General features: G+C 49.6%; 1 protein-coding gene and 2 long non-coding RNA genes across 8 annotated transcripts; 1 reads left to right on the forward strand and 2 right to left on the reverse strand.

Moving 5' to 3' along the window:
* Window positions 1-32,441: 32,441 nt before the first annotated feature.
* LOC310893190 lies at window positions 32,442-39,889 on the reverse strand. Of its 3 annotated transcripts, XR_014578796.1 has the most exons (5): window positions 37,132-39,889; window positions 36,576-36,667; window positions 35,916-36,117; window positions 35,266-35,480; window positions 32,442-34,544 (listed from the first exon to the last, which is right to left on the reverse strand). It is a non-coding gene; the product is annotated as an uncharacterized lncRNA (long non-coding RNA). The 3 variants fall into 3 exon arrangements; XR_014578797.1 differs by lacking the exon at window positions 37,132-39,889 and having other exon boundaries at window positions 36,576-37,116; XR_014578798.1 differs by lacking the exons at window positions 35,916-36,117; window positions 37,132-39,889 and having other exon boundaries at window positions 36,576-37,114.
* Window positions 39,890-42,294: 2,405 nt separating this feature from the next.
* On the forward strand, window positions 42,295-82,540 carry PTP4A3 (protein tyrosine phosphatase 4A3). Of its 3 annotated transcripts, none has more exons than XM_083822236.1 (6): window positions 42,295-42,463; window positions 71,393-72,163; window positions 73,550-73,642; window positions 76,779-76,909; window positions 77,492-77,566; window positions 78,068-82,540. In XM_083822236.1, exons 2-6 carry the CDS (start codon window positions 72,059-72,061, stop codon window positions 78,183-78,185), a joined length of 522 nt encoding a protein of 173 aa, XP_083678362.1. In that variant the 5' UTR covers window positions 42,295-42,463; window positions 71,393-72,058; the 3' UTR covers window positions 78,186-82,540. The 3 variants fall into 3 exon arrangements, with proteins under 3 accessions (XP_083678362.1, XP_083678363.1, XP_083678364.1); XM_083822237.1 differs by lacking the exon at window positions 42,295-42,463 and adding an exon at window positions 43,965-45,054; XM_083822238.1 differs by lacking the exon at window positions 42,295-42,463 and adding an exon at window positions 66,355-66,377.
* Window positions 82,541-102,245: 19,705 nt separating this feature from the next.
* Window positions 102,246-113,212, reverse strand: LOC310893375. 2 transcript variants are annotated; one of them, XR_014578943.1, is made up of 3 exons: window positions 113,133-113,212; window positions 105,040-105,255; window positions 102,246-103,108 (listed from the first exon to the last, which is right to left on the reverse strand). It is a non-coding gene; the product is annotated as an uncharacterized lncRNA (long non-coding RNA). The 2 variants fall into 2 exon arrangements; XR_014578944.1 differs by lacking the exon at window positions 113,133-113,212 and adding an exon at window positions 111,870-112,038.
* Window positions 113,213-133,647: the final 20,435 nt, after the last annotated feature.

Consider the following 133,647-nt stretch of genomic DNA (forward strand, 5'->3'; position numbering starts at 1 on the left):
TTTGTTACAAAACCAGACATGCTTTTACCTCTTGACCTGGCTGTCTTTCCTTCAGCACTGAGAAAAAACAGTTTCCAGTCAATAAAGATCTGGCATCTCTTCTGGAAATCATGGAGATAAATTAGTAGAAAAGTGAGGTGGAAGCTTATGCTATTGAAATATGTGCCCTGTCTCCTGGACTGTCAGATTAAATGCTTTCATAGCATTCAGTTGGCTGAATGTTTCCCTTTTTTCACCCTTTTCCTTTTTTTAATAAATATCCATATTTCCTCCAGACTGCCAGATTATCTTCAGGTAGGTGCACATCATTGCGCTAAACGTTTTTTTCTCATTAGCAGCTCAACATTCAGACTGATGTCTGGGGCCTCTGCCAAGTTTCCTTCTCTTCTAGTTGAGAAAAAAAGTCTGTCATTTAGATGTGGAGGATTCATTTTTCCTTTTGGCATCTCTATGGCTCTATTTTTTTTTCCCCACAAACTTAACGTTTCCAAAAGAATTTGAAATAGTCTGACGTATAGTATATGGAATAAGGTAGTTAGGGTGTAATGTCTGTTGCAGTGACTCCAAGCTGAATTCACTGTTCCAGAGGGTTCTTGAACAAGATCTATTCCTGGGGAAAAGTCCTGGTTTGGGCGACTGTAGTTGCTGTGGTTTTAGAAAAAGCTCTGTGTTTGATTTATCTGAAAACAGGCAATGTGAGGAAACTTGATTCTCCAGGCATCAGTGCCTGGATCTTAACACCGAGATGAGTTCTGTTACTTTTCTTTGAATGATAACTCTAAAGTTGCTTCAGAAAAATATTGGAAGAAATCTACATTTTTTTGTGTACATTTGTCCATTCCTTCTTAAAGACATGTTAAAGGAAAGCTAGAGGATGTCACTGGCCAGTATGTTGATTTTCATATGCTGTCTATCCACTCATACAGCCATCATCTGGTCTTTACAAATCACAAATAACTTTGAAGAGGCAACCTGATAGAAAAGCATTCTGCATCATTCCCGTGGACTTAATTAACAGATAGGGCTAAGATACGCTGAGATCACTCACACCTGTTCTTCAGCTGAATGAAAACATCGAGTAGCATAACAATATTTGTCTTCTTTTGGATCCCTGGTTCAAAATGATAGCTAAATGCATCAAAACACAATGTGAGGGTACGAGATATCCCTTACTGCAATTACACGTGGCAGCCACACTAATTAGTCATCTCAGCATAGATGGTGGGGAGGTGAGATTATAAATTTAAGCTGCCTGGGTCACAACTGTAACAAAGCCAGAAGACAAAAAGACTTGTGGGAAAGAGATAATATTTTAACTATCTCTATTTTGGAAAAGTTCATCAATTGTGAAATGCCATAGGAGTTAAGAAAACATTTTATCTACTAAAACTGATTGAGTGCTGTTTCTCTGTAGAGAGGAAATTCTTGCCTGTTGCTATTTTTTGTTTCTTCAGAAAAATTTTGTCTCCAGAGACTATACCGGGATTCAAGCCCTCATGAACCATTGCTAGTAGCCATAAGCTTGAATATTTTTTTTTTCATTTCTTGTTGTTGTTTTTAAGGAATAAACTTGCTATTTTGACCCAGTCAGTTAAATTAACCTTGCTTTCTGCACTGATCCCCCAAGCCCAGCAGAAAACAAAATATCAACACTCATTTGTTGAAGAAAAAAAAACATCAGAACTAAAAATCGGATTTTGCTATGTTTTTTTTTTCTATCTCTTTTTAGCAAGAGAATTTCTTGCTTTTGCAAAAATAAAAGAAAGCCATTTCATTTACCTACTCCCTGCCTTTGGGCTGCTTTGCAGAAACATCAGTTTATAAATGCTTCAGGAATGTTTTGCCTTCGTCATGGGTCCGGGATGAACAACCCAACCTGCCATAGCTTGATTCCTCTTCCGTGTAAGCATCCATCACCTCTTGACAGCTCTAAAGCTTCTAGTTTTTTAAATTATGTTTTTGGAAGATGGGAACAATGGGATTGCACTCTCTGAGCACACAGCAAAAACATGGCTTTTGAGGGCTTGTAACCAAAGGAAAGAGGAGCGATGGGGGTTGTGGCAGCTTTGTCCTCCTCTGCCTCCCAAGCCCATGTTTTCCTCCTCTGCCTCCTTTCCTTGACCACAAACAAGGGTTTGTGTCCCTAATACCCTGTGACATTGCCACAGCTCCGCTGCCTCTTTTGCTATAGAAAAAAAGGGTATCGACTACAGTGGCAGTTCTCCAAAATAGATCCCAATCTCTCACTGCTCGGTGGGGCAGCAGGTCCAGCTCCCCAGAGCCTTTCATCACAAATCTCCAACCCATTGAGCCATGCTTTTATTGCTCCTCTTTCCCCACAGGAGGAGCAGCTCAGCTCTAGCCCTGTAGTTCTGCTAAAAAGAATTGCGTCACTTTTGATCCAGAAAGACCACAGAAATGACTCTAAGACACCGTCAAAACTAATAAATATGTCCATCTCTCAGAAGACTAGAGGGGATGTAATTATCGTTTCTGATTTAAAATAAATAAATAAATGTTCCAAATATGAATGTAAAACAGAATTCTAAAGTAACTGATATTTTTCCAAGGCATATATCCACCTCTCTCTTCCTCCCAGCAGAGGGAAAGCCACAGAGAGAAATTTTTGCACAGCTCTAAACTCAATGAGTTTCTCCTGCTCTCCACCCCTAAACATTTCAGCTATCTAATGGCTTTTTTGGAGCACCCATGGACACAAATCTTGCTCCAGAGAGTCACCATGTAAACTCAGCCTGTTGGTGGAGCTGGATCACAGCATGAGTTGAACAAGCGGTAATGTGACAGTGGGTTTGGAGTGGGTTTTCTGGGTGGGTATTTTGCATGTTTCGCATTTTGCGCACAAAATACACAGAGACTCTGTCTATGCCCTAGACTGGACCTGCAATAACGTAACTGATGGGGCTAATCCTCAGCAGAAATTTCAAACAGTTTACATAGTTTGGGGTCATATTGGCTATGCTTGGAGCAGATTGTACACAAGTTATTCTGGACTTTTTTGTCCAAAGGTTGAAAAAGAAAAACAAAAATAGAAGACACTGAACACTAGCTCTTATTTGTTTGCTCTATTATCAATTTTTTTTTTCCTATTTCATAAAAGAAGAGGCATTGACTTCTGCGATTCCATCCTGGAGATATCCTAAGGGAATTGCACCCCAGAAACCACCTACTAAGACAACCAGCCCATCTTAAAGTTCTTGCAAATGTGTCCCAGTGAACAGCTTGTTTTTTAGCTGCTTGTGGTAACGAGCTTTAATGTGTGGGGGGTAACATTATCCTAAAGTAACAGTCTTGTAATGCTCTATAAAACACCAAATTTTCACCAGATCACTGATCACCTTGGCCTAGAAGAGCCTAAAGTACATTATCTCTTTCAGCCAGTTTTATTCATAATCAGAAAAAAATCTAATTTTTTTCCCTTCTTTAAATTGGAAGTAATAAAATTTTCTCTTGCCCTCCCTTAGTTCGTCTTGTTGGTCTAGATAAGGGCTACTTTACAAAACTCTCTGTGCCTGTGTATTTACGTAGAGCTTAGCATAATGAGCCACTAATCTTGTTTGAGGCCTCCAAGCAGTATTGAAATATAGATTGTTATTAATAATGATAGCACTTCTGTATTACTGTTGCTGAAATGGCAGCCCTTCCCACCGTGCTTGCAAATGTTGCAGAAGAGTGTGTTAGCTGAATATCAAATGAGTATGTCAGAAAAACAATGTTAACCACCCCAACTATTCCCAGCTATCCAGAATGAATTCTGGTCCTGCAGATTCCTACATTAAAAAATTAATAAATACATAAGTAAACTGTTGGAAACTTCAGACCAGGCTTGCAGCTGATTGAGATGATGTGAGTCAAACAAGAAACAGTTCCACCAAGCCTGATAAATCAGAGAATACTGCTGGTGTCTCATTGACCTCACTACAAAGTGAAGTGAAGTCTGATCATGAAGATCCTTGATCCCAGGAGCTGGGAATGCTGCTATGGCTCTGTTCCCTAACTTGTCCAACACTGTTGGTCACAAAGATGCCACTCTTCAGAGTGAATTAGGAACAGTTGTCTCACAACAATTTTCCACCACTAAATGACATTTTGTTCAAACGGAGATGCTGTGCTGAAACATGTTGATTTCAGTGAAACTTCAGGTAGCAAAACTGAAGAAATAGAGATGGTTTTGATTTTCTCATTTCCCTTTTATGCTGAAATGTTTTGTTTCATTAAAGTAGAAGGGATCTGTTTTGACTTTTTTACCCTTTTATTTCACCTTAATTTTATGCCATGATCCTTTAAATCCTGTATTTATGTTTGCCTACTACAGTAATAGTTCCTCAGACCATCTGAAAATTTGAAAGAAAATAAGTATAATTCACATTTTCTGAGAATATATTGATCACTTCATAATGTTCGTACAATCACTGATGTCTTATAAGTGTGGGTGGTTTTTTTTTTCACTTCACAGAAGTTTCCTTTTGCCTCAAAAGCAATGTTCAGAATGGTAGCTTTTCCCACAGAAGGAAAATTTTACTTACCATCAGAACTAGCATGCTACACTAACAGTGTCTAATCACTGCAATGGGAAGAGGACATGTGATGAAGGTTTGCCTTTAACAGCCAGTTCCTCAAAGTCAGGAGAAGCAGCCCAAGCCTCTGCCTGGAAGTCTAATGACTGACATGCAAAGCCTAAAGCCAGGGCTGGGTATAACCCTGTGTCCCATGCTACGTCTCCTGTGAACGAAGCCCTGGGAATCTCTGCCTTCATTTCTACCCCTCTCTCAATGCAACAAAACTCCTCAGCAATGCGATTTCAGGGTGCTCTGGCACCCATCTTGATCTTTCTCGTGCTTTCACATTTATAACCATTTCTCTCCACTTAACTCTTAATATCCTTCGTATACCTTGTGCATGAAAACTCTGCAGTTTTAATCAGGAATGGCTGCCTCTGGCCATTCTCCTGCCAAATAAAACACCAGCAGCATAACGATGCCGTGGCACAGCTTCAGCTTTAATGCTCTGACAAATTTTTTATTACTCCAGATTTTGACTAACATATTCATATTTCTAGATGCTTTCCTTGTTCTCACTTTTATTTCCACCTCTGTACTGCTGTTATCTATTATTACCAGGTTGCCACAGTAACTGCATTCCTCAACACTCCTTATTTGCTCCATCCCAATTGTTATATGGGCTCTGTTTGTTCCCACTGTTGCCAAGATCTCCGTCTATTTTGTCAAAACTTTCAGCCTTATCTTTCCCCCTTTATCAGCGATTTGGAAGCTTTTGGCTATGTGTCACGGGCCAAGAAAGAGGTACCTCCTTGTCTAAGGCCCGTTGTTCACATTTCTAATTGACAGTACTGTTATTTTGTGAGGCAGCTGACTCTCAGGCATCAGTGTCTGCAGGGCATTGAGGTTTCTCCATCTCTGAAAACCCCTCAAGGAGGATGGAGACTCCCTCTTCAGCCTGCTGTAGATCACTGGGACTACTCTGAGGTTGATTTTTAGCAAACTGCCCACCCCAGCAGCTTTGGCCAGGCTGCAGAAACATCCCCACGTGCAGCACTGGGCAGCTGCTGAATCCACTCTATGCCAGTAGATCCCTTGTGAAACTGCTAAACGCACTCCTGCAAGCTCTGCAAGGGGATCTCCTTTCTCTCTCTCTCTCTCTATGTTCTGCTGCCCTCTCCTGCTCAGCAAGAAAACCTCTCAAACCTTTCAAATCACAGAAAGCCCCTCTAAAGAGACCCTCCCAGAAATTATAGTATTCCTCATGCATATGACAAGTCTTGACAGAGCAGAGCCTCCCTGATGGGAACAAAGGGGCAGAGGCAGACACCAGGTACAAGGTATCAGTGGAGACCAGGGTTAACAATGCCCAAATACCTGTTTTGGGGAAAAAAAAATTATATATATATATATATATATAAACTTGCAAGGACGGTTCTGCAAAAGCCATAATGAAATGCTCCTACAGCTTCACTGAAGCTGAAAGGGGCATTTTCCAATGCCCATGTGTACCCTGAGGCAGTGAGGATGTTTCCCTCCCTTTTTTTACCATGTTTTCACTGAATTTTCCAGAACTGAGGGTGCAGCAGTGGGGAGGATGGGGACAATGATGGCAATGCAGCCACCAGTGCCAAGCACCTCACCACCTAAGTACCTGTCTCAGGTTTATCACCTACCCAAGTGGGGTTTAGTCTTCATTTCAGACATGACCAGAGTGATTTCATGATGCTTTCACTGGAATGTCGATGAATGGCTTTGCCAGAAACTTCCTTTGGGGTGACAGAAACGCAGCACCAAAGGCACGGACTGCTGCAACTCCTCCACAGCAGCAGGAACGGGAGCAATTTCCTCCCATTAAAAACCATCATAGGAAAAGGGAGACTGTGGCTGATTTTATTCAGTTTGTTCACTTTGGCCTTGAAAGGAAGGCAAACGGCTTCCTTTAACTCCCTTCTCACAGCTGGTCACTGGGACGTCTCACAGTAACGCGGGCACCTGAATCATCTCATCCTCCTCTTGAAAGCCCTTGGCTGACACTGCTGTTGTAAACATTGCTGACCCTGTGCCTTGTTTTAGAGACCAAACTGTTTTCCCCACCTGAAGACAGACTGGCAAAAAATTATACATGACTCTACGTGATTTATGTTCACTGTTTCTTTGTATGATTCATGACTATTTTCTCTATGGAGCTGTGGTGTAATGGCTCAGCATGATACCACTGACAGCAAAATATTGAATTAAATTCCTATATTAAATAGCACCTTCCTTCAGCAGTATATCATATTAGTTAAAATTTTTTGAAAGGCTGGCTTGACTAAAGAGTCAATGAAAATCTGTACATCTTCTCCCCCTGGAAAAGGGCCAACTAAACTAACAGCTGGTAAAACCAAAGGGGTATATCTGCTTCCATCAAGAAAATTAGAAAAAGAGTGGTTGCTGTCCTGCATGGAATATGCTTCCACATACATGGAAAGTGTTGTCTGGAAGCTCTGTCTGAAGCACAAGTGGAGGAATACATCCAAGAGGGATAGTGGACAGGTTATCCTCATGGTCAGGGACATGCTGGAGCAGGCAATACCCTGGAGAGGATGTTATAGAGCCTGCCAGGAAAAGCCTGACTTCGCTGTGTATCCAAATTATTCCAAATCTTTCCCAAGAACACAGTCCCTTACGATGTTGTCAATACCTGGAGTTTGTAGTGCTAAGTATCTCCCCGGAACAAACATGTAAGCTAGCATCAGACAGCAGACAGAAAATACATAAGTGGCCGGGAAAACTATTGACAGTTTTGTTTTAAATTCAGATGCTAACATTTACACTGAAGTGTTGAGCAACAGGAGAATGGAACCAACTGAGCCTGTAAAAGCAAAATAGGCTACATTATTAGACAGCACTCTTAAAGCAGGTTTTGATGTTCACTTAATTATATCCCTTTGGTTGAATCAGGAAAACAGAACTGTGCCTTATTAATAATATTTCGCATTCTTACGAAGGTCTGTGATTGGGTTGAGTAGATGGTCTTAATGGAATCTGTCAAACAACAGGATAATCCTAATTTAAATGAAAAAGCTATCTCTCCCAAAGGCGCCTTTTTTTTCTTTTTTTTTTTTTTTGATAAACGACTCTTTCATTAAGGCACAAGCCTTGCAAGGCATTGAGTCATGTGTTCAAAATATAATGACTTACATGATTAACACAGAGTTAACATAGAAAGGCATAAGGTACTTAAGAAAAATCTTTTTATTCCCAAGAAGAAAAAGAAGGCTGTGATGGCAGTATTAGTATTTACTGTTGGCTGTGCAGCAACTACCTCTACCCTCAGTATAAATTATTGCTTAAACTCTGCTGCCCTCCAGTAAGGTGGGGGTCCAGGGAACTTAGGACAACAGATCATTTAGAGCTGCGTAAAAATGTAACTCTATTGGAAGAAAAATCCTTGATAAGCTTATCAAAATCATTACCAGAATGAGTAATTTCTACCAACACAGTGAGAACTCGAGAATAATATCAATCAAATCAGTGAAAGCAGAAAGGTGTATTTGTCAAAACAGTATTACCAGCAAGGAGGCATATTATAGCAAAAGTGCAGAAAACTGCACTTTCTCCTCTCAGAAAAGCCATAATTTGGCAAAGAACTTCAGCGTGTGCCTAAACTGTGACATATATTACACACGATGGAAATAAAGCAGTGGGGTTATTACTCCCCAGAATGGTGGGACTTAATTTCCCCCATCTGGCAATTAACAGAGCATGGAAAAAAAAATACATTAGAAATCCAAGTATAAATATATGCTGGGAAGTGGTAGTACAAATCTGATGTACAAGACTGTTGGCTATGATGTCCAAACCTCACAAAGCTTGTACAACTACACCCATTACTGATTCACTTGCAATCGAGCATGCTACAGATCTGCCAATATACCAGTGTGCCTCGGGCCTTTTTGAAAACCCATTCTACATGAGAAACAAGAAAATCCAGGCTTCTGTTATTTATGATTTAAAGCGGAGTTTCTGGAGTTTTGTCAATGCTGAGAAATGCTCGTGCTTCAAGGCATGTGGTAACCTCTGACTAATAGAGGTCAGGAGGAATGCCTCCTCGCTGGTAGATTGTCCTTTGGTGGTAGGACTACCTGTAGCATCTCAAGGCATGTGTGCTTAGTGACTGTCAAAAATAATTAGCTGATCCTGGCTCATAATTTCTCCATCCCTGGCCATGAGGGGCATCTCCATGAGGATCTCAAAGGATGTTGGTGACGGGACATCAGGTCATGGTAGGATCCCTGGGCTGACCCTTGCTTATTCCCCAACCAGATGCAACCTGTCCAGAGGCTTGAGGGTCACTGTGCAATCAATTTTGGCTTTTGGGTTAAACTTGAAGGGTCACAAGAAATGTAGCTGTACACTGGGGGTTGCTGCTGGAAGACTGGGGAGGACACCATAGCAGAGACAATAATAAAGCTGTGCTTTCAGCTAGAAGTAGAGAAGCTAATAAAAATTTGATTGTACACAATTTGATTGCTCTTCATCCTTTCAAGTCAGCCTGGAACAGCCCTATGAGTGTCAAGAGTGCTACGCAGAGACCTTTGGACACAGGTCTCATTGGATATGTCTCTACCATCATTTATCTCAGCTTCCCAATCACCTCCACAGTCCTAGTTCCTGATTATCCACAGATGCATAAACATCAACTTGCTCCCAGGATATTTTGCAATAAAACAGTCAGTTCATTGTACAGAGTACTGGGCATAACCAATGAAGGGAAAGCGGAAAGCGAGGAAAGTATGGCTGTAAATGCTTAAGAAAACAAAGGGGAGAGCATGATGAAATCCCCAGATTTGGCAAGTCCTGTACATTGAATATATTACTCCCACTCAACAGAGTACTGCTGTAGAGCACCATTCCCAGCTGCAGCCCCTGTCCATGTGCTGCTGTCCCATCTCACCTGCAGCAAGGATGGACCAACACAGCAAAGCTGAACTCTGCAGGGCCAAAATTTCTCCTGGGCTGATTACTATGCTATGCTCAGTCTGCCCTGGTAGAGCTGAGTGAAGCTTTGACAGAGGAAATCTGGGCCCAGTCCTCGAGAGTTCATGAACCTTTCAGCAAAACTGGCTCCTGTTCCAAAAAGTCCTGGGCTGACGGCCAAGAAAAGCTCCGGCTCCAAGAACACCCTGCCTTGCCATAGCTCTTCTGCATCCATCCACACCAGGGAACCCAGGATGCTCTTTTTGTCTTTAATTGCACACACAGAAGCGGCAAGGGAGCTGGCTACCAGGAAAACAAAAACAGAGAGGCCAGGTGTATGCTAAAACTGGCTAGAGGGAACCTCTCTCCTCTCTGTTAGCTGATACAACAAGTGGGTAATAAATGGTGCTAAGTTGCAGATGCATTCCCACAGAATTATAATGCTGTACCCACACCTGGTCTTGCACTGAATGCCGAGGAAGAGGGAAGGAGATGCTGTCATGCTTTTCCTCCCATTCTGCAAGCAGAACAGTTGGCTTCTCACATTTGTTAACCTACTCTGGGAAAGTGACTTTGAAACACATGGTCAGGACCCAGGGAGCCGCAAATAGAAAAAGGGATTTTCTGGCGTGTTCCCTTGCAGACAATAGCTGTTTGCAGGCGTTGTTAGATCGGGCACAGGCAACCCGCAGCTCTCAGGCTTCATCTGCTGTCCACATAGTCCAGAAATGGCTCTCGAGTTATGTCCCTGGCCCTGCAGGAATGCCAACCACCGGGACTTCTGAGGGTGTCTGACCCCTCCATCGCAGGAGGAGATAAGCAGAAAAGGTGAGCAAGACCACCATCTCCAGAAGGCAGCTGGGACCTGTCATGTGCCCCAGCCAATGCCACCCTGATGTCACTCTGTACCGTGTCCTGCCCATGGACTACTCCTGGAGCTGCTCCAGCTCTCCAGACATACAAAATACCCACATTTTTCAACCCAGAGCCATGTGGAGTGCCTGGTAGGCTGCTAGGAGGAGCAGGAAGGTTTGTACCCTTGAATGATGGAGGGCACCTATGGGGTGGAGTCGTCTTCCAGCTGGGACTCTTAGGACAAGGTGGAATGTACTCAGGGGACGTGGACATCCATCATACAATAGCAAAGGGCAGAGTGCTCTGCACCACAATTTGAACTTCTTTCAACCAAAGAGCCCAACCAGCAGGTCAAGGGTTTACAGAGAACTGGCAGATCAAAGAGCCATCTATGTGGATTTTTTCAGGTATAGTCAGAGAGGGTTAGACAGGGCTAGGCAAGCGTGCTGGTCTCATTTGCACTGCATTCCTGGCTACTGTATGTTCAATGAGCAGGAAACTCTGCCCTGATATGTGTAACAAGGACTTTGCACAACATCACTACATAGCCTATACCACTGACGCTGATTTTCCTTTCATTCAAGAAGAAACAGGGGAAATCTCTGTTTGTGTCCCTGCCAGCTCCAGGAATTTCCATTTGTCCATGCAGAGAAGCACTTTGCAAATTGTCAAGGAAGCAAAACTCCTTCTGAGGAGTTGACACGCAATGCCAGCCCTCTGAGGAGCAGGTTCAGGTCTTTGTGCCACCGCTCATTTCCTCTATGGCTCTGAGGAATTTGCTTCATCTCTCCGTGTCCTTCAGATCTGCCTCTGTAACACGAGGTTAACGCTGCTGACCCAGCAAGGAGAAAGGTCTTCGATTGTCTCTGATACCACAAAGAAGGATCCAAGGGAGAGTTTAACGAGAGGAGGGGATTATTTTCAGCTCTGTTTCTTAATTGTATAGGCTGCTATTTGCAAGTAATTGGGGGAAAACACTCAAGTGTCTGTGAGTGGGGACAGAGAGAGGAAAATTCCTCCAATTTACATCTCATTGTTGCTAACTGAGATAAATGTGCTTTTCTCTTTCTTATCAAATTGCTGTGAATGGTGGCCAAACTGTGTCACCCCAGTCTGTCCTGGGTATAGATAGATGGTGTAGGTGCTTTGCACTGGCAGGACAAATGATTAATGAAACCTTCCTTAATGGTGATGCCTTTTGAGCTACAGTTATCACCTAATGCTTTAAACTAGTGGGTAGTTAAAGCCTGGAAGCGTCACCTATTTGTTTTATGACCAAAGCTTTTTCACTCCAGCCTCCCATGCAGCTCCACTTACGAACTCCAGTTCTGCTGCAGATTTACCCAATAACGGAACTGGGAGAGGTTTGTGCCTTTTTACAGCCCTAATACAGAAGTCCAGAGGAGTCTATATAAAATACAAGAAGAGCAGGTCTGATCATGGACATGATTTTGCCAAGCCTACTCTGGAGGTAGTCAGACTGCAGGTGGCCCAGTTTTAGAGCAGTCACATCATGGTTACAGAAAGCCATGCTCAGACACCTTCTCATGAAGAACAGACAAAGCATGGTCCATCTGTTCACGCTGCATGAACAGGCTCTTGGACTTCTCATGTTCTTCCACCCTCGTCAGACCGTTTGTATCTCAGCCTTCTCAAAAATGATGGAAACTGTGGTTGAGGTTGGGCTCACATCCATGCTGAGCTAGCCGTGTGAGCAGAGCCTTGATGTGAGCAGACCCAAAACCCATCTGGTTTTGGATCAGGTTGGAATTAAAATAAATAAATTATTATTATTAATAATAACGATAATACTAATGATAATAACAATAATAATGATAGTAACGATAATAACAATAATGATAATAACAACGATAATAACAATAACAATAACAATAACAAATAATAAATAATAAATAATAAATAATAAATAATAAATAATAAATAATAAATAATAAATAATAAATAATAAATAATAAATAATAAATAATAAATAATAAATAATAAATAATAAATAATAATAAAGGAGCCTTCCCAATCATCTGACATCTCAAGACTCAGGTTTAGGTAGGTATTGGCATCTACCTGTGTGCTAGTGTCTGAGCTACCTTTGTAGTCAATGGTCACCGTGGGCAGCAAGCAATTGCTTTTACAGAGGTCTTTAGTGCCATTTTAGACACCCTACACAATCCTACTTGGCTATAATTACGGTTTCAGATGAGCACAGCTCTCTTTTATGGCCTCTGCTCTGTCTACCAGCCCCATGCCAACTTTTAGGGTGCCAGGGGCTGTGCCAAATGGTAGTATGAGCCTGTGATAACCATGTACTACCACAGGTGAATAGTGCCAGCTTCGTCCAGAGGGCGATGTACCCTAAAGCAGAAACCTTTGAGTTACGGATCCAGGAAAGAGCAGGTCACTCAGAAGACCTGTGCTATTTCTGCCTGCCCCACAGAGATTTCTGGATGTTGTTGGGCATTTCAAATGGCACAGGGCATTTGTTTTTGGCAAATGAATCCTTTGTGCTGTCATCTGCACTATCAAAAAAAATAAGAGAAAATAATCCCAAAAAGCAATCATATCCAATGTCAATGCAAGCGACCTCGTGAAGTATAATGCAGTGGGTAAACAAATCCATCCTTTTGGGTCAGTTATTGTTTCTTTTCTCTGAGCAAAACTCCTACCTGACATTTTAAGCTGGCAAGTCCGCATTAAATAATAGCACCTCGCTTAACTCATTTTACATTTATATTGCCTCCCAGACGCGTTTGCTGCATGGGATGTTAACTGCACTCCTTGCCAATAAGCCATCCAGAGAAGCAGAACAACATTAATGATCAGAAAAAACAAAAGCAAGTCAATAATAACCTCAGTGGTAATTTCATGATGAGAAATTCACTCGCGCCCTTATTTGTGCCTGGGAGCTCTCATTGTTCTTATTAGGAATCCTCAGGCATGAAAAGTGGATGTGATTTCTAATTTAAATAGAATTTGTATCACCCTCTAAAAATGAATCTTTCTGAAATGATTAAGCAGGGTTCCAACCCCGCATTTTGAAGAGGGTTGAATGTTCTTAATAAAGTTGTGGGTGCATAACTGAATGATGGAAACAAGCACCACTGCCCTTCACAGCACAGAAGTGGGACCTTTAACCACACTTCATACACTTCATATAGCTGCATGACAACATGGAGTGGATGGAGGATCTGTGCTTCTGGAAGAAAAGCAGAATGATGTGATATCTCTCCCACTTACCAGATAATCGATAAGGTACCAATAGCCCTGTTCAAAGGAACCCCACATGCTTAGATATGGCACGAGAAGTGAATTAGCTTGATGAGAGTAAAGTAGAAAAGCAAGAATTTATCTGAAGATAGACTTGAACCACTAGAGTTACAGGAAGTTATGGTGTCAGATCGAGTTATGATTTAGCTGAATAAAAAAACTTCCTTAGCAGTAGAAATATCTCAGATAGCTTCTGTCCCTTCTTCTCCCCAAGGTGAGGTGGAACCTCCATCCACCAGCTAAAGATGGATTCTCCACTATCTACAGAATTGTCTAGAGCAATTTGAATGCCAACATTTCTAAAGTGACTTTTACACATCCTAGCCCCTTTTCTTTGGTGAGAATGACAGAGTTGTGATATGAAATCTTCTAAGGCCACTTCAATTTAGCCTTGCCCAGCCTTGCCCACCCCTTCCTCATGGGCATTTCCTTCCCATTTCCTATCATCAGACCCCCACATGCCTGGCCTCAGGCTCTTTGTCTCTGCTACAGCTGCCTGAAACACATTCATATAACTCCTGAGTGTTGTAAGACCTATTAAACATAATTTCTTGCTACATTCATAATTATCTTCTCGCTGTGACAGTAGCACCACACAGTACCTATCAGGAGCACAGTGATTAAACCCTGTCACACTCCACACCTCAGGAACAATGACTGGGGACTCTTGCTATGGTGGTTGTTTCATTAATGGTCCATCGAGTATAAAACAGCGATGCAGAGCTGCTGCTCATGCCCGTTTCTGCACATCAGGCACTCTGGGGCCGCTCTGCATCACCCAGTGAATTTTCTGCCAGCAGAGGTGACTTTAGCAGGAAGGCAGAGCAGGTTTCTCCCAAACTGGTCATACTTCCACATCCTGCCTCCAGCTCCATCCATTCATTTACTTTCAGGAAGGCCAAGTACCTATTTTTGGTATTTTTCATTTTTTTTTCCAAAATAACTGTTTACTTCCACATTGAAGGACGAAGGCACAGGGATCAGGGCCAACTCTATAACCAAGGAGCTGTGGTCTGAAAAACATCAGCTCTGCAAAGGATTTTGAGTTCAGAACAATCTCCCACAGCCAAATAAAGCCTTAGGTGCATGAGGAATTAAGCAGGACCAAGAAGAGGTTTTAACCACTGTGTACTGCAATCTCATGTACAGTTTTGGTTCAAATAAGATGAAAAATATTTAAAACCATACATCAAACACCTCATTGTTCAAAAACTATCAAAAGGGATTTTAATGAAGGGTTTGAGGTACAGATCACAAAGGGATGGGGCTGAGCTGATTCTTGCAGAGAAAAATGTGGATATTATTTAGTTATTATATATTTAGTCTATTATATATAATATGGGAGAAAGAAATGGCAAAAAGCTGGTTTGTGAGTTGATTGCACATCTCTACATACCATTTTTTACTTCACCCTTACCTCTAGAACTTTGGAAAAATTATTACCTGAAGGACCAGCGTGTCTTCACTGACAGATTAAAGCAAAGCCTCTACTACGTTTTCACCAGCAGCAAATAAATAATTAATTAAATGCTTAAAACAGTACAAACTGTACTCGTCTGATCCTGTGGCAGTGTTCAGGACTCTGAACTGGCAGAAAAAAAAAAAAAAAAAAGCAGAACAAGAGAGAGATGGAGATCCAGGACCCTTGTGGTGTCCACCCCTGGGATGCAGAAGGGTGAGCTGGTCTCTAGCACATGGCTGAAATAATCATTCCCACTTCCTTTGCTTCACAGAGCAGCTCAGGATACTGAGCATGGCCTCGTAATACAGCAAGGGACAAGTCAGACTATAAAAATGGTGTTCCTCTTCCATCTCAGAACGTAAGAGCATGTGCTTTGCAGACTCAGCATCAAATGTCAATCAATGACCCAAACACCAGGTCTTTCCAGTGTCACCTGGGTGTTAGGCTGGAGGTTAAGGTGACCTTGAAGGAGTACGGGCTTATAGGCATGAAAAAAAAACCTCTTGAAATCAAAAGGCCTGGTACTGTTGAATTCTCCATCCCAGGACAAGACAGTTCCTGGAGGCTCGAAGCTTTGCTGCTGGGCTCACATGTGAATTAGCCCCTTCCTCTGGAAATCACAGAGTGATTTCCAGAGAATCACAACATAGGCAAAAAGAACAATTCCATGGTTGAGGTCATGTCAAAATCCACTTTAATAACAGTAAAATATGGTCAGAATAGGATCAGCATTTCCATCACATACAGAGGGAAATTGAGGCAAAGAAAGGGAGTGCTGAGAGCACAGACAGGGCAGGAGGGGGAGCTGCAGGGGTTCAGAGCTGGCAGTTTCTCTAAGTGCCTGCGCAGCCTTTGGGGCCCAGAAGTGAATGGTAGATATGAAATTTCCAAGCAAGAAGAGCAACAGCAGTTATAGTCTCATCAAAAATGGCTCAAAAGGGGCACAGAGCCTGGAGATCTGAATTTTCAAATTTGCAAAAAGCACTGCTTCAGCAAATCTAAATCCACATATCTTTCCTCCCCCCTCTGATCCCCACCTCCCCCAGCTAATGACTTACCAGGACCCTATAAAGTCAAGCGAAAATGCTGCGTTTAAGCAGATTATCATGGGCCAGTGCCAGGGCTGTGGAGGTCACCTCTGAAGATTGCTCTTTTACAGACGACAATTTGTTGCTTCGGTGGCGGAACGTTTTTGCCAGTGTGCGCTTTTGCCCATGAGCAAAGTGCTATTTAAATTCCACCTGCCACAAGACATGCCATAGGACTCCTGATATCCAAAGAGCTGTTGGCACAAACTGGGGTTTGAGGAGAGGCAGAAGTTGCGGAGCAGCGACACTTCTGTCTGACCATGGCCACATTCAGGGTGGTCTGATACTAAAGCCTTCCTCCCCATCTCTCCAAGTTATCCTCTCTGTGCTGGGGGTCACACAAGTCACGGCCACAGACTCTGTTATAGGAAACCCAGTGAGTCTTGCAGGCAAAACTTGTGATTAAATACACAAATAAACCATTGAGTTATTCCTGAACAGTAGTTGGTAAGAAGCAGCAAAGCCTCCATGAGCAGGTCAGTGGACACCTGTTGGGTAGGCTCCTCCAGCTGGAGCATCTCAGCTTTGATCCCTGCATGGACATCAAACTCTTATTTCCTTGAGGCTATTATGGCTCCATGCCACATTAAGAAAGTATTTTTTCCCCAGATTTGGGCTTGCTGGAGGAATCTCTCTCCTGCTGTAATTGCATGGTTTCTCGTTGTCCATGGCCACCAGGACATGTCCATGAAGAAAATCTCCAATTCTCCTGCCTATCCCTTCAGGTTTCATCTCTCCCCACTCAATGCTGAAGAGTCACAGCCATGGGATCTGCCACGTTGTGCATCAGCCAACCACCCAAAAGCCGCTACAGAGGAGAGGAAGGGGAGGAAGGGACACACACCACTGGTGTTCTCTCCTAAATACCTTTCTCTGGCAAGCGTGTGGGCTTGGGCACTATCTCCAGTGCCCTCATCTCCGTCACTGCTGGGAAATGCCTTATTTTTCTTGCTGCTATTTTAACCCCTAGCAGAACACTTTGAAGGAGCAGCCTCTCTGTAAGCATGAGCAACATGTACCAGGGTCTCCCCTCTTATTCCTTACCCCTTCCCAGATGTGGTTGAATTGGACACACGACCAGCACAAGGTTTTGGGGAAGTGCCATCCTGCATAAATTTGGTCGTGTGTCCCCCCCCCCCACCCCCCCAGCCTTTTATAGCACAGCCGAGCTTACTTTTCTTGCATACCATTGTGCAGCTTCAGCCCCTCCAAAGGTAGCTTTGTTATTCTGTATTTTTGTATATTATTATTGGATCACAGATCTTCTACTGGGGGTAAATCTGTATCAAAGACACTTGATGTTTTCATGGAAAAGGTTTAGTTGGTAAATAAAGCTAATCTGGCTAATTAAATGAAGAAAAGGACAATACACTCCCTTTTACTGTGCAACAAACTGGGGATAGCAAGGTAATAAAACACAAAATTAATTATCATGGTGGAAAGAGATGTTTCTTCTCACCTTCACATCTTTATCTCAGAGAAGGACAGGAGTCTGTACTGCTGACCATCCAGAACCTTCCCCGGGATGGTGGATGTCTGCACACTTCTCCTCCCATGCCTCTCCTCTTGCATATGTCCAAGGAGTTTGGCAACCACAGATCACCCTCAGCAAGCATCCCTTTAGCTGCTCACTGAACCCAATGTGCAGCATTGTGGCTTTCTCCATCCCAAGAGCCATAGCCAACACCACACTTTAACAAGGTGAAGATGCCTGTGGCTTCTGGGCTAGCAGCAAAACTCTCTAGTTTAGAAAACAGGCTTTAGGAAATGAGTGGAAGCAGGAAACAACACACCAGGCACCCATCTACACATGCAGCCCAGAGGTATCTATCAAAAGGTGCACCCTAAGAATGGGTCCCCCACATTTTCAGTGGGGTAAGTGATGGTAAAACCCCTCAATCCACAGGTCTTGCTGCAGGAGCAGGGAGCCCACGAGGTAAATCCCAGGCACCACATGGGCAAAGCTCCAGCTCCTCGAGTCCAGCCACATACAGCAGCGAGCACAAGGGCGGGCAGACCCGAGATGAAGTTTCACACGACCTTCCTCCCTGAACCAAAACTGCTGACGTCTGCCCGGCCCCGCGGCCGGGCACAAAGCCAGGGCTCGCTTGTGAAAGTTTGTCCCCCTTCCAGCTGGAACCGCTGAATCCCCGAACCTGCTCTGCTGCTGATCTTGCTCCTCCTGCAGCCAGGCAAGGATGACCCCGGGCTGCAGTTCACCTCCTGCAAACACACCCTGGGTCTGCACGAGTCTCCAGCAACAAGCTGAAATCACCCCCTGCTGTACCTCCAAAATACGGAGGCAAAAAGCAGTTTGCAGACTCACTCCAGAAATAAGCCTGGAAATTAAGCACCAGCATTCGCAGTTTGTGGCCAAAGCCCTGTCTTGCTACCCTATGCCCACCACCACTTCACTATCTCCATCCTTCGACCTCCTCCTTTGCAAGTGCAGAAAGGAGCAGATCTCAGCTGCACAGATTACAAGAGAGACAGGAGAAATGAGTTGATGACTTTTCCTTTTCCTTTTCCTTTTCCTTTTCCTTTTCCTTTTCCTTTTCCTTTTCCTTTTCCTTTTCCTTTTCCTTTTCCTTTTCCTTTTCCTTTTCCTTTTCCTTTTCCTTTTCCTTTTCCTTTTCCTTTTCCTTTTCCTTTTCCTTTTCCTTTTCCTTTCCCTTTCCCTTTCCCTTTCCCTTTCCCTTTCCCTTTCCCTTTCCCTTTCCCTTTCCCTTTCCCTTTCCCTTTCCCTTTCCCTTTTCCTTCCCTTTTCTCTTTCCCTTCCCCTTCCCCTTCCCCTTCCCCTTTCCTTTCCCCTTTCCCTTCCCCTTTCCCTTTCCCTTACTTGTTAGGGTCACCTTCCATCTGAAATAAATAAGGAAGTTATTCCTTTGAGAGGTATCCTTATCATTAACAAGACGCCTGGATTTCCATACCAAGGGCCTGGCTCTTATTTCTCAGAGTTAATAAAAAAATGCCCCAGGGACTTCTGATTTACATTCAGCTGCGGGTGAGAAACCTATTGATAAAGTTAATAAATAACAGAGGAAGAATTGGACAGGTTGTGTATAAGGATTATCTCTAAACCCAAATAGGTATGACAAATAAATAAAAGCAATAAAGGCCATTCCACCTAAACAGACTGGCTGCTTTTGCAGTAAGAAAAACAGTTATTTCAGTCATTATTCTTCAAAAAGATGAGCAAAGAAGAGCTCAAATCCATAAACTATCAAATCAAGTTGATTAAATTATCTATAAACATGAAGCAGTCAAAATAGGAATGCAATTAGGACAGTGAAGGAGGAAAAAAAAAAGCACTGAATTGCAGGATAACTTCACAAAACAACATTTCAAATAGCAATTTAGCTTCTCTAGTTAGAGGCTGGAAGGAAATAAGCTTGAAGAAACCTGATAAGCAGATAACTGAATTATCACAATTCATTCCTCCCTCCAACATAGCTCCATTAATGGGATCTTTGAGTGTTGGAGAGGGTTGGAGAACTGGCTATCATCCCTCGGATAACAATTCAAATCCTCTTCTCTATGAGAAGTTTAATCCCAGATCTGGTCAAGAATGGGGACGGAGTATCTACCAAGCTGTGTTGTGCCAACCAACCTCTACCAACCCTGCTGGCCACCAGTTGGCACGTGGTCAACACCTGGCCCCCTTCGGTCCATCCCATGAGTAGATTCAGATGCTCAAAGTCATCTCCTAATCTAAAAGCATGGACCTTTTGCTGGAATTCAGCTCGGAGATGGTTTGTCCTGTAAATGGAGGCTCAGCTGTGGTGTGAGATAAACTCTATGTGAAAGCATTTCCAAGGCTTTAGACAAAAATTCAAATTTAGTTGCAAACATTCAAGGGTGCTCACATTTAGCATTTTCTGTTCACAGACTCCTGAATGAGTACAGTCCCTGGTGGGCACCTTCAGCAGCACATCATGATAGAGCCAGCACCAGTCTCATTATAGAGCTAAGAAAAGTAGTAAACGGCAAGAAGCCCAAATCACCCAGAAAGAGGGTGCTCTTCTCCTCCTTTATGGAAATGTGAAGAGCTTTTGTGACATTAACACAGTTACTAGGGGAGATTTCCTTGGGAGAAATGCAGTTTCTTGGAGGTGAAGAGCATCACAGTGCAGAAGGTGGCCCAACTTAATTCCTGTGCAAGCCCTCAAACAGTTAAAGTTCTTACAGATTTAGTTGTCCACATAAATAATGACATTATTTATGGATACTTATAACCTTTATTCACCATAAAATAAATAAACAATTAAATGACAACAACGATTGAGGCAGAAAAGTAATATTTTCCCCATATCCCCCCTGGAGTTTAGCCCTGGGAGAAGGAAGGTGGTGGTGGCGGCTGATGGCTCAGGTCACAGGCACTTCCCAGGCAAGCTCTGGCAAAAATAATCCCAAATCCAGCTGGAAACTTTACAGGGTACAGAAGGAGAAGAAGCAAAGGAGGCGGGATGTTTTCAAGACAGGGGATGCACCATCTCTCGAGAAGCCAGACATGTGCCTGCTTTCCACGGGGAGAGCTCTGCTTCTTCACAGCCTTCCCCCGGGGTCTGATCCATGCTAACGGGACTCTTCCAACACCCCATGTGGTCAAATCTTCAAAGATTCAGGATTTAGATCACAATCTGGGGATGCACCACAGAGGCCTTCAGATCTGAGGGATTTTCAGAGCACACTGGAAAGAGATGGGTGACTTGGAAAGAAAATTAAACAGCTGGTTCCCTGCTTGGCCTTGATTTTCCTGGTGGAGGCAGATGTTTGATTCAAGGGTTTGGGCTGATAGCTATGCACCAGAGATACGGAGATCACAGAAAGGAGAGGGCACATTTTCAGATATATCTATGCTGAACCCTAAGCACATTTGCCTGAGGGGGGATGTCACATGTATAATAATTTTAGCAAAATGCCGTAGCCTGTTAATTATCTGACAAACTAATAGAAAACAAATTTATAATAGAAAATCTGTTACTTTTTTTTTAAAATAAGGCGTACCCTTATTTAAGTGTTTTGTAAGCAAACCCAGGTCAGTGGAAATTTTGCAGCTGATTATATGAACCCTCGGCTTTAGATAGTTTATTCAGGATCAGCAATGTCTTATTTATCAGCCTACAGCTGAAGAAACGAAGAAATGAACTGATAGAAAGTAGGTACCCACTCTATACATCGGAGCAAGCTGTACTGATGGCTCCCACCGGGGTGGCTGGCACTCAGAGGCACTTGCAGCCAATTCCAGACACTGAAAAATCCTGAGTCAGCCCTTAAAACTCAAATGCCTGGCTTCAAAACCCACAAGAGACTTTGACATTTATGAATAATAATAACAACAGCAGCAGCAGCAACAACCTTGGCATCTTTCAGCTGTATTCCCAGCTTGCGTTTCCCAGCCAGCATTCACTTTTTGATCATGAAACCTGAGAATATCATATGTTAGAGGGTCCCAGGAGCTAGATATATCAGGGAAAACCTCAAATATTGCAAAACTAACAATAAAGTTACATGACTTGACACCAGCGTTGTGCCTGGCATCTTTATGAAGCAGGCTTATGTATATTTCTTTCACCTACCTAGACAAACCTACCAAATATCTGTCCTCTCCAGCAACTAAGGGATTTCACAAGACAGTAAAACTCCAGTGAAAAAAAAAAAAAGTAATAGTAAAATAAATTAAAAAATAATAAAAATAAGAGTAATAAATGACTGTCTTTCAAAAAATATAATAATCATGTCATGTAAAATACTGGAGCTACTTAAACACCATCAGGGAGGAGTTGAGAAGTTTCCTAGCTGATTTCTGCACATGAAGGGATTCTAGCCCTTCTTTCTCTTTCGGGCATGCATTTCGACATGTTAAAGTTTTCTGCTTTTCTCAATTTCTTTGAGTTTTGCCCTGAAAAGGCGGAATGAGAGAGAGAGCAGGAAGAAGCAGAAACAGGAAAGCCAAAAATATCCTTGATTTTCGTTCTCCAAAAATGGCCAGTTTGGAGGTAAAAAAAAAAAAAAAAAAATGTTTTGCTTGGTGGGTTAAGGCAAATGCCCCTTTTTGAAAAAATAAAAATAAAAATAAAATGCTGTTTCCTATCCAAAAAAGCCTTCTGGCACTAGGAAATACGTGTTTTGATGCACTTAGGGCAAACAGAGAAGCAGGGGGCATGTTCAGGACTGCAGCCACAGTGCTGGCCTCTGTCCCCATCTCTGTCCCTTCCTCAGTTCTCCTGCCTCAGTTTCCCTCTGTGCAAAACACGCTAAAAATAACATCTCTCCTCCCAGAGGAAGCTCTGAGGAATAATTAACTACTGTTTGCAGAGTGTCATCAAGCGCTAATTGCTATCATTAGGCAGAAGAGGAACAGTTGGGGTTTGCTTTGGTCCTAATGGCGCGTGTTTTCCTGGGTTCAGCAAGCCACTGATGGGACTGTAAGTGGCTCCCCAAGGCTCTGAAAGAGTTTCTGCAAATATAAACACCAGCAAATTAATTTAGCACTCCGGGAAAGTGGAGGGTCCAGCCTCCACACAGCATGACACGTTAGGGATGAGCCAAATACTCCTGTTATTCCCGTTATTTTGGGGAATATATTAAAGGGCCAAGGCTGAGCTGTCTGTGTCCATCCTTTGATTTGTCTGACCTTTTCCTTCAAGTCTACCCTAGTAGATCACCCCAGTAGCAGCAGGGCCATCTGGAGCTGTGCCCCCGGAGCAGGCTCATCCCTCCCTTTCCTGGAGGATGTGCCAGAGACCAGCAGAGAGAGCATCCCCCAAGAGCCTGACACCCCCAGAACCTGCAGCCCTAAAGGCATTCTTCATGTTAGGAGGAGAAATAGCCACGGTCAGGCTAAGTGCATACCGGGAACCACAGCTCTCATTTAATTGCTTTCTCCTAATAGACAAGTGGGGAGAAATAGTCTTGCTGGTTAGCTTCTATTTGTGAAGACCTAACGAAGCAGGGAGATGGGAATAGTCCTTAACATGGACTTCTTCCAAAGACGTAGTGGAGGAGTCCTTCTTCCCAGCTCTTTGGTGTTTTGCAAGAGTTTTTTTAAGTACCTTTATGCGTATATGTGCAGAGGCACACATATGCTCTCAGAAAGCAAAGCAAAAAGTCAAATATTTGTACGCAAAGCAAAACATCAAATATTAGTATTTGAAAAGTGGGTCTTGCCAAGCAAAATGTATTCAGCCCTGAGTTTTCCCTTTCAGTGCTTTAAAAACGGTTTATTTCAAAATACAAACTGACCGAACTTCTTAAGTGCAGAGTCTTTTATAGACCCAAACCCCAAAATTTTAAGCAAAACTTTCAAAGTCCCTTCCTATCCCCAAAAAATGTCCTGGAGATGGGCGAGCCATTCAAACCCACCCTCCCTAAGAAACAAGGGTCCCCTGATGTAAAAACAAGTTTCTTGTTTTCTGCCAGTGAAAAATTAGCATTGATTGATTAGCATTGAGGAAAAATTAGCTAATTATAGTTGTGGGGCACAGGGTTGGTGGCATGGGGACATTGGGCAGGTGTGGAGGAAAAGGCGGCTTGATCCTCACTGCAGGTGTCCACCGAGGGGGGAAGATGGTGCCCCCCTTGCAATTTGTCCCCTGGCAGGGGAATTTGGGGCAGATCCCAGCAGGATGGCAGTGGCACAGAGCAGCCCGGTGTCTCGATTCCACGGTTGAAAGCTGGAAGTGAAATGTTGTGAATATTCTCCTTTCCCCTGCGAAGAAAGTGCCCCTTCAGAGCCAGATGGGCCCGATCCTTCCTCTCACACCAAAGCCCCTGCAATTAGTAGGATTAAGCTTGGAACAAGCAGCCTGTGTTACCCCAATATGACATTAGATGTCACCCATGCACTGCATTTACTCTCTGTCCCCCCTGCCCCGGTCCCCACATTGGAAAGCCATGGAAAACCCCTTTCCCTCCCCAAAATCCGAGGTCTGACCGTTGGGTGATTCGGGTTGGGGCGGCCCTCAGGAGGTGTCCTGGTCCGGGCACCTGGAGATGGTCCCGACACCAGACATGCTGACGGCCCAGGATCTGACACCTCAAGGGGGAAGAGGGGATGGGAGGGGGATATCTCACTGCCTCAGGCCACGGCCCTAAGCCTTGGGGTGCAGAGGGAGGTACGTGGCTGTAACCCAGCAGAAATGGGATTTTGGCTCACAAAATGGTCCGCAGCCCAGATATTTAACTCTCCATGCAGTCTGTGAGCTGGCACTGCTCATGCCCGGGCACCCTTCGATGGGGACTGAAGGGTTTGGAGACAGGACCCCGCTGGGAGGCACCCCAAATTCAGCAAGAAGAGCAGGAAACTGTACAGCTATCAGCTGTGCCAGGGACAGGACCGTGGCCAGGGAGGACATAGGGCTGACTCCCAGTTTGTGAGGCAAGTGGGGTGCTCTCCAAAACCAGGACGGAGCCAGCTGAACCCCCCCCCGGTGCTGTTTGGGTGCTGTCCCAACCCTACACCGGGTGGAATGGGACATCTTCCAGCATCGTCTGGGGCTGGTGGGAGGAATCCTGGCATCCTCCAGCCCCGCAGAGGACCGAAGGAGGCCGACCTCATGGAAATCCCCTTCCACGTTCCCGGCAGCGGTGTTTCCTCTCTTGCAAGGGCTTGCGGTGGTGGCAGGCGGTGGGGGGAGAAGCACTTTAGGAAGCGTGTTTACAGAGCTCCTGCCAAACCACAGGAAGTCCCAGCTCCTGGGGATGAAGAGCAGGAGGAGGAGGAGGAAGAGGAAGAGGCCAAGGCTCTGTCAGCTCCTCTCCACCGCCACCGGCAAACGAAAGCCAGAGCACTGCGCTGCTGCTTTGCAGAGCCATGTGAGAGGCAGGAGGGGCTGAATCCTTCTCTCCTCACTGTTTTATCTCGGAGCAGCTCAGGGGGTGAAGGCTGCCAGCAAAAGGAGAAAAAAGCACCTGGGAAATTCATTGTTCTTCCACCCACATCTGCTGTTTGAGCATGGCCAGGGTGGCTTTGCTCAGACACCAGAGCCCTGGCAGCTGGGGGCAGACCCTTGCAAATAAAACAAAACAGCTCACAGCCCAGAAAGCCGGTATTTATTTGTTATAAAATCAATCTGAACTGATTTGGATATGCCGTTTATTTGTTGCATTCCTCTTTACTCACCTGGGGCTTGTTGCCTTATGTGGTTCTCCCAGTGTCTGAAGGGCTGGCAGCAGAGCAGACCGAGCAGCTGAGGGACCTGCTGCCGCAGCCACCGCTCCCGGCCCCGAGATGCCTCTTGCCCGTTGAGGCTATCAAAGTCTTGGGCAGCGCGTTTGAAGATGCTCCTGCTTGATCAGAAGGCACTGAACACCCTAATCAACATATGTGGGACTGGCATAAGAGCTCTTGGGACCAGGCACCATGGGGATCTCCTTGCTGACACCTCCTGAGCAGGATTTGGGCAGCAGGTCCATGGCACGGTGAGCATTTCACATTCCTCCTGAGATTGCAGGGCCTCCTGCTGGCAGCCCTGGGTGGCCTTGGTTGCGCCCTTGGCGAAGACCACGGCCTTGTTTGCATCCTTGGTGAAGACCATGGCCTTGCTTGCATCCCTGAAGACCACGAAGACCATGCCCTCATCATATCTAAAGGGAAGCATGGCTCAACATTCGCTGGAGGAGCACTCCCTGTCCTCACCATTTGACTCGTTCAGCGAGGACAGATACTCCACACCCTGATTTATCTGTTCACATCTGCAGGGGCACAGACAGGCAGAAAAACAACCCATCTCCTGAAATATTACCTCATGCTGCTCGAGCCATTAGGAACTGCAAATTAATCTGTAACAGACTGGATTTAAGAGCGAAAGAAAAATGTAACTTCATTTGCTGGACATGCTATTTCAGAATGAATAATACCGCTCGGTTTTAATAGCCATTAAACAGCCAGGCTCAATAAAAAGAAAAGAGCAAAGTTCCCAAGAGATTTCAGCTGACAATGAATATCATACTGAATATAGGCAGGAATAAGAGTTATGCTGGCATCGTTGCTGCACTGTAGTCTATATAATTAGTACATCTCCGCACTCCTTTTTGGCAACGGCTTTATCAAATCCCAGATGTCCACAGTGAGTTAAGAGTTGCTGGAGCACCTCGCAGTCAAAAACTTTGCTCAGGCTCTCATATCCTGCAACGTTCGTAATCATTAGTTATCTGTATGTGATGCTGCTTCCCAGAAGAATGGCCTCTCCTATTAACTGAGCCATATTTAATCTCAGGAGAATTCAGGATGTATTTGTAAGAGAAATTCAGCAGGCTGTGCCAACATTTCTTTTTCTATTACAGCGAATTCTTACATCACGAAGACCTCTGTGATAACCCAGGGGGACTGGGCTTCTCCTTCTTAAGCTAAAAACCCCAGTTCTGCAAACTTTTCCTCCTACGTTAGATTTCCCAGCTCTTTCTATCATTCTTCTCCTGACTTAGAGCACGGTGACAAAAATACACTGCCCCACTTCCAAGCACGTAACTTTGACTTTCAGGCCGGGCTATGTGCTTGTTTACACCTCTCAGCGTGCTCTCTGCTCCCTCTAGAAGAGGGTGGATTTCCTGACTCACATTCGCCTGGTAACCCATTGCCCAAACCGGTTGTTCCCCATTCTGTATTTGTGCAGCTGCTGCTGCCTTATTCCACCCCGTGTCTCTCCCAGCTGAAGCTCACTCTACTTTCTTTTTGGCTATTCCTCCCCTAAGTTGAAGCCGCCCTACATCCCAGCTTCATCCTCCAGTGCCATTCGCGGTCTTCGTCACGTTCTGCAGATCAAATAAGCCTCCTCTCTTAGTTCATCCACCCTGCAGAGCCACGCTCACCTTTCCCTTCCCCTCTAGGAGGCCACGTTAACAAGCATCCGAGCCTTACATTTTAGATGGTTTGGGAGAAAATCAGGGATGAAAGCCTTGCAGGAGCCAAGGCACATGGCAGCTGCTGCTTCTCTCCCTTCCAGAAGGACCCTCACAAAGAGAATTCGATGGATGTGAAAGTTTTTTCTTGACCAGACCCACCTCTTTGGTACCTACCATTTATTTGTAAAGAGGTCATTTGATTGCCTGTCCCAGCTTCTTGCTTCTTCTCTGTAGAGCTATATGTTTCCTACTGTCTTTCCCCTGCTGGCTCTGTTAATCTCATTTTACTGTACTTGCACACCTCATCTTAATGGCACTGTGCCTCACCATCCCTCATCCTAAGCATGAAACTGCCCCATTACTCGGAAAAAACTGCCCAAAATCCTGTTTGATCCTATGCTAAACATTAGCACTGCCCTCAGAGAGTGTTGGGGTCTCATTCCTAAGCCCATCAGACCCTAAGGAAACCCTTAACCTTAAGCACACAACACATCACGAGCTTCACCACTGGCTCACGTAGTTTTGGCTCTGGCCCATAACATTGTCGGGTCTAAATGTCTTCATCAGTGGGTTCAAAAATAGCCAGCGATGCTTATCTACTCCAGGGAAATGGAACAGATAATTCATTTCACACCTGTACAGTGGACTCGCATCTGACGAAGGTTTTCCACGTCCCAGAGGGAAAGCACGTGAGCCAAATCCTGCTTTCAAGCTCAGGACTTGGTCAACCCATAGTGGCTGTGGGTACTGATGCCTGGGCAGAATTGGGGCTCTCAGCTGTGATGGGTCGTGATGACTGCCAGCAGAGCACCCTCCCGTTTCTTACCCACCCCTCCAAGATGCTCTTGGAAGCCCCCTTCCCCAACAGTTAAAAAATTAAAGGAAAATAAGGGACAAGGCTAAGTGGGTGCCTATGGACACTGCCTACTCTCCCAAGACCACCCAGGTCCAGCTTGGAGGTGTGATGCAGAAGAAGCACTTCTCTTGGAGGTTAAGGAAATTTGGATGAGGATTACCAGAAGTTTCCTGTCTACCCTCCAGAGATTTCCATTGGTGCTTGCGAAGTCAGCCCCCAGGGAGGGAAAAAGCAGTGGGAATAGGTTACGGTGCTTTTTCCCCGCTGGGAATGACTTGTGTCCTTCCTGCTGGAGAACCAGGAACCTGGGATTTCTTTGGTGCTTCCAAGCCAAGCTCATACCCCATCCTCCTGGGAGGGAAACTGTTCCCACAAAGACTGGGCAGAGGTGCAGGGGACGTACGAGTGCAGTGGAGGAGCTGCAGGTGCCACCGTCCCCCATCTGTGGGGTGTGTGTGCATCAGCTGCCTGGTACCTGGTGGTGTGCCAGAGAGCTGGGGCCTCGGGGGGATTCCAAACACGCTCAGCTGAAGCACCGATATTTAAAAGTTGGCTCCCTAGGGTCCTTATACAAAAAAAAAAAAAAAAAAAAAAAAAACAAGAGGCAGAGCATCACTCCTGGAGCTTCTTTAAGGATCTGTAAGATAGAAAGCACGATCCCCATCTCCTTGGGTGTTTTTTTTTCTTTTTTTTCTTTTTATTTTTTTCTCTTTTGTGGCAAATTGTTCCCAGTCACGACAGGGAGGAATCAGAGCTTGCATTCCACCCACCCTTCAGCCGAGACCTGCTTCAGGCTGCTCAGCTCTTCTGAAGGGAGACAAAATCCATCCCAAAGCCCTCGGTGCCAGAAGGTGGAAGGGTTCCAATGCAAACGACGGGACAAATAAGCCGGCCAGCGCCAGCCCTCTGTCAGTCAGCCTCCTCTCTGAACCGAAAAGCAAAGCAACTCCCAGAGGTCTCTCCCGCTCCGGGCATGGCTTTGCAATTATAAATTATCCCAAGATTATCTCTGGCCCCAGCGCTGCCGTATTCACCTCCTCTGTGCTTGCCGGGAGATTAATTGCTGCTGCATCGGCTGCGCTGCGGAACAAAAGCTGGGGACGCAGCAAACTCCTAATTACCGCCATCGTTCAGTGGCAGCAAGGGCTGATAAATGTGAGAGTAAATAGGTGAGGAAAATGCTTTTCGTTTTAACACGGTCTGCTGGCAAGGACATCAGGATGAATGGGACCAGCCACTCATTAGGGTTGTGTTAGGTGGGGGAGCGCTGCTCAGAGCGGATCCCTCGTGGCATCAGCAGGCAGCAGCCAGGTACCAGGAGGTGCTTCTTGCTTCCACCACGTCCTAACGTGATGTTTGGTGATGCCTGGCTGCAGCACCCATCCTAACCCCTGATACCTTCCCCTCCCACGCAGTCTGGTGGGCTCATCTGCATCGTAGAGCTGACGGGGCATCTGCAATTGGTGGGGCGTCACCGTGGTGCCAACCTCAGTGCCCAAATTCAACCTCTTTTGCTGGTGGATCTCATGCCTCGCATGAGGAAATGTGGAGCCGCCTAAGGATACTGGTGCTACTGGTGCCCATTCTGAGCTTGCTTTCCCACTCAAAATCCCTGGTTATCTCCTGAACACCCTGCCTGAGCATGAAGTGCCCAAAAGAAGGAGCTCCGTCTCCCCTGGCCATCAATAGGAAGACCGCTGGCCTGCAGAAGTCACCCTCATCACCTTCATCCGTGGTGGGAACAAGCAGCAAACCCACACTGCTCTTCTCTGTCTCCAGGCTGGAGCAGAGAAAAGAGAAGCTCCATGGGACTGCTGGAAGCTTCTGGCCCCCAGTATCAGTGTCGCTCTGGTGCTGTGGGATTTCCATGCTCCTGGAAGCACGGTGAGAGCCCGGGCCCCAGGGGCTCGGAGGAGACACCAGGAGAGCTCCGCGGCCCCGAGCGGGAGCGGGCTGGCAATCTGCGAGGCTTTCTCATGGGATTTCCTCTCTCCCTCCTGGTTCGGCTTGAGCTGGAAACACCATGAGAATGACTTTCCTCCTCGCATTTCAGCAGTTTTGCTTCCGGGCCTGGGCTAAACAAGGAAGTGCAGAGGCGTGGGAACTGAGGGGAGACGCAAACACACGAGAGCGTGGTCTGAACCGATCCAACCCTCCCCGTGCGCCTCCCTGCCTGACCCGCCAGGGCAATTCTCCTGCCAGATTAATTCCTCCACCCGGCTTGACGCCTCCAGGTGGAGATGGTTTTCTCTGCTTTCCCCGCGGGCCAAATCCTGCTCGCCCTCGGACACCAAAGCAGCCCTGGCAATAGCCATGCAGATTGCAGTGGTGTGGGACGAGGACATTTGGAGCAGGACTTCCATGCCCACAGCCCGTGGACTCCAAAGCGCTTGGACACGGGGACCAGACCTCCAGAGAACCTCAATCCTTTTGCTGTCTACCATGAGACAGGGTAAAAGGGCTTGGCTTCTCAATGCGCTTGGTGTCTCAGCAGCCCAAGAGCAGTGTGTATTTCAGGTGACTGAAGTGAAACCACAAAACAGTTCAGGCAAGGCTGACCCTATCCTCCAGAACCGAAATCCCTTCCCTGACGCTCGCCCTCAGCACCCACTAACCAAACAAGGTGTGCCCACAGCAGGCACGGCATGTAGGGATGAATAATGCTCCTCTCACCCCTCGCGTATGTCAGAATAAAGTTCAGCCATCACCACGGGCTAAGGCACCGCACAAGGGAGGCTAAGACCAAACACGCAATACCTCGAAGCTATGAGGAATGAGGAAATGGAAAGGACTTGTTCCCACCCCAACCGACTTGAGGCACTGCTCCTTCCCATAAGCCTCCACCAGATTGGCAGGAAAATCTCTTTAGGATTATGGGGATCTGTTCAGGAGCTCAGAGGTTAATTGGAGCAACACCCTTGGGTGTTTACACGCAGAAAGGAGGGGACAGCTTCTGGCAGTAAGGTCACGGAGCTACCGAGCACATCCCTCTGGAGCATTCGGCATTATTTAATTATTGCTGTACGAATAGCTAATGTGATTTAAAGTATTCAAGGTCTCTCAGGCTTTGCAAGAGAAACAAGTCTCTTTTTTTTTTTTTAAGGACCTCTCCCAGGGGATGGGTGTAGCAGCATTTTAGCCCAGCAAGCCCTGTCGCAGCACTGAGCACTCAAAGCCAGATGACTTTAGGGCTTCTGGGCAGGATCTGGCCCAGAGCATGGGCAAAGCAGCTCGGGTGCATCTCAGATGCTTAAATGTTGCCATTAAGAGTGTCAGCACCAGCCAGAACAGGACTTATAGCAACTCAAGAGGTCAACTCCAATCCCACCTGAAATTCTGTGTACTGCTCAGCACCAAGGGATCCCCATCCTCCCAGAGGCTGCTTGCTGAGTGCATTACATCTGAATTTGAGCCCAGCAGTCAGCATTAGTACTGGTCGCACAGCTGTCTTCTCATCCTTGATGGTGCTACCTAGCACTACCATCACCTAGCCAGGCTCTGCTGCCCTCTCCTCTATGGCAAGCACCATCGTGTGCCCACTCTGCACACTGGTCTTAGCTTCACGTGCATCCCCATGTGCATAGTTTCTCTGTGTCCTCAGCTCAGAAGAAGCACAGCCCTGGCCAATGGCCCTCCCTCCCCGCCTGTTAAAAGAAGCAAGAAAGGTAAAGACATGGCCACGAGCCGTCCTGTGACTCTGCTCCCTGCTGGCTCCCTCCCATCTGCCCTGCCCAAGGCGCTTTTCCCCGTCACGGTCTGGCACATCTATTTCAGCTCTCAAATTCAGACGACCGTCACATATCACGGGGAACAAGAAACAGATTCCCACTGGTGAAGGAGGGTCCTAGGGCAGTGTGGCGTCAATGACGTGCCCTTGAGGTTCAGAGGAGGAGGGCCCGACTGCTTATTAGTCCCATTTCCCAGCTGGAAGTTTCTAGGGATAACCTAGCCAGGGAATTCTAGGGAAAGCTTTCGAAAAACTTCTAGTAATGCACTGGGAGAAGAAAATCCCCAGCCTTAAAGCTGCTCGTTGCACAACAAACCACGTGAACCACTGGACGCGGATCCAAAACATCAGGAAAAATGCAGGAGAGTCTCTACACCCTTCTAGCAAAATCATCTCATCTCTAGAATAGAACAGAACAGAACAGAACAGAACAGAACAGAACAGAATAGAATAGAATAGAATAGAATAGAATAGAATAGAATAGAATAGAATAGAATAGAATAGAATAGAATAGAATAGACCTGACCCGACCCGACCCGACCCGACCCTTGGACACAGCCTCTTGTGCCGGGATACATTACACAATCTCTACAAGTCTACCTTTCAGTCCCGTTTCCCCTGATTCTGGGATTTTCTCGTTACCTTGTGCTAGATGATTTCTGTCTTTGAAAGGACTCAAATTCGCAGTCTCGTCGCCACTGCGTTCCCCTCCTTGCTCCTCTCCCAAGCCCTCTTCTCCAGCTTCCCTGGTCAGCATGAGCTCTCAAGCATCACAGGGTTGAGCTGTTTTGCCCGTTAGCACCTCCATTAATTCAAAGATGCCTTGTCTTGGAGGACAGGAAGGACAGCAAGATGGAAGCATGAGGTAAGGCCACAAATGCTCCTCCAGAAGTCAAGCACATGCTCGGTGGCCAGCTAGATAATACCTCGCATAGTCCTGCCATTGAGAGCTAGGAAATGAGTCAATAGCACCGTGCTGCACCTTCACACTGGCAGGAAAAAGAGTCAGGGATGAAGGCGAGTCATGAAATCAGAGCAGCATTACTCAGCATGGTCAGCCTGTCACGGCATCGTGTGTTCGACCACTTGAGTCACAGGAGAGGAATTCATCTCTGTTAAGTTTATGCACCTAAAGCGCAGTCTTTTATGCCTGGCCACACGACTCCGGCTTCTTTTATAGCCTGTGATTCATCTGACCTCTCTCAGATACTGTTGAGGATTGAATCACGCTCTGGTTCTTCCTATTCCTCTGCATCGGAAATAAAGGGAGCCGACGGTGACTAGTTCGTCTCAAGTCAGACATCTCACTTTAAGGTGCCAAACTAAGAGCAAAGGAATCCCACTCTGGGTATTGTCATTTCTCCTTAATTGAAGGGCTTAAAGCTTTCAAAGCAGGAGGACAATGACAGTCGAATTTGTGGTTGGGCTTTTCATGCCAACATTCAGAGACCGTTCCTCCCCTGCCAGCTTGCTCAGCTTAATTCATGGGAATGTCTAGAAACAGGCACCCCTGGAGCACAGCAAAAATGAGCCCAGCTCTGGCATTTGTGTGAGCAACCCGTCCTTTATTATTTGAGAAATGCCAGCATTGTGCAGCAACTATAGGCACCAGGGAGCCTACAGAGGCTTCTTTGTCACAAAGACCAAGTGCAAAGCTCCGTGTGGAAGGTGCTCTGCTGTTTCTGCAGTATTTCAGGTGCAAAGGCACAATGCACAGCCGGTTTCGGGGGTGTTTGAGGAGTTTAGAATACATAAGGAATCTGCCCTGAAATGTCATTTGGGACAGGAAGGATTGGAGAGCCAGGAAAGACAGGGTAAGGCTGGTTAACTAAAAGAGGTATCGCGAGCGCGGTGCAAATCCTCCTGTGCTCCGGGGAGGACAGGAGCTTGAGGGCAGCTAAAGTGATAAGGAGAACCACAGGAGTGGGTTTTTCCCCCCCAAAAGGACCCAATTCCCCTGAGAGGATCCTACAGCACCGCAAGCCACATGGATGGAGGTAAATCATTCCTCAGCCCCTGGAGGATGGATCTCTGAGGAGACGAGGTTTCCCTCTCCATTAGGAGACAGATCATAGAGGAGTAGAAACGAGGACCTCATCATTTTAGCTTCCCACCCCCAGAAGCTTTGCTTGCAGAGGAATTTGAGGCACGGCAGAGCAAAGGAGGGAAGGAAAAGGCTTGGGCTGTGCCCACGGGCTGCACTCAGACCCCAAGGGGCTACAGCAGGGCCAGGAGGAGAGCGCTGGGGAAGGAAGTCTTACAGCAAGGTCGGACAGCAGCTGTCTCCAGGAATGAATCCAGGAGCAGCATCCTCCTGGGATGAGCCAGGAGGATCTTGCGTTGACTGCCTGCCCTTCCTGAGTTCGGGAGGAAATTAATCTCCCACCGTGGGCTTCGGTTTATTTTTACATTGCGAGTTAGCCCGAAGGGAAAAAAAAAATCATAAAAAAAAATAAAAATCTATTCCCTAAAAGGAATAGCAAATTTCACAGCGAACTAAGGAGATTAGTCAAATCCCTGTGACCGTCAGCAGTTTCACTTAGGTCAAAGCCTGGCATAACTCAATCTCTGTGAGAATGGAGAGGAGCAGCTCGGACTGCCCGGCTCTGCAGGCGGAGCAGCCTCTCCTAAAGGGCCCTTCTGCAATATCTGGAGGGAAACGTCCCTTCTGCAGCCCCGGAGAGGAGAGGCAAAGAGTCAGGCTGGCCCAGAGCTCAGACAGTGAAAGGGAGCATTATCTCTTGCAGATACCACAGGGAGACCTTCCGTGCTGGGAAGCAGAAGGGGAACCGATTTCCCAGGCTAGGAGACATCAAAGACTGTGTGAAACCTTCCGAAAATGCTCACCCTGAATTTCTCATGCCTGGGTGGGCACGTGGGATGACTCTCCATAGGGTCAGGGAAACGGAGACAGCGGGAGCTGTCGGGTTCTGATTCGCCTCTTGCTCTGGGGGAGAAAAAGGAGAGAATTTGGTTCAAAAGCTAAAAATAAACACGCCACCCGCAGGTTTGGTTTTGCACAAAAAAAAATTCGGCTTGAGTGAGGTAACCTAGGGCCCTTTCTGGATGAAATCATTCCCTTGCCCTGGCCAACACGCCCGTGCTAATGGGCTCAAAGAGCCATCAGCCTTTCAGGCTGTGCATCCAGCTTCATCCCGGGGACCAGCGGGAGCTGTCACGCCACCGCCGCACTGCACGCAGCGAGCAGAGAGGTGTCGGAGAAGGAAAGCGAACAATTTTTTTGGATTGCTCTAGGGAGAAATGGGGCTTTCAGCTCGTACTCCAGGGATTTTAAAGATCTGTAGCCCTCTCGGTGCGACAGTCTCCCTCCCTTTATATGAATACAGGCAGTATTGTTTTAAATTGTGTCCCGGAGCCAAATAAGATGGGGAAGCCGTGGTGTCTGCAGAGAGGCTGGAGGCTCTTTGCAATTGTTTCCCTTTCCCTGATAAAGCTGCTGGTGTGGTTTTTTTGAAGAAAGTAGCATTTTTTCGCAATTCTGAGCTCGCCTCACAGGGCAGCTCGTTCTCTCTTTGTGGCTTCTCTGCCATTTGAACCCTTTCAGTAGTACCAGCCCTGAGGTTTTCAAAGTCATGAGTCAGGCACTGGGAAATCCTTACACTGATTTAGAAACTACAAGATTCAAAACAAAACAGCAAAAGACAAACCAAATGCGGGGACTTTCGAGTCGCTTCTGGTCTTCGAGCCTTTAACGCTGAGAGTGGAAGGGTCCCATCGCGGTGCTGCTGGGCACCATCACACCTGCTTTTCCATCTGCTGTTTCTTTTCTTGTGTTACAAGCTCTCTGGGGCAGAAAGCATCTTCCTGTCCCGTGAATAGGCAGAATTTAGCACAAGGCGGTCTTCAAGCAGGATGCAGCCTCCTGGGCAACAGGGGAATGAACGAAAATCATTGCAGTCAGCTGCTTTACCTATGAAATACACATCTGAGGGGAAAGCAAGACAGCAGACAGGATAAGGGAAGGCAGCCAGCACCCTTGGCCACCACAGCTGCTGGCATTTTCAGCTTTTGTATCAGCTCCTGACCCGGTGAGAGCTTTGCTGCAGGGAAAAATAAAAAAAAAAAAAAAAAAGCAATAAAGATGATTCTAGTGCTGCCGGTGTCAAAGCACAGTCTGCATAAAGAAAAAGACGTTCGGGTCCTGGTTTTAGTAGCAGACATTGTGGGAGCCCCTGAAAGCCCTCTCTGCCCAGGTTCCCAGTTTGATTAGTGCTGTTGGAGCAAGCAGGAAAATGTTCCCACTCCCAGAAATGTACATCTCCGAGGCAGGGCACAAAAGGAAAAACGTGGACCTCACCTCTGCAGCTGGAAAAAGCAGATCCAGAAGGATGGGGTGACCGCATGGCTCTGACCACCATTTCTGCTGCAGATGGTGTCTTCTACCACCAAATGTCACCAATCCTATGATTAAAGCTTATTTTGACCTTTCTTTAAAGTCTCGGAGCATGGAGGAATGAGTGAGGAAGCCTGAACGCTCTTGCCTGCTGCAACAACCTGACCTTGGAGCCAGAAATGCAAGAAAGAAAAGGAAAACCTTCAAAATCTTTGATCCAGATGGAGGAGCAGGATCAAAACCACAGTAGTGCCTACTTGGCAGATCTACCTATGTCAAGGCTGAATTTGGTTCTGGACCTGTGGGAATAATAATAATAAAAAGGGAACATCCTCTGCTATTTCCGTAACATGGAGCTGACCAAAAGCGTGAGTTGGGCTTTGCCCCCATGGGGTCCAGGCTGGGCAGAGGTAAGGGCCCTTTGCCCCTGATGATCTTACCCGTCTGACATTTCTTCTCATGCATTTTCCCATCCTCCAACCCCCTCTCCTCCCCCCCCCCCCAAAAAAAAAAAAACTAACTGAAAACACACCTTTCAAAGTAACATTTTCCAGACTGCTTTGCTAAAGGTGAAGTGGGATGCGTTTTTTCAGCACAGCTTTGGCAGAAGCTCGCTGCTCTTACCTGGCCCCTCGGTGTCTGCGCCCCGACAGATTCCTCCTGCAAATCTCCAGCTCCTCTCGGCTTCGCCTTTTTGTGGTGTTTGTTTCTTTGCCCTTTTTAAATAAACCATTGGCAGTTACTATGGTAACACGCCTCATTCTCTCTCCCTCCTCCCCAAAAGTCTATTTCTATTTAACAGGCTTTTAAAAAGGCTCTATTTATACTTTCTTTTGTTATCCTGCCCCTTCTCCCTTGCAGCCAGCCAAGGGCAGGCGCGGAGAAGTGCAGGCCCTAGCCTCTGTTACTAATAATGGCCATCCATAAACACGAGAGCGAGCCGTGGGGATCAAAGCTGTGACCTTCATCAGGAGATGCTCCGCTCCTCAGGCGAACAAAAAGGAAATCTGCGGCATGGCACACGGCGTGCTCGGGCGGAAAGCGATGCTGGCAGGGGCCATCCCCACCTTCCACCCTCCAGCGTCACATCGAGAGGCTGCAAGTCCTCCCCAAAAGGCCAGCAGGCAAAAAGCAGCCTTGCTGTCACTGCAGGCAGCTCCCACCTTTCCTCCTTTCTCACCGTCACACATTCGTCTGCTCTGCTGGTAATTGCATAAAGGGAAAAAGAAGAGCCGTGCTGCATTTTTTTTTTTGGCTTCCCAGGAGGCAAAAAGAAAGGCTCCCTCCTTATGCTTTTTCATTTTAACTCTCAGGGCTGCTAGCAAGAGTCAAGGTTTACTTCCTTAAGGCTCGTTATATCATTTAAACATGCAGGTTGCAATTTATCTTAACCCTTCACGGAAGCTGTAGGTGCCCAATTTTTTTTACCATGGCAGCTTTTCTCCTACTGTCTTTCAGGCCTTTCTGCTAATAGAAAACAATGGGTGTGAAACAGTCCAAGTCCCATTTGGTTCCTTTCTCCATTGAGAGGTTTCACTTGCATGGTCAGGCTGGTGCCAGAAACCACACGTTTTTTGGTCATCTTTAGGGTGTTCCAGGAAACATATTGTTGACAGAGCTCAATTTTTCAGTAGGAAAAGCAAGTAGAAGAAAGAGTTCCCAGCCCTCCCCTTCTTCCCTCCACATAAAGACAGCTTTCGGGACTTCTTTGCTGCCAAAGCGTGACCCCAAAAATCACAAAACCATTTTTCTTCTCACTCCCCAGCCTGCCCAGCGCAAGAAACTGTGACGTTCCTCCAGAAAGGGTTAAGATATCTAAAACTTCAGCCTCAATGAGCAGCCAGCAAAAGTGTCCTGTCCCCAGGGCAGGCTCAGTGTATGAGAATTTGCTCAGATCATGTAATGTTTGTAACTCGATTTCCTGCCGGAAAGCTTCAGTGGGTGGAGTTTCTGCTGAACCAGACAGAACTAGAATTATTTCCTTCTCCGGATTGCTTGTGCATGTCCAGTCAAGCTCAACTGAATTAACAGCAACCGGCTCGTTTCCCCCACACCCCCTTTCCCATTCACCTCTGGCAGCGGAGGCACGGGAAGTATGCGATAATCCTGCTGCCAGGCCGAGTGCCTGAGGAGATGGGATGGTCCCACAACCTTCTTCAGGCCCAGCCTTTTTTTTTTTTTTTTTTTTTATATTCTGGAGAAAGGATGTCCTAATGACCAGCCTGCTGCCCTACTGATTTCCTACACGGCCCTGGGAAAGCCCCTTAACCTCTGCCTGCCCCCACTTTCTGTGAAATGGAAAGGAAGTTTGTGGGAGGCCTGGTCTCCCTGCTGCCACCGCCGGTATCAAAGCAAGGCCCGCCAGGACCGAAAGCAGGAACTTCTCCAGTTTAAGCTTAAAAACCAGTCGCTTTTTTTTTTTTTTTTTTTTCCTGGAACAGTGCAGACCTGTGGTGGATTGCCACGGAGGCACTTCTGCAAGGGAAAAACAGCTCCCACACTCGCAACTGCAAACTGATTCATCCCTCCCCTGCCTCCGCCACCCCAGGAGCCATGAGTTTCCTTCACATCCCTCACCGAGCGCAGCCAAACCCCCTCAGGAAGGCCAGATCCTGCCCCAGGTGCTGGATTTTTGTACCAAAGTGCTGGGTTTCACCTAATTTATCGCCAAAGAGGTCTAAGCTGAACCACAGCAAGGTGCTTTCGTCTAGACTAAGAGCATCCACGAAGGGGTGAACGTGTGCCTAGCCAAGTGAGATCCTACAGATCTTGTAGGAGAAGGAATTAGAGCCCAGGGCAGGAATCTACACCACGTACAGCCCCAGGACTCTGCTGGCTTTGAATGGTGCCAGATCAAGTTATTTGCGGTTCATCTGGTAATCCAGACACTTCACCATCGATGTTAAGACTAAGGTGAACAAGTCCCTCGGTCAACTTCCGGAAGCGTCTTTTGAAAATCCTCCCCATTCACCCCAACCAAAAAAAAAAATGAAGCACTGTTATTATTATTTTTTTTTTTTTCTCACGGGACCAAGGAGGAAACTCCTCCGAGGCACAAAGACATTTCTGAGCTCCATCTTTTTCTCTTTCTTCCAGTCGCCGTCTCGGCACCAGCCGCAGAGCTCGTCTCTGCCGGATGCCCAGGGCACACCCTCTCCCCTCCGCACCGATAGTATCGTGCCCTTAGGATGTGTCTGCACTCCCAGGTAGAGCTGGTTACGCAGAATAGTCCTTTCCTTAGGGCTGGCTAAGGCTGGATGTCTGGGTGTGAGACAGAAAGCAGGCCCTGCTGCTTATCACACAAGGAAAATTATGCAACTATGTCCTTTAATGAGGAGAAGGAAGGCTCTGAATAGGTCCCTGAGGTTGGCTGCAGGTAATTTCTGGCAGTGAGCAAGGCTCTTGCGGCACGTACCAACGTTTCCAAGTGCCAGATGAAGTGGGGCATGGGTGGAGCAACCAGCTGCCTCCCACCAATCTCCTTAAATCGAAGGGCCACTACACCATCTGCAATAAAAAAGGACAAAGCTTGAGGACCATAGCACGTAGCATCACCAGGACAGCCATCAATTCGTAAAAGTCAAATGGTTTTCTGTTACTGCTACTCAGCGATGATCCCTGTACGGCCTCCCCATCTCTCGTCCATGCAAATACAACCTCGTAGAGTCTGGGCCCAGCTCTTTCTGGTCTGAAGGCTTCGTCGGCTATTAATAATACCCAGGGAAGCCGTGAAGTATGCAAGCAAGGTTTTGATGAGTGTGGGAACAAGAAAGGCGTTAGCACGTATGAGTGAACTTCAGTTTCGCTCCTGGGCTGAATGCAACTCAATTAGTCAGTGCCTTCAAGTGAAGTCCAAGTGTTGGTCCAGTGACTCTTCAGGAAGAGGCCAATGCTCCATTTTCGGCCTCTCCTGGAGGAAAAGCTAACTTAATTTAAAAAAAAAAAATCTGAATCAGAACGTTTGCTTTTTTTTTTTTTTTTCCTAAACTTTCTCAGCTCTCCCAGAAAGAAGAAGTATTTACTAGTCACTGCCCAGCAGCTTCCAGGAGCTGTGCAAGCTGGAGAAAGCCAGGCTGCAGGTGAACGTGACGTCTGTCAGGAATGCTAACCAGAAACCTCATCCAGCTGTTGAAATCTCAGAGGAACACGATGTGGTAACTGCTCCGCCAAAGGAGCTGAAAACTACCTGCTCTACTCGGTGGAGGACTTGTTCAGTTTAATTAATTAGTGCATGGGAAGAAGGAGTGATCTGTGTTGAAGCATTAACACCAACATACCAGGAATCCATGTTTCACTTCCTACCCCGGTGGAGTGGTTTCTCCTGCAGCCTTCCCAAATGAGAATTATCATTTTTCTGCTCCTTTCCTCCAGCAACTACAAGAAATATTCTCTGCAGGTGGCAAAAAGGAGAGTAATTTTTTCCATCAGTTCGGTGTTAGAGCGTCCTGGCTCAAAGAAAGCTGCATTTGGCTGAAATGGAAACGACAGAAGGGATAGGGAAGGACTAGGGAAAAAAGAATATTACAGAAACTCAGAAAAAAACAGGTGTATGGCTGCTGCCCCCTGGGATTAGTACCCGCACAGAGGTTACAATCCTTCCACCTTGCTTTTCAGTGCCTTACGCTGAAAAACATGCTCAAGGATGCTACCACGCACAGGATATTGTCGATATTTGTGCTGCAAATCCATTCAAATTCAGGAAATTACAGCTAACGTGAAGCCTATGTGATCCTCTTAAGGCAGTGACCTGATTGTGGAAACATTTCTCTCTGCCTGTTTTTTTCTAAAGTATTATTGAGAACAAGGCAGGGTTTGGCTGAAGATGGACTCAGGCTCGCCAGGAGACCTGAAGGTGTTCCTCCAGTCAATTTTTTATATTCACACACAGTAAAGGATACAGAAAAACAAACACGTTCCCACAGAGCCTAACACAGCTCCCCATCACGCCTGGGAAACCCCAGGGAAGGAAAAAGGGTTGTGCTGCTTCAACCAGAAAGGATTTCACCAAAAACACCCAAGTAAAGCAGCTGCAAAGTTGCTTTTCTTTGTTCTTTTTTTTTTTTTGGTTTTGAGTGTTTTGTGTTTTTTTTTTTTCCAGTTTTCAGTTTTTTGCTTTTAAAGAAAGCATTTGCAGGTGGGTTTTTAGTCAGTCCTACATCAGCAGCCCCAGCACAGCTGTGGCCCTCCAGAGCTTTTGCTAAGCTCTGCTGGACTGATTTTAGCACCCCAAAAAGACGTGCTCCAAGTATTTCATTGAACAAACTGACGTGAAGAACAGATCTTTTTCTCGCTTAGAAAGCACAGCGGGGAGTCAAAGAGCAAAACCTAAATGTTGGCAGCAAGGGAAGTCACGGTTTTGTTTCTGTTTTCTGCAGGGCTCCACTGCAAGGTGTGAGTTCGCTGCTGTCTCATCGAGGTTAGGCTGATGCTGTGCCTCTCCCTGGAGAGGGAAAGGCAGGATTTCGGCGTGCAGGTGGATGGCCCTTTTATCCAGCTGCCTGTTTTCAAGCTTACCAGGACTGAACGTCTCTAACATCCTCTGAAATTCACCAAGAGAGTCAAAAATTTAGCAAAAGACCCATTTTCTCTACTTACCCAGATATGAAGACTCATTACATTAAGATTGGTAAAACTGACTTCTCTTTACTAATTCTGTGTGTGTGTGTGACGTTTTAAGAAATTCAAAATCTTTATTTTCATCTCTCTTTTTTTTTTTTTTTCTTATGGAAACACTGAGCATCAGACGTCCGCAGGTTCTGCTGGAGGATAAGCAGAGGCTGTGGCCTCCTGACCCTTTTAACAAGGTGGGTTCTCAGAAAATACCCAGCTTTGTGAGGTGGTTCTGGACACAGGCTTAGTGCCCCTGAGGGCCTGAACATCCCTTGGGGAAAACACAGCCTTGAAACGGGAGCATGTTGGAGGCTCTCCCAATATCCACCTCCAGCGCCTATTTGTGCACGAGGCCTTTTGAACCCCCAAAAAGCCCCACGACCCCACTCCTTCAACGCCTGTGACACCCTCGGCATCTCCACAAGGAGCCCTGCCAGGAGAAGCCCGCGAGAAATCAGCAATAAATGCGGAAAAAAAGGGAAAAAGGGGCAAAAAGAGGGCGACGGGCCTCCCGCCCCGCCTCCCTCCGTCCCTCCCTCCCCTCAACTGGCCCCGCCCACCCACAAGCCCCGCCCACCACCCCGTAACCACGCCCCCTCCCGCCAAAAGCCACGCCCCCTCCCTCCTCGGCCCCCCCCCCCGCCGCCGCCGCCGCCACGTGACGAGGGAGAGCGCGGGGAGGGAGGGGGCGTGGCCAAGCGGGAGGGGGCGTGGCCAAAGCGGCGGCGGCGGCGCGCGCGCGGGACGGGAGCGGAGCGGCGGCGGCGGCGGCCTCGGGACCGGGAGCGGCACCGGGAGCGGGTCCGGGACCGGCGGGGGCCGCATGTGCGGGCGGGGGGCGGCGAGGGCGGCGTGGGGCCGAGCCGGGAGGCGCTGCCGGAGCCGCCGGAGCCGGCGAGCAGGTCGGTACCGGGAGAACCGGGCGGCGGGGAGGGAGAGGAAGGGGGTTTGGGGGGGGGGGATGGGGTTAAAGGGGGGGAAATGGGGTTAAAGGGGGGGAAATGGGGTTAAAGGGGGGGGAATGGGGTTTTTTGGGGGGGGCACGGGGGCAGCGCGGGGTCGTTCCACGCGTGGGAGACGCTGTGGGTACGGTGAGAGCCAGGAGGGGGCGGTGGGGGGGGGGGGGGGGTGCTGCACGGTGCGGGGGTCCTGGAAATTTTGGGGGGGGGGGGGAGGTGTTGGGGGGGCACGGGGCAAGAGGGTTTGCACGGTGCGATGAGCCCCGCACGGTGCTCGGCACGGTGCAATAAGCCTGGCGTGGTGCAATGAGCCCTGCGCCGTGGGAGGCTGGTGTTATTGGGGGGGGGGTGCTGCACGGTGCGGGGGGCCTGGAAATTTGGGGGGGGAGGTTGGGGGGCACGGCGCAGTAAGGCTTGCACGGTGCTCAGAGCCTTGCGCGGTGCGATAAGCCTTGCATGGGAGGGCAAGCAACGTTGCACGGTGCTCTTAAGCCTTGCACGCCGGGGCTATATTTGCTATTTTTGGTCGGATTATATATATATTTTTTGGTCGGATCATTGATAATTGCGAGCTGCGAAACGCCGGCGGGTGTACGTAAAGCTGGGGACTTTGTACCCCCACCAGCATCCAGCACAGATACCTGAATACAGGCGGGAGCTTCATCTCGCGTTGTCAGTAGGCTTCAGAGTTAACAGCCCGGGTGCTGGCCGTGCCAGCAGCCCGGTACCTCAGCCAAGTCCCTGGCACGGGGGGACGTCAGATCCCAGCAGGGACCGTCACACGTGGCACCGGGGCAGGTGGAGGAAGCGACTTTTACCCTTCGGGGAATGCCCTGCGCTCCCTCGGGGAGGCCCAAAATAGCCATGTCACCGGAGCCCCGCGAGCTTTCGGCCCCGTTGGCTCCGCTGGCAAAAGGCGAAACCTTTCGGGGAATAACAGCGTGCGTAAAGGTTGGGAGGGGACCTCTGGAGGTCGGCTCCTCCACCCTCCTTTCTCTATCACTGCTTTAATTTCATTTTTTACGTGCGCCTCGGTGACTGAAAATCACGCGCCGGCTCCCGGTCCCTGGCGAGAAGCATCCTCTGCAAAGTGCATTTCTTTGCGTTGTGCCTGTAAAGACATCAAAAAAAAAAGCCGCATTTAGGCCCATTTCCAGCTTAATCATCCCCTGCAAGCGGTGGAAATCGGCGCCTTGAAATCCAGCGGCGCTTGGTATTAAAATAGCCGGCAGTAAACACAGGCTCCTATCAATAACCTTAATTACGGTTTGGGTTTCGTCTTAAATAGATGCGCGTTGCCACGCCGTAGGGAAGTGCAGGTTTAGCATCGGGGGCGTAACGCGTTTTTGTAGTGTCAGTGGAGAAGACAAACAAACAAAACAAAGCAAAAAAAAAAAACCACGGGGGTTTATCTATAATGTGCTGTTGGGGAAGAAAATGGCAAATTTGGGGGTTGGGAGCGTGGGACTTGTTTCTGGGCACCACGTGGGCGTTGGGTTGTCCCACCTCTGGAGGTGCAGCATGCGCATTTGCATCTCAGGAAGGCTTGGATGGGGCGAGCAAGTCTTAACGCTCTGCAAAAACCCACTCAGATGGTTTTTTGGGTTCTTTTCCCTCCGATTTTATCCCAAATTCATGGAGGCAAGCAGCGCCCGCCGCTCCGTTACGGGCTCGCTTTTACCCGCTTACGCCGCTTGGCGAACACGAGAAGGGCCCGGATTCCTGTGGCAAGGAGCCCTTAGAATTTCAACAGCTCTACCTATAAATATAGGCAGCATGAAAGGCAATCCGCCTTCCAAGAAAAAAAAAATTTATACAAATAAATAAATAAAAGCACCACGCTCCTTTTTTTAGTCCGCCCGTATCTGCCCGACTTTGGCGCAATGCAACGCGTCTCCGGCTGGGAGCCTCCCATGCCTCTTGCTGATTTCTGTACAAATGAAAATGGGTGTAAAGGTGGCGTTTTAGGGTGAAACGCACCGGGATGTGATGGCAGGAGGATGGCAGTGGGGGCAGCTTTTGGGATGGCTCGGTCGTGGCGGAGCTGCGGCGCCGTGGGGCGGCGCGCGCGGAGCCCGGAGCATCCCTTTGGGTGCGAGGTGGTGCCTTGGGTGAAAATCAAAAAAAATTATAAAAAAGAAAGCGATGTGGCTGGGAAATCCCCCTCGGCAAGGTGTCTCCGGTGAGGAGCCGTGGGTCACCTTGCGGGGCCAAAGCTCGGGGTTGGGGAGCGGGGGCCGGCGGCGCGGGGAAGCGCTGCGTGTGCACTTCGCCCCGGCGCGGAGCAGACAGGCTCCGCACGTGACCGTCTGCATTTCAGCTGATCGCCGGACCACTCTGCCAGCAGGCTCTTCTCGCAGCTCGGCGGCTGCGATACCGCTGCTTTTTCCCCTTCCCTTCCCCTCCCCTTCCTTCTTTCTCCCCTCCCCACCCTCCCCCACCCCAGGTCCTCCGCCTGCTTTCCGGGCCCAAGGCTGCGACGGGGAACCCGGCTGCAGCTGCGCGGGGTCCGCATCCAAATGGTTTCCTGGAAGGCGAGTGTGTTTTTTTTTTTTTTCTTTTTTTTTATCTTAAAATGATCCTTTTCCCTTCGTCTCTACACTGGTTGCGTGTCGGCTTTCGTGGCTTTCGTTCCTCGTGGCACGGGAGGATCGGATGGGGGGGGGGGGAAGGAGGGGCCGAAGGGTGTGTTTTTTTTTTTTTTTTTGCCCGCTGCGGTATCGCGCCCGATCGATGGCAGCTCTGTCCCCTGTCGTCTCTGCGATAGTTGCCGGCGATTTCCTCTTGACGTCAGTGCAGTTAATCAGACGGGGAACGTGGGAGCTGGCAGCGCCGCTGCCTCTGAGCGCCTCGCAAAGCCGGGGTGGGGGGGGGGGGGGGTTGGACACCGGGCGCCCGCACGGGCTTGTGCCGGGGGAGATGGCATCGAAGCAGGCTTTCGACCCGGGGAGAGCTGGCTGCAGAGCCAAACCGGTGCTCTTCACCCTTCCCAATCCTCCCTGCATTTGTTTCTTCCCTTAAGAAAATATTATTTATTTTTTTTTCCTATTAATAATAAGAGAAGCGACGCAATCCCTACACCTGCTGCATTGCCGGAGGCAAGGGCTTGAGAGCCCTCCTTGATTTTTAAGCAGCCTATATTTACCTACCTAAACCTTTTTCTTATTTTTTCTATATATATATATATATATATATTTTTTACCCCAAAGCGTTACGTGAAGACATCTGACGGCTATTTTTTTTTTTTATGGCCGGGCTGACAACGCGGGTGGCGGTACCCGCGGAGCCAGCGCCACCCCCGGCACCCCGCCGGCCGCTCGGAGCCCCTCGCGTCGCGCTGCTTAATTACGGACTTAACGAAGCGTCTCGGCGTTTCCGCCGAGATGCAGACACGCTCCCTCCTGGCCACGGTTTTTCACAGGGCCGGCTCGCGGAGGGAGGGCGAGCTGGGCAAGAAAACGCTTCCCGACGGCACCCTTGGGAGCCGCGCGCCGAGATGGAAACGCCCGTGTCCTCCAGCCCGGCCCTTCCCCGCCGAGCCCTTTCCTTCCCCGCTCCGAGCTGCCACTCAAAGCCTCTCCTCGCTGCTCTGGTTTTCCACGGCCGGCTGCCGAGCGTGACAGCGGCGAGAAGAAAGGCGGCGGGGGGGGCTGCAGGGGCCGATGCTATCGGCCGCCGCCGCCCGGGGACGCGGCCGCGCGGGTGGGCTGAGGTTGGGTCCCCCCCTTCCTACGCCCTCGAGGGTGTTTGGTGACCCATCCCGCCCGCCCGCGCCTCTCCCAGGGCTCCTTCTCCTCCAGGTAGCCCAAGCAGAGCAGCCGAGATGCCCCGAGATAGGTGAGGAGCAGAGAACATCCCCGTAACCCTACAGGGGCAATGGGGAGAGTGATGGGGCTACGGGGTGTTGCTTTAGGAACGGCCCCAACCCCTTGGTGGCATCTCCCAGTGCTTCCAGGCTTCAGGCAGGACCCGTCACCAGCTCCCCACCACCTATTTTGCTCAGGACCCCCACCCCTCTTTATTTTATTTTATTTTAAGGTCAAGGTGCTTCCTAGCAAATAGCTGGAGGAGAAGCACATGGCGGGTTTTGGAGTTCACGGGGCATGCGGAGCAGACCTGGCCCCAGCCTGTTGGCTTTGGGTTTTTGGGGTCACAGCCCCCAAGCCCCACTCTCGCTCCAGGGAAACAACGTGGCCGGGCGCATTTTTCAGCTCTCCAAGGCACAGGGGCTTAAAAAAACCCCATTGCCTCCGAGCTAAGCGGGGTAACACTTCGTAGCTGGGCGCAGGAGTTAATTTTTCTTCCCTCTGCCGTGCCCTTTTTTCCCATGCAGAGGGAGCGGGGGGAATTTGGGGGTGCGAGTCCGGGCGATCCCGATGTCCCCTAGGAGGGCGGCCACCCCGGGGCCCCCTCCGTGTGAACGGGGGTCAGCAGCTGGGAAATGGCAGAGCAGAGTGGTAATTCCCAGCTGCCACGAAAGCGGCTCTCAAATAAAATTCCCTCCGAGAGCAATTCCAAGTATTTGAGGGTTTGAACTTTTCCGGGGAGGGCTTTGGGAGCTGCCGGCTGCCGCGCTGCACCCTTGGCACTGCGGGGAAGAGACCCCGGGGGAATCGGTTTCGTTATCCCAGCCTCTAAAAGATTTTTATTTTTATTTTATTTTTTAATGTATAAATCATTATTTTTATTTGGTAGCTGCGTGCCCGCCGCGACGACCCAGAACGGAGCGCTGCTGGAAGCGAAGCTTGCCCTAAACCCCGGAGGGGCCCCGGGGGTTGCAGGAGATACCCGTTGGGGCTCGGTGGCCCTCGTGGTGCCCCCGTACCTGTCCCCGCACGTCCCCAGGGGCCGGGCGCCCCTTGCCGTGCATTCCTCGGCCGGCACTGCTTGGTAACGTGGGCACAACAGAAAACAAACTTTGCCGCGAGCTTTGCTCTCCCAGAGCCCCTGAAGCTCGCTTTCAAAAAAAAAAAAAAAAAAAGAGCAATGTGGTCTTTTTTTTTTTCTTTTTTTTTTTTTTTTCTCATGCTCATGAAAATTCTCATACCAAAGCCGTAACCTCCGCTGCCCCCGGTTTCGTTGTTTTTTAAGGTGGCTTTTGGGGGCGTTTAAGGGGAGGTTTATCCAGCCCCGCTCCCCAGCCCCTGTGGGTGCCAGATTACAGCGTGCGCAGAAGGCAAAAAAACAGGGGGTTTGGTCAAAAAATGACCAAAGTGCAGCCGGGGACAGGCTGGGTACCCCGAAACAGGGACAACGTGCAAATGCAGCCGGGCTGGAAATTGCCCCCAGACTACAGGGGTCCAGACTCTAGGGATCCCCAAAGGGATGCTGATAGCGGGGCCGCATCCAAACTCACGCCTCTGCTTCCCCACCACCCCTCCTTTGCCCTTTTTAGAGCGAGCTGGGGATGAACCAAGCCTATTTGGGGCAAAACCCCGCTAAAAACCCATTGGCAGCAGGGTTTTTCCTCCCCGTGCACCCTTCATCTCAAGATTTTCTCGGCTCCTTGTAGACCCCTTTCCCATCCTTCCGCCAAGCCGTCCGTCAGCCTGGCAGCGTTTTAATAATCCTTGACTCCTTTTTCTTTTTTTTTTTTTTTTTAAGTTATTATGATCGTTTTTCTTTTTAATTATTATTTTTTTCTGCAGGGAGGTGGGAGGAACGCGTCTCCTAAGGCAGGGAAATGGCAGAGACCTGCGAGTCCCAGGGGGAGCTTTGCCACGGATGGGAACAGCCCCTGCGCTCCCGGCCGGGTCCGGCCTCCCAGCCCGAAGTGGCATCCCTCGGACCACACACTTTGCTCTCTTTTTTTCTCCCTCCCGACCTAATCCCTCCAACCCCTTTAGGCTTTTTTTGTTGTTGTTGTTGTTGTTGCTGCTCCTCTCCGAATTCCTCCTCATTCGCAGGCTCGCTGCCAGCGTACAACACGCTATAAAAAGGGGACTTGTTCTCCAGGCTCCCCTCCGGTACAGAACATTTACACAAATAGCCCCGCCACTCGGTCCCGTTCCCCCTGCTAGCGCTGAGCCGCTGGGAGGGTGCCTGGGGAGCGGGGCTGCCGTCTTAAGAGAAGCCAAGAAGTCGAATTTCCCGAAGCCCAGCCAGCGTTTAAGCTCCCCTCCTCCTCCCGTCAGCTGGAAAAACAGAGCCGTGCCTTTATTTTGTTTTATTTTATTTTATTTTCGCCCCTCTCAATCCCGGTGGAGCTTCCCCGAGAGTAAAACGCAGCGGATGCGCTTTGCATCCCTTTGGGCAGGTGCGGGCGTGGGGCGGGATTTGGGCACGACCACAACGTTTTGGGCCCCAGCAAATCCTCTGGGAAAAGAGTTGCAGAGCCGTAGGTCTTAAAAAAAAAAACCCAATGCTTGTGGTTCCGGTGTGGTTGGGACGGGCAGGAGGGTTCATCCCTGCGGTGGGGACGGTCTGGGTGAGTCGTGTTTGCTCCCCCAGCTTCATCCCACTGCTGCATCTAGCACGGGGACCCCGCTTCGCCACCCATTTTGCACTTTCTGGAGGCTCTGTTGATTTGTAGGGTTGCTGAGATGCTTGTCCTGCTTTGGGCCATGCAGAGCTCTCACCAAGCTTCTCCTTCCTCCAACCTTCCCCATTACACCATCCAGACCTGCAGAAGGATGTCCCACACCAGCTGACAGAGGTGCTCCCATTTGGAGCTGATTTCCTTAGCACTCTTCTCTTTTGCAATGCAAAACCCCTTTTTGGCAAAAGAGAGGGTTTTTTTTTTTTTTTTTTTTTCCTAAGGCAGCCTTTGGTAATGTCCTTCCTTCTCCCTCCAGCTCGCGGCCTCGGGTGGCGACGTGAGGGCTCGCTCCCGGCCGTGCAAATCTCTGCCCTGTTCTCGCGAAGCAGAAGTTTTCCTGCGTGGGGCTGAGCCAGGTGCTTCGCTCAAAGCCGAATTGATTTACGGCATTTAACTTCATCGGAGCAAAACGCATGCAGCTCCCTAGCACAGGTCCCCTCTGGGCGCCTAGGGCCTGTCCACGACTCGTTAGGGTGTGATTAAAACCTTACCAAGCAGCCTTGAGGCTCCGTGCATGAGACCCTACAAAACTCAGCACCATCTGAGCCTGCTCCAACGTAGGATTTGCCGTCAGGGCTCTGCTTGCCCCCTGGGGGTGGTAAATTCCCGCTTCGTCGCCTCGTTTCCCCCGCTCTTTCTTTCTGCTGCCACGTTCGCCGTCTCTGCTGTGGGTTTTCTTGGCCGGTGGGTGCGTTTTTGCACTTCTTTTGGAGGCTGTGCGGTCATTCCTGGGGATGCTGAACTGCTCCTTCTGGTTTGGACCCTCTCCTTGGCAGGTGGGGCTCGGTTCCTACCCTCCCTGCCTGGAAATCTTCTCCAGGTGCCCAACTTCTCCAGCCTCCTGACCACCACCAGCCAGCTCCCTTATTTTCCCCAAGCTTTCCTTTACTTAAAAGCTGATTTCTGTGTTTTTTTTGTGTTTTTTTTTCTTCCTGCTTAACCTAAACTGCATCAGCCTTTGTCTGTCTGAAGCAGGGTTTTACGTTCATTGCAGCATCCGTCTGTAGGGCCATGCCCTCGTTAAACCGTGCGTAAATTGGCATCGCCGCGGAGGAGCTGGGCCCTGCGGTTCTTAGCAGGATTATTTTTGGCTCTCCACTCTCCCGGCGAAGCCGCTCTGCTGGTGTAACAGTTCCCAGCCTCGCTCCTCTCCAACGTCAGGTGCCAGCCCGGCGCTGAGCAAATTCCTGGGAGCAAACCAGAACCCGCTGCATCGCTCCACAGCGAGTGGGTTTCCGCCCAGAGTATCTCTTCTGTGTTCTGCGGTGGTTTTAGCACATCACATCAGGCATTAAACTCTCCAAATCCTTTTTAAAGGCTCCTTTACAACCGCAGCTCCAGCCCGGACCTCCCGTTGCGCATCGCCTCCTGCGCTTTTTGCCATCGCCGGTCTTGGTGGTGCCGGTGGCATCGTGTTTTCTCACTGCCTGCATCACCATCCGCGGCTTCCAGCACTTCTTTTAGGTGCAGCTGGCCTTTTGCTCCCTGCAGTTGCTCTTCCTCTTTCCTCTCTCCCCGTTTCCTTGATTTCTCGCTGTGTTTGAAGCCAGGGGTGGTCGGGGTGTGTTTCGCAACCCTTCCGCTCCCGTTATTCGCTTTCTTAGAAGCGAAGGGGAAGGAACCGCAAGCAACAAAGAGCCCGAGCTTGGAGGACTGGCTGTTTATTTGTCAAAGCTAGAAAAGCCGAAGAAGACGAGAGGAAATCCTCAGCAAAAATGTACCTCAATTAACTTCAGGCTTGGGCGCGTCGGTTCTCGGAGGAGCAGAGCCGTAGCAGCGGGAAGGGGGGGATGTCTTCCTGATGTGACTTTAGACGGAGGTGTTCCCACTGCAATTACTGCAAATAACATTAAATATAACAAAATAACGTCTCAGGTTTGCATTTTGCACCCCGGGCTGGCCTTTTTTGCATCGTGCACCCCATCTTGGTGGCACCTCCTGCAGTGGGTTTGCCATAAGCCAGCCCCGGGGGTGCAAATGGGGTCGAGGAGACTCGAGCCAACCTTTAGATGCTCCGAAGAGGGGATGGGGGCAGCAGGATGGCTCAGATACCAAGGCAGAAGGTGCTCCGAGGTCCAAAAAGGACAAAAATAAGATCCTTAAAGAGCCTTGAGGATGGCTTAAGATCTTCTCCCTTGGAAGCAGCAATTACCAGATGAAAGAAAATGTCTTCAAGCCGGCGACCAGACATCTTGGAGCATCTGGTTTGAGTTTTGCCCGTGCGCTCGGGGCGGCAGGGAAGGCTGCTCGCTGTGGTTATAGCCGGGCAAGGCGGAGCGGCGTCCTTCGGGGAATACGGCCGGCGCTTACGAAACGCCCCGGACAGGGGCGATTTCCACATCCCATCACAGAACCGTTTAGGTTTTCTCTTGCCTTTTTGTCCCTCCTCGCTCCCGAGGAGGCATCGCTGGCGTGTAATTACCGCCGGCTGTAACGCAGCCAGACCGATGTCTTCCTGGCAGAGGCGAGCACAATAGGAGCCAACGGCTATTGCGTGCCCCAAATAAAACGATTCCAGCCCCAGGGCCTCACCCAAACGCGAGGCATCCAGGACCAGCTCGGTGCAGTTTGCTCGAACCCACAAGACTCGCTCTGCTGGCAGCTGCCCCTAAATTCGTTTTTTTTTTTTTTACTTGGTTTCCCCCACGAAGCCACCTGCCCGCTGGCCACATCTCGAAGTGCACCTGCGGCTGCCAGGAGCAGCACATCTGGCTGCCGTTAGCGGGCTCCGTTCGGGGCTTTCTTGCTAAAAAAAAAATTATTCACGGCTTTAATTGAAAGCAGAGGCCGAGGCACGGCACGCGGCTGCGCCCCGCCGGCCGGCGCGTGGCTTTGCCCGGCTTTGATGGAAGGATGGAGACACCAGGTTCCCCCGAGGAGCTGTTCTGGAGCATCCCACCGTGCTTCTCTTCCTGCTCCCAGCTGGGATTTACACCGAAACCCGAAGGATTTAACTTTCGAGCCCTGAGCAAAGACAGCCCGAGGTGATGCAAATGTGTGACCTGGCCCAAATCTCGGGAAGAGGTAAATATTGCATCACGCGGAGCGGGCTGTATCCTTTGCCCCAGCTTGAGGGGCTTTGCTTTTCCCTCATCCTCCCAAGTGGCTTTGACGGGGAGAAGATGTAACCAGCAGCTGGGCTCAGCTCCATGGACCATCCATTTGAAATTTTGGCGGTTCTCACCCAGCTTGGGAGCCTCTGCCGCTCTTATTCTGATTCAAATCACCTCCGCTTTGTGCACATCTCAGACGTGGGGGCTCAGACTCAGCCCCCTTCCGAGCAGGGGGTTTGGGGAGGAGACGCACGGTGGGAAAGGCTTTCTCCTTGCTACCAGTTTAACTACGGGTGCTGTGCTGTTTGCAGTAGGACGGATCCCCATCCCGTCCCCGTGTGAGGCTGCCGGCGGGGAGGAATTGGGTTTCACAACCCATCTTTCCAGGCTGCCACAAGATTACTGGAAGGAGAGGAATGTGCCGGAGAAAACGTCCCAGTTGCTGTTAAAAGGCATGGCTTTCTCTCCTCCTTTCCTCCCCGCGTCACCCTGGGGTGCCTTTGCCCTCCTGGCCTCCCCTTCCTGTGCAAATAATTGCAGGCGCGATAAGCGGGAGCCATTTGGCTCTTGTGTCAAGGAGCTCATTGCTTTTGCTTGCGGTGCTCCCGGGACAGAGCTCAGCCCCTTTATATCTGAACAATAAATCTCAGGGCTCTCCAGGACACACCCTTCGCGCGAGGCACTAGTGCCTCTTAAATAATGGGCCTGCCAGACGCTTACTCCGTCTGGGTGAAGAGCACGCCAGCCAGTTGTAGCATCTGCAAATCATTTTCCAGGAGAGCCCAGACAGCGCGGGAGGCTCGCTCGAGTCCCTTTCATCCAGCCCTTTCGAATCCCCGCAAACATTTCTGGGCTGCTTGGAGCAGAAGCGTTTGCGCCAAGAGGAGCTGCTGGAGCCTTCTCCCTCTGTGCTCGAGGTGAGGGACGAACCCTGCACGTCTTGGGTGCCGGGGAGCTGGGTTGAGAAATGCTTCGGAAAGTCTGAAATCCGTGCCAGGCAGAGGTTAATTTAGGCTGTTTTCTCGGATCCATCCCTTATGTCCACTGATGCTTGGAAGTACTGGGAGCATCAGATGCAGAGCTGTGGTCCTGCGCGTTGGTTGAGCTGGTCTGGCACTGGATCATCTCCTACTGGATGACGTGACACTGAAAAGGCTGAAGGCGGGCACAGCTTTCTCTGTTGTGCCCCATTGCTCTCGTTTTGGGGCACTGGGACCCCAGTAACGTTTTACCTCCAGCAAGAAGAAATCCTGCAAGTTCTCTGCAGGTCTCGTTGCGTCTGACGTGCCGGGGGTGAGAGCTCCGTGGTGCACTTGCCCTGGTTTCTCTCCCAGGCTAATTACAAGCCTCTTGGACTCTCTCAGGCAGCTTTGGCAGGTGCTCTGCTTTTCTAGCTCCAGCGCCGGGGAGCCCCGGCCACAGCCGCGAAGTCTTTCCCCGGCTATTAGAAAGCGCCTTCCGCTGCTGGAAGCTGTGAAGTGAAAAGGACCTACACAAATAAACTTCCCAAGGGCAGGGAGTCAAAATATCCCTGGGCATGTTTGGTGGAAAAAAGGTTAGCCAGCCCCAAGTCTTGGACTCGCTGCTGGCCTGACCTTGTTGACAAAACACGGGGTTATTAATTGGGGTTTTAGGCATACGGCCCGAGGATATTCAGCAGGAGCTTGTCCATCACAGCGGCTGAGATCTCCCAGGGCAGCGCCGTGAGAGCAAATCCGGCCGTGCTCTTCGCAGACCTCCGCGGAGAGCTGAATGAAATCCCTTCAGGATGCCGTGGCTTGCCAAGCTCCCCCGAAAGCCAGGCGGCAGATTTGGAGGCTGGTGCGTAACGTGCTCTGGACCTCGGGTGGAGGGGATGCACGCTGCACAGCACACTGTGCTGTCTCCTGCTCCCCTGCTGATCCTTTTCCAGCCCCAGCCTTCGTCTCTCAAGGGCATGATGTGTTTGGAGACGCACTTAGGGTCTGGCCGCGGCTCTGGGTTGGGGTTTTACTGCTGAGGATAAGGCGTGCAGGGGTCTCAGATTCCCACAGTGGCCACGCAAGCATGGGGATTCCCCAGTAGTGGAGCTGGGGCAGAAGCACAGGAGGTGCCCACTGAGAAACTAGGCACTTTAGGGTCTGCTGAAAGGACTCTGTTGGCCATAATCGAGCTCTTGGCTCCCTAAATTCAGGTTTCTTCTCTCAAACTGAATCCTACCCGTAGCACTGTAACTCCAAGCAGGACCTTCATGTTCAGGAGCGCGACCTGTGCTGCCCCAGCATGGTCCTAAACCTCAGCAGCCACTCGGTGCTGCTCCAGCCTTTGACATGCTTGCCGTCCCGTGCCAATCCCCAAGCTTGGTGGTTTTTCTTGGGGCTGCAGCAGGGCGGCTGTGGCTACTTTGGGTGCACCCGCAGCGTTTCAGCCGGAGAAGAGCCGCCGGAGCGGCTCAGCCGAGCGGGAGCAGGAGCCGGCTGTTCCTATCGCGGCTGGTGAGTTCATTCACAGGATCTCACGGCAGCGAACAGCCCATCTGCTCGCTTCCCTCGGCTCGGAAAGCAAGCAGAAACCAGCGCTGGCGCCGGCCCAGAACAGAAGCTATGGGATTCCTCCTCGACAGCGTGACAGCAAACGCTCGTCTCGCACGGGGCCAGTGCTGGGCGGCTCTCGCCCGCCGAGCCCGCGGCAAAGCCCGTCCTGTTTCAGGAAGAGCTTGCCTTTGGGCTGCCAGCTTTCCTGCACCTGAGTGACTAAGCGAGCTGGAAAGCACCTTTGGTGCGCGCCAGGGTGGTGGAAATTCGGCTGCCAGCAAGGAAACATGCCAGCACACATCCCACCGTGCTGCGAGGAGGTGGGCAGCACCTGCGAAGGGGCTGTGCCCTCTCCGCAGCTCCCTTGAAAGGCTGGCAAAAGTCTCTAAAGGGCGGGCAGCCTCGTTCAGGTTGTGCCCTGTGTGGGTGAAATGTGCTCCTCGAGGTTTTGCCAGGTCCAAGCAGCCCCACAGCTGAAGCCCCCTTGCCTGGGATGCTCGGCTTTTCTTGGCTTCCTTACTTCAAGTTGCTCTTTGCAACCGAGCGAGAGGGATCGAGGTGCCTGTTCCTCTCACACAGCCTCCCGACGTGGTCTTGCCCACGGTGAAACCAGCGCAGGGGTGGAGCAGTCCGTCGGGCAGGAATTCAGAGCAGCCCAACAGCTCTCCGCAGAGCCGCGATGGCAGGCAGCCCGCATTTCACAAGTGGGGTTTTCCCATCAGACTCTCCTGCTGCTATAAATAACAGGAAACGTTCTGCCGTCTCTGCTCTGGAGAAGGTCAGGAGCTGGATTCTGTGGTCTCTGGAGTTTTAATGAGATTGGAGGTCCATGCAGCATACCCAGAAGTCCCCTGGGATGGCCTGCCTGAGGCCCTTTGGTTCCTTGGATGGCGAAGTCTCAAGCACCGGCCTTTGGCAGAGTCGCCTTAGCCACCCTTTTGAGATGTCAGGTCCTGCTAAACCCTCCACGTGCTGTTCGTCTCCGAGACCAGATGTTAACTCCTGGATCGCTGCCGAACCTGCTCGTGAGAGGTTTGATCCATCCCCTGCCTGCGGCAGGCAAAGCTTCTGCTGTGGGTCCCGGGACAGACACGCAGACACCAGCTGCTGCTCCCCTGAGCTTGCCGGGAGCTCGTCTTGCGATTTCCCTCACCAGCACTTGGTATAGTGCTTGTGGTGGGCAAATTCCTGAAATTTACCCTTTGCCTTCTCCATCAAGGAGGCTGACTTTTCCTGAATCTTTGTTGGGGCTGAGGGACCAGCCCTTTGACTCCCGGGCTGTTGGTCAGAGGTGGGAAGGTGGGGTGGGAAACCTGTGTCCTCTGACGGCCAACCATTGTGGTTGTCAGTGCAACAGGGGAAAAAAGAGCCCCTAGTGAATGAAAGAAAACTTGGCACTCAGTGAGCCAAAATTTCTAGCTTTTATTCAAATCATAGTATTTGTCTTGCAGTATTCCCCCAAACCAATACTCAGTCAAGAGTGAGGTGAAACTAGCCATGCAGTGCTCTCCTATCTCTGTTATTAAGGTCTGCTCCTGAATGTCTCCCTTCAGCTACGTTTTTTCTTGGCAACATCTCGCTGCCTATAAATGCACACGTACCACAGCAAGGTTCCTACCCAAACTCTGGTTCCTCAAGGTTGCTGTCCTCCATCCTCGTGGGCAGGACTTTGGTTAACATCTGGTGCCTGGTGAGGTGGAAAGATGGTCTGAACAGGCATAGACCACAATAACTTACATCTCGTGCAACTGATGTGTGCAAATAAATCTCTTAAAATAGGGATGTGGGTGTCCCATGCTGCTGCTGTAGTTAGTATGAGGGATGGGGAGTTACTTCCAGAAGTTGACTTGCTCCTCAGCCCTCTGTCTCTGTATTAATTAGAGAAGGAGTGAATGCAAAGGGTAAATGGTGTTTCTCCAGGTCTAGCTGGCATGGAAAAAACTCATGCACACCTTCCCTGGCTGGTCTCAGTGGTGGGTCTCCGTTGGGCTTGTATTTCCCGTTGGGCATCCCCAGCTTCTCTCCTCGTGGTTCTCCCCTTGGGCTTGCGGCAGGATGGAAATGCGACAAATCCACCGGGAAGATCTGGCTCCGGGAGTCTGCTCAGACATCTCAGCAGCTTTCCCTGGTCGTGGAGAGCTGTGTCGCCCCAGCAGCCAAGCGGGGAGGAGGCAAAGCCGCCGGCTGCTGCCTCTCCCTTTTCCCCAGCAGCTGCAGGAATGCTTTGATGTCTGCTCCTCCGGCCCGAGCACCCAGCACCAAGATTAACCACCCGTCAGACCCCTTCGCTGCCTCCAGATTAATCTCCTAAACGCAGGCAAGCCCCGCTCAGAGGGCTCCCGGTATTCCCTCCTTGTAAAAGAAGGGTTAAAAATAGTTTCTTCCCTTGCACCTGCTCCTCCAAAGCCAAAAGTGAGTTTTATTTTTACAGCCCAGATTTCCTGGTGGCTGTCTTCTCTGGTGGGGTGTAGGGGAACGGGGCAAATAGAAAAATCATCAGTCTTAATAGCGCAAAGAAAATAGGCAGCGTGGAAAGTGCTTGTGCTACACATGGGTTGGAGGGAGCCCTTTCCCTCCTTCTTACAACCACGTGCTTCAAAACTGGGGCAGAAGTGCAGCTGCAGTGTTGGTCCTCAGGAAAAACACCTGATTTTGCTCTTCTTTTGTATTTTTCCAGGCCAACCCTTCAAGGGACAGGAGGGCTGAACAATTGCAAATGGGACTGTGTGTTTGTGGGAGTGTTATTTGTGGGGTTTCCTGGGTCTAAGTTAGCATCCCCTGTGCAGAGCTCTGAAGCGGAGAAGGAAGCCTCGCTCGGCCCTGATTAAACGGTTTCAGTGAGGGCGAATTATTATTTTTTTTAAGGCCTGCATGTTTACATTTCATAAGCTTATTTTAAAACACGTGTATACAAGAGCAGGCTTATTTATAAGGCAGAATAGCCTACTGTGTCCTTACCTGACTTGAGTGTCAAGGAAGCAGCTTTTTTTTTTAACTTTTTACAAGCGTGGTTTAAAATAAAATCCTGGTTTGTTGCACCCCAGTGAATCTGCCCGGGAGGAGGTCAGTGCAAGGTCTTGTTTTCTGACTGTAAAAAGCTCTTCTGCTTGTTTACAGAGCTTCTTCTTGCCAGCTGTCATTTTAGGATAATCTGTTAATGACAGCTATAGGTAAAAAACTCATTTCCATCCCCCAGAGTCCTGGCAAGCCTGCACTGCCAAAATCCCAAACTAGCCCAGCTTCCCAGCGAAAAGCCTTTGGGAACTTTCCATCTGTAGAGCAGGATCTTCTGGGTGACCCATTCAGCCGAGATCTTGGCAAGGTTTCTGGCTCCAAATCCCCAAGGTAAATACATAAGAAAGCCTTTTAGGGGCGATGGGCGTTATCTGCCTCTTAGTCCCGCTGGCAAAAACCGCGGGAGAGGCCCCGCTGGCTGCCCCCGAGGGGTTTCTCCAACAAGGATGGGGTAATCCTGAGTGAGGAGGAGGTGGAGGAGTGAGGGGGTGCCAGCAGCCCGGGGAGGATTTTATTCTTCATTCGCTGTTTTAACTCTCTGAACTGGTGAGGAGCACCTTATGGTGGTGCAGAAAAGCTTCAGGTGAATGTTAAGTGTGGTGAGATGTTAAGTATGGGCCTTAATGGCAGACCCAAGGAGTGAAGTCAGTCACTAAGTCTCACAAAAGAGACGTGAAGCAAGTAAGATTTCTCTCACATGGGAGGAAAGATGTTTTTACGCCTATGCTGAGAGAGATTTTTCTGCTTCTAGCAAACTTTTACGAAGCCCGTGGTCCTGGTGGGTATGCTGAAGGCCTAGGAGGCCGGGAGGTGAGCAGCTACCTTGTGTACCCAAGGAAATAGCTGAAGCAGACATAGGGCGAGGGCCGGGTTTCCATCCAGCAGAGCTGTAAAACCAAAGCCCTGACCACTGGTGGTTATTTAAAGACTTCCTGCGATGGGAAGGTGCTTGGCCTACGTTCAGGCTGGGCGCCTGCTCTCTGCAAAGCCAAATAAACAGAATCCACTTGAACTTTCCACCTTGCGGGCTCGGCCAGATGCCTCATCCCTCGCTACAAGCGGGCCTGCTCCGTGCCTTGGACGGGCTCTGCCTCCAGGCCTCCACAGGGGATTTGGGGTGACCACCACACTGTGGGGTGCTTTTCCCTTCACCCAAAGGAGGAGTTGGGCGCTGTCATCCCACTGCTTGGAGCTGGAAGGCGGCAGCAGGGCGGGAAGGCCTGTGTCTCCAGGATGGGCTGGGATGTCCTACGTGTGGTCTGTGTCCTCAAATGACCATGGGCAGGGCAAAGAGAGAGGAAATTATATCCTTTAACTCTAGATGTGTAGTTTCAATGCTGATTTCCCAAGAGGGGGACAGCTAAGATATTTCCGTGTAGTCGGGTGCAGGAATTTTGTCCGTCCATCACGGACCTACTGGACGGAGTCCAACAACAGGACACAAAGATGGTGGGACAGGAGCAGCTCTCCTGTGAGGAGAGGCTGAGAGCTGGGACTGCTCAGCTTGAGGAGGAGGAGGCTCGGGGGATCTCATCAATGTGCACAAACACCTGAAGGGAGGCTGAAGAGAGGACAGAGCCAGGCTCTTGTCAGTGGTGCCCAGTGCCAGGACAAGAGGCAGTGAGCACAAAATGGAGCACAGGAGGTTCCCTCTGAACATCAGGCAGCACTTCGGTGCCGTGCGGGTGGCTGAGCACTGGCACAGGTTGCCCAGAGAGGTTATGGAGTCTCCTCCTTGGAGATCTTCAAAAGCCACCAGGATAAGATTTGATAAGATTTATTTAACGTGGTGCATGTCTATCCTTGCTTCTGCCCCTTCCCTGGTGACCCAGGACATTTTGGCAACCCAGTGAACTCTGCAATGGATGCACCTCTGTGGATGGCTCCCTACTGCCAGCAGCAGCCCCATGGCCTGGGAACTTTTGCAAGACTTGGCAGCGGGGCCACTGCAGGCGTATTTCACACAGGACCCAAAAATATTGCTGTCAGTGCAGCGTTGGTCGGTTTGAACGCAGGGTCAGGTCCCTAAGAAATCAAGACTGTTGATGGACAAACCTAAGCATATTCGAATGTTTCGTCTGATTTTCTTGGATTGCAAAGTTTCCAAGGGAGCCAAAAAGCTCGCTTCTCTTCTTGTTTACTTTGCAGACCAGAAATACAGCTGGGTTCAGTGAAATTAGGAAGCTTAAGTTCTTGTAGCAATGTAGTAGAGGGGGCAACTGGAAAAGCTCAAATGTCTCCTTCAGAGCCCATAAAATAAGTCCAAGATGTTCTTCCCCAACTCTGCTGCCCTGTTTCTGCTCTGTGCCCGTGTTTGGCATTGATGCTGATGATTCAGGCACAGGGCAGCCCCGATATCAAAATCCTGACTTGACATTCCTCTGAATTTGTAGTAAGGCAGCAAATCTGGGGGCTTTTCTCTCGATAAAGGTCAATGAGTTGGGGCCACGCAGATGTTTCCAAGCACACGAGTGCCAGTGCTGAGTCTGGATGATAGCACGGGAAACGGCGGGTGCAACCAGAGCATCGTTTTAAACTGCAAATGAACCCTGAAATGACAGCAAACTTGAAGCAAGCCCACGTTTCGGGCCAGGCTGGCTGTGAATCAGCTTTGGAAAATGAAAGATGAAACTTTCTGACTTCAGCTCAAGTTATGAACTTATAAACTCCCAATTATCTGATTTGCTGGAGGCAAGCCAGAGACAAACATTTTTCGAGGCGAGCATGTGGGATGGCTTCCTGAAAGTGAACTCATTCAAAAAGGCGTGATTTGGAAGCAAGAAGTTAGACTCAAAAGCTGATGTTTTGAACTGGGTTAATCCCACATGAATGTGGCTTACTATGGATTCCTGAGCTCCTTTTGAGCATCCTCTGTCCTGTTGCTCTGTGATAAATTGTAGGGGCACAATACACCACTTTCAAAAGTTGAAAAAATGCCTCTTTTTAAGCCCATCTGAATGATGTCAAATGTGCAGAAAATTTCTTGGCTTGGTCTTTTCCCCCCAGATACCAGGCTGGTGGCTGGCCGTGAACTACATACAAGTAAAGGCCAACAAGGCAACCCACAGCCCGACTTTTTTTTTTTCATAGCACAACTTTGTGGTACCCGTTTCCCCTTTAAAAAATTAATTTCTTTTCTCTGTTACTTTAAAAATTGCTGTGTATTCCCCAAAACTATTTTCAGGTATATATTCTGATTTTCTTAATGGTTCCCCCCTTTGGTCAGCCTTATATTTTTACATAATTTAAGCTAAAAAATTATGTATATGTTTATGTATCTCTAAAATGCTAACTCAAAACTGAAAGAGGAATTTGGGAAATATGTTCAGTAGGCGGGGGGGGGAGGGAATGGGGAATGGCATTTGTAGGCTCAGAAAGTGAAGCGTCCTTAACATGAATGGGATCAGTGGGATGGATTTGGAAATGGGACAACAAAAAGATGCTCGGTGGTCTTCCATGCTTCTCCAGCTGTCGTATCTCTCCTGCAGATAAAATGCTGAACGTTATCCTGCAGGTGAAACGCAGGAGAGGCATCGTGCAGGCAGCTGGGCAGCAGTTCCCCCTGTGAACTGCTGGAATTGCCATCTGCTGAAGTCAGTGGAGGTTTTGTTGAGCTCTGTTTGTTTTAGTCAAGCGGCTGGGTCAAGGACCGGGGTTTATCATCAAAGGGATGCACCCACGGCGCCGGCTGCTGGGAATTGTCCTCGTCCTTGGGGCTGTGGCCACAACCTGGGGGGATTGCCGGGGTGTGCTGTAGGTGAGGAGTTAGTGACACTGTGCCACTGCCTATGGCCCTGGTGCCTGTCCCCTCTGCGTCTCCATACCAGCAACGGTCCTCACATCTCTGATTGTGGCAGCAAAATGGGTGAGTTCAAAGTTCTCTGCATCCACCAAAATCTCTTGTTCCTACCCCAGTACAAGACTCGTATGCTGGGAGCAGATTTTGGGTTGCACCCCTCTGCCTTGGAGCAAGGGGAAGGTTGCGTGGTGCACCTACATGAGACTCACTGCGGTCCTTTTAGCTGGCAGGGGCCATGGGTCCTGCTTAGCAGGAGAAACCTGCATCGCCAAAGCCCCTGAGCAGCGCTGTGACCACATCCCGTTAATCCAGCACCCGCCTTTCTGCAGGGAAGCCTTGTGGCAAGGTCCCCGAAGTCTTTTAGGTATCACTGCCAGGCAGAGCAGACGCAGCCCGTGGGTAAAGCTCGGGGGAACTCGTTTTGCTGTGTTTCTAGTAAATGCCTGCCCAGGGCAGGGTAATGACTGCAGAGAGGATGTGCTCCATCCAGCTGATGGATGCCGTTTACGGTAGATCTGGAAATGGGGCGGGGGGGGGGGGGGGGGGGGTTGTTCTCATCAGGAGGCTGATAAAATGCTGGGGAAATTCCTGCCTGGGAACACAGCAGTTTCGTGCTGTGCTGGTGCCTTCAATTACAGTGCTCATTTAGCAACCCTTGGCCGCCCGTCCCAACCCCGTGCTGCCCACGACGCCGTGCCAGGACAGCTGCAGATGGGCTGGGAACGGAGCCAGCTGAAAATCCACTTTTTTTTTTTTTTTTAATTCCATCCCCCAAGGTGGGATCCGCTCCTGGTGCAATCACCCAGGAGGGAGCTGCCAGCGAGAGCCCCTAAGAAAATGCCGGGGTCTGCGGGGATGGAGGAAAACCCCAATGCTGGAGGAAAAATATTCAGACTCTTGCATGAAATCTGGCATAGATGAGGCAAGCTTTCACGTGTTTAAAAGCTGGCTGTTGTGGTTTCACCAGTCCTTGTCTTTTCCCCCTGTCCTTGTTGGCATCCAGCGCGCTATAATCACGATTTACCAGCAGGGAAGAGGAAATACCCCACGGGAAGGATGTTGCAGCACATTCACCCCTTGCTCTGGTGCAGGATTAGGGATGCTAAACCGTACCCGGGAATCCAGGAGCCATCTTCTCAACTCCACGGCCATGTGGGTCAGGAGCAGGGAGGTCGAGCCCAGCAGAGTGCTTGTTAGAAGGAGGTGAAATTACTGGGATGAGCTGCCCCACCCATGCAGGACGCTCGCTTGGCTGTTTTCTTCAATTAGGTATGCTCCTTTTGCTTTTCCATGCAGAAAAAAAAAGGCCGTTTCAACCTAAAAAAAAAGACACAATTTGAGGAGCCTGCCTCATTTGGTGCTTGGTTTCACCAGGAACTTCTCGATGCTCGGGGCTGCCCATTCCCTGGCCGGTTTTGCTCTTAGCTCTCGCGTGCGGGGCCAAAGCTGCGGGACAGATTTGCAAAGTTAGCGAGGCGTCCTTTGTGCTGGCTGCTGCGAGCACTCTGTGCACAGCTCCTGTAGGGCGCTGTAATGCATTTTTTTTCTGCTTAGATAGTTAAAATTCTATGGGTTTCAGCCAGGTGTATTAATAGGTATGCCCTCCTTTAGCTGCCTCTCCGTACGGCTGATTTTGTAAGGGAGGAACTGATCCAGCACTAAGCATTGGGTACGTCTGCGTGGTCTCCGCAGATTTTCCCTGGTGTTATATTTTCTGTTTGCTGTAGCCGGGCTCTTTAGGAAGCAGCAGAAAAAAAGAGATGGAGAGAAAACCTCCCCGGAGAGCACCCGTTATGGGGTGGGTTGGGAACAGCTGCGTGTCCCCCAGCCTGAATCCATCTCGTGTGTCCCCGTGCCCCAATCTCAAGCCAATTATTTAACCCGCTCCTAAAGACCTCTGTTTCCCTAAGCAGAAAGGGGTGATGGGGATGCCCAGCCAGCAGCAGGTTTTCTGCCAAAATGCATCGAGGTGAGCCTGAAAATAAATATTTAATATCTTCGGCAGCTGGCTGCTGGCTTCATCATCAGAACTGATGAATTGAGGCTTGCAGCTTTATTTATCCAAGCCGGGGAAGCTCGATTGCTTTTGGCCTGCTTAGAGCCTGCTCCAGCGCAGCAAGGGTGGTCAGGAAATGCCACCCACGCCAGGGTGTCGAGATGTCCCTGAAACCACGGGGAGCAGAGCAGCTTGCGTGTCTCCAGGCCATCAAAACGTCCCCCTGGGGCCGGGGAGGACGTGCAGAGCGCAGATGAAACGCCGCGTCCTGTCTGTCCCGTCCCTGCCAGCTCCAGCCCTAGGAGCTGGGGAAGATTTCCTGCTGAGCAGGGCGGGGAGGCTTTCGCATCTCAGCCTTGATTTAATTTTCAGGTGATAAAAAAGCGTTGCGTCCCTGCCCGGCGCAGCTCAGCAGCCAGCACGTCCAAACGCTTCCCGTTCTGCAGGGAATTTGCATTTCCCTAAAGGCAGCACCGGTTTTATGCAAAATAGCCCCGATGAAAGAAATTCGAAGCCAAAGCGTGCTCGTGAGTAAGCAGTTCTTGGGGATTTTTTGTCGAGAAATCAGGTGCTCTCCTGCAAGCCTCTCGGCATTTCAGGGAGCAGCAGCATGCGCTGCCAGCCGGGGGCTCCTCCAAGCCTGAAAAGCTCCGGGTGAGGAGTGCTCCACCTCCACGTTGTCTGAGGAACACGGAAAAACGTGCTTTGGGGTAGCAATGTCTTGCTGCTGGGTTTGCTCCTTGCTGCACCATTCCCACGGGACGTGGCATCCCGAGTTGTTGCAGTGTTCACATGCAGCAGTGTCTGCTTTGTTACCGTAAGCAAAGGTTTTCCTGACCATAAAGCTTTAATCTCCTCTTTTCTTCCCTTCTTGCCATCCCTGGAAGACGTCAGCCTTCTGCAGTGCTCTCCAAAATCACCTGGGCACGGTGCACTGCAGCCAGCTGCGCAGTGCTGCACAACACCCCCCTTGCTTTCTCTACCAAGCCGGGAAGATGAGTGAGCAGCAGCATCCCGCAGCATTTCGGGCCTCTCCCACTCAGAGCAGGCTTTTTGCTCACGCAGACGGTTGTGATTTCTCTTTCCGAGACGCCAGGTTGTTTGCTGGCTTTTATAAAGCCACCGATGAAGTCGGATGCTGCTCCTGGAGGCCTTCCACGCTGGGTGACCCCAGTGCACGTGGCTGGTTGCTGATCTGAATTCTGGGATTCTGGGGTCTGGGAGGTTGGTTGCCACAGAAATCAGTGCTTAAAGTCTCCCGGTGTTTGCAGTGGCTATGCAAAACATCTCCTTTCCGGAGCACCATCTACTTGCTGGCTCGGGCTTCTTCTTCCAAAGCAATGCTTGGTCCTGCCTCCTCCTCCTCCTCCCAGTCTGGCCCCCCATCTACCTGACTGACGGGATGTCAGGGGCGGCTGTGACTTCCAGCATTTCGTTCCCTTTGATCTTTTATTTAAGAGAAAACCACCTTTATTTGCTCAGCCAGCTCCAGCGGGTGGGGGACACCAGCACGGCGTCTCTCGGCGCTGGGCGTTTGCGCAAGAGCAGCGGCAGGTCAGACCAAAGCCCTGCGAGGTTTTGTCCTCGTGCATCAGAAACCGGCGGCTCGGAGGCGTTCGCAAACCCACTTTTGCCAACCCACGTGCTGTGGGTGGTGGAGGAAACCTAAAAGTGGGAGCAAGGACCCGCGAAATCCCTCTCAGCCTGCTGCCATTAACTCGGAGGAGCTGCCTGTCTTCGGGGCTCGGCTTCTCTGATCGATGCTGGCTCGCTGCCACCAGAGAAGATCTTTCCATAGGGCTTATCGCAAAGCAGCCCGAACATGTTTCCTCCTATCCCACGCTTTGCCATCCCCGGCACGTTGCGGGACAGCGTGTGCTTGCAACACCCCCCGCGGGTCGAAATCCGCCCCCGTTGGGCAGGTTGAGTCCCCTGGAGCCCCCTTCTTCGTCAACAAGCGTCCGGCGGTCGGCGGCGGGGTTGTGCAAGACACGCCGGTGACGCAGAGAGGGCTGCCTCTGCCCTTTGGTCAGGGCTTGCAGAGGTGGCAGGAGCAAGAGGTGTGGGTGCCCTCCGACACCTACGCACCGGGACCCCACCACCGAGCGGGGCCGCGCAAATCGGAGAGCAAAGTCGGGGTCCGGTTGGAGACGGGGGCTCAACCAGCGATTTGGGGGCGGACGGGGGGAAAAAATGCAGAAAATAATGCTATTTTTTCCCCAAAAATAGCTTTCCTGGCGCAAGTTTGAGCCAGGCTTTGATGGGAAGGTCTCAACAGCCCTTCCTGTCCTTCCCATCCCCACGAGCTGCTGCCAGCGCTCCTGGCGCTTCCCATTTGCCCTTCAGGTACCTGCCATGAATATTAGATTTGCTCAAAACCGCAAGAGCAGAGGGGCAGACGTTTGGCCACGATGGATATTTGGGGTGGTAGGGGCACGTGGTGGTGGTGGCCAAGGGGCCCTGCCAGCGCCAGGGTCGGTTGTTCCTCGGGGCGAGGATGATCCTTCGGGTTTTATCTTGCCGTGGATGCTCTCGAGCAAGCCTGGAAATGTCCCAACAGAGGAAGAATCCTCTTTTTTTTTTCTCCCAGTTTCTCTCACCAAAAGAAATCCCTGAGGGGTGTGAGCGGACACAGCACCCGGTATTTGGAGTTCCCTGTGCATCGGGTGCCGGAGCATAGGGACTGGCAATCCCCAAACAGCCAAACCCTCCCCAAAAACCCTCTCTGCATATCTGGGAGGCAGCCAGCTTCCAGCGTGCAATTACCATTCCCTGCAGAGTTGGCCTCGCCCCCCCCTACTTCTTTTTTTTTTTTTTTGGATTTTTTTCCTCCTTTCCCTTCACATCCAAGCCAGGAAGAGCCTCTGACGTCGGCGCCGCAAGCCGGTGGGGGAAGGCGGTGGAGGGGATATCCCGGATCATAAAACCAGGATCACATCGCCCGTGAGTTACCCGTGGGGAGGGGGACGGATCGTTTTCCCCCAAATGCTGAATTTTTGGTGCCTTTTTTGAATTTTTCATGAGCGTCTCCCACTGGCCGAACCTCTTAGAGTGCAAGCGGGAGTTGGGCTAAAAGAAAGCCGTCTCTGCACACCCCGTATTTAGGTTGCTCGGGGAGGGTTGTAGGGGGGGTGAAACCCGAAACAGCAGCTAAAGGGGTGCCAAAGGGATGTCTGCAGCATCTCGTGTTACCTCCGGGGCTGTAGGTGCCTCTTCAAAGAATAAAAGTGCAAATAAAAGATAAAAAGGAGTCGATTGTGTTACCCCAGCCTCGGGTGCGTTCCCTGCTTGCACAACGCTGGGAGGACCGTGCTGTTATCTGTCTGTCTGTCTGTCTGTCTGCCGAGCTATCTGATCTTCCCCAGTCCTCCCTCTTTTCCCTGCCTCCCAAGTGCCTCCTGCTTGCGAATCTCCGCTCTGACGTCGTGCCAGCATCCCGGCCTCTTTCCTAAATACCACCAAAAACTCCTTCAACCCAACCGAGGCTACAAGATAAGGGGCCACGCGGTTCTTTTCTGCGAGTGTAGGTGGGAGCTGGTGTCTTACCACCTGCTAAAAGGGAGCGGAGGGAGATGCAGGAACTCCTCGTCCTCGTTTTGCAGCTCAGCACCTGGAGCAGGACGTGCTGGTGGCCGCCTGCAGCTCTGCCCCCAGCCGCCGGGCTCCTGCGGGGTTTCTTGTTTTTGTCTCTCTCCTCCCGGACCTTTCCTGTCGAGTTCCCGTTTCCTTCCGCGCGGATGCGGCTGGAGGAAATCTCAGCGCGGTCGCTTTCCTCCAGCCGGCCCCTGCGATGGCCCCGCGCCTCCTCCAGGTCCTGGGGCACGGTGGTGGTGTCGGCAGCCCCAAGATAAGGGGTGGGTTTGTGCAAAACCGCTACGTGGGAATGACTGGGACCGCTCAGAAACTTGCGTTCGCTTTTGGGGGTGTCGGGATGGAGATGCTCTCGGTGGAGCTGCGGCTGGGAGCAGAAGGACTCGATCATAAGTGGAAGAAGAGGTTGGTGGTATCCTGCTGCATGGGCTGAAACCCGCCGAGCAGATGTAACAGAGATGGGTGTTTCGCTCGTTTTTTTCTGAAGGTGAACGTTGAACATGAGATGAGTGCGCTCGGGGATGGCTATATTTATCTACGGGTAAGATGCGCATTGTCTGGGTGAGTAAGGCCCTTTGTTCCAAGTGAAAAACCCACGTGGAGCAACAATTTGGCTCTGTGGAGCTTCCTTTTCCTTTGCTTAGGGAGTTGCTGTGTTTAGGAAAACCTGACTTTAGCAGCTGCATCCCGCTAACCCCCGTCACACCAAACACCGTCTGTTCCTGCAGCCTGCCTTCTGCTCGTCGACCAAGCCCTTCGATTAGCTGCATCAAGGAAGACCTGCCCTTTATTTTGCGTCGAGGTACGGGGAGGACAAGCAGCCCCATCCCTGCCATTGCAGGGTTCTTCCCCAGATGGCCGGGATGAGGCCGAGGTGTGCACCACGGAGCCACCAGGCTGCAAATAAATAATTATGAAGGGAGCCTGGTGCTCCTTTCCACTCCAGGATGTGTGCTTGGGGTGGTGGCTTGGTGGTTCCTGTGTCCTGGAGCAGCATCCCCATCCACTTGGGTCATAACAACCCCAAGGCAGCTTGGGGAAGGGTGCCCAGGGAAGTGGTGGAGTTCCCATCCCTGGAGATGTTCAAGAGACGTGTGGACGTGGCACTAAGGGACATGGTTTAGTGGTGGGACTCGGTGGGTTGGTGGTTGGACTTGATGATCTTGAAGGTCTTTTCCAACCTAGGTTGTTCTGTGATTGCTTCCTCACCATGCCAGAGTGCGTTTACCCTGTATCCTCATGGGACTCTTGTCTACAAAACCTCTTGTATGCTTGAATCTCTAGAAGGGGCATCCCCATGGCAAATAGGAGCTGGAGATTTCCAGCTCATGGCCTTGTTGGGTGACTTGCTCCACGTTTGTGCCATCCCCAAATCGGGGCTCTCTTTTGGGTCTGAGTTCTGCAGGTCACCCTTTTCTGGGTTTCTCAGACACAAATGACAGCACCATCCTCTTCCCTGCACCCTGCTGTGCACCAGGATCCGTCCATGGGCATCCCATCCCCGTGGGACCCCCAACCTGGCAGCATGTCGTGGTAACACAGCAGCTCCAAAATGCACGCAGACAATTTCGGGGACGGGACTTTGTCCATCCAAGCAAGCTGAAGTCCGTGTATGCATGCAGAGATGAAGTTTTCAGCACAGATTGGGGCAAATGAAACTCTGCTGTCATGTCAGCCAAGCTGAGCTGCGAGGTGAGGACATTTGGGACCACGTGGCGAGTCCCCAGTGCTCGCCCCTTCCTTCGCTGGGCTTCACCCCGATGAGCTTGAGCCTGGAGGACCAGCACCGCGCCACCGCGCATCCTCATCCAGGGCTGATTTACTGCTTGTGCTTCCTCCTGCTCCCCTGGAGCTCTCGAGTCTGAAGGGTATTTATTCACTTGGCAGGTTATTAATATGAGCTGAAATCCCCTTGTCCGCATTGTTCTGCCGTACTTAATATGGTAATCAACGCCGCAGCCTGTATGGCCGGGGATGATTTGCGATTGAAAATCCATTAGGAATTTATGGGCTTTGGGCTGAATTGCTGGGACGTGCAGTTGCCAAAATACTTGAAATGCTTCCCCTGGAAATGAGACCTTGTGGGAAACGAGTGCTCGTTTTTCTCAAACACAATCAGTTCCCAGTGAGTCTCCATTGCTGGCAGCAAGTACACCCAAGGCAGTAAAAAAATACCCTATAATATGCAGGGCACCTATGGAGCACGAAGCGAAGACCGGACTATGGCTCCCGACGTGCAGTGCAGAGCTGCACTCAATCCCTTCCAACCACAACCAGTCTGTGAAGCGGGATATCAAAAAAAAATAAAAATAAAATGCTGAGAGGCTGCTCGAATCAGACCCCAAATGCAGCTCTCACCCCACTCCCATCCTTCAGCCGAACTTGCAGCGCCAAAATGGGATTTTCTCAGTGAGGGCTGCAAAATCCCCCCTGGGACATCCCACTCACCCCCACAGCCCCAGTACGAAGCCCATTTTTAACGAAGCTTTGCAGGGAGCAGCAGCTGCCCTGCACCCATCACTGCAGCCGGTATCGCCCCATAATCCAGGCTAGGTTTGAGTTTTGCAGAGCATCCCCGCAGGACAGGTGATTAATTATTTTTCTTCATCAAAAAAACACCGGTGTGGCGTGGATGCCACCGCTCCCATCCTCGTGTCCTTCCTGCTTCATCCCTCACCCAGAAAAACTGGGTTTGGTGGGACCAGGGTCTGCAGAGGGGATCTGTGCCGAAATCCCCTTCAATTTTGGTGCCTGGCCCCCTTTAAACTCCTTTCCATAAACCCATCCCGGCTCTGTGCTGCACGCCGGGGCAGTGCCAGGGCTGGCACGTGCTGCAAATAATTAACAATTAGTGCACCGGCAGCGGGAAAATCCGCGATTTGCACAGCCAACTCGGGCACGTTTCAGTCGGAAAGCTTCCCCTTGCCACATCACCCGCTTCACGGCTTTTTTATTTTCTTTTCCCATTTATTTTTTTTTCATTCAAACCACTTGGAAAACAAGCGGGTGGGATGCCTGGAAATGATGCCTGGGTGCCGAGGAGCCCGGCAGTGATGCTGGTGCTCAGCCACCTCCGGGACCCGCTTTGTCTCTTTGCCTCGGAGCCTTTTTGGGGTGAAATGATGCAGGGGAAACTTTCCGGGAGATGAGAGGTGAGGCGAGGGGGCGCGTGCTCGCCCGGCTCCGGTTACTTATGTGCTTATGTTCTATTTTGAGGCTCCGGCCACGCGGCGCTAAGCAGCCGCTGACCCAGGGACGGGACGGGCTTCAAAACAAGAGTCCGGTAGGTGACGATCTGGGGAAAAAACAGGTTTCTCTCAGCCCGGCACGGGGCTTGCAGCGTCCTCATCTTCCTCCAGGTCCGTCCTCTCTTGGCTGTTTGCGTGGTGGTCGTCGTGTTGGGTTTTGCTCCCCCTGGTTTAACCTCGGGGAGAGGAGGCTGGGGTGGCCAGGGCGACATTTAATGCTGAATTTTGCTGATCGTGCCCACCTTTGGGTGCTCTTGCACCCTGAGGAAGGGTGCTGTGGCTGGGAAGGACCTGGCTCCTGGCCAAACCCCGTGGCTTTCTCCTCCCCATCACCATCACGGAGGCAAAGAGGTGTCCCCGTGCTGCCGGGGGACCCCGTGGGTAGCGGTGTGCCGGCAGCGGGGCGAGCGAAGGAGCATCCAACCCCGGACACAGCAAAACCACCCGCCTACCGCCCCCTCCTCCGCCAACCCCCTCCCCCCCCAAAAAAAAAGCTCATTTGCAGGCGGCTTAGTCGGCCTAAGAGCATTAGGGGTGCATTTGGTTGACATTAGCCGCTCGAGTCGCACCGGGAGCGTGTGGCTGCTTAGGGGCAGGCTGGGCGCGTTGTGCGCTGTGCCGACGTTGCCGGGACGCTCGGGTAAGGTCCGGAGGGACGGGATGGGTGAGAAATCGGGGTGCTGCCCCGACACGCCGCCCCCACGGGGGTGCTGCCAGGGCGGTTACGAAAACGCCGCCGAGTTGCGTAAAAAGGCGGGCGGCTGCGGAGGGATTGGGGCGAGCACGTGCCAGCCGGCACAGCCCGCACCCGCGGGGCAGGAACGCCAGGACCCCTCGCCCTTCACCACCTCGGAGCCTCCTCATCCTCCTCCTTGCACCCCTGACCCCGAACGTCGGAGCAGGCTGAGGCTGGGGATGCTCAATGGGGATGCAGGTTCTGGCGCAAGCCATTAGGGCTGTGAGCTCCATCCACTTGATGCAAATAGGGTTTTATCTCCACATCCCCATCCCATCCACCCTGAATCTTTTGGAGACACGGAGAGCGGTGCCGGGGGTTCCTTTGGTTTGACTCACGGGGCTGCCCTGACCTCCGCGTTGTACTTTCCCTCCCCTTAACAGCCTCGCTCTCCGCCGGGATTTATGGAGGTGCCGAGAAGCAGCTCTGAGCACTGCAGCCCCCGGCCGCCTCGCCTCGCCCGGCGTCCCGACCTTCGGATTTAACCATTCAAGGCTCCCGTGCATGGATTGCCCGAACCAGGCACCGCTGCCGGCCGCCGCCGCCGCCGCCCCGTAGGCTCCCGGCCCCCCTTGCCGCCCCCAAGTACTCCACATACCCCGATGGGGTAACGTGACGGGGCCACCGCCGTGCCACCACCATCCCCATACGCAGAGGCCTTTCTAGAGCGCGGCACCGGAGGCGACAGCCGCTCGCCATTGCACACGCCGAGGACGCCGACACTACAGCAAAGGGATTCTTATTATTTTTTTTTTGTAATTATTATTATTATTATTATCGTTAATATTATTACTACCGTTTGGCTTTCACCCCGGGGGGGCTTGCGGTGTGTCGAGGAAGCCGGCGCGCTCCCAGGAGCTGGGATTATTTGCACAACGTTTGTACATTGAGTTCTCGATCCTGTTTTTGGTGTTTTTTTGTTGTTGGTTTTTTTTTAAGCGCAGAGGGGTGTTGGGTTTTGTTTTCCCCTCCACGCCACGCTTTTCTTGGGTTTTTTTCCCCCCGCGGCCATCAGCATCACCTCTGCGTCACCGTCCTCCCATCCCACCATGGCCCGGATGAACCGCCCTGCGCCGGTGGAGGTCTGCTACAAAAACATGAGGTTCCTCATCACCCACAACCCCACCAACGCCACACTCAGCACCTTCCTGGAGGTAAGAAGGATCGTGGTCCCGTTGCACTTTTGGGGGTTAAAGCTGCAGTCGGCTCATTGGGATGCAATGGGGATGGATCGTGGGGTAGCTCATCCGTAGGACACCGACACAATCCTATTGGTACCCCCCAGCCCCGATGGCATCCCGGATGAGGTCCTTTTTAGGACCGGGATATTTTGGAGGACCCCGAGTACGGGGTTTGTCAGAGCTTTGCCAACCCCATTGCATCCCCGGCCAGCTCCAGCAAAACGTTACCTCGGGAGCTTTGCAGCGAGATGCGCAAACGCACGCCACCTCCCTGGCACCTCGATAAAGGATTTCCCACCCCAAATATCCCAGTGCCTCCGAGAGAGCAGGAAACTCCCCCATACCCAAAATAACACGTGAGCACCAGGGACACGTGTGAACACGAGGGAGAAACCCGGCACAGCCGCCCTGTGCTGGTGGCAAAATTCCCCTTCTTTCCAGCCGCTGCGATTTTTGGCTGAGCGCGCGGGGATTCGCCGCGGTTTGGCAGCCGCATGCTGGGAAGGGATCAGCGGGATCATCCGAGCCCCCGGCCCGCCACAAGCAGGCACCGGGATGATCTCAGGCGGCGCCCAGCCGTGGCTGATACGCCGGCACGTAATCCAGGGGCAAGCCGTGCCACGGGTGCTAAGCCCGGCTGGAAGGAGCCCAAGTCCCGGCGTGCCCGCAGCGCGTTCGAGTAATTAACTCGCGGGTTACGGCAGCAAAATGCCTTCGTCAGTCCCAAAGAAGCCCCGGGCAAGATGCTGAGTGCGTTCAGAGGGATGCGCCAAGCCCTCATCCATCTCCACGCACTTCTGCAAGGGGAGTTTAAACCTTGCTCAACACCGGTAACACCGCTTTTGTTGGATTTGTCCCTTTTTCGGGGATTTTTCTTTGGGGCATCCGTTGCAGCTCTGCATCATGTCCCATGCTGTGGGTTTTGGTCTTGGTGCTGGGACCTCAGGTGCTATTTTAGTCCTGGTCTTTTAGTCCTCCTATTTTGTGGTCCTGGTCTTTGTCTTGGGTGCTTACATGGGGAATTCAGTGTGTTTCCAAATACCTTCATGGCTTTAAAATTAAATGGCTCCATTGGCACTCAGGATAAAAAATCCAGCCCCATGCCCACGCGAGGGGTTTGGTGCCCTGGGGTTTAAAGTTTCCTTGGGATTTGTTTTAATGTTTCCTTCCCAGGCCAAGCAGACCATGGGAATTTCTGCTCGAGCATCCAGAGAAGTGGGCATGATGCAGTTTTGGGGGATTTGTGGGTCCGTGTGGTCATCACAGGGCTCGGCCACGTTGGGGATAACCAGGGTGCAACCCAGCGGGATTTTTCCAGCTCTGCCCATCGTAAGACCCCTCGTCTCCTTTCCTCCCCAGGATCTGAAGAAGTACGGTGCCACCACGGTTGTGCGAGTGTGCGAAGTGACCTACGACAAGACCCCCCTGGAGAAGGACGGCATCACCGTCATGGTAAGTGGGCGCTGGAGGGGCACCTCCATCCGTGTCCCCCACGTCCCACGGGTGCAAAAAGCAATGAGGCTCCACGGGGGGACACGCAGGAGCTCGGGGTCCCCCCGGTCCCGTAGGGTAGCACCACACAGCGATGCTTTATACTCAGCATCTCTGCTTCGTGTCCGTGCACGAAGGGGGGCTTAAAAATGAACGAGCTCCTTGCTGGGATAGCTGGAAGTATCTGGGCTGTGTTTGGGATGGATATAGGGGGTGGCGAGGGAGAGGTCTGTGGGTTTGGGGCCATTGCTGCCTTTCCAAGGGACCGCAGAAGCCTTTGGAGGTTTTGTTGTGTTGTCTGAGCTGCAGGCTCCCTGCCACGCAACTGAGGCTTCCCACTGAGCTCGAACGGGATTTCTGCAGCAAAGCTCCCCCCGCAGCCGGCACGGGGAGCGTTTGAACAAGCAGGGGGAAATTCTTTTCAAAATAAATGAAAAATCACAGGCTTTCCTTGGTCGGCGGAGGGGAAAAGCTCCAAACAGGAGAAACTCAGCTTGCTTTGAAACCAGCCCGCAGCAATCCAGGCGTTTGCTTTGCCGTGATGCCCAGGAGGAGAGAGATGAGAATAATTTCCAAAGCTGAGCACCAAACCCCTGGGTCTGCTCAGCATCCCTCCTTCGGCAGAGATCGTGCTTGCCCCGGAGCTCGAAGGCAGGGTTCGAAGCCCAACTTGGGCCTCGGGCAGAGGCGGGCGAGCTCCCCGCTTGCCGGCGTCGGGCTGAAATTGGGCTGGTGCTTTAAAAAAAGAAAGCAGTGCCCACGCAGCCGAAACTGTGACTCATGCAGCCGAGCCCGCAGCTGCCTGCGCTGCCCGGCGCTGGGGCTTGGAAGCAGCCACGGGAGCCACCGAGCCCACGTGGAAGGTGCACGTCGTTCCCGTCACCCTCGGCGTTACCTTATCAAAGGGGGATCAGGAATCGGGAGGCTTTTTTGCTTTTTTGGTTTTTTTTTCCTGGGGAATCGAGGGGAGCGAGCAGCGAGGAGAAGAAAGGCAAGGATGCTGAGCTGGCAGCTCCCAGGCTGTATCTCGCTGATAAATAATTGGAGGTGATGTCAGGCGGGATTGCCGTGCCGGGGATTTGGCACCGTCAGTGCCAGGTGAGCTGGGAGCCGCTTCCCAGCCTCGTGGGGCAGTGAGGAATGGGAGAAAAACAGCAAAGGAGCTTTTGGGGGGATGTAGGGCACCCCCGTCCTGCCCTTCGCAGAGCAGGCGTGTGGTTTTTGGTGGGCTCCAGCCTTTCTCCAGCTGAAACACAAGGGTTTTCTCCCTGTTGGGAAGGGTCTGGTATAAGGGACATCCTAAATATCAATATAGTTACACCCTAAATATAAGGGACATCCTAAATATCAATATAGATATACCCTAGATATAAAGGATATCCTAGATATCAGTATAGATATATTCTAGATATAAGGATATTCTAGATATCAGATATTTCCTAGATATAAGGGATATCCTGGATATCAGTATAGATATACCCTAGATATAAGGGATATCCGAGATACCAGTATATATATATCCTAGATATAAGACATCCTATATATATAGATATATATCCTATATGTAAGATACATGTATAGATAGATACAAATGCATCCTTTGTATAAGATACATTCTAGATGTAGGGAGATATGTATCCTATATATACCTATATCCTATATATACCTATATCTTACAGAGTGAGAAACCTATTTCCTAGGTACAGAACCTCAGCCTGGAGGACTCCAGCCACAAATGGGGTAAAAGGCAGAATTTGATCTGTAAGACAGGAGAGACTGTGCCCTACATATGCATCCTATATGTGGGATATCGCTGTCTCTCTCTGTAAGATATGTCCTATATAGAATGGTATCTACATCCTAGATCTGCGATATCCTATAGGACATGACAGATATATCTTACATAGAGAGATATCTATAGATACAGGTTATATCTATAGATATCATCAAGCCACGATGATTCTGGCCCCGTGCTTCCCACTGCTCAAATTTCTCTTCATCCCATCCAAGTGAAGCTCTCCTGCCCGTCCCTGCCTCACAACCCGCTTTCCTCCTGCCAAGAAAAAACATTTTGGGATAGAAATGTCCCCATTCTGGGAGCGATGTGCAACCCCAAGTGGCTGCCGGTGCCCATAGGGAGAGACCATCCCTTTCCCAAAACTCTGCAGCATTCAAAGGCAAGGAGGAGGATGCTTTTTCCCCCCAGTAGCAGAGCCTGGGTGGGGGATGCTTAATGCAGCGCCCATTTTACCTGCTACATCACCAAGGCCTGATGTGGAGTCTGTGCAGCTCGAGGACCCTTTCTGATGGCCAGGAACACGATGTGGCAGCGAGAGAGAGAGCAAAGCTTGCCATTTGGCTCTTGCCCCCAGCAGCCTTTTGGAAAATCAATTATCCTTTTTTTTTTTTTCCTTAATAGCCTTTCTGTAAGGATGCTATTTAAATGGACCCGTTCGAAGGGTCTCCTTCTGGAAGGACAGAGCCCTTCAGCTTCTGCTAGAGCTGCGGAGGGGGTCCCCAAAGCAGCAGCCTCCCAGATGTCCCGAGCATCCTTCCCAGGCTGTGTATTTGCTTTTTCCTCGCCTTCCTACAGCAGGCTGAATTTTGGAAGTGGGAGATGTCGGCTGTCTCCCGATCACCTTTGTTAAATTCCCTGCGAAGCGGCTTTGTGCTCCTGGCACTGGGTGTGCTGGTGAGGGGAAGGATGGGGCTTGCAGCTGCCCCCAGCTCGGCGCAGCCATCCGGATGGCGGCTGCCAAATGCAAATGTGTTTGAGTGAAACCCCAAATGAGCTTGGAGGAGGCAGGCAATGGGCCCTGGAGGCAGGCGGACGTGGGGACAGGACCACGCTGGAGGCCATATAGGTGCTTCTGAAGGATGAGCCTCTTCCTAAATGGAAGACCCTGAGCCTAATACCATCCACCCACAAACCCTGAGCCCAAGCAGTGCTGCAAAACCCCAAACCCACTCCTATCCCCAGCTAGCTGCACCCTGAGCTCAACTCCCAGCACACAGCACCTCCCCAGGATAAAAGCAATCCCCTCTGGCTTTCCCCGCGGGGATCTGACGGTGGTTTTCTCTTCCCCCGTTCCCGCAGGACTGGCCGTTTGATGACGGAGCGCCTCCTCCCAGCAAGATCGTGGAAGACTGGCTCAACTTGCTCAAGACCAAGTTCTGCGAAGACCCCGGCTGCTGCGTGGCCGTGCACTGCGTGGCCGGCTTGGGGCGGTAAGTCAGAGCCCAGCACGAAAAACCTCCCTGCTTCCCCAGTCCTGTCCCCTTTTTAGCAGGGATTTTGCAGCAGCGGAGATGGTGGGAATATAGGCAGTGATGTGCTGCTGCCTGAGCTCCTCCTTGCTCTTCTTGCCTCCTAATTTTGGGTACCAGGGGTACCGGGGATGCTCAGTGCTGTGCTGCGGGTGTTCGGCAGTGGTTTTGCTTTTGTAATCTTCTTGCAGTCCTTCCACTGAGACCAGGAGCCCCTGCTGCAGGTCGGGGCTGTGTTTTGCATGTACATTTGTATCTGCTTGTACAAAGATTTGCTTCCGAAATCCTTCCGCTCGTGAAAAGAGCAGCAAAAAGCTGCCAGCTCCATCCTGTGGGTTTGACCTCCAGGATCAGCCACTCTTTGGGGCAGCGCTTGCAGCTGTAAATTTTAATTCACAAATTAAAATCCGGTGCTGGCGACTGCCCACAAAACCACTGTTACAGCCCCGTGGTCCCCACGGTGCCACCACCCCAGGACAGGACATGAGCTCCTGGATTTGGGCTGTGTGGCAGGGAGGTGACCGTCCTGCCGTTGCCTTTCAGCGCTCCTGTCCTCGTCGCGCTGGCCTTGATCGAGAGCGGGATGAAGTACGAAGACGCCATCCAGTTCATCCGACAGTAAGTGCCCCCGCGAGCAGCGTTTCAGCACGTAAACCCCAGGCTGGTTGGGGTGGGAAGGGACCTCTGGGGCCATCTGGTCCAGCCCCTGCTCAAGCAGGGTGCCCAGGAACATGTCCTGGTGGCTTTTGAAGGTCTCCAAGGAGGGAGAAAGCAGCCCTGCTCCAAGGGAATAGAAAGATCTGGTGCAGCTCAGCTTTTTGGAGGTTTCTGTTACAGGAGGCTGTGCCAGCATGTTGTCCTGCAGCGCAGGATTTTAGGGTGACTCCAAACAAATCAGCCTCAATGCCCTCACAGAGCAGCCCAGGGCACTTGCAAGGAGCTTGCACTGATGGGCCCCGGTGCCACTGCTGGGGTTTGTCCCCATCGACATCCCTGCAGGGTGCACCTCATCCTCCAAAATCCCAAATTACGGCTCCAGGCAGGGGATTTTTGCCCCACAGTGGGTGGGTTTGGAAGGGTCTCGCCCCGCACCAACCCCTCTCTTCTCGTTCCCCGCAGGAAGCGCAGAGGAGCCATCAACAGCAAGCAGCTGACGTACTTGGAAAAATACCGACCAAAGCAGAGACTCCGATTTAAGGACCCTCATAACCACAAGAACAAATGCTGCATCATGTAACCTCAACGACCTCTTGCCAAAACCCGTGCACACAAACACCCGGGCACTCGCACGCATCCCCCTCTCTCCTCCCAGCCCCGCGCACCCCACGCACTGCCCCGCTCGCGGACCCCGCTAATGGGGGTCGGGGTTTTGGGGGACATGGAGCACCCCCCGATGTGTGCCGGCACCCGGAGCACGCTCACCTTGCCGAATCCGCCCCAAAAAAGGATGCTCGGTCCAGCCCCAGCCCCAAGGAGGGAAGGCGGTGCTGCCCTTTGACTCTCAGCGCTACCAGGCAATGAGTTCCCATGGTGCTGGTTCTTTGTCGCCTTCCTCCTCCTCTTCCTCCTCCCCTTCCCCTCTTGTTGCACTGAGAGCAAGTCCCGGCGTGAGGAGGGATGGATGGACACGGGGGCACTTGGTTTTGGGGGGATGCAGGCCGGGCTGTGCCAGCCAAGGAGGGATGGGAAGCAGGAGGGCTGGGGCACCCCCAAAAAAAAAACCCTTTACCACCTCTTCCCTAAAAATGAGGGCTGCAGCAGCAGGGATAAAGGTGGTGATGGCAGGGAGGGAAGAAGGGGGCTCGTAGCATGGTGCTGGCCCTGTGGCCATGGGAAAGGCTGAGCGAAGTCCCCCCAGCACCGTTCCCTTTCTCCTGCCCCCTTCTCCATCACCAACTCCCTGTGGGGCTTGCGGGGGGTTCGCTGCTCCTCCGGGTCCCACAGGGCTGCAGCGAAGGCAGGGGCACCAGGAAATTCGGGGATTGTGGCAGGGCTTTGAGGCACCCAGCTTTTGGGGACGCAGGGTCAGCGCTGGGTCCCTCCAAGTGCGGGGTGCTCTTATTTATAGCTTCCAAACTCAAAGTAGAGGGTGGTGGTTTCTCTCTCCCCGCATCCCCCCAGCTGAGCTCGCAGCAATGCTGCAGCACCAAGCGTGTGCTCAGCATCTTTCCCATTGCATCCCCAAGCTGCAGAGCAAACCCAAATTCTGCCCGTGATGCCCTGGGAACACAAAGTGCATCTTGGGGTACATCCATATCCTCCAGCACTGCGTTTGCTGGCCGAAGGGCCGGGCTGCAGCTTTCCTGGGGGATTTGGAGTGCTCCTGGCAAGAGTGCGTCACCAAATTTTGCACCTGCCTTTCCCCCCTCCTCCCCCGAGGCATCTGCACTGTGTGCGCTTGGCACCCCAAAAAACCTTGGTGCGTGCCATGGGGTGTGTGCAGAGCTGCCCCCGAGCCGGGACGTGAAACATCTCTCAACTTTCTGCCTTTGAACGCTTGCAGCAGCGGGAGCGGTGGGCACATAGGGGGCACGGGGGTGGTTTTTTTCTTTTGATGAGGGTAAGAAGAAATTTGCTAATTAAAGGAAAAAAAAAAAAAGTTTGTCTTCCGCACGTCCTCTGGCCTTTCTTTCTCCCATCGCTGCCCTGCAGAGCTCGGGAGGTGACCCACAGCCCCCCAGGCTCATCCTCAGTGCTGTCACCAGGGCATACATGTGGCCCCAAGGGATGCTCCAGGGCTTCTGTGGGCTTGCAGTTGCCCACCCCTCGGCTGCAGAGAGCCAAAGATGTTGGGGCGAGGTGGGCTGGTCATCCAGCATCTCGTGGTTTTGGTCTACCTAACTGGAGATGCCTTCAGCGCCCTGTGTTGGGCATCTCCAAAGGTTTGTTGGGCATCTCCAGAGGTTTGTGGGCCTTCTGAAATGCAGACAATCCAGAAATAATTGCTTCAGAGGGTTCGTCTCTTGGGATAAGCAGCAATGAAGGCTGGTTAGACACCTCAGGTACCTGCAGAGGGATAGGGGATGGCTTTGCACCACCAGACGTGGGGATGACCAAGGATGACCTTGGAGCGCTTGCCAGCACCGCTCCTGCTCTCCTGCTGAGAGCCAGCCCCAACCCATTGCACGTAGCTCCCCTCCTGGGGACATTCGTGGGGCCAAGCAAAGTGGTCCCTTGGGGTGGGACAGAACATGGGGTGGGACAGCCCACAATCCCTTAGGTTTCTCCACCCCTTTCCAGGCTGTCGGTGCCCACGTCTCACGGGGAAGGCGGTGGTGGCTGAAGGGTGATAAAGCGGGCGGATAAAAGGGCCTGATCCCTCTCGGTAGGTCACCATCCCATTTCTGCTGATTTTCCCGATCATGTCCTGCTGCTAAAATAGGTGCCGCTTCGTCCCTGAAGGTGTTAGGAGGGGGCTCGGCACTGCAACCAGGGTGGCCCCAATCCCTCTTGGACCTGTGGAAGGTTTAGGATAAGACTGGGAACCACCACGGAGGGCACAGAGGTGTTTCTGCCCTGGCAAAGGGAGGAGGAATGTTCTCACCCATGCTCGCAGGAGCATTGCACGTCAGATTGCCTGGGGCAAGATTTCGGGGGTAACGCAGGGGGACAGGCTTGGCAGCGCTTCTTCGCTTCATGTAGCATCCACCCAACACCTTAAAAATAGGGAGATTTTAGTGTTAAGAGCAGTCCTTGACCTGGAAAAATCCACGTGGCCAAATCCTGAGCACCCCTGGCTGGCAGAGCAGCGCTTTGATGTCCTCCGGTTTTGTGAGTCACTGCGAAAGAAACCATGCTGCTTTAATTGCCCTACTTTTTTCTTCTTTTTTCCCTTTTTTGTCCTTTTTTTTTTCTTTTTGAATGGATGTGTTTGCCCGTCCCGGAACTTGCTGTCACCTCCCACATGCTGCTCCATGGACAGGACACCCAGGAGCTGCCACCCTTGCATGGAGGGTTTGAAACCTCTCCGAGGTTTCTCCATGTTGGACTGCCAAATATTTGAGATTTTTTTGTTGTTGTTTTTTTGATGTGGACTTGGGCTCCTACCTCTGAGGTACCAGCTCCTCAATGTTTCAGCACAGAGCCAGTTACAGAAACAACAGGCTATGGAAATGGAAGGGTCTTCCAATTGGGTTTTGGGTAAGAAATCTCAAAGAACCCAATTCTTTCCATGTCTCAGGACAGTAAGAGGGAAAGTTGGAGCTCAGTAGATTTGCAGTGCCTGAGCAAGTCCTGAGTGACCAGGCGCTCATAGCCTGGGCTGATTTTGGGGTCCCTCTTTACGGTAATCTACTCCCTGTTTCACCTCAGATGCTGAGACATGTTGAAAGGCGAGATGTAGAAAATCTGACACGTTTACCACTTCCGTTGCTGCTTCAGTTGTCTCCCCCGGGTCTTGCAGAAGTCATAGGGAATGCACACCATGTGGCTTTGGCTGCAAGTAAACCACGTTAACCTGCCCTTATCTGCAGAAGCAAACCACAAATTGGGTTTTAGCCTTCTGCACCCCTAACCCCCCTCCATGGAAACCCCCCGTCTGTCCAGCATCCGCAGGGACTCATCTCCAAACCACCCACAAGGTCTCCAGAGACCCAAGTGATGGCAAAGCCATCAAGCTAAGAGCTCGTAGGCTTTGCCCAGGAGTAAATCATGGCTGAACATCATACAGGGGATAAATCCGAGCAGGAATTCATGGTTGGAAGGAGGACAACGTGGCCATTAAAAATGGGTAGATCTTTGTTTAGGGAAGGTCTGGTGGCAGTCTCTGCATTTCTAAATTCATATTCTGAGTCTTGCAGCTTGGGCTGAGAGCATCGGATGAGGTTATGAGTAACAGATTCTCCGAGGATGCAAAGGGTCTTGCTCTATCTACAACAGAACGAGTCAATTTATTTTATTTTATTTTTCTTGGGTTTGTTTGTTGTTGTTTTTTTTTATTAGTCCCAGTGGGGAAGCACCCGGGGAGATTCATGACTTCCATGCAGTTTCCAGGGGCTTCTATCTCATTTCCCTGCAGCGGGCAGGGTAGGTGCAGTTCAGTGGGTGGCTTTGGATGGGATGCTGGCTGGTGGGAGAAAAATGGGGCCCATTTCTTTACACAGCGGGGGTCACAGGCCCGTTATGATCCCACTCACAGGCCCCAGCAGACATTCCGTGGGAGGGGGGCATTTCGCCGCGCTCGGCTTCCCTTTAGACGACTATCTCCAAATAAACCCGCGACTTCCCTGCTGTTTCTTTCTGTGTAACAAAGGACTGCATATTTTCCTTTTTAACTCCGTGGGCAATCGTAGTAGTATGTAGATTAAGCCCAGATGATTTATTTTTTTTTTCAGTCTGAGCCATAGCTAAGTTATTATACCCAATGCTTTTTGTATCAGATGGCGTCACTTTAAACATGCAGATGAGGTATAGGATCTCGACACTTTATAACCTTTTTAAAAAAGAAACTTGTCTGTTTACTTATGTCTTCTGTAAAAAGGAAAAAAAAATGTATGCCTTTTAGTTATCACTTTTTTTTTTTTTTGAGTTTTATGAAATTACAGTGGTTTCACTCCAGCAGCGGCGAAATAAAAAGCGTTTCACTGTTTTGTACATCCCTGTGTGCTGCAGTGCTGCGGGGGTCGGTGGAGGGATGCACAAGGAGGGTGTATTGGGGTCCTTGGCTGGCATCTTCAACCCTCTCTTGTCCCCCCCAAATGTGTCCCAACTACATTCCCTGGGATATTTTTACCTGTCTCATCCCCCTCCCCTTTTCTCAGGGCTCCCAGGACAGATAACGGAGGTGGCTGGGAAAGGGTAGGACCTACTGTGACCTACTGAGACCCCGGAGCACATGCTCGATTAATTACATGCTCGATTGCCAAAGCATGTCATGGTTTGTAGGTATCCACCTTGTCATCAAATAATTGGCATAAGGAAAGCCCACGCACATGCCCTGATCCAGTGCCTAGCATGTCTCAGCTGATGGAGTTGGACAAATTCTGTTGCTACTGATGCTTAAAGGTCCAGAGGTGCCTTATCCCATATAGAAAGAGCTGGCTTCACGGCAAGGCTGTAGGGTAGCAAAGCTGACCACCTGATGGTGCTGGTTGAGACCCCAAAGGACCATAGCTACTAAGCCATACTGTGCAAAACCCTTCAGGTCACCTGTGCAGCGAGTAGCCCTTGTACCAGAAACACCAAATACTTGGATCAAGGATGACTGGCCTCTCTGGGCCCTATAATGAAGCAGCAATGGGAGGAACCAGCTCCCAAATGACCATCACCCACCTGCATGACCTGGCATGGGTTGGGAGCCTGGGCAGGGACTGCAGCTGGAGATGTGGTGGCTGCTTCTCCCTGTCTTTCTTCTTCTCCCATTATAGACCAGTTGAACAGCTAAATCAACTGGGTGGAGAGCAGCCACTGCGACTGAAGGCTTGAGGCAGCATCTTCCAGTTGAGCAACACCAGCTGTGTTGACCTCAGTCCACCCAGGAAGGCAGACTGGGTGGACTGGTCAGCACACCATCAAAGAGGAGACAGGCTGGATGTCTGGGCAGGCTGTCTGCTGGCAAGAAGAGGACTCTTGCAGGGAGGCCATGGTGTCCAAGCCCTCGGAGGAGTTGAAGAACAGAGCTTGTGTTTTGCCCCATCCAAGTTCAGGACAGGAGGATGACCTCTGCTATGTGATTTTTATCCCAAGCCATGCTAATGCTCTGGGGTCAGCTGTGGTCAGCCCAGCTCCTCTCCAGGCTCAGGACACAATGAACAAATTAAAACTGCTGAGATAACTGAGCTAGGCATGACATGGGCACTCAGAAACATGATGGATATCTCAGCATTGCTGCAAGAACTGGAATGTGTTTTCTATGGGAAAATATCTTCCCTTGACTGGGAGAGGAAGAAGGCTGAAATGGTCAGGACTCGTAATGTTTTCTGCAGGACGGGCCTGCTTGGAAAGGAGCTTTGGAAGAGATTAAATGGGTTTTACATACCCACTCTCACCATCCAGGCCTAACTCTAAACCTCTCAGCTATGCCCACGGGGACTCCTTGAGGAACCCAGTCACTATGATGTACCAGTTGAGCAGCAGAAGAGGTGGGCTTTAGAATCATAGACTCATTAAGGTTGGAAAAGACCTCCAAGACCATCTGGTCCAACCATCCCCCTACCACCAATGTCACCCACTAAACCATGTCCCTAAGCACCACGTCCAACCTCTCCTTGAACACCCCCAGGGACGGTGACTCCACCACCTCCCTGGGCAACCCGTCCCAATGCCTGACTGCTCTTTCGGAGAAGAAATGTCTCCTCATTTCCAACCTGAACCTCCCCTGGCACAACCTGAGGCCATTCCCTCTAGTCCTATCACTGGTTACCTGTGAGAAGAGGCCGACCCCCAGCTCCCCACAGCTTCCTTTCAGGTAGCTGTAGAGAGCAATGAGGTCTCCCCTGAGCCTCCCCTTCTCCAGACCAAACAACCCCAGTTCCCTCAGCCTCTCCTCACAGGACCTGTGCTCCAGGCCCTTCACCAGCTTTGTAGCCCTGCTCTGGACCACTATATCTCAGCAGGGCCAGCAGGCCCAGGAAAAGTTTTGACCCTCTCCAGTGAGTGCTGTGCTCTGCAAAGCTCTGCCAAAGGCAAACCCCCACCGGCCTCATGCCCAGTTAGGGCAGGGAGCACAGGCCCGGGGCTCACTGCACAGGAAGCTGCTGCAAGGTGGGTGCTGACATTACTACTTTAAGGAGTGTCATCAGTTTTCCTTACACTTCCACTGCCAGACTGATGGCTCAGAATTAGTCTTGATGATTGAACTGTTTGAAACAGGGCTTGTAAGGACCATTTGTCCACCTCTCTGCCCCAGTAATTTGAATCCAGGGATTGATTACACCCCACAGAGCATGAGAGCTCCCAACATCACCACGTTCCTACAGGGCCAGTAACAACAGCAGGTAAAGGAAAGACATTCTGAAGAAATTCTTCACTCAGAGGAAGGTGAGGCATGGGAATAGGTGCCCAGAGAGGTTGTGGATGCCCCATCCCTGGAGATGTCAAAGGCCAGGCTGGATGAGGCCTTGGGCAACCTGATCTAGTGGGTGGCATCCCTGCCTATGGCAGGGGGTTGGAACTGGATGATCTTTAAGATCCCTTCCAACCCAAGCCATTCTATGATTCTAAGCAGTATGTCCAGTAGACCACAGCTCAACCTTTGTTGGACACATGAGAGTCCACCTAGAAGAGACACTGCTCACACCTCACCCATGTAAGACCTGCTCAGTGTTTCACCATGGGCAGAGACCAGCCATGGGGAACAAAACCAGGCTTTGCTCATGAAACCAGCTGGCTTTTCCACTCTGCCCCCCATGGCCAAGGCAGGAAGGCAAAGACTGGAGGCTCCATGGAGGCCAAGGAACAGCAGTTTGCAAGAACAGACTGGTAAGGAAGGAAGGCTGACGCTAATTGTGTGAGCTCCTGAGTAATTACAGGGGTTTGGGTGGGGTAAGCAGGGAAGGGGGGAGGAAAGTCCCCTTGCACTGCTGTAGGCTCAGGGAGACTTTTCAGCAAGATGCCGGCTTGCAAGAAGGGAGAATTGCAGGTCAGATCACACCGGGGCACCGTAGCCAAAGATGTCCTTGGTTCGCCCCAGCGCTCCCCAAGCGCTCTGCAAGGCAGATCTTTATCTCCCCACCCGCTTTGAACCAGGCAGCTGCAAGGGGCACTGCCTCCAGGTTTGTGCAATAAGCAACTGGGCCTTCAATCAGCCTAATTGCTGCCTTGCCTCCCCACCAGAAGGGCCAGGGGGACTTCTTGAACGCAAGCATGTGTGCTGGAGGAACACCCGCCCGCGCTCCTGCCCGTACATGCTGTCTCCTACCTGCCTGCATTCCTCCTTGCCCTCCGTCACCAAAAATCATGCACCCCTTTGCAGGCCAGCCCCCAACTCTGCTCCAGGCCAGGCTGGTGCCTCTCCATGCACCCGTCCTCAAGAGGAGCATGACAGAAGCCCAGCAAATTGGGGTGTTTGGAAGGGTCTGGGTTGGTCACTCGTGGGTCCTGGCATCTCTTCCCAACTCGCACCTCCTCGGTGGAGGAGTGGGTACCTGTGAGCCTACCAAAACCACATACCTCAGAGCCTTCAGTCATGCCAGAACCAAAATCAGTGAGATCCAGCCAGCTCAAGGTGGGCATCCATCGCGTGGTCTCATCCCCAGCTCTCCAGTCAGCAGGTATCAAGTCAAGAGTCGATACTGGAGATTCGTGAGGGACCAAACTCCTGCAGACATCCAGCTCACATGGAGACCCACTCTGGAGACCCGCAAAGCCTTGGGAGATGACCGATCACTCTAAACTCACTCCATCAACATTATTAACCCATGTCAGAAAGCCAGCTCTCAGCAGAGCCATGGAGGAAAAAGCAGCAGAGACTTCAGTGAAGCCATGGTCCAGGTTCATGAAACTGGATAAAAAATGCTTCATGAGTGCCACTTTGTTCCCCGTTTGCAGCACACTGAGCTGTGACAAACCTCCCCTTGTTTTTTTCAGAGTGTTATTGGATTTCAAAGCCAACACCACCTTCTCTTGGGCATAACACCTCTCTCACTGTTCCCATCAACCTGCTCGGGGTTTGCAACATCTCCACCTGAGGACATGGAGCTGTCTGCAAAGGGACTTCCAACAACAACACCAACAGCATCAGGGAGAGGCTGTGAGGTGATGGCAGGCTGTGGGGGAGAAGGTCCCACATCTCCCCGGGGTCTGGAGAGCTTTGTGGGGCCGGGGCATGTATCAGGCACAGGAGGATGGGAGGTGCTGCCCCACTTGCACTGTGGTATCTGGAAACTCCCGTGTTCCTAAGGACGAAAATGTAGGGCAGATCTTGGGTTGGGAAGAAAATTAAAATGTTCTCAAGAAATGCAGCTAAAAAGTCAAGTGAGAAATTAAGTGCTGCTTGGCAAAGGTACAGGGACTCGGATCGCTGGAGGTGGGTTTTGCCCTGGGAGCTTTCCCTGCAAACAGAACAAGGAGGGGAAAGAGAAATGCTTTGCCCAGGCACATGCCACCAGCCCCACGCTTCAGAAGGGATTTTTGCAAATCGCTGCTCCTTGATGTGACCATGCCAGGGAGTCATGCTGCCCTGCTCGCCAGGCAGGACCTGAGGGGCAGAGAACTCATTTCAACCATCAGGGAGAGAAAATATTTGAGTGGCAGGAGGAGAAGAGGCTTGCACGGAGCCTGGAAAGGGCTGAGTCATTTGCTGACGGTGTCAGCAGCCAAGGAGAAAGCGCCGCTGCCAAACAGCCACCTGGATCTGTGTCAGAGCACCCTTAAAAAAAATTATAATAAAAATTTAAACTGACAGCCTCTCCCGCATCCCAACGGAGAGCTACGTGTGCAGCCAGGGAGTTCCCTGCAGAAAGCAGCGGCGGTGGAAAATGCCTATCCCTGGCTGCAGGTGCTGGTTTCTGTTGCAACATCTCCCTTGGGGCTCGCGGAGCAGGGGAGGCTGCGCGGTTCTCCCACAGGAACCGGGCAGCCTCCAGGGACGTGTCACGGCCAAGCTGGGGCTTGGGCCAAGGACCGGGGGTGGGAGATAATTAGAGACCTGCCAGCTGGGTGCCGGGAGAAGCACGATGCGAGGGCTGCCTCCTCCGCCTCGTGGGGATAACCGCGCCGCTGGAAGCGCTGCTGACTTCAGCCCGGGACCGATTCACGGTGGGTGACAGAGGGCAGGGATCCGGGCTCAAGGCACTGAGAGGGGTCTTGATTTTGGTGTGTGGATGCTCAGCACCCCGAAGCAGGGCTGTAATCAAGAGGGATCATATGAAAACTCACCGGGTGCTGCCAAATGCCAGGGACAAAGGTCTTGGGGCTCATTCTGGGTTTTAAACCTTCCGCGTGTGCTAACTGGAAGGAGATAACTCAACTTGGCAGTGCAGAAAACATCCAAAAACAGCCAAAAAACAGCCTGCTGTGACAGCTGTATCTACCCCACCTGTAGCCAAGTGGCCCAGACACAAAGTGTGGCTGAGTCCTCGTGGGTGCAGCTCCGCAGCCTGTTCATCTGCACTCTCCATCCTGGGAGGGTCTCAGGACAAAGCCCTGAGCAGGCTGGGATGACCCGAGTAGCTAACATTGCTTTGATCAGGAGGCTGGGCTGGGGTCCTTTCCAGCCTGGGCTATCCAGCGGTCCCACGGTGATCCCAGCAGAGAAAAAAATATCTTACAGCTTATAGGATGCAAAGCTGCAACAGATTCCAGAGAGCTATTCCTCTTGGGACATGCACCTTCTCCTGAAGCTGTGGCTGTCTCCTCCAACACCTTGTTTTAGGGTCAAGGCATCCCCAGCTGTAGAGGGACCTGTGTCCAAACTGCATGCTCCCCACAAACACAATTCACCAATAATTATGAAGGCCCAGCTAATATGACTTTCTGCACAGCATGGTCCGTGAAACAACTTTACCAAGCCCAGAAAGCTGCTTTTGGCTGTGGAGAGAAATGCAGCTTTTCTGTGATCAGCATGGTCCAAGGGATGGGCAGACATTTGGTGAGCTGCAGCAGCCTGGTGGGATGTCCAAGTCCTCTGCCTCTCACCGTTACCTTCAGCATCCTCTATGGAGAGCAGACACCAGACCCAAACATTGCACCCGATCCCAGACACCATCCAAAACAGATAAATCACTTTCCCACATGCACCCCATACTCAACCTCTCATCTGTTTTGAGTTGAGGATGTTTTTCTCCTAAGATGCAGGTTTACCAAACACAAAGCTCTGCAGAAAGATGTCTGGCTCCATCAGCTGTTCCCACACGATCCATCGTGCCATCAGTGAGGCTGAGCTGCACACCTCAATCTCTCCAGCCCTCGCTGGGGTCCCTTTCCCCAGGGATAAAACTTTTCTGCCTGGCTGGGCTGAACTGTGCATCCAAATGACCACTCCCTGTGGATATCTGTCCACACCGCTCCACTATTTTTAATCCCTTCCCGGCTTCACCAGGAGCAATTTAGGGTTCATTTCCAGCCTGCTGGTGGGAAATACTGCGTGGCTTTGGATTTTCCTCAGAAGAAACAGATCCAGTCATTAACGACTCCCCATTGATCACCGCTTTTTGAGATCTGTCAGTTGGCCAATGCTTAGCTCATTTCACATGTGCTCTACTGATGTTGTGTGGGGCTTTTTTCCCTCCCCTGCAATGCCACGTGGTACAAATCAAGCATTTTACAAGCATGTTGCACATGCAGTAACGTTTATAAACCAATCTTACGATCTAAAAGAACAAAATCAAGTTGGTACAACCTTTTTGATATAAAACCACGTTGACTGGCATTTTTTATATTACTGTTCTCTATGTTTTTATGAATCAGATCCTACATCAGACTGTTATTATTAACCATCAGCCTGTTATTATTAGCCTGACATCACTCCTAGACGTGTCTGGCCCGTAAAGGCAGCTGAGCTGTTCAGCAGGCTCCCGAGGCTTAGCACCACATTAGTATGGGTCCTGGAGACTGAGAGGAGATGCTGGCCTGCTCATCAAAGCCTTTGCATCTCCCATGGAGCTGAGCTTCAGTCTTGCTCGGGTTGAGCTTCAAGCAGCTGCTCTTTGTCCAAGAATGGGTTTCCTTATTGCGTGCTGAAGTTTTTTGGGAAGCCCAGGTAGGAAGTAGGTGCAATTTGGCTAGGCTCACGGGGGCTCACAGCATCCCCCTGTGGCTTTGTAGAGCTGCCAAGGAGAGGAGGTGGTGGTGGTGGAGAGATGCTCCAGGTGCAGCTGGGTGAGGCTGCAAAGCCCTTTCTGGGTGTTAACAGCGTGCAGTGGGCTCTGACTCACAGGGCTGCAGGATGGCAAGGATCGGGATGGACTCTAGGGTCGGACACGATGCTGGAGGAGGCCACCCCTTCCCTGAGAAGCTCAGGAAGACATCAGTCCATAAAAGAAGATGTCTCAGGTTTTGGACCCAAGACCGAGCCGGATCCTAGTGCCCAGTCCCACTGCTGTCTTGGTGCCTGCACCCACCCCATTTTTCTCTTCTCCTCCAGCAAAATCATCTACAACATTAAAAAGCAGCCGGCACAAAGAGCCAGCTGCCCACCCATGCTCTCAGCCTGCCACCAGGGTAGAGAATCGGCGTCCTTAAGGACACAGCCTTGAACAAAAGCCAGGGAATAAACCCAAAACAAGTTCCTCTGCAGCCTGACCTTTTATTGTCCGCACAGGGCTGCCAAACCAAACTGCGCCGCGGGGCCCTCACGCTCCTTGCAAGCTCAGCCCAGATTCCTCCCACCGAGGCTCGCGGGGACTCCCCGGGTGCGAGGAAGACAATGGGGGGGGGGGAGGAAGACAATGGGGGGATCCTCAGGGTGGGCAGACAATAGCCGGGGAGGGGTCGCTTCCTCTGCCTCCATCCAGGGAGGGGGTCCAAGGGGGCTGGGACCCACAGCTCCTGGCAAACGGGAAGGTGAAAGCAGATGCTGTCTTTGGGTTTGACCACACCAGGAGGATGCAGCGGGTTTAGTTTTCTCCCCTCTGGGGTCTGTTTGGGCCACACCGAAAAAATAAATAAATAAATATAATTGTCCCCCTATGAAAGTCTGGTGCTGGAAGAAAAGCTTAGCTCTGGGCTGTGCTCACCCTAGAAAATCAATTCCTAGCTTTGCTTTTGCTGCCCTGCATTTTTCTCCATCGCCGCCCCGCTCGGCTTGCGAGCTTCTGAGGACACGAGCAGAGCTCAAGCGGCCAAGGAGCCCTTTGCTTGGGGGGGACAAACCCTGCTCCCCCCGCCTGCGAGCACGCAGCCAGGGCTTGTCCACATCAGTCGGAGCCAGCTGCCTCCAATTAGCAGCGGGTGATAAATCTGGAGGGGGGAGATGACAACCCGGCAAGATGAATCCAAGCATCCTGCCTTTTCGGTTCTCTTCTGCTCATCATCACAGGGCCGGGTTTGCCCATTCCTGATGGACTAACCGAACAGGGAACCTGTCCTCCCACCAGGCAACAGAGCACTCCCAGCATCACTTGTCCTGCTGTTAGTGGAAGGAGATGCCAGAAGTGTCCCCTGTTAGCCCATGGATGGGCTCAGTCCAGCAAGGACACACAGTGCCAAGCATGGGACCCTACCCCGAACCCACTTTGGCTTGGTGGACAGTTTGGGTGAGAAACCACCTGGTCCCATGGTCTCCTTCAACATCAGGCTGGTGCAATCACAGGCATGATTTGCAGAGGATGTGGGCAGCCAAGAGAGGTGATTCCCAACTTTATTCCCTTGTCCAGCCCAGAACAGGAGAGCTGGGAGCCCTGAAAGCCAGAGTGATGTTCACGATGCCGCATGGAGACCCCACCATGAGGAGCTGTCAGTGCAAGACCTGGCACCACCGTGACACACGGGAGCCTGGGGCAGGGCACCCCAAAACATCACTGCCGTGTGTTTCCAGCGGGAGAGCTGCTGGCATGGGATCAAGGGGAGAGGAAGAGCTTTGGCCAAGCAGACAGGGCGGGGTGGCCCAGCACTGCCCTTCCAGCCCTCCCCGGCTTCTCCCGGCTCAAGGAGCTCCACCCCGGCTCATGTGGAGGCCTGGCTCGGGTCTCAGACTGTTTTTTGGGTTTTTTTTTTGCCCCGTGGTTTTAGGGAGGCTTCGCCCTGATCCTGCCAAGCAGAGGAAGGTTCCCCTCAATGCCATGCTCCCCAAGGGCAGTGGCTGCTTTTCCCCCGAAAATCTGGAGGGAACATAACCTCCTTGAGGGCTTTTCAGCCTCAGCGTCATTTGGGTTGAAACTGCCCAGGATGATTCACATAAATCTTGCTTCTTTAGGAAAACAAGGGGAAAAAAAAAAAGCCGGGGTGTGGTGTAAAAGCAGCTCGCTGTGCCAGCAGCATCCCTGCTGGGTTTGCTAAGCCTTCTCTGGTGGTTTGCAACCCAGCTCTGCAACTGGCTCTTTTGGGAGGCCATAAACCATCCTTGTGACTGGCATGGCTTTGGGGACTGCTAACCCCGGGAGTGATGGAGAGCAGTGTCTGCTCTGCAGACCTCTGCAAACTGCTCCGTCAGAGCCCAGCCTTGCTCTGAATTCATCCCCCCAAGGAAAAAGGGGGCTCACGACCATTTCTCAGCTCTGCCCCCCCTAAACAAAGTGTGCAGCTCAGCAGAGAGTTTCATCCCACAGCCTTGCATTTGGTTTATGGTGCATTTCCCATTGTGCCAGCCTTTATTGCAGGGAAAAGAAAAACTGGGAGGGGATGTAGGAAATGCAGCCCTAGGGCTTGGGTCGAGACCAGGGTGGGATGAGTGGTGCAACGGGGAGGAGAGGAGGAGAACCTCATGCGACGTGGTTTCACAGTGATGCCCAGCACCATCTGTAGACACCTCGTTCAGGACTGGAGGCTTGTGGAGGCACTGCAGATCCTGCCAGCAACCCAGAGAGGCAAAAATCATCATTAGTTGGAGCAGGAGGCAGCGGGTGAGGGAATGGATGTAGAGCTGGTAAAGCCTGGAGGTGTGGGGTGTAGCTTTGAGCAGCTGCTGATCTGCCAGCAGATCACTTCTCCTCTTATGGAGCAGCCCAGCTCCTGTTTTGGGGCAAAAGCTGCCATTTGGCTGTGCTGGGGCAGCACCTGGCACGGTGGGGACAGCAGCAGAGCTGTGACATGGGGCACGGATAGGAAAAAAACGCTTGTCCAGCCATCATTCCCCCAGCCCAACGTGGGGCTGACCATGCATGGTGCATCAATGCCCTCTTCAGGAGCCATGCCGGCACCATCACACTCTGCAAGGATGGGGCTGAGGACTGCAGGGCTTTCTCGCCATCCTGGATGGCCAGGACATGGCCCTAAGGCAAAGCTCCCTGGGCTGGAAGAGGGAGAATCGAGAGAGGGAGGTAGAAGGGATGCAATTCCTGACGTGCCAAATTCATTTCCACTTCTTTCCTTCCTCACCAGAAAAGGGTTGGGAAAATAAAATAAAAATTAAAAAAATAATAATAAATTAAAAGGACAAACAGAAAATAATTTTTAAAAAGACCAAAACCACACAGATTTTTGCAGCTCCCAATGGTCTGGATTGTCCTTGGACATATTTTTGTAGGGTCTACCCAAGGCCAACCCGATCATCTCCAAAGTGGGCCAGGTGAGCAAGCACATTAGCAAGTTGGCAGCTCTCCCTCATGAGTTTCTTTAAAAAGGAAATTGATAGGATTAATTGTATGCTAATTAAGCATGCCAAACAACCACTGGTGAGACCTGCCACCGTCTTGTGCTGTCATGAAACACAAGAGCCGTAAAACAAGTCCATGGCTCTGAGTGGGAGTAACGACAACACGGGGTTTGCCCTGCTCCGGTACCGCAGACCCAGCCCAACCCTTCTGCAAGAACAAAACACGCATTGCAAAATTTTTTTTGAGCTGAAATATTTCTGCAGTTTGCTCTCCTGCAAGCATATCTCATGCCAGCTGCAGCTGGTGTGGTGTCCTTGGGGCTCAGTGATGTCCCACAAGCCTGGGGTGGCTTTAGGCAGAAGCAGATTTGGCTTAAGGACTGGTATTGAATGGCACGGGGCTGTCTCAGCACAGTGCCCTCCACATCTCCTGCCTTTCCTGGCTCAGGTGGGTGCCACTGGTGTTGTTACCAAACCTTCCCAAACCACGGCTCTGAGACGTAGAGGTGAGGCAGATTGATTTGGTTTGGGGTCTGTATCTTAATCCCATAATCCGGATGCTCCTGGGAGGTTTTCTCTGCTTTATCCATTGCAAGTTGATGCCTTATGTTTATAGGTAGCAATCTGAGGTGTTTGCTTATTGGGCTATTAATGGGAATAGATTAATGAAGAGCAGGTGTTGGAATAGTTGTTTCAAGTCTGTTTTCTTTGGGTAAACAGAGAAGGTTGAGTGTCTTCATCACTGGATCCACCAGGTTTGGGTTCCCTGTTTTCTCAGACTAAGCTAACAAAAATTTTCAGACTGGGGCTCAGATTCAGCACAGCACTCAGCCATGTGCTCAAATCTCCTTGGCCTCCGTGGCACTTCACTGCAGCCTTGTGCAGTTTGCTAAATTTGAGGACCTTGGGTTTTTCGGATAACAAAGATAACATGTCCATGCCATTGCCATGCTAAGGGTCACCAAGTCATATTGCTGGCTATCACCAAGCTCTTCATCACTTTGTTCTCTCTGTAAGTGGTAAAATAAATTATAAGAGGATTTTTACCTGTTTTTATGTGCAAAAAAAGTCGTATGTCCCTTCCGTGAGGCTGGTGGAGCAGCAGCAAGCAAGCCATGCTGATCTCTTTCATTAAGCAAGACTCAGGCCTGCCTCAGCCTGTTGGCCAGCTGGCGTTTCAGCTGAGAAATGATGAGAGGTGGCTTCCTGCAGAGAAGGGTTCAAGATCTGAGGCATGACTTCGGTGGCCTATGTCCTATTTGGTGCTCATGTGACACAAGTGAAGAGCACCTGCCCTCCTGGAATTGTCCAGGTCTGAATACCAGGACATCTTCAATAGAGGACCAAGTGCCCAGGGAACCTGTGGACCATGCTATAGCTGCTGAAGGCCAAGTAGTCTCTCCAACATGATGCGTGCCCAAATAAATCAAGTATTTCTGGAACAGTTCACCATCATTCATATTTACAGGTGAAACACAGCTTGTGTCCGTAACGTTAATGTCTCTTTGTGTCCTGGACAGTGGTTGTGTCCAGCCTGCCCATTGGGAATGCTGTCTGTCCCACATACACTTGGAAATAAGCGGGGAGAATTGCGGGATTGCTGAGTCAAGAGCATGGTAGGGGCTCTTTTAACAGCTTAACATCCCATTCACCTCCCAGGCAGCTCCTAGCACTCTTTCATTTCTTAGTAAGGATGTAACCGAGGATGTTGGGGAGCCCACTGATAATTGTTATTTCTCCAATATCCTTCCAGCCAGGCACTTCACACTGAAAGTGGAGTGATAGTTTGGAGGCTGGAGGACAGAGCCAGCATGGCCATGCTGAGGCCATTTGCCATGCCCAAGGGATGCCACTTATTCTCCTCCAATATTTAAAACGTGGCAGTAAGATTTGGAGAAGGTTGTCATCTGTCTTTGGAGCTTCTCCCATCCCAGGGAAGTGACCACACTCTAGAGGTGCAATCCAGACCTCCAGCAAGCATTGGCTTTCTTCTGTAGGATTCGTCTTATTTTCTAGCCAAGGAAAAAGGGTTCTAACATACCTCCTCCCCTCTCCCAGGAAAAGATACTTGTCCACACCACTGAAGTCACTTTTCTCCAACACAGGGTGGCCACATCCTAGTTGCAGCTCTTGCTAAATCCTAAACCATGCTAGGGAGAAATACACTGGGTGCCTCAGCACAATTCAGGACCCATTCTGTTGTTCACCAGGGTGGATGGTCAAGCACCAGTGCTCAGGACTGTTCCTAGGTGCTGTTTATTTAGCTAATGTGTGTGGACCTGGAGCCTCCGAGAGGGATGATACTAAGTCTCGCTGCCACAACAGACCGTGGTCATTTGCTGCTGCTGTCCTTCACACCCAGCTCTGTGTCCTGTTATCTGAACCACGTTCTTCACTCCTGGAAAAGAAGGTGGTCAGGAGCCTCTGGGTCAGGAAGGCTGGGATGTCTGGGGAACAAGACAGGAGAGGGGTTGTGAATCCTGATTTCCTACCCTCCTGCCCCAGAGCTGTACATGGCTGTGTTTCTAGGCTGCAGTTTACAAGGGCGAGAGAAGGAAATGCCCTGAAGCGGCACCTGGGACTGCTGTTTGGTCTGTGTTCTGTTTTTCACACCCAACATGAAGCAGCATCTCCAGGACTTTCTCCAGGACACCAAGACGGGGTTAACCCAGCTGATTTTCAGGCCAACAAAGCCTTCTGATTGCCCAGTGCCAGCTGGCCGAATCCATCCTCCTCTTGCTGTCCTAAGACTCCCCCCTTCCTTCTCCACCTCTACTGCACCCAGCGTGCTCGGAAGGAGCAAGCACTGTCCCTCTGCCTTGGCTTTTGTCCCCTGCAGATTGGGATCCACCTGGGAGATGAAACCTCTTACATTGTGTGCTCTTTTTCCTTGCTCTTGCACTCCCTCTGCCGTCCCAAATGATCTATTGACACAGAGAAATGCTGCTGCCAGAGCTAAAAAATGCAGGGTGTTTCTGTATAACAGAAAATGAACCCGTTGATCTGAATTGGAGCTTACCTGTTGTTCAGGAAAAACGGGGTGAGAAATGGAGATGTGACAAGTGCAGCTCTAAAATGGGGGTTTCAACTTGAGGAAGGACTTCTTCAAAACCCCAAATTTCCCCCCATGGAGTCCCCCATCTCTGGACAAGCTCAAAAGCAGCGGCAGCTTTTTCAGTGGTCCAAGAGCCCATCTGTGGGGTTGTCTGAGCTAGCACTGGGCTCCCTTTTCTCTCTAGCAGTGACTATAGCAGGGGCAGAGGATCATGAGATAATCCAAGCTGCAAAGGACCTCAGTCTCTAGTCCAACCCGCTGTCAAAGCAGAGTCAGCTACAAGGCTCAGCCCAGGTTGCTCAGGGCTTTCTTCAGTCTGGTCCTGAAAACCTCCAAGGGGGGGGGAACCACACAACCTGTCCTGGTGTCCATCTGTCTTCACAATCCAACTCGATCTAGCAGATCTCTTAGGCTCTGTAGTTTGGGGCTGGCACTGCCAAAGCTGTATCAGGCTGAGGACAGTCCTGCACATCTGCCTTTCTCATCATTAAAACTAAGTCCTTCTGGGTGCAGAAGAGGAGCTCAGCTGAACCTCTGGAAACAAGCAAGTGCCAGAGTCTAGAAAGCAAAGCTGCCTGGTACACTCTTACATTAGCAGGTGGGGCCATTAGGACCCATTTCCCACCACTAACAGATGCACCATCAGCAGAGAAAATGGACATGAGCTTATATCAATGCCAGCAGCTTTCCCGTTCAGCTTGCAACTTGAGGAGCTTCACCATCTGAGGACCCTTTGCATGGCATCGTCCCCCAAACTCCTCTGCCACAGGGACCCCAGACTGAGGTGAGATGGTTCCCAGACAGGTGAGAGATGATGGCCAGGCTCAGAGGGCCAGGAGGCAGCTCTCCACCCCTCCATCTCTCTCTTAGCAGCCCAAAGCTACTGTCTTCTGCTCCTTTTTCCTCTCCCAGTCTTTCGGTGATGGCTCAGGTCATGGTGGCTGTCAGGAGCCCAAGGGATGCAGTAGAAGACAGGGCAGGAAGGGGGCAGGTGGGATTTCCTTTCCAAACCATGGCTGAGGCAGTGACATGTGTCTGTCTTATCCACACTCCTCTCTCTTGGTCCTTTGGAATGGACTTCTTGGCTCTACCACCACGTTGGGCACCCATCCCTTCAAAAACAGGCCCAAAATAAGAAGCCTCATAGTTCAGCTCTGGAGGCAAGCTCTGGAGGCCAGAAGAAACATAACCCCCAGAGGCTCTGTTAACCTTTCCCCAAACCGCTTTGCCTTTCAAAGCCAAAAAGATGAGAACTAATGGGGCTGCTGGGAAACGAGGGAGAGCACGGAATTGCTCTGCGTGTCCTTCTGAAGGTCCCAGAAGGAAAAGGTCTCTGACAAGGAGTTTATTTTCATTAAAAATGACAGGCCCAGCTCAACCACTCAAATAAACAAAGCAAGTCTGTAGAACAGCAAGTGCAAAAGGTCCTGGGTTATTTATAAAGGGCTTTTAAGTATATTAGGCCTAACACCAAGATAAATCAACCCTGCTAGGATTCCAGAGGCATATCACATGTGGCTCTAGCTGTTGTCAGCTTTGTGCCGGAATATATTTAGCGGGCTGCTATCTTCCAAATCTTCCCTGCTTTTTCCCTAGGGACTCCGCTTTGAAAACTAATACATTGAGACCAAACACAAGTTCCTGTGGTCAGTCACATATTGACCAGCTCAAATCCTTCGGAAGCATTCAGTTGCCATTGCGTTCAACAGGTATTTTGCTGCCCAGCATGTTGCAGAACAGCAAAGGATCTTGTTCAAGACCAGGTTTGCTCAGTCTGGCTGGCAGCAACAGGTTGGTTTTTATTTTCTGTGGTAGGCTACTTAGTTTAGAGGGTCTTCAACTTCTAACACTGTCAACCCACTTTCAAATAAATCTGAGGGATTACTTCGCAGCTGGCCATAATGAAGACGAGGATGCCTGGGGTCTTGTGGGAGTTGTTGAAACGACCAGTTTTGTAGGGTGGGATGACATGGCATGTCCTCAGCTGTGCGGAGCAGAACAGGGTTTCAGCTGGAGACTGACCATTCATGGGTCTACATGTAGGTGCCTACTGCCTTCTAGGGGTGTAATTCAGTGTCCTAACACAGCTGTTTCATACTGTATGAGATATTCCCACTGACCTTCAACTGCCACAATGGCAGGATGTGGGTGTCCTATGGCTGCCATGCCACATCTGGCCTTTTCTACATATCTCTCAGGTATCCTGAGGCACCTCAAACTGTACCAGATGTCTAAGCAACTGGATTGTTCTCTGCATGTCCCAGAAACTTGGGTGAAACTTGTCCCATATAGTGCCTTGCAAAGTATGGCTAGGGATAGTCGCATTTCTAACTATTGGCATTAATTCCTCCCAGCCTCGTTTGGAAAGGACTCCACACCAGGGAAGGGGACTTTGGGGGGAGAGGAATAATATCCTAGAGCTATGTTCAGATGGGTGCCCAACTTTGGGACACCAGTTTCCCTGCCAAAAAACAGTTGCTTGTGCACCTCTGTTGGAGCAGTCTGGACAGTTGGATTCTCTCTTCCAGAAGATGTAGGACAGGTTTTTTATCTTTCTTTGATGATGAGGCCAGAGTGTGTGTGACTGCCTGGGAAAGTGATGATGTTCTTTCAACATTGCAACACCGGCATCGTCGATAAGATTCAAGAAAACGAGAGGAGAGAGGGAAGTACTTGGTTTGGGGAACACTAGTGGAATCCTTTGGATTTGCTTTTTGATGCCACATACCTCATCTGTTTTCAATTTATTGAAATTAACTGCAGTTTAGAAACACCCAGTAACTGCCTAATTGGTTTGAACTAACTGACTACATACAACCCAGAAGATACCAGCTGGTGACCCCCTGCCTTTCTGAAATGGCTGTGGGAATTGTCTGCAGGAACAATTGCTCAGCAGGGAAAGCAAGCTTTGCAAAATCAGGCTTCACTGTGAGAAAAAGATGTGGTTTTGTTCAAGTTAATTCCAAATTTTTGTTATTAGTTTGATTTTTTTTTTCTTCCCGGAAAACTCAATTCAAGTATCCTGCTTTGGGTTAGTTTAGTGCCAGACATCTGCTTTTAACTTTGTGCCACGACACACAGCGTGGCAGCAAACCTCTTGCTTCAGCTGTGCTGTGCTGGGGTTGCCCAAGAACATAGCTCTCCCCTTTAGCCAGACAAGAAGCAGATGAAAGAACTGAGGAGATTGGGGAAAATTAAAATTTGGCCATCTCATCTAGGGATTTCTGTAGCTTTTTGCCACCACGGATGGGAAATAACACTGTTTTTCCAGAGTTTCGCTCAGCTTTGCTAGCAGCCATCTTAAAGATGACTGTCAGCCAAATTTTACCAACATCACAGACTCAAACATTCCCTATAAAAGACAGGGGTCTGGCCTCCATTGCCAATCACTTTTCTTTCTTTCCTCCATCCCTGCACTTAGCACTTGTAATTTGATGCTCCCGGTATTTCTGAGGGGGAAGTCAGCCTGGAAAATGTCGAGGACCAAGGTGATGTCCCCTTGAGCCATTCAGCCCAGCATTGCTGGGCTGGTACCATCAATACCAGCACTGCTCTGACCAGCTATAAAATCCCAGGCAAGTGTTTTCACTCTGGGACTGCTCAGAGTCGGTTAATTCCTGGAAACTTGCACCAGATGGCGGTGCCAGCCCATCTCCGACTTCATCTCTTAAATAACTACAAAGGCAAGCTCTGCAGTTTCCTGAATTGGTGGGGTTTGTGCTGGTTGCTGATGCCTGATGGAACACCCGGGCCATGCAGATGTCCCAGTGCAATGGTCCGTGATAAGGTGGACCTTCTTCAGCACCACTGTCTGCTCTGTCTTCCCAATATCCTGGGAGAAATTAGATACATACATACATACATGGAAGAGAAATTAGATAGCTAGACAGATAGATAAATAGATGATTGAATGATTGATAGATAGATAGATAGATAGACAGAAAATTACATAGAAAATTACAGAGAAGAGAAAAGAGAAAAGAGAAAAGAGAAAAGAGAAAAGAGAAAAGAGAAAAGAGAAAAGAGAAGAGAAGAGAAGAGAAGAGAAGAGAAGAGAAGAGAAGAGAAGAGAAGAGAAGAGAAGAGAAGAGAAGAGAAGAGAAGAGAAGAGAAGAGAAGAGAAGAGAAGAGAAGAGAAGAGAAGAGAAAAAAGAAAACCTCTGAAATACTGTCCTGAAAAGCAACAGCCAGTGAGCCAGGGCTGGCCCAGTTGTCACACTGGGGATATGTAAATTGCACCATATAGGTTGAAATACACAACTCCCCAGCCTGATCCTTCTCTGCCCAGCATTTTAAGCTTATTATTTCCACTTGAGCAACACTGGGAATGTGATTTATCTGGTCAGAGAGGAGACTGGCCTCCCCCCCACCCAAAGGTGTCTCTGGGTAGAGGCAGAGAGAAGATGAGGAAACCAGTCTGGCCTCACTGGGACATGGCTTTTGCCATTTCCCACAGCAGTAATGAGCACCTGCTCTGTGTCATGGTGATTTAAAAGCTCTGGTTGTGGCCAACAGAAATTTCAATCCCTCATTTGCCCCTGCAAGCACAACCTGATCCCAGGGGAATTCTGCATCGGAATGAAAATGTGTCCTAACGTTAATGTGTGCAAAGGTTTAGAGAGGCTGTCAAACAACCCCTGATCACTCATTGTTTAGCAGTTATGGATCCAAGCTACATAAATCAGTAACAGCACACTGGGAATTTGTCCACCTTTTTCTGCTGGAAACCCTCAAGGAATTTAGGCATGATGTAACTGAGGACCCTGCTCATCTTTCCAGCCTGTCTCCAGGTGGTGCCAACCTTCTGCAGGATGGGATGAGCACCATCTGAGCAGGGAAAGAGTTCAGGGAAGGACCACAGAGGGCAGGATGCAGGCAGCTTAGAGATAGGTACTTGCCCAGGGCCATGCCTCCTGCTCTATTTAATGGGTCAGGTAATAAAATGGTTTCCTTGTTCTCAGAACTTCTGAAGAAATTCTGACCGAAAAGGAAAAAAAAAAAAAAAAAAGAACTTGTTGAGTTTTTCACAGAAAATTAGAGTGAATGATGCAGATTCAACTTCTTTTTCTTGGCCAGCCCATAAGTAGGTCACTGACATGCCCTATGACAGCTACAGCTCTGTATCACTCTCATCCAACTCGACTACCCAACTTCCAACCACAATATTTACCCCCACTATTGCCTAATCGTGGGCTGGAAGGCTGCCAACCCTGTTCACGGGCTCAGAGCCAGAGCAGGTTGCTCAGAGCCCTAACTGGTTAAACTTTGAACATCTCTCCGGCTGGAGATGCTACAGGCTGTCTGGGCACCTATCCCAGTGCTTAACCACTCTCAGGGGAAACTTTTTTTCAAGATTTCTCATTGGAAATTCCTTTGCTGACACTTGGGCTTGTTGCCTCTTGCACCTTTGAGACAAGATCGGCTCCAGCTTTTTTCTATGTCCCCTTTAGGCATCAGAAGCCTCTTAAGTGCAAAATAAAGGAGAATAATCAATTTCCCTGACCTGCTGGCTATGTCCTTGCTGAAACAGCCCAGTATGTGGTTCATCTGCATTACTTCAAGGGTGCATGGCTGACTCCCATCTGTGTTGATTTGCTTCGCTTTGTTAAGAACTAGTGTTCACTGGCACAGTGATTTGAAGTTCCCTCTGCTATAGGATTTCTTATCCATCAGGCTCAAATAAAACTGTGTACAGCGTCCCTTCTTCTCTGGCTTTGACCACAGATTCACTGTGGGACCTGAGAAAATTTTCTCAACTAAGGTTTCATTCAAAATGTTTTGTTCCATGGAAAGGCTCAGTTTCAAATAAACCTGCGTTTTTTGATTAAAAAAAATAATAATCAGAAAGCATTTCAATCAGTTCTAGACAATTTTATTAATACCTACCTCAAAAGAGACACTCATGGAAGAGTTTTTCTTCATTACCATGATTTTTGGGAAAGGCTCTGGACTTTCAGGTTGTAACCAGAGATCATCTTTCTGATGTAGAAATATGACATGAAAGGTTTGGGCTTGATGATTTTATTGTGTCTGTCTTTATTTCACTAAGAGATTTAGCATTGACCTTCCTTAGTTTTGCTGAAAAAACAAAACAAAACAAAACAAAAAACTCCTGGATTCAAAAGAATATTTACTGCAATCTCTAAATTCTTCATAGCAGAGAAAAGAGTTTGAATCCTTAATAAAGTCTTCCTTCCTCCCAGTATCATTCATTCATTGGATAAAGGTAGGCTAAAACAAACATAAATGACTGGTAAAGGCAGAAATTTCAGTGATTAAAATATGATTCTCCCATTTGTGTGCCACATAAGTTCCTTGATTCTTAGGATACCGTTTCTCAACCTCTCCAGTTCAGCCTGAATGACTTCTGATGGCAAACAAAGCCAGCCTTTACCATGAATAAGGGTTGCAGGACTTTGGAAACAAAATATTCTGACAGGCATGGATGGTTCCTCTGATGCCCCCAGTTTGTGGATCAGCTGTTCGTCAGAGCCCTGGTTGGATAAAGTTCCTTCTGCCTGAGCTCCTGTAGTATTGCAATGGTTGTGTCTGTTGTCCAGCCCTGCTCCTACGTGAAACATTTGTCCATGTGCTCTGCATTTCTGCCTGAAAGGTTGTCACTCCCTGCTTTCCTCAACAGCAGAATAAACATCCCTCTTTGGAAAAGGCTTGATGATTAGGAGCAGAGCAAAGCTGACAGCCTGTGTTGCCTTCAGGGTTGTTCCTAGTCCTTTCCTAAGGAGGATATTGCATGGAGCTCATTCTTTAAGCAGACGTGAAGCCCTTTTGGGCATGGTTTTATGGCAAAATACTGATTAGCGCTTGTTGTATGGAAGAGGCATATGTTCAGCCCAGAGTGGTCAGAAAGCTAAAAGGGAAGAGTTCAACTTGAGGCCGCTTGAGCAATTACTGGCAAAAACACCTCTTATTTTTGTTGAAGCTTCTTACGTGTTTAGTCCTCGGAAAACCAAATTGCCTGAGGAAAAAAAGAAGAAAAAGAAAAAAAAAAACATATGAGCATCATTTGACTTTTGAAAGAGAATAACTGAGAAAACAACATGCATTTCATCTGGCACATGTCCACATCCAGCTCCCAATCCATTGTGTGTTTTGTGCTGCAGAAACACTGTCATTGCAGAGGTGGAGCTCCTTGAATTAGGACCAGCAAGGGCAAAGCATGGCACACATGGCTAGAAGGGAATGATTGCTGACTGCTAACCATGCTAGAACCCAGCTTGTACCCAAAGAGAGTAAGGCAAAGGTTTTGATGCCAACAGAAGGAAAGGTCTTTTCTTCTATGTGATACATACAATAAACCTGTGGGACTTGTCACAGGATGTCATGGGGGACAACATTATGAATGGGTTCACAAAGAATTTCTTCAAACTCATGGAGAATTTCAGCAGGACAACTTAGCACAGCGATCTGGCTTCAACTTCTGCCTTAACAAGCCCCTAAAATACCGATTAACAAAGGCAGAGCCTATCAAGTATGTTACTCTAGGCACCTGTGTTTCTCTCAGCCCAAACATCTGCTCTGCTGTCAGAAGCAGCATACTGAGATGCACGACAGAGACTGTCATTTATTGCCCAGTGTAGCAAGGAAAGAATGGGGGTTAATGAGATAATCCTTTATTTCACAGGCTGTGGAGGGCAGATTTTCAGCTGCTGTTAATCAGCCTAGCTTCCTACTTATCTGTGAGGCTCTGGAGATTTACCCCTGCTAAGGATCTGGCCCTGTTTGTCTTTTTCAGACACGATAGGACAAGAGTTTCCAGCACGCCCTCAAGAGCTCCCTTTGCACTGCAGAGGGTCCTAGCAAAGCCCTTGAGGCTTGCTGAAGGTGATCAGAGGAGTTTCCCCGTGTCCCTTCAGAACTGCCTTCAGCAGGGAGAGAAGGATTTCTTAGAAGTGCCTCAAGAACAGCTAGTCTGGGAGGTTTTCAGTGCAGCATGGGCTTTTCTTAGCAATGAACAATGTCCGTCTCTTGGGATCCATCAGACATTTGAACGCTGGGTGGCTGGGCGGAGGTATACATCATATCTGTTAAGCTAAACATGGCAATGCAAGCCAATCCTTCTCAAAAACAAATGCAGAAACATTATTTTTCCAGCAGGAAAAAATAAATAAAAATAAAAAATCACGCATAGACAGCACAATAGGGGCGGCTATTTGGCAGCCCCCACCCGTTCTCATGGGACCAGCCTATCTGGTCCTAAAGGAATTGCCACCATCTCGTAACATTATAAAGTTTCTTTCCCTGTAAGTTGCTAAATAAACTTTTCTAATAACTATAATGTGAACTGATCCCAGCTGCTCAGAAGACAGATGGCCGTATCGCAGATCAGTATCAGACCCTGACGTAACGCTCGAGAGCTTTGCCTGCCCTGGTTCCCACCCCTTATGATATCCTATTTCACAAGAGTAATTGCTAGCAATCCCCGGCCAACAGCTCAGAGGCTGGAAATGATATGTAGAGACGAGCTCTGCTCCTGCTCTGAAGGATTTACACCAGCTGGCTGAGCTGCTGTAGGCAACCAGAGAGAAGTGTTGCCTGCCGATGATATTAATGGGGCAGGGAAGTTTTGAGGTTCCTGCTGGTTGACACAGTCAGCCTGGGGTGGGGGCAGCCCATAAAGAACAGGTGATTTCAGCCCCATTTCTGCCGGGTTAATTACCTGCAGAGCTCATGTCAGCTACCAAAAGCTTCGGGATGAACGGCTTGGGACTTATTGTCCTCTGAGACCGAAATACCACATTGCTGCTAAAGGCTGTGCTTTCCACAAAGCATTGGCAGGGCAGTATGAAGAGGATGCTGTGAGGAAGGCATTCTGTGCAGCTGTAGGTGTCAGGGCTTTATTTTTGCCTGTGATAACACAATTCGCCTGCGTGCCAAGGTAAAACCTACCACCTGGTCCTTAGTTGTGTTAAATCAAAGACAGTCAGTGGGCCTTAATGGAAGTGTTATGCTCCCAGCAAGCTTCATGTGGGACTTCCTCCTTCAGTTCATCAGCTGCAGCCTATCAGTCAGCCTCAAAGGGGTCTTCCAGGGGTCTGTCCCACAGAGGACAGCCAAAGGTCTGGCTCCATCCGTCTTCCATCTCCCACCAGAGCCAGCAGTCACCTAGGAAAGTGAGTACAAACAGGGAGAAACTGCAGTACAACTCCCCCAAAATATTCCCACTTCAGTCAGAATAGTTATATTTCTCCCTAAGGATCCTGACTGTATTCTCCTTGAATGGATTCGTCCAGGCATAGGAAACCTTTTCTGCATTTACAAAACCCTGTGGCGTGGAGATCCATGTTCAGCTGCACACTTGGTGAGGAAGGAGCTGCAACCAGGACCACTTTAAATATGAGACAGTTCTTGCTGTTTCCAGAAGGACAAGCCTCTCAGCCCTCAGGAAATGGTGTTAGTTTTATGTATTTTCTGTGCCAGAAGGCACCAAATAAATCCTTAGGATCTAGGATTTCTTAGGAAGGTCGTCTGGGTGTCTCATCTGCCCAGAGGTGATGCTGGGCATCACTCAGGGTACATGGGGAAGGCTGAGCCACAGCAGGCCCATTGGCACTGCAAGGAAATACCTGCTAGAGGATGCTCTAAAGCACCACATCTGCATGAGACAGAGTTGTAAATGTCTACATCAAGAGCATGGCCCACACTATATGGCATTTCAGCTTCCCTTCACTCCAGACTGGTGAATCCCCCCCCACCTGGCCACACGCACCAGCCAAAACGCAGATATCGGTGGCATAGACACTAAAACCTCTTCCTGCCCACCCATATGTGCTCATGGCCCAGCAGCTGGACGAGTCTATTCCATGAGCTCAAGTAACAGAGATGTATTTGGGAGCTAAACATCCTGCAGTCCAGAAGGGGCTGCCAAAAGAAAAAAGTTTCCTTCCTTGCTTCAAATCCTACAGGCTTTTTGCAGCTGGAGACATCCCAGGGTCTCGCTGTTGTTTGTTAGCCTGCTCTCCTTGCCCCCAGCAGATGGGTGCATCTCTGAGGTAGCACGGGTCAGGGGTACGAGTATATGGACCCCCTGAAAACCCAGTGCTTCATACCTGGAGACTCTACCCCTTGTCCCCAGTGCCAGCTCTCAAGTCCATTTGCTTTGTGATCACAGAAGCTTTCGTTCCCATTTTGGTACCTCTGGCAGCACCTCCTTTCCTAGGCATGCTTTGAGGCTCTCACCCATAGAAGTCCTCTTCCATAAAAGAGGAGGGCACTGGGTCAAGCCTATGGGGAGAATTCAGGTGCCCTGGCACCTGGCCTGGTTTTCAGCATCAATTTGATTCACTGCACCAAAAGAAAACTCACCATGACATTGTCCACAGCTCTCCAATATCATCCAATTTTTTCTTTAATGTATATACAAAAGCACTTTACCTCCGTGTGGGCTTTACCAGCCTTGTGCCCTGCAAAGTGCTCAGAGTAGCCCCCAGAAAGGTGGAGGCCATTTAATAAGAGACCTTTAATGTATTAACCTTCTCTTCCCGACCATTTAACAAGACACTTTTAATGCATTAACTTTCTCTTCCTGACCTGCTTGTGCCAACCCTGCGGTGGTTTCCTACCCAGTCCCAGCAGCTGATGGGTCCTGGTGCAGCCCAACCCCTCTTCCCAAATGCAAAACCCTGCAGATACCCCTCTTCTTCAATATTAAAGAGGAAAAACCCTTCCTTGCCAGGACTATTGGTGACCCTGGGAGGCTCCAGGCACAACTCCTCACCCTACTGCCCCTCGGCAGCCCGCTGGGTCCAGCCACTGTCCCACCAGCGTGGGCGTGAGCTCCCCCAAGGGGAAGGAGACCGAGGTGCCAAGGGATATTGCTGCACTGACAGCTGGATTTACACTTTCTCCATCTGGGCCAGACGTCACTTCTCACAGCTCATTGCTCTGCTTTGTGTCCAGGGCTGCTTCTCCCTCCCTCCTCTCCCTTTATGTATAGATATTTTATTGCAAACACTCCGGTTTTTACGACCGGATTTTTCACGCTCTGGCCCACTTCCCCCATCAATTCTTTTGTCACTTTTACTGTCAGCTGCTCCTGGATAAAAATAACAAGAAGGGCCAGGTTTCGTGAGCCTGTCTGCGTGCTCATGGGAACCTACAGAGAACAAGGGGAAAATTATTCTGAATAACCAGGCTATCTGTCAGGAGAAGCAGTCACTGATAATAATAGGCTGGTGGGTTGTAACTTACGATTTAATTGAAATGCTGCTCTATTCTTCTTTGAGATCCTCTAGCTGGGTGTCCATTAGTTCACCCCAGCCTGAACTGGGAGCCAGGAACTGCCGCTGTAATTCCCAGCGAGACCCTGCTGCCTTCAGCTGCTCTGCCCCGCTCCCACCCAACCATGAGACCAACCCGCACCTCTCCCAGGCCATCTCTAGCAACCGATGTGAAATACATCAGCATATAAAGTCAAATCCGGAGGAAAATTCATCCTTCCCTTGGTTGACAGATGCAGAGCAGGAGGGTTTCATTAGCAAAGGGAAAACCTCCCGAGCAGCAGAGGGCAGCTGGTTCTCCTTGGCTCGGTCTGTCGTCGCTGCACTTTGTGAGATTTGCAGCAAAGAAATCCAAATAATCCCTAAATACACAGTCGGAGCAGCTAATGCTGGTTTTCATCCTCCACAGAATAACCACACCACAGTTCTCCCACCAGGAAATCTGCATGCAGCCACCTTGCCTTGGATGTAAGGAGAGTTTAGCAGTCCAGACATGCCTAGATCATTCCCATTGAGCTCAAGGGAATAGAAAATACCCTGACACTGGTGAATTTACTGTTGTAGACATAGGTGGCCAGTTGGCATTGCAGCTTCTGTCCTTCTGACCTGAGCATTGCTCAAACTATGCTTTGTAGGACTGTTCTTATTATGGGACCAACTCAGAACTGGGTTGCAACCCAGAACTTTGCTGCTGTTTTTGTTTACTTACAAAAAAAAAAAAAAAAGCCACCACCATAACTTATTCTTCAAAGCAGTTCCCAATTGCAAATCTGTTTTCTTCTATGTCCAAGAGAGCTCCGTCTCCCTGCTTGTCCTCCTCACCGAAAGCTGTGCTCCTGGCTTTCTACTTACACCCCAGCCCCAGCTCCAAGACACTTTCTCCCAGCCTGCACCTTTCTGTGCTTCCACCTTCTCTTCTTCTCACTGTTTATATTCCCCCCCCAAAAAGCTTTCTTTTAACCTTTTCGCAACAGAGGGGATGTTCTGCCAGCCCCCCACCACGTGTGGGACACCAGTCCCAAAGGCAGCCTGACCTCCCCAGCGTGGCAACGAGGACAGCACCATCCCAGAAGCCATGCTGAGATTTCAGTGAGACCCCAAGACATGGAGATAGATTTCTACAAAAGGTTTCTCTTTCAGCAGATTGCCATTTTCTGACAGAAAGGAAGCCAACTCTTGTAAAAAGCAACCTGGACACCGCTGCTCCAAGAACAGCACGAGCAAAATTCATTTCTCTTCACTGCAAGCACCCAGCAGCTAGGCACTAAATCTGGGTCCATCGTTTGAGCTTCTTCTCTTGTTAGTATCTGAACAGACCATCCCGTGCGTATTATAGCTGAGTCTTTTAAGGTGTTAAATATTTCTGATAAAAACATTTTCCTATAAAGATGGGAGACCCTCCTTTAAAGTTACGACTATCTGCCAGGTAATATGAGCTATAGTAAGTGAAGGCTAAATTTCTCATCGCTCCTTGCAGGGAAAGAAAGGCTTGGTTTATAGGATTTTTCTTTTCCTTGAAAGAAAGGCTTAGGAACAATTTCTCAGTGCTTTTTCACAAGCACAGAAGGTGCTGTAGCAGCTCAGAAATACCTGGATAATGCAGTAGTTCATCTCCAGGGATATAACTTTCATTTATATCGCACACTAAACAAATATACTAAAGTTGCATTTTTTTTTCATTCATATTAATTAGGCTGAGAGCATCACAGAGAGAATGACACAATTGCGATTCTAATTGGCAGGAAAGCACAGTTTCCAAGTTAACAGGAAAAAAAATTTCCTGTCCAAATTGGATTCAAATCAGTATATGTATATTTTTTCATTTCCTGGAAACTGGAAGCTTTCCAAACGTGGAGCACACCCATTGGACTTGGCATTCTATCAGTTCCACAGCCAGTAGCATCAAAACAGAAATTGATACCAGTTGCACTGCGTTGCCACAGGCAGCACCCACGTTCCCCTGCTCCTGGGGTTAATCGCTGTGTGAACGCAACCAGGGCTCGAAAAACAGCAGGTTCAAGACTTCCTGGCCCATAATCCTGGCCAGGTTCCACTGAAGTCCAACCTTGGACTCAGTTAAATCTCTTTATACCCAAGCTTTTTTCAAACAGAGAATTTCATGTTTTCTGAATTAGCATTTTCCCATGACCCTTTTACTTTAGGAAAAAAAGAAACGAACAACACACGATAATCTGAGTAAGTCTGACTGCAATTGTTGGTCTTTCATATGCCTATCCTTGATTTTACACGGCCATCTCTGCAACCTCTCCTACCCAAGCAAGGGCCAAGCATGCATAATATAATCACATAACTAGTAAAAGTACTCATGTCAGAGATAGCCTGGAAACAGCAGATAAAACCACAGATTAAAAATAACTTCAACCCAGATGGAGTCAAGGCTGAAAGCATATTAGCAGTTTTCAGGTAAATATGTTACAGAATATATACACCACAAAGTATTACAAACATTGGGAATTCACTATAAGTTTAAATTTAAAGAAATGCAAACATGTTAATACAAAGAAACGTGAAAGTAGGATAACCAAAAATATTTACTCTGTCCTGTAGCAAGTCTCCACAAAACCCATTTCATTATGATAGGCGCTCTATTTCTATTTTTCAGTCATCAGATGGATTGAGCTGCCCAAGGTCATGTTAGATATTTTCACTTTCCTCCTTGGTGATGCTTTTCGTACAAAATTAACAAACAAACGTCAAGAGCTTTAAAAAAGCGGTTTTGCAAAAGTACATGTAGGCAGTGGAATTTTCTTGCAATAACAGTCTTATGGCTGGAGTTGTTTAAATGTAGATGGGGCACTTGAGAATGAAACAAAGAGAGAATCCCGTTCTGCTCCTGCCGGGGCATGTGGACAGGATGACCTAACAAGTCTTTCCCATCTGCCATCCCCGTGGTTCTCTGAGAAATCAAATCCCAGGAGACCCCAGGGCCTGATCCTGAGAGGTGAACCCAGCAGACTAGACTTCACCCTACTTAGATTTACTATAAATAAAATTGTGTCGGGGCCAATTCCTGGCATTTGCCTCTTTCTCAGTCCTTTCAGTCAGCCCCTCTTGGCATTTAATGATGTGATTTTTCCAGCAAAGTATGGATTGCTTTCACTTCCATGTTTTTCTCAGCTGTCTGACTCAGAAATGTGGGCTGTCTTGGTTAAATCTGGGGTGCCAACGCTAGAGAAATGGGCAAAGATGTCAATAAATAAATAAATAAATAGAACACACCTAATTTTGCAAATATTTGTGCAAAGGAAAAAATGAATCTGGATCTGACATGTCTACCCTCTCGCTGAGTGTATAGTAAGCATGCCAACGGATGAGTTTTCTGGCAAGAAACTTGGTATAAAGAGAATACACTAAGTGAATTCTCAAAAATATTTCAGGAGGGTTAATTATCATTGCGCAACCCTTATTCTAAATGCCATTAATCTCATCAAAGATCAAAAACATTACTGTGTAATCTGTGTACCCTACAAAAAGTTAACCAGACATGCAACTGTCAGTAACTGAAAAATATTTACTACAAGAAGATGAAAAATAATATCCAATAATTTGTACAATCAAGAAAACCTTCATTCCCTAGGGGACAAATTGAAAACAGAAGAGGAGACTAGATTCCTGGAATGTGTTATTTGACTGAATTACGTTCTCAGCCTTCATTTCTTTTTTTTTTTTTTTATGTGCCGTCCGATCTGGGAAAAGCGTTTGACAATATTTTAAAGCTGGTAACAATTGTTGGTGGGAAACTACTCATTTGACTGAAATCAGCCATTTTCTGTCAAACCAGGAGTTTACACATGAAATTTCCATTTTCCATATAATAATTTTAGCCAGAAAAAATGCCCTGGAACAGACATTTCAGTCAATCTCATGGAAGTTAGCAACTAAATCCAGAGTGAATTGCTGAGAATTTGGAAATTATTTGCATTCAGCTTTCAAACACTGATAAAAACGGAACTTAAAATATAATAAAAACTGTATGATGCTTACAAAAAAATTACTTTTTTTCAAGTGCACATCTGGGGGCAGAGGTGTCCTTTCTAGTCCAGAAAAACACCTTCACCATGTGCTGGCACTGCTAACAAGATCAACAGCAATGTTGACGCCAACATGCTGTGTCCTCTGACTAGCAGATAAAGGAATCCACCACCCCCAGGGTTACACCTCAGTGCCCTGGATTCCTTCTCCTTCATACTCCACTGGGTCAGATATCATCAAGGTATCAACGGTCGAAAAATCTAGCTGAACAAAAAGATGGCATCTGAGAAAAACAAGAGCTTCCAAGTGTAATAAAGTTCATATGCACACATAGATACTATATTTTTTAAATAAAATAAATAAAAAAGTTGTGGACGGCCTTTTTCCCAACCATACATAGGTCTGAACCCTGGCCAGGACTCCCCACATCTCTTCCATATGAACTGGTTCTGGTGCAGAAGTGTCACATTTTATAGTCCTCCATCCCCACAAGTCAATAACAAATACCTTGATCAGCCCAAATTCATTCCAGAAATTCAGCCCAACTTCTTGTCACCTCAGCACAAGATATAAAGGACTTTTGGTGTAAAGAGGGGCGATCTTCTTCTTCTGGTCTATTCACTGGTTTCCATTTGCCAAGTTCTGTCTGCTTTCCACAGGGCCACTGTCCATGGAGAAGGCAATGAATACATGGGCACAGCATACTGCCTCTTGGAAGGGCCAACGAACATCACATGGATCAGAAATTAAGATGTCAAAAAAAGGTAGACCTGGTGCCCTGACAGATGGTAAAGACCTGGGGACGTTCCTGGCTCTCTGTACCCTTCCCATAATGGATAGTTTTGTGTCCGTCTTGGACAGCACCACATCATGCATCCAAAAAGAAGACAATAAAAAGACTGTCCTCCACGTCCTGGTGTGCCAATACTCAGTATCCCCAACCCTCCACCCAGACCAGTAAATGGAAGGCTGAGTTCTCTCTGTTGGCAAAGCAAGGTATTTTATTCCCAGGTCCACAGTCAAATTTCTCAGTACTTCATGGCTGGACCATGCCCTCGACTTCCACCCAGCCTGACTGGGCTTTGGGAGCTGGCAGCTCATTACAGAAATCACCCATAATAAGCAGATCAATAAACAGCAATTATGAGAAGCTCATTTGTGGAGAAGGCCAAGGCCACACTGGGGAATGACTGCATGTAAGGAGGAGACAACTGCATGGTCCTCAAGTTCCTCCCATTGACCTGGAAGGCAGGCACAGAAGCATAGACATCTCAACACAGTCCTAGGCAAGCCATCACAGGGAATATACGGTGCTACCCAGCAGTCCCAAGCCAAGCTATTGTGGACCTGCTGTCCACAATGGCAATGACATGAGTCACGTTTTCAGTCTAGTCCATACAACATCTTGCCCTTCCCAAAGCAACCAGTCCCAAGAGGGAGAAACTGATATCCACTTATCTGAGTCTTGAGAAAAGCAGAAGACTGTGAATAAGCAGCAATGGTAGAAGGAATTAAGGTTACTCTGTGCTTGCTAGCTTCATTCCTCTGCACCCATTTTTCTAGCCAATAATGGAGACTACGCCTCTTCAAAGGAAGGTCATGCTCCTATCTCAGCCAGTGGCAAAATGCCCAGCAATTTTAGCAAGAGCAAAACAAAGACTTGTGGAAAAAAAAAAAAAAAGAAAAAAAAAAAGAGGGAGCAAATTCATGCTTGCCATAAATGTTCTTGCGTGCCGGCTTTCTATCTGCAAAGGCTTTGTGTGAGCTCACCTCGTCCCCGTCATCTCCAGCCGTCAGCCTGCGCGTGGGTGGTCAGGGCAGCACTCACCGCAGGGCGAGCGTATATCAAGGAGCGATGATATCAACAAGCCGCCCAGCACCAGAGCTCTGCCCTGCTCAGGAGGGGTGGTCCCACATGCTGAGATCTCCCATGTTGGGTAGTGCTCAGGAGGTGCACGCAGACGATGCCAGCCCATCGTGCCAGAACCAGGAGGAGAGAGATGAAGGAATTCAGGCTGGGAGCTTCCCAGCATTGCCATGCAGCGTCGTCTTCCAATGTTTGCTCATTCTCTGTCGATTTCAGAGCCTGTGTACATTGCTACCCTAACTCAGCGTTAAGCCGTGCTGCTGACACTGTGCAGAGGAAAGTGATGGTGCTGGGGATTTGGATATTATTTCAACATACAGCTTTGCTCCAATTCTTTATTGCCCAGGTAAGGGAATAGAGCCCAAGCTCCAAGGCAGCCTGCCAGGCAAGGGTCCTGGCGTCTCCAGCTCTGAGCAGTTCACCCAATGAAACACCTTGAATGTCCACCAAGATGCTACTCTGCTCAGAAGCCCCCACAATAATCACCAGAGTAAAGTGGCAGGAAGCAGGCTGACATCCACTGGAGCCTACCTTGATAGGAGCTAGGACACGTCAGCCCCACGGGATACTCCCAGGTATGGGAGGGTGTGGACTATAATCCCATCTGACATGTAAGGGTAATTATTCTTCATTTTCCTTGCTCATCACCTAGGTAATTAGCCCAGTGGGGCAGAAATGGCTTCTCACCTTGTCTAGTGGCAAAACCTCTCCTGGAAACCACACAGAGTAAATCAGCACACAATAGTTTCCAACAGACTTGAGATACAACAATTTTCTTGGCAACATTTGAAACTTTTTCCTTTTTTTTTTTTTCCCAAGGTCTTGAAAGGCTCTAGGGGGAAAGAGGAAGAAATATTTTTTAAGATGAAAGAGGAGCACAGGTGCAACATGAGCCCTCACGTTACTGAGCTGTGGCTGTCAGAAGTGTTAGGGCATTGGATTCTCAGGCATTCATCTCCAACTCTCTTGTATAAACAAAAGTCTAAACAGCCAAGCAAAGGCTTTAGGTCCTAGGGAGTTGAGCATTTTTCTACAGTGCTCTTCACAGGGAAAGAATGCAGATCCAGAGATGGACAATCTGCTTTAAGCCATCCTCACAGTTGACGTCACCATGGTTAAACTAAGCAATTTTGGGGCCAGTAATGACAAAAAGGGCAAATTCTTCTTTGAACGGTTACTCCAAGAGCTATCCCACCTGCTCTGGGGGCAAACCAAGATCCTTCTTATCTGACCAGAGGGCTCTTTGGAAAGCAAAAAAGACCCTGAGATGGCCACGTAGACCTGGCCAATCACCCACATTGTCACAAGCATCCCACCACTCTCTTCAACAGGGCAGAAAAAAACCAAGATGATTGTACTTGAGGCCATCTCTCTCTTGTCATCTCTCACCTTGCAAAGTGCAGGGTATAAAAGAAATCTGCATGGTGTGGCTGTGGGAGCACAAGTGGAGGCCAAGGATAAGGGCATTATTATGAATAATGAACATATGTTGTGTTTTCTCACAGATTTGATGAGAGGAATGAAAGGGGATTAGTTAGTTTGTATTCTCCTCACCATCCTCCTGATTAACCTCCTAAGAGGCAGTACAGGCTGAGATTCCCTCCAGATTGTGACACATAAACGTAGCTGCTCCCATGTAAGTTTAGTGAGTGAGTTTCCACCAAAGTCACTTCACATGAGCCATTGGCACCTAGAGTTCAGCCCATCCCATTCTACAGAAGATACCCAGTTTGGTATGGATTCATTTTCCTGAAAGGAGATATCCAGAAATGCCTGAGATGCCCAAGGGCATTTAAGATGTCCACATGAATCTAGTATAGACAAGAAACAGGGTCCTTTTCAAATGAGGAGGTATTTAGATAATTGAATCCCATCCACAGCTTCCCCATAGTAGTTGATGACATTGACATATCAGGTAGCCAGATATGTCCTCAGGCTACCTGGATGTTCTCCTCAGCATCTGGTCTTTGGGAATGATCTAAATTTCTTGTTGATGCCGAACAAAGTGTTGGCAACAAAAATGTCGCCTTCTCTAGGCAAATGTCACTGTCTGTTCAGACTCTGCATACTGCCTCCCATAATAATGATGCCTTCTGCTCTAATCTCTGTGCTTTCAAGCCTGCAAGCTACCTGCCTAGTGCAAAGGTATTAATTCAGATATCCAGAACACATTAAACCATAGTGGGAAGGCCTCCACAAAGCTCATTTAACATTAAAGATTAGAAAAAAAAAATAATCATTTAAGCAGAAAAGTGTCCCTGTATGTTCCAATGGGTTTTCATTTGAAGCAGCCGGGATATTCTCTCACCTCTCTGAAGACACCCCAGAAGAATCACCATTCTCCACCTCAATGAGGTTCTATATTTATACAACCCCTTCATCTCCAGAGTTCAGAAATGTTCTTTGTATATCGGTCTTCTTGGCATTTAAGAACCATTTCCCACCTAATTCTTTCAGCGCCTTTACCTGCGTTGGTGGGACCTCCATTCAAACTATGATCATCATGCTTGCTACAGGCTTCTTGGTCCTAGAAGGTTACATTTGAATGTCCATGCCTAATCTATCTCAAAAAGAATGACATCAAGAAAGGAGTGATGAGGCTGCCCAGCTGGCTGAACCCAAGCTCAGTATAACCTCAGCACTGTTGCAGCATCTCCATTTGGTGCCGATGTCTCTACACTGCCAATTCCTTGGGTATGGAAGCTGAGATGATAGCAAAAGCCATCCATATCCATTTTTTTCCCCTAAAATAAGGGTTTCCTTGCCTGCATCCAAAATGTTTTTGTTCCCCAGCTCCGGTGCACCAAGCACTGCCTCTGGACACATCAGCCATCCCCTGGGACTAACAGGAGAACAAGCTGGGTGAGTCAGCATCCTGCCTCCAAGAGTGGACGCCCAAGAAAGAACATAGGCTTAGGACAAATATATTACAATATTTCCTTAAAACGCTTCCCAGCATTCAACAGTCTGGGGGGTGGGAATTTCCCAGGTAAGAGGGATTTCTGCATGTAGTCTTCAATGAATTTCTCTTCCAGACTTCTCCAGGCTCTTTATGAGCCTAAACAAGCTTTCCCATGCATAGCCTCCTTAGCAAGGAGCTCTACAATTTTATGTTATGTGAACCAGCATTTCTTTTTTTGCTTGTCTTGAACTTGTCCCTTGGTAGCTTCTTTTGGTGTCCTCTAGTTCTTGCACTTCAGAGATTGTGAAGAGTCACCCCCCAGCCTCCCCCTCTGTGCTGCTCAAGAGAAATATTGTCAGATGCCCCTTTACTCTTCACATTTTCAGCCTGAGACTTCCTGAAATTTGGCAGCACTGCCTCTTCTCTCCAGAGCAGGTCAGCAGAGGGAGCTGCTGGTCTGAGCCCTTCCAGCAGCTCACGTCTCTGTGCGTGTTTCAGCTTCTAGCGCTCAGTCTAAATATAAAACAATACCCATTGTTTCTCCCAGCTGCCTGTCTGCTAGTTTCAGGGGAATGCAATCAAATAGCCAATTAAGGCAATGCACTCAAAAGGAAGAATAGTGGTACTTAAGATAATGCTTTATTCTGAACAAAGGCAGATCTCAGGGCTTGTAGTAAGGCACCAGCCAAGGGAACGAGGCAAGCAAGAACAAAACTCCCGAGTCAGAATGACCCCTGGATCTTTCCATGTTTTAGGGAAGTTGCTTTCACCTGAAACGTCAGAGCTTGAAAGATTTTGCCTTGAATATCAGGTACTGTGGGGATTCGCAGGAACATAGCTTGTGTTTTGCTGGAAACTGTTTTTAAGCCTTGGAGAGATCACCCGAGCTCTCCGTGCCGCCGTTTCTCCAAACACCTGGGCTTTGACCACCCTTACTGTAGGTGCCCAGGACAGGGAGCATTTCTTGCCGTGGTGGTTAGAGGAGGCCTCAGCTGATGGGACCCATGTTAACTTTGCCACGTGTTCAGCTCAGAGAAAAAAAATAATCTGAAAATGTCTGAAAAACCTCAGTTTCCAGTGTATTCCCCTAGATACTAGCACGTGTTTCTCCCAGAATTTTTCTGCAGAATGAGAGAACTTTGCCTTAGGGTGGAGGAAGCCAGAATCTGGTGGAGATTGCCCCAGGAGAGGTGATCTTCGTGGGGTCTGCCACAAGACCCAGAGCACAGAAAGCACCGACTGCAAGTCCTGAGCTCCCCACGTGCCCTGAAGTTGAGCCTGGAGCCGCTGGCTGAAATGAGCTGAAATAGAAGCCGAGTGCAGGAGAAGACCCAGGGGCCTGACAGCTTCCAGTCCTCCGGAAACTTCAGGGTGAAAAAAAAAGAAAAAATAAAAAAGTCTGGTTTTGGTCTGATTTGGAGCCAAACCAGCTCATAAAGAAAAAGAAAGAAATAATAATATATATAAAAAAAAAAAAAGCCTTGATGACATTTCCCGTTAACCGGAAAGTCTGCTTTCTTTTCCAGCAAGCTCTCACTCCCCCATCACCTCTGGTTCTGGCATCCTCCAAAGCGCACGTGCTTTGGCTGGATTTTATTTGATCCTCAGCACAAAGAGGAGCCTCACGTCTCGTTTCTGGCAGCTGGATCCCACCACTGGGTAATTCTGTGGCTAAACTGTTTAAATAATGTTAATGGCTTTACAAATTCACTTTCAAAACAGCCCAAAGTGTAAAGCCAATGCAGCTGAAGCAGCATGCTGGGGCTTAGGCGTGTTTAGATAAGAGTGGGTGCAGTGTAAGCTTTCAGAGTGCTCCACACGAGCTATTCAAAAGCTGGGAACTGGGGACTTCTGCCTCTTCACTGCATCTCCTGGGCTCTGGTGGGTAGTTTCTTACTACAGCGGGGCAAGATTTGAAAGCCAGTGCAGCGAGAGGCTTTGGGGGATTAGTATTTTTATTTTTCTTGGCAGCAGGATCCTGCTCTGTGGCAGGTGCCATTGGAGAAAACAACAGCAGCTCCATGTGTTTTTTATTTTTTTTCCAGGTTCTTCAAAACAGCAATAAATAAAAAGAAACAAAAAAAATCAAAGGCATAGCAGAGGGCCCTGAATTTATGCGCTCAGGCCTTAGCATGGGGCAAATCTGGCTCATGCCCACTTCTTTGAGGCCAAAATCGCAGTTGTCTGGAGCCAGGTCATGCTCTCAGCTTTTAGCCAGGACCTGCCCTGGCTCCCCAGCTGTTAAGGAGGAGGTTGGGAAATGCAATGCGGCTGCTGGAGGTGGCATGGAGGTGGACTGAACCTGGGCAGAGTGCAAGCCACAGGGCTGCAAGCCCAGAAGGTGGAGGCAGGAGCACGGTGATGTGGGCAGCGCATTTCCAAACCCGGACCTTTCCTGGGTGCAGCACACAAAGCTATCAGAAGAGACATGAGGACATGTAAGAACATCAGAGCTCTCTGATATAAGAACATCTCTATAAGAACACCAGACCTCTCCGTGCTTCATGGTATTTGCACACCTACGACTCTCCAGGGCTCGCACAGGCTTTGCCCACATGGACCCACATGGGTCCTGCTGGTGCTGTGATAGTCCTAACAGCATCGCGCAGGATTATCCATGCCTCGTAGCAGCCCGTATTTCACAAGGGTCACACGCTGCTTCCACGTAACTGCAGCTGTGCTCAGTAATCTCCCCTGGACAAATAAAAATAGGCTGGGGCTGCGCGTGTGCGGTGATTTACATCGGGATAAATCAGCGGTTCTGCCCCAGTGGTCGGCTGTGTACCAGCAAATTGAGATAAGGTCGGTACAGACCTTTGCAGCGTGCTGCAGGAGAGATTTAAAGTGTGTCAGCACGGCCAAACTCCATGTTATGTGTTTAGGAAACCAAACAAATTCAAAGGAAAAAATTAAGTGTGTGTTTTAATGATGGGGGTGATAAACGACTAAAACTACAGCACAGGAAGGGGTGGATTCACTTCTTCTCGATGCCTTCAGGATAAATAGCTCCTCCCAAAATTGCTTTTGGGCAATTTACCGAGCAATGATGTAAAACGCAGAGGCTGCAGAAGTCAGAAGAAGGTCTGCCAGCGGCTTTGAAGGTTTACAGTCTGCTTTTAGCCTTGATGAATGAGAGGGATCGAACAGGAAAGAGGGTTTGGGAAGAGAGACAATTTCGGGTCAGCGTGGAAGGAAAACCAGTCATATGATACCCTGGTGTTTGTGGGGACCACACTGCAGACGTTGGCCGTTGCAGGATTTGATGCCATGAGGTCAGGGCTGGCTGAGCTGGGGTCACGAGGACGAGGATCCCCCAGGTACTAAGCACAGGGCTCCGCATCCCACAGCATCATTATGGGATAATTTTGGCTGGAGGGGACCTCCAGGGTCCAACCGTAAAGCAGGGTCAGCTCTGGCCATCAGCACAGGTCGCTGTCCCCCAGGATGGGGACTGGGCGAGCTGTCTCCTTGCCAGCAGTGTTAGGGTCACCCTGCCCAAAGCACATGCAGAGGAGGCAGCCCAGGAAGGGTGCATGAAGGAGGGGGGCCATACTCACTGAAGCCAGACACAGGGGCTTTGCCCTTCCCACACCCTCATTCTCCAATTCCTCGTGGCCTCCCCCAGGCCACAGGAGCCCCACGGCACCTCTTGCTGCCCTAGGGTGGCAGCTCTCGGCTCACCCTCTGTGGCAAGGGTGCTCCCCTGCTAAGGCATGGGCAAGGGGCTGTGGTGTAGCAGCGCCTCTCAACAGGGGAATTCACAGAATCAGGATCGCAAATCCCAGACTGGATGAGGCAGGAAGGTAGCTCTGGGGCCATCTGGTCCAGCCCCTGCTCAAGCAGGGCCACCTCCAGCAGGGTGCCCAGGACCACGTCCTGGTGGCTTTTGAAGGTCTCCAAGGAGGAGACCCCACAACCTCTCTGGGCAGCCTGTGCCAGTGCTCAGCCACCCACACAGCACAGAAGTGCTGCCTGATGTCCAGAGGGAACCTCCTCAGCTCCGGTTTGTACCCATTGCCTCTGGTCCTGGTGCTGGGCACCACTGGAAAGAGCCCAGCTCTTTGCAATGCACCTTCCCCCCACGTACTGAAGGTAGCACTGAGCGCTGAGAAACGTGGCCGCAGATTTTCTCCAGCCTCTCATTTGCTTCGTTCCAGGTGGCTGAAAGACTGCAGAGTCAGAGCAGGGAGGAACACAGATGGACAGACGCCCATTTCCTTATGAAACCAGGCTAAAAATAGGGCGAGATCGGCCCTTGGAAGCCACCCGGTCCATCCTTTTGTGCCGAGGTGGAACCATTTCTACGAAAGCAATTGCGACAGACACTATTTTAAGCGCCCTCCAGCTCCTCCCCGAGCAAGCTGGTTGCGTTTGTCCCCATCACCCTGCTCCCTTGTGTCACGGGGCATACCACAGGGCTGCCCGTGTCGTCCCACCACTCTCCTCCTCTCTCTGCTCCCGTTTCCGGATGTGTGCCAGACACACGGACTCTAAAACCCAGGGATTCGAGCTCTTACAGCTCATCGACATCGGCCACTGAAGAAACGAGTCCCTCCTTAAGATTTTTTTTAAAAAGTAAACTGGATTAAAATTTCTATTTATTCCACCTGTTTTATTATGGGTGATTTCTGCCTCTTGACTTCATGGTTGATTTCTTCATTTCCATAGATTTCCCTAGGAGATGTTTTCCTACAGTGAAAGCCATCTGCTCGAGCCTTCCCTGCCTCCTCTGCACCAGATACACCCCGATTTCCCCAGCCTCCTCCTTCTGCTAAACATGAAATTGTTTCATCAGCCATATCCAAGGCAAGGAGGATCAAAGCTGATAACCCAGCAAGAGGAGATTCTTCAACCCACACTCTCATGGGGGGGTACATCCTTTGGAAATGCCATTCCTGCTCATTTCAAAATCCTTTGCCCAAACAGTCCCTGCCCTGGCAGCGGTGTCCACACTGTTTTTCCCCTTTTCCTTCCTTTATCTCATTCTTCTCCTATTGACCAGCGATTCCCTATGGATGTATAATCCAGATTAAGATGTTCGTTACACTTTAATTGCAGCAAACTCAGAATTTATTTTTTGTTTTTATGCTGGGATATAAGGCATTCTCTTTTTGAAAATAAATAAATAAATAAATAAATTTATAACATTTATTTAGAGAGCAAAAATGTAATAAAATAGGAATAAAATAAAATGTTAATAAATAAATAATTGCAACCAGGAAAGAGTGCAGTAGCTAAATCTCAGAGCTATTAGACCACGTGCTTTTTGCTGTCTGCATCCTTGATGGGAAGATTTTGATCTGTGATGGTAATTCACTCTCTCAATGGCCCTTTCCTGCCCAACAATTTCCTGACGTGAGGTTGTTGGTCCTGACTGCAGCAAGCAGCTTGAGAACAGTTCTGTTGCAGGCAGGGGAACTGAGAGGCAACAGATGTGGCAAAGAGGGAATGGCAGCACTAGGAAGGCAATTCCCAGAAACATTCTTCTGGCTGGTGAGAAGAGCACAGAAAGGAAAGCTCTCCAGGGACAGCAGAGCCCATGGAGGGGATACAAGATGACGCAGAGCTTCAGACACTTCAGTTCTCCCCAGACAACTGGTTCTCCTGGAAATAAAGACCAAAGTCAGGGAACACAAAGGGATAAACAAGTGTTGGGTAGCACTGAGCTGGGCAGAAATTCTGGAAGAGGAAAAACTAACGGATTGGAGATGAGAAGAGCATCCAGCAGGCATGCACGCAAACCCAGCAGGACGGCGGTTTGCTGAACAGTTGCCCTTCAGTTCTGTGTTTGCACTTTACAGGGGTGAGAAGACAGAAAAAGGGGACATCCAGCTCTCCCCCAATGTCCCTCGTGCTCCAAGTGACAAAGCTACCCGTCATTTCAGGCAAGGCTTGTCCATTCTTGACTCATGCTTTTTCTCACCCTGCTGGAACAAACGCCTTCTTCTGCCTGCTCTGCACCTACAGGACAACTCCACCATGTTCCCGCTTCTTCCTGTGCAATGCTGAGCACCCCCTGCCCTTCCCGCTGAGCCACAGGGTCACAGAATGGCTGAGGTCGGAAGGAACCTCTAGAGGCCATCTGGTCCAACCTCTGCTCACCTAGAGCAGTTTGCCCAAAACAACATCCAGATGGCTTTTGAAGATCTCTAAGGAATTGTGTTGTGGGGCTGCCCCACTAAGTCGGGGGACCACTGGAAACACTGCAAAGAGGAAGAAGAGGCTGAGCAAAAGGAAAAATGAACTGTAGCTTCCTTATCCAAACGGTAAAATGAACCAATTTGCTTTTTTTATTTTTTTACATTTCCTTCTTCATCCCTTTCTGTTTTGCTGCCCCCAACATTTTCCACTGCCGTGTCTCCGTGTAGCTTTGAGCTGTGCTCATCCCAGCTACCTCCCCATAGGATAAGCCTTCCTCCATCTCCGTGCAAAGCCAGCTCCTCCAGATCCCCAGGGGACTGAGGAGGGATGAAAGACACTACAGAAATCCCCAGGGCCCTGGCTGCAGAGTCATGTTCCTGGAAGGAATGGGGGGGTTTAGCAGGGGTGATTCCTGTTTGCAGATCTCACACGCACAGCTGGACTTTGCAATTTCTGAGACTTGGCTGCGAAACCCTGGATGTGATTTCAGATCCTACAGCCCTTGCTGCCTCCCCACATTGCTGCTCCTTTTCCCTGTCCCTGGCAGGTGAACAAGGAGAAGGTGACACATGTTGTCATTGGGTGATTATTGCTTTTGCTGCTCACATTTAACAGCCACATGTTCCCACTGACATTTATTTCAGATGACTTCCGTTTCTTCACAGGATGATCACGTCTCTCTGTGCGGAAAAAAGCTGCCCTAAGTAACGAGCTTGTTCCATATGGGAAGGATCGGAAACAGCTCGAGTGGGGTTTCAAAATGCAGATTAAAATGATGGGCCGGAACTAGATCTTGGTTTTGGACACACCATGAAAACATCAGCTCGGGTTTCGGCAGGCTGAAACTCAGAATTGAATAGCATGCCAGGATTTTTCAGGCTGGAAAAAGAGATGAGCAATAGGAGAGATGCTGGAGGTTTATAAAACCACAGAAGGGTAAGCACAGGCTGACTTTTCATGGCCTCTTTTAATGCAAGAACTAGGCCTTTAATCAAACCAACACGAGGAAGCTGCAAAGCAAACACAAGACATTTCTTTGTGCAACGTGTGGTCAGACTGTAAAAATCCTCTCCACAGGACTCCGTGGGTGCTAAACGTTGCACGAGTCAACAGGACAGTAGGTCACAAAGAGAAGTCCACTGGGACTTGCTAAATGTGTAAAACCCAGTGCAGCTCCAAAAACCTTCAGTGCACAAGTACTGGGTCAGGGAAAGAACTCAGAGGAAAAGCTTCAAGCATGTTTGCTGTTCTTATACGGTGTACGTACATACCATAGAGCTTTAATTCCCCTGTAAGTACAGAGGAGATGCAGAGGTCCCTCCAACCTGAACTACCCAAATGCCCCATGACCTGGTGTTTATTTGCAGCCCTGGCTGGATTCCTCCATCACGTCCTTGGCAGTGGATTGGTCCAGCCCTACAGGGATAAGCTGACAGCAATGCAACAAAGCGTTTTTGGTGCAACCCAATCACAAGTCCAGCCTGTAAGCTTGTCCTGATGTCAACTGTACAGATCACATTTTGTTCCCTGGGATGCTCCACTACAATTTAAATACCCTGTGCATCCTTCTGGCTGCAATGATGAGAGGTGAGACCAAAACGGGATGAAGACTGAGCTCCAGTGACGTCGGGGTCCTGGGCAAGGTGGGTTCAACTGGTGACTTACGGTACTCCGCACTTTTCCCCACTGGACACACAGGGAGAAGATCACATTTTCCAAGTGACCCACCCCTGCTGCCGATGCTCCCAAGCCTCGACTATCACTCAACATCAATTAAATGCTCCCTTCCCTCCGAGCGTGTCTCTCTCCTGCTCTGCGCCCTCAAGTTCAGTCTTGCCTCCAGGGAATTGCAGCCCGACTCAGCTCTAACCAAAATAAACTATTCTGGCACGAGTCCCTGTTTTTCAAGACGCAGCTTTAAAATACTCAGCAGCAATTTTCCCCTTTCCTTGCTCTTGCAGGCAGCACGGGCTCGGTTGTGAGAGCTTCAAAGATTGTCACCTACAACACCACAGTGGCCCCGGCGTACCCATGTATTTATTTTCTGATATTTCCCTGGCTGATGGAGATTTGTAAGCTGAAAACAGATGAGATTTTCCATGGCTTGTAAACTTGTGGAAAAAAATCAGAAAGACAAAGACAGCTTGGGGCTTCGAAGCTGTAAAACAACATTCAGCCCATGTGATTTTAAATGCTTTAGACTTTATATCAATATTGTTCTTCCGTTGGGGGGGGGGGGGTAGGAAGAAGGACCCAGCTACTCCAACAGCAGAAGTCTTTCAGAAACAACAACAAAACCACAGGCCTGGGTAATCCCTGTTAATAAAAACAAAGCTGCAATGCAGATTGTATTTATAAGATGGAATCAGGCAAGCACTTTATTCCCATGGTGCTGTGAGACCAAAGGGATATCAGAGTGGCCGTGGACATATTTTGGAAGCTCCCCAAGTGCATCCTTTCGTTGTCTTCTCTTTTCTCTTTTAATTTGAAGGAACCAAGCCCCGAGTGCTATGATCTAGCCTGGATCTCCCCCTCTGTCCCTCCTGTTATTTTAACTTTAGGCACAGCAGTCCTTTGAAAAAGTGCCCCGTTCCCACTGCCTGGGAGCTATGGGAAAAAGCTATCTTGGTCCTATCAGGAATGTGCCTCGCCTCTGCCCTGCGGTTGTGCTGCCTTCGGAGAAACTGGTGTCACAAAGCAGTGTGGAAGGACAGGCCACGACTTTCCCTCGGAAGAGCTGGGGCTGAGGGGGGACAAGTGGATCAGGCTGTGCTGTCCCTTGGCTCCTCGGAGCTGAAGGAAACTCAGAGAGACCTGGGTGGGTTTTTTTCCTGCTTCTTGGGGATGGGAATGTTTTAGAGAAGTGGAAAGTTTAGGTCAATGTGCTGCAGGACTTTGGAAAACCCATGGCCCGGGGAGAAGCTGGAGGCCAAGTGAGATGCTGGAGAGCTAGAAATCTGTACATCAGCCACTGAATCAAGACCTTTCTCGCTGGTCTCTGCTAACTAGCTCTCCAGAGGCTATAAGGGGAGCTTAGAAACCTAATACACAAGGAGACATGGACATGGAGGCTCCTACATGTCTCGGTCCCTATCCATTGCTGAATCCCACCCCAGAGCTTGTGAGATGAATTCCCACCAACATGCCCAAAGGTTTTCATTGGGTATGGGGTCCACAGATATTACCCAGCAAGAGCTGGGTGGGGAAGAGCAGGTTTTGTAGCTTGGACCTGCCTGACACAGCTCCTGGAAAGCTCATCTTTAAACCCAAAGGCTCAATCCCTTTAAAGGTGGAAGAGCTTAAGCCAGAAAAGAGGAGCCCAACGAGCAAGTATTGACACCATGAAGTGTGCACTAGTACTTGCCTTTCAGCCAGGAGGGTTGTTAAGCTGGAGGGTACTACATATAGAAAGGATATATCTGGCATTTCCAAAATAGATCCCCTACCCATGGAAAATGAGAGTGTCCTGCCTCAGATTCCCTAATAGAGCTGTATGGAGTGACCAGGAGGGACATGCTGAGACATCTCAGAGGATGATCCTGTGCGTTAGTTCAATCTTCTCAAACAGGGCCAAAATCTTTAACACTTTCAGTGTCAAAAGCCACTGTCTCCCTCTCCCTCTGCCCTCTCCAACCATTTTACCATACAGAAGTGTCTCACACCATTCAGCCTAACCCAGGGTATCTAAGAGGTCCACCTGGGGATGGCAGATTTAAGTCCCGCAGAAGCTGCAGGAGGCCTGCGGCCTTTTGAACCAGCCAGGCAATATTGCCAAGGGCATCTCAAGTACCGGTACCATGCCTAACCAGCTTCTCATACTCCCAAATCCAGCATCTCTATCTGACTTATTGGCTCAGGTTGCAACACCTGGCTGCTCAGCATCCAGAATTGGGCAGGTCTTGCTTCCCTTGGTGTCCACAGCAAAATTCTCATTGACCTCAAAGGAGAGGACCAGAAGTCATAGACTTTGGTGATGGAAAATGCACAGGCAGGTGAATATCACACACATACATAAAAAAACAGTTTACCCAAATTTCCTCTTGGCCACTGCCCCCTTCACCTCAGCCTCCTCCTCAAGCACGTGCATCCCAACCATGGTTGGGACTGCCAGCACCATTGCATTTGGCACCTGATGTGCAACCCTCAAGCACTGCCCGCTGCGTAAAATATGTTTGACTCCAGTCTGGAAACATGAGTGACCCGGAGAAAAGCTCTTCCCCCTCTAGCTGCAATTGAATAGGGCTGGTTAATCCTTTTGTAAGGGTGCTAGGCGAGCAGCCAGGCCTGCCCCTGAGGAAGCCATCCAAACCTGACTCATCCTCAAGCGATTCAGATTGCTCCTTTCAGTACTTTGGAAAAGGTTATCGGTCTTCTTGTTTCAGGCCAGAGCGGATTGATGGACAGGGGGGAGAAGGCAACATGCACTGTGCTCTGCCTCCTTCAGAGACGATGACTTTATCTGTTGAAGGCAGATAGAGATGTGTGATTCGGGACTGGCTAGTTGTTTGCCCTCTGCAGAAATCCATTTTCCACATGTGAAAAGAAGGTTTTGTGCTGCTCTGCAATATCTGACCACCTTGGGAGATGCCCTCAGGCTGGCCAAGCAGCCCAGCTCCATAGGATGGGGACTCCATAAAAAGCAAAGCAGGCGGTGAGTCAGGCACTTGGCATGCAGTACATTTACTCTGCAATAAATTCATTGGCCAGAGCACAAAACCCAGCTGAGTAAATGGCACATCCTAGAGCTGGGATTGTGCATGCTCTCCTTCCCACAGACACCCCCAAGATCATGCTGGTTTTTAGGCTCCGGACAAATTCTGGGTGAGAACTCCTCATCTTTACTGAGCTACCAAACCCAGGAGAGGAGATGAGCAACAAGCCACAGGTAGACACTGACTCCTTCCACCCCCTCTTGGAGCCAGATACTCTCAGAGGGGTAGGATTTCCCTCGTTATTCAAGCATCCATGTCAGAGTGACTTCTGCTAATGTCAAGGCTGGTATAAGACCATAGTGACCCTGTAGGAGAAGGGAAAAGCAGGAGGTTAGCTGGGAAGGACCAGAGTAAGCTGGTTCTGCAGCACAGCCAGGCTCCACACCTGCTGATCCCTCCACTGTCTCCTCTGCCCACACCTGCTCCTGCCTTTTGTCCCTTTTGAGAGGCAATCCAGCAGCTGCACAGGTTCTGTGCATCCCACATGTGGCTCTTCCACATGGAAGGAGATTTAAGACTCCTTCTGACTGAGCCATGAACTGAAACCAAGAGCAAAGCTGAGCTGAGCATCACTTACAAATAAATCCTTCCCAATAGTGTGGGGTCGGAAGAGTCCTAATTAGATCAGAGAAGACACAAAACCCAGGTCATGGCAAATACAATCAAAACAAGAGGGCATGTTTATCTCATCGCGGCCCAACCAAAATGGTCAGAAGTAACCTTGGAAGACCTCAGAGCTGACACAAGACCCACTTTTGTTTATCAATGCTTGATAGAGTTTTGCCTCAGAGCTGTGCTGGCAGCCAAAGATAACTAACAGCATCGTTTTCCCATTAATCTGTGGCCCATTGGGTGCATGGAAGCAAAACAATACATTGCTGAAATCTCCTTACTTCCCCCTTTTTTACATTCCCTGTTATTTGCCAAAAGCCATCAATACAAACAAATCAATAACAGGCCTGTACTCACTTCCAGGAATGAAATGTGTGCCAGCTCCTAGGAAACTCCTATAGGAAAGACCTTGGCCTCGTTGCTTAAACACACAGAAAGGCTTTATAGGGTGTAAATTAAAAAGCTATAAAATATATCAATGAACTAGTTATTCCTTAAACATTTTACTGCTTCCTTCTGTGTTAATACATCTTCTTTATGGGCTTGAGCCTGATGGGTACCACTAGTTATGTAAGTGGATGGAGAGAGAGTAGCACTTTTTCTATGGAGAGCATCGACCAGGCTTACACAACACAGCCCCACCACAGGCTGGTACCACAGGGTAGATGGCATTGGTAGAGGTCAAGTGCACATCAGAAAAGAAGCATTTTCTGACTTCAGGAGGGTAGTGGCTCAAGGACCTGTGTCCTTCCCAACCAACAGCTCTGTGGTCATCTCCAGTCAACGTGAGCCCGTGCTGATGCAGCAAGGACCAGCCCTGCTTCACCCTCCATGACCTTCCCACCAGTCATGGGCTCCCACGCTCTTTTTGGGCAGAAAGGCTGATCGGGAAACTGATCCAGCATGGGATTAAGCACTGTTTCATTCATCCGAGACCCTTTCACATCACTTCTCTGAGTCATTTCCCAAGCAGCTACTCCAGTATTTGCCTGGTGTAAACATGGCAGAGAAATGTGCAGCTGGGTGAAGGGGAGGACGCAATGACTACGGAGAGATGACCAACACAGGTGAAGGCAACAGGGGCTAATCCAAAGCTGAACTGCTCACCCAGGGACAGAAGATGTGATTTCAGAGAGGGCCAACTTTTGTCACCACCATTTGTTCCCACCCAACTGCATCCCATGGCAATGTGCTCCATCCACTCCAGAGAAAGTTCCTGTGGCTCAGCCCAAAAGGCAGTGAAAGTAGATTCTGCCAGGTTTTCTCTGGGGGATGTGGCCTACAGGCTGGAGAATACTCAACCAGAAGTGGTAACTTTGCCATCAGAACCTCTTGAGCTTCTCTGTTCATATCTTTATTTGCTCCGCGCCAAAGCAGACAAGAAAAAAGTACATTTACATCCACTTTTAGTCTATTTTGCATCATCGGAGGAAACTTTGCGTAATTCAGAATCAGGCTCAAAAGTGAAATTGTCTCTAGGAGCTCATTGCTTGCACCTAACTCATAGCATGTCATTGTTTTTGTGTATTCATACAAGAACTTGACAGGCCATTTTAAATTGGAACAGGCTACCCAGGACAGTGTTCATGGCAACAAGCCCCCCAGAGTTCAAGAAGTGTTTGGACAATGCTCTCAGCCATGTGGTTTAATTTTTGGGTGCTCCTGTGTGGAGCTAGGTGTTGGACTGAATGATCCTTGTGGGTCCCTTCCGTCTTGGGCTATTCTGTGATTCAGGTCTTGGATGTTTTTTCACAAATGGCTTCGGGTAAATCTTTTACCCAAAATTAGAATTTCTGGAGAAGGCAAGGAAAAGCTATTACATGTCATGCAAAGACACATAAAGTTCCATGGCAGCTCCTGTATTCGTGTCACAGTAAATGATATACAAATTATAGATCACCTTCTATAGTTCATGTTGAAGGCCCTGCATAGAAGCTGAAGGACCCAAAGGCAGAACTCCCACCAATTTTAACAGGAATAGAACTAAAAGATAAACTCCTTTGATTGAAACATTAATGTTCAAATTGTTTACACTCTCACTCCTTAACAAGGTGAGATTTACACTGCCTGGGAGTCTAGCTAATACTAGCCCAATAAAGTCCTGACTTTGGCCCAATAAAGTCCTGACTTTTCTTCCATCAGCTCTACTACTTTTCTTAAAACAAGCATGTTATTTTCTTTCCAAACATCTCAGCTCATTCCAGCTAAAAATCTTTGAGTTCACTTCACCCTTAGAGCAAGCTGGCCAAGGAAAAAGGAGGACACTTTTAATGAGGGCAGAGCTAGTAGGGCTTGAGTTGGTGATGCTGGAAATTAAAGGTAATAGCTATTTTCCCCCCTTTTTCTGCTCTGGCATAGATAAATCCCCAAATGTCTAAGTTCAGCATTTATTACATAGCAAATGCACTTTACTTCTCAAACTCACTTTAAGTAGCCAAGGCGCTAGGGCATAAATAGCCAGCCTTGCATCAAAGTGGTGTTCCCATGGTAGACAGCTTAAGCTAGCTCTTGTCAAGGTTGGGAACAGTTGCACGCCGGAGCAGCTGGTGTTGGCGTTGCTGCTGTGGCACGGGGCACCCATTTCATTGCACTGCGAGGATGGGAGCCAGTAGTTCCCTCAAGAACACAACCTCCTCCATCAAAGGTTAAACCATGGAAAATTCCCAAGTACTAGATCATCTGCCATTTTCAAATCAGGCAGTTAGTTATGTGTGTACTTCTCCAGCCACTTGAACTAGGACCTCTGTGAGTTGTCCTGTTGACTAATGGAAAGTTAAACCTTCATGGGCTCTGAAGGCTGGGCCACTGAGCCTTAAAACTGCTGTGTTGTGCCAGTTTGTCTGAGACACTTTGGGCAGTACAGAACATTGTTGTTGGTTTATTATTTTTATTTTTAATCTTAATTCTAGCTGGAATAGAAGAGCAAGATGATGGAAGAAATGTAGCAACAGTATTTGAAACAAGCATGGAATTTTACACAGGACAGAGCTCCCAGAAATAGCTCTGAAACAGACCGCTTTAAAAAAAAATAAAAAATAAAAATAAAAATAACAGATTTTATTGGTGTTAGAAGGGTGATTTCTCAGGGCTCTATTTACTGAGACAAGCCTAGAAGGGAGGGAACATGTATTCCTGCACAAGAGAAAGCAAGACACGTGCCATTACACAACCAGGCAGCGCATGAGACCAGGCTCTCCATGATATATTCTGTTTAGACAGCGGCACTGCTGTCCTGTGTGTCCACTTAGCAAAATCCTTTTGTAGATCCAAATGAAAGACTCCTGAAGATCTGCTCAGCTTTGGATGTGGCTGTTGTTATTTTGGGGAATGGAAGGTTAAAGATGCAGATTGGTTGCAATTTGCTACTTCACTTGCTCACTGAGAAAGGAAAAAATAAATCCAGGTACCTGCTGTTCCGTTTTCATTGTTGCTGGTAAACACCTTCAATATGTTTTCTTGTTTCCCTGGATCTGGGCTACCACCTAAATTTCTGCAAAATGAGAAAGGAGAGAAAGGAAAAGCTCCTAGGGAAATGAGAACAGACTGAGCTCCTTCCATGGTTACAGTGAACCCCTTTCACAGGGGTCTGTTAAAAAGGAAAGCAAAGAAAATGCCACCTCTGAGCACAACGTTCAGCTCAGATGAAAATGCACCAGGAGAAATAATAAACACTGGCAAGGCCCCAGACTGGCCACTATGTTTTATTAGCTGTCATTTCCCTTATTGATGGACCAGCTCGGAAACACAAAAAGCTGCTTTTGCAAGGCAAGAGGAAAAAACACCTCAGAAAATCCAGAACTGAGGCCTGGCATGGTTAGGGTACCACAGGGTCATGGAAGAGAGGTCATGGCAGTCCCCTCTCTAGTGAATTTTAAACTATTTCTCGAAAATAAGACCCTGAATATATACCTTGAGAGTTAACAAAGCAAGGACTGAAACACAGGTGTTCAGCAAGAGTTTCCTAACTATGAGGCTTGAAAGAGAAGAAACCCCAAATCCCTGCCATCCTCAAGAACATCCACAGTTCTCTTTCAGCCCAATACCTCCAGGGTCATAAGTTCTTCCTGAAGAACACTTCGCACCCTTCAAAAGCTGTGAAAGACTCTAAAAATCCCTGCCAGGTAAATGGAGGGTTAATATTGCTGCTACCTAGGAGGTTATCGCTAAAATGGGACTCCTGCCCAAGCGTGATGGCTTATGGGCATACCTCAACTGTGATGGGTTCTTCGGAGCTAGATGGTCTTCCTTCTTTTGTTCAGGAGGTCCATTTGTAGTAAAAACCTATAAATAAGCTGATAGGTCAGGAGACAGAATGAAAAAGGGCCACTGCTGGGTCATTTAATGTATAGACAAATACATGTTCACTTGATCTGCCGTGTAAACCTCAACTGTTCAAGTTTATCATTCACTGCCAAAAATGCTATTACGGCAGCTTGAGATTTCAAAGACAGCTATATTCCTGTTTCTGACTGACCTTTGGATGGATTTTTTAACTCGGAAAAAAAGAAAAAACAAAAAACACTTTGTGTTCTCAAATGGAGCTTAAAAGGTTTAACACATTTCTAAGTATAGACATGGTGATTTATGAGAGCCTCTTTTTCTGGTTTTTATAAGACTGTCTTTCTCCAGCAAGGAACGATATATTGGTTCAGACAAGAACACCGGGAATCTTTAAGACTTTAATATTTATGACATAAAGCGTGTGATCCAATGGGCAACAAACTGGACTTATTATTTGGTTCAGCCATGGGTGTGCTGAGCAACCCAAGAGCTTCCCCTCTCTGTGTCTCTTATTCTCAGGAGTGGTGGTACACAGGGACAGAAAATACTTTCTCACTGGCTGTTTTTCAGTACAGCCTAATCATTTGGTGGTACCAGACGAGATTTCCTTTCCCAAATTCCCTTCTCCCTGCGAAGTTTTGTTACTGCAGTTTCCAAGGGTTGGCTAGCCCAATTAAGTTTTTATCACAAGGTGCTTGGGGCTGTTCTAGTTCATACAGACTAATCTCAACACCTGCTCCCAAAAGCTTACCTTTTAGGGTTTGTGCATCATGGTATCACCTAGATGATCAAATAGCAGATGACAGACCAGTTGTGTAAGAGCTGGACAAGTGCATCATAGAAAGGTATGATGCAAAAAGATCCCAAACCCAAGAAGAGCATGGGTTTAATTGTGGTTGTGCAACAATAAATGTCAAGCTCCAAATTCACCTTCAGGTGTGGCTCTAACATCTGAGTGCTCGAGTGCTTGCATCACACCACCCAAGTGAATGAGTACTCATGAATCTAAGAGAAAACTACCAGCATTAACGGTATGAAAGCCTTACGTTGGAATTCCTGGAAGCAGCTTGGCCACGCAAAGAAATCTGGCTCAGCTCCCGGGCAGAAAGGAGCCCTAAACAGAGGTGTGATTAATCTGCTGTGAATAATTCAGCATTAACGATCGCACTCACAGGTTCCCGTTTCCGCTGGTGACCTCCAAATCCTCCAAATCTCTCACAGACCTTGGTCTTGTGCATGTCCCATGCACGTGTCCATGCACATGTCCACTGCACGGAGCTGGAGGAAGTATGTGCACGCCACGTAGCAGAAATCTCAAGATGAATTCTGAGCTTTAATTGGAGAGAGTGAGATCTCCCCAGGAGACGAGTATTCTCCAGCCTTCTGGGGGTCTGCAGAGAGGTGGGTTATTCAGGTGTTGAACCTGAACGCAAGAAGCTGTGACGTGTAAATGCGTAAAAGGCTGACCTGCGTGTGTACGCAGGTACATTCAGGTGCACACATCTACAACTTCATGGCGCATGAAGCCCACGTCTTTAAGGCCACCCTTGGTGATGGGCAAAGCAACCCAAATCTGCACCTCCTCTTCCCTTGAAGACAGACAGAGCCTTGGCCCAAGCATGGAGGCAGCAAAACTGGGTGGCTGTGTCCACGTGGCATTGGGCAGGGGGCCAGACACCCCTTGGTCCCTCTGCACCGCCTCCGTCCCTCTCCCTTGAACCAGCACATGGGGCTGAACAGCTGGAGGGAGAAGGCAGGGTTTTGCTGGTG

This window comes from Anser anser (assembly GCF_964211835.1).
Source record: "Anser anser genome assembly, chromosome: 2".
Taxonomy (NCBI): domain Eukaryota; kingdom Metazoa; phylum Chordata; class Aves; order Anseriformes; family Anatidae; genus Anser; species Anser anser.

Excerpts from the sequence above, each read along its gene's own strand:
- PTP4A3 (XM_083822236.1), top strand. The coding sequence starts at position 72,059 with ATGGCCCGGATGAACCGCCCTGCGCCGGTGGAGGTCTGCTACAAAAAC. Across the intron at positions 73,643-76,778 it reads AGGACGGCATCACCGTCATG|GACTGGCCGTTTGATGACGG; the intron begins GTAAGTGGGCGC and ends CCGTTCCCGCAG. Across the intron at positions 77,567-78,067 it reads GCCATCCAGTTCATCCGACA|GAAGCGCAGAGGAGCCATCA; the intron begins GTAAGTGCCCCC and ends CGTTCCCCGCAG.